Source organism: Phragmites australis, chromosome 23 (genome assembly GCF_958298935.1).
Source record: "Phragmites australis chromosome 23, lpPhrAust1.1, whole genome shotgun sequence".
NCBI classification, from domain to species: Eukaryota; Viridiplantae; Streptophyta; class Magnoliopsida; order Poales; family Poaceae; genus Phragmites; species Phragmites australis.
Window position 1 is genome coordinate 23198465 of NC_084943.1, and position 120022 is coordinate 23318486.

The 120022-nt window shown below is 45.7% G+C and overlaps 9 protein-coding genes across 16 annotated transcripts; 4 read left to right on the forward strand and 5 right to left on the reverse strand.

The window, feature by feature from the left end:
• Window positions 1-4349: 4349 nt before the first annotated feature.
• Window positions 4350-8708, forward strand: LOC133906222 (HIPL1 protein-like). The gene is made up of 7 exons (XM_062348051.1): window positions 4350-4769; window positions 4872-5038; window positions 5591-6382; window positions 6471-6684; window positions 7371-7549; window positions 7739-7980; window positions 8079-8708. The coding sequence occupies exons 1-7, from the start codon at window positions 4673-4675 to the stop codon at window positions 8464-8466; spliced, it is 2079 nt and encodes a 692-aa protein (XP_062204035.1). The 5' UTR covers window positions 4350-4672; the 3' UTR covers window positions 8467-8708.
• A 1897-nt stretch (window positions 8709-10605) lies between these two features.
• LOC133906262 (vesicle-associated membrane protein 721-like) lies at window positions 10606-31219 on the forward strand. Its single transcript, XM_062348117.1, has 5 exons — window positions 10606-10987; window positions 13339-13480; window positions 30273-30393; window positions 30611-30673; window positions 30794-31219. Exons 1-5 carry the CDS (start codon window positions 10783-10785, stop codon window positions 30935-30937), a joined length of 675 nt encoding a protein of 224 aa, XP_062204101.1. The 5' UTR covers window positions 10606-10782; the 3' UTR covers window positions 30938-31219.
• Window positions 31220-42565: 11346 nt separating this feature from the next.
• On the reverse strand, window positions 42566-43821 carry LOC133906085 (putative B3 domain-containing protein Os04g0346900). Its single transcript, XM_062347863.1, has 3 exons — window positions 43735-43821; window positions 42917-43519; window positions 42566-42832 (listed from the first exon to the last, which is right to left on the reverse strand). The coding sequence occupies exons 1-3, from the start codon at window positions 43819-43821 to the stop codon at window positions 42566-42568; spliced, it is 957 nt and encodes a 318-aa protein (XP_062203847.1).
• A 1593-nt stretch (window positions 43822-45414) lies between these two features.
• On the forward strand, window positions 45415-48101 carry LOC133905794 (cation/H(+) antiporter 28-like). Its single transcript, XM_062347560.1, has 3 exons — window positions 45415-45558; window positions 45661-46704; window positions 46821-48101. Exons 1-3 carry the CDS (start codon window positions 45415-45417, stop codon window positions 48099-48101), a joined length of 2469 nt encoding a protein of 822 aa, XP_062203544.1.
• A 1148-nt stretch (window positions 48102-49249) lies between these two features.
• On the forward strand, window positions 49250-62545 carry LOC133905823 (carotenoid 9,10(9',10')-cleavage dioxygenase). 2 transcript variants are annotated; one of them, XM_062347595.1, is made up of 14 exons: window positions 49251-49641; window positions 50356-50426; window positions 50784-50798; window positions 50913-51024; window positions 51661-51760; window positions 51911-51973; window positions 52803-52913; window positions 53001-53185; window positions 53349-53487; window positions 60834-60951; window positions 61032-61133; window positions 61350-61601; window positions 61905-62016; window positions 62230-62545. In XM_062347595.1, exons 1-14 carry the CDS (start codon window positions 49411-49413, stop codon window positions 62260-62262), a joined length of 1644 nt encoding a protein of 547 aa, XP_062203579.1. In that variant the 5' UTR covers window positions 49251-49410; the 3' UTR covers window positions 62263-62545. The 2 variants fall into 2 exon arrangements, with proteins under 2 accessions (XP_062203581.1, XP_062203579.1); XM_062347597.1 differs by lacking the exon at window positions 51911-51973 and having other exon boundaries at window positions 49250-49641.
• Window positions 62546-63936: 1391 nt separating this feature from the next.
• Window positions 63937-66548, reverse strand: LOC133905824 (serine/threonine-protein phosphatase 7 long form homolog). Of its 3 annotated transcripts, none has more exons than XR_009907704.1 (4): window positions 66433-66548; window positions 66014-66354; window positions 64853-65938; window positions 63937-64776 (listed from the first exon to the last, which is right to left on the reverse strand). XR_009907704.1 is itself a non-coding variant. In XM_062347598.1 (2 exons), exons 1-2 carry the CDS (start codon window positions 66097-66099, stop codon window positions 65263-65265), a joined length of 762 nt encoding a protein of 253 aa, XP_062203582.1. In that variant the 5' UTR covers window positions 66100-66533; the 3' UTR covers window positions 64813-65262. The 3 variants fall into 3 exon arrangements, 1 of the variants encoding a protein (XP_062203582.1); XR_009907703.1 differs by having other exon boundaries at window positions 64853-65097; window positions 65163-65938; window positions 66014-66533; XM_062347598.1 differs by lacking the exon at window positions 63937-64776 and having other exon boundaries at window positions 64813-65938; window positions 66014-66533.
• A 3810-nt stretch (window positions 66549-70358) lies between these two features.
• LOC133905825 (oleosin 18 kDa-like) lies at window positions 70359-70989 on the reverse strand. Its single transcript, XM_062347599.1, has one exon. It carries the CDS (start codon window positions 70941-70943, stop codon window positions 70566-70568), a length of 378 nt encoding a protein of 125 aa, XP_062203583.1. The 5' UTR covers window positions 70944-70989; the 3' UTR covers window positions 70359-70565.
• Window positions 70990-71136: 147 nt separating this feature from the next.
• LOC133905822 (G-type lectin S-receptor-like serine/threonine-protein kinase At5g35370) lies at window positions 71137-74133 on the reverse strand. Its single transcript, XM_062347594.1, has one exon. The coding sequence runs from the start codon at window positions 73915-73917 to the stop codon at window positions 71206-71208; it is 2712 nt and encodes a 903-aa protein (XP_062203578.1). The 5' UTR covers window positions 73918-74133; the 3' UTR covers window positions 71137-71205.
• Window positions 74134-108681: 34548 nt separating this feature from the next.
• LOC133906364 (uncharacterized) lies at window positions 108682-117341 on the reverse strand. Of its 5 annotated transcripts, XR_009907764.1 has the most exons (15): window positions 117003-117341; window positions 115444-116474; window positions 115163-115344; window positions 114818-115050; window positions 114665-114733; window positions 114207-114279; window positions 113931-114087; window positions 113548-113839; window positions 113222-113336; window positions 112961-113124; window positions 112715-112789; window positions 112253-112632; window positions 111770-111827; window positions 111223-111265; window positions 108682-111084 (listed from the first exon to the last, which is right to left on the reverse strand). XR_009907764.1 is itself a non-coding variant. In XM_062348242.1 (12 exons), exons 1-12 carry the CDS (start codon window positions 117264-117266, stop codon window positions 112444-112446), a joined length of 2844 nt encoding a protein of 947 aa, XP_062204226.1. In that variant the 5' UTR covers window positions 117267-117341; the 3' UTR covers window positions 111966-112443. The 5 variants fall into 5 exon arrangements, 1 of the variants encoding a protein (XP_062204226.1); XR_009907766.1 differs by having other exon boundaries at window positions 108682-111265; window positions 114818-115047; XR_009907763.1 differs by having other exon boundaries at window positions 108682-111265.
• Window positions 117342-120022: the final 2681 nt, after the last annotated feature.

Sequence of the window (120022 nt, forward strand, 5' to 3'; positions counted from 1 at the left end):
CAGCATCAAGAGGACCTTGAGATCGCGGACAACATGATCGTGGAATTTTCTTCCAACAACTTATTTGGAGACCTCAATTAGTTTCTCAATTAATTAGATATTGATATCTGTCCTACATAGTGTTGTAATAGGTTATTATCGTCATATACTATATTGCATATTTCAATAATGTATCAGCATATTGATACTCAATAAATTTATATGTATTATATATATCTATGAAGAATTGCACTTTAAATTCTTCATTTTTATATATAGATATCTAGGGGGACAATCCGATGAAAAAGAAGATGTGCTTAATGAATAGCTGTACCACTAACTCTATACTTAGGGAAACTAAATATTTCCAAGCTCTTAAAAATAGTAAAGAAAAAATTATGACAATCGCTGGACGCGATGCTATGATTGTTGGCTCTGGTCACACCATAATCACACTCCCTATGGGCACTTAAATCACAATCGATGATGTACTATTGTATCCCGATTCAATACGTACCCTACTAAGTTATAGAGATATCTATCAAAATGGTTTCTGTATCAAAACCCATGATGACAACAAAATGAAATATCTCCTCATTACCAAAAATAACGGATATCCTAAACAAATACTAGAGAAAATTCCTTCATTATCTTCAGGATTGTACTACACATACATCAAACTCACACCACATATTGCATATTAGGTAATTTTTTAGAATGTTGACACATTCCAAATATGGCATGATTGCCATGGTCATCCCGGTGTCGGGATGATATGAAAAATTATCAGCAATTTAATTGGTCACGGTATAAATACAAACAAATTACCACAATCTTCGGATTTTGTGTGCACTGCATGCGCCATAGGAAAATTGATTTTAAGACCCTTTTATCTTAAAATCCGAGCTAAACCACTCAAATTCCTTGAACACATTCAAGGTGATAATGTGGTCTAACACAACTATTAACTGGACCGTTCATGTACTTCATGGTTCTCATTGACGCATCTACACGATGGTCATATGCGTGTCCTCTGTCCACACGAAACCATGCTTTTGCCAAAATAATTGCTCAAATTATTAAATTATAACACATTATCCTGAACATAGGATACAATCCATTCGAATGGATAATGCGGCTGAATTCACCTCACGTGTCTTCAATGACTATTGTATGGCCCTAGGAATTCAAGTACCACATTCAATACCATATGTCCATACTCAAAATGGTTTCGCTGAATCTCTCATAAAGAGAGTCAAGCTCATTGCACAACCATTATTATATAATTACAACTTACCAACTTCATGTTGAGGTCATACAGTCTTACACGCTGCTGACTTAATTCAGTTACGACTAACTGTATATCACACAGCTTCCCCGCCATAGTTAGTACGTGGGAATCATCCCTCACATGAGACCTTTTACAGTCTGATACGCTGACTGCATATTTGATGACGAACATTTCCCGACACTAGGGGGAGATTTCAAGTACCAGAAAGAATGCCAGGAAATCAATTGGAATGCAACAGAAATTTCCTCCTCAGATCCACGTACTCAAGAATATGAACTCTAAGTTCAGAGAATAAAAAATTTGTAACATATTTGAAATAATCTGTCAGATTCATTTACTAACAATAAAAGTATCACTAAATCCTATATCCCTGCTAGGAATATACTGGAAAGAGTGGGGGTACCAAATAAAATCACTCAACTTCCAAATCAAATTAAGAGGGGGAGAAGTACGATCACAAAAGGATAAAGCTTCTTGCAAGCTACCACGGAAACAGAGGAATTCCTCATCCAAAACAGTAAATGCAAATCAATATCAAATTAAAAGACACCAAATGCCTATGGATATTATACATCTAGTGGATGATTAGCATCCACATCCCAAATTAACTGTGCGCACAAATATTGATGTTAGGATATTGGAATACCTGACTCTATCATAATGAGAAATCATGATGAGTCTGAAAGGATAGATAAAATTTCCATCAAATTATATTGATTTTGGATAATCATTTGACCGAAAGACTATAATTGTTGACACTTACTTCTCCTCAAAGATTACAAATGACCTTCACAATGATCCAGATCCTAAGACCATGACAGAGTTCCGCAAGTGCTCGAACTGGACACAATGGAAGGATGCAATCCAGATAAAATTGTGCTCGCTCCCCAAAAGAGAGGTATTCATATCAGTAATACCTACTCCTCATAACATTTTTCCTGTGGGATATAAGTGGGTTTTCGTCCGTAAACGGAACAAAAACAACGAGGTGGTGAGATATAAAACGAGTCTTGTAGCACAAGGGTTCACGCAGAGACCTGATATTGATTTCATTGAGACTTATTCTCCAGTCATGAATGGAATCATGTTCCGATATCTAATTTTATTGGCAGTTCAAAATCATTTATCTATGCAGTTGATGGATTTAGTGATCGCATACTTATATGGGTCACTTGATTCGGACATATATCTGAAAGTCCCTAAAGGACTAGACATTCTGAATCCAAACACAAACCGCAACATGTATTATGTAAAATTTAAAAAGTCACTATATGGCTTAAAACAGTCATAAATAATGTGTTACAACCGACTAAAAGAGTTCCTTCTACGTAAAGGATACTCCAACAATGATGATTGTCTATGTGTTTTCATAAAGAAATCCTCAATAGGATTTTGCATCATCTCTGTATATATCGATGATATTGGAAATACAGAAGATATAGATGAAGCACACAATCATCTTAAGACGGAATTTGAAATGAAAGATTTGGGTAAAATTAAATTTTAATTGGGTATACAACTCGAGTATCTTCCTTCAGGTATTCTAGTACACCAAGCCGCATATACCAAAAAATATTAGAGCAATTCAATATGGACAAATCATATCCATCCAAGACTTACATGGTTGTTTGATCTCTCGATATGGAGAAAGATCTATTTAGACAATGGGAGGAGGGAAAAGAGATATTGAAACCCAAGGTTCCTTATCTCAGTGTCATTGAAGCATCTATGTATCTTGCAAATTGCACTAAGCCTGATATTGCATTTACAGTGAACTTACTAGCTATGCGTAGCGCTGCTCCAACTAGACATCATTGGGTGGGAGTCAAGAATATCTTTCGATATCTCCAATGCATCATATATCTTATTCTTTTCTTTCAAAGAAAATAAGATATGAATGTTATTGGATACACCGACGCTGGCTACTTATCAGATCCTCACAATACCAGATCACACACAGACTTCATGTTGTTACACGATGGAACAACCATTTCTTAAAAGTCTTCAAAACAGACTCTAATGGCTACATTCATAAATCATTATAAAATAATTGTATTATATTAAGCATCACGTGAATACGTATAGCTTCGCATAATGATAAACTATATACAACAATCATATGATATTTATTCCATTGAATCACCAACAATTATCTATGAAGATAATTCTGCATGCATTGCTTAATGCAATAAGTTACATAAAGAGCAATATAACCAACATATTGCTCCTAAATTGTTCTATCCTCGTGAATTGCAAAATAATAAGGAGATAGAAATCTTACAAACTAAATATGTGATAATCTCATTGATTTATTCACTAAGTCCTTACCAATTTCTACATTCCAAAAATATTTATAGAATTGGCGTGTGGCAACTTTGAGATTGCAAGATTCAGGGAGAGTTGATCCTTGAATAATAACCCGTTCACATTATATTGTACTCTTTTTCTTTATGAGTTTTTTCTATATGTTTTCTCATATAAGGTTTTTAACGAGGCAATATCTATCTTATTCCTCCTATTTTTCCAAGTGTTTTTCGGAGTTTTTAATATTATCCACAGATCATAGTTATTGTTCTCTAAGCTCATCATGAGTTTTTCCTATTTATATTTCTCATATGAGCCACAATAAAATAACAATCAATATATATTATATCATTTTCTCCTTACTTTTACCTTTAAGTTTTACAAGAGTTTTAATGGCATACCAACATATTATTTTTTCTTCATATTTTTTTCACAGGGTTTTAAAAGAGCTTTCAACCAGAAATTTACAACTAGAATAATCGATCAAAATAGTGTTACAGACTGCAGTCAAGGATAAACAAATATGATCAATTATAACTAACTACCATTAATAGTTACTAATGAAGAGATATCCGTTGGGACAACTGTCATCCCTAACGGATGCCTAGCCACACTCTACTGTTCATTCGTGTCTCCACATTTTCCTACCAAAACAAGTTAAGACGACGACTCCCACTTGCTGACATGCATTAGTCCACTGCTATTTTCCTAGCAAGCATTATTATACAGTATCAAATTGTTAACACAAACTCAAACAAATGGACACTAGGCAATTTTCATTTCGGTCTCCTTGTGTAACCACCACTGGTACGTACTTGCACGGCGATGCGCAGCGCAGATGATGAAGAAAAGTCGGGATTGAAGTTATGGTGGGCTACTGGAGATGATCAAGTTGGCAACTTGATCTGATGCTAGATGTGACGTGCTCTCTCCTCCATCTTCTAAATACTCCATCTACGAGCTGGGATCCTCTGACTCCGAGTGAGAGACCCAGTGGACAGTGGAGTCAATCTGCACACTAGCCAGAGCGACTCTACAGGGTGGGGTGGGAGGGAGTGACTAGATCAATTAGATTCGGACTCCGTCTTCTTCATCAAGATGCAGATGGGGATGCGGCTCGGCGCCGCCATCCTCCTGAGCTTCAGCTTGCTCCTCCTCCCTGCCTCCCGTGCCTTCCCGCTATGCACCGACGCAAGTCAGTTCACTTGGCTTCAGCGCAGTGCGACGCAATTCAATTCCCACCCACCAAGCTCGCTTAACTTGTTGCTGCTTCTTGTGCTCTACTCCATGCATACAGGGGCGCCGGTGGTGCTCAACGAGACGCTCGGCTTCTGCGCCTCCTACAACGGCAGCAGCAGCAGCTGCTGCGACGCCGCCGCCGATGCCGCGCTGCGCAGCCAGTTCAACGCCATGAACGTCTCCGACGCTGCCTGCGCCGCCGTCCTCAAGTCAATCCTCTGCGCGGTACGCCCTGGCCTCCTCTCCTTTCCTCTCATGTACTAGGAGTCCCTACTTTTACAGACAGGAGCACACTGGCTTTGCAAAGTGTGCTCTTATGGAACCACCACTCGTCACGTGCTCGACGGTTTGCCTGATTGGATTCCCTTTTTTTGCGCGGGGGTTCAATTCAGTTGGATTTGTTACGTTGCTCCATGCCGTTGGGACTGTTAGTACCTGCTGCATATATACACACACAAAGATTGAAACTTTGCCCTTGCTGATACTGAGCTGTCAAGTGGTAAAACTGGTAATCAACAGAACACTGTGAAATTGCCAGATGCACTTCACAAAAAAGTTCAGGAATTCACATGTTCACTTTGCTCAGTTCAGAATGATTGGTGTACAAATAACCTCCAGTCTAAATATTTCTATACTGTGAAAAAAATTACTTGAGAGTACTAACAAGTTCTGAGTAATGCAACATCTTTCCATGTAGCTGAATTTGGTTACCAATACTCTCTGAAATTTAGATGACTCACTCCAAAAAGGACAATTCCATGTTCACTCCACTTTCAGAAATGCAGTCCATATTCTGCTGACTTGTTCGACGCCGGGCCAAAGATTCGGACAATTCCTTTTCTCTGCAACTCTACCTCTTCAGCAACTTCTGCTCAATCCAAGGAAACCACACAGGACTACTGCAAGCTTGTTTGGGAAACATGCAAGGATGTCAAAATAATGAACTCTCCCTTTCAACCTCCCCTGCAAGGCAGCGCGACGCTTCCTAGTACATCATCAAAGCTTACTGATGCCTGGCAGTCTGAAAATGACTTTTGTACATTGTTTGGTGGTGCGCCTAATGACCAGTCAGTATGCTTCAGTGGCAATGTAGTTTCATTTAACACCACCCAGCCTTCACCCTCTCCTAAAGGGATATGCCTAGAGAGGATTGATAACGGATCCTACCTTAACATGGCTCCTCACCCTGATGGCTCCAATAGAATCTTCTTGGGCAGCCAAGCTGGGAAGATATGGTTGGCAACTGTCCCTGAGCAGGGATCTGGCGGTACTCTGCAATTCGAAGAAGCAAGCCCATTTGTTGATCTGACAGACCAGGTGCACTTTGATTCGGTGTTTGGACTCATGGGTTTGGCGTTTCATCCAAAATTTGCAACAAATGGTCGCTTCTTTGCCTCTTACAACTGTGATAGGACAAAGTCACCCAGTTGTACGGGGAGATGCTCTTGCAATTCTGATGTGAGCTGTGATCCGTCAAAGCTTGGCACCGATAATGGTGCTCAACCATGCCAGTATCAAGTTGTTGTATCAGAATATTCAGCCAAAGGTTCCTCAGCAAATGTTTCTGAGGTTTGCTCATCAGAACATGCTCTTCCAATGATGTATTGATATTCCCTGAACCTCTTCTGTTCACATTATTCTTTAAACATTTTGTTAGGTAACATCTGCTGATCCATCTGAAGTTAGAAGGATTTTTACTATGGGGCTACCTTATGGATCTCAACATGGAGGTCAGGTACTTTTTGGACCTACTGATGGATACCTCTACCTCATGATGGGAGATGGAGGAAAGGGAGATCCTTTTAATTTCGCTCAGAACAAAAAGTCGCTTTTGGGAAAAATTGTGAGGCTTGACATTGACAACACACCAAGTAAGTCTTCGAATCTTTTTGTCATTTGTTGAGTTGTTCAAATTGAAATTCACTATCATATGTTTAGATCTCCATAAGTTGCTGTTGTTTTCCCTCTTAGTAGTGTACATGAAAAATAACCAATACTTGTCAGACACGTATCATAGGAGTATCGGTGTCCGATAGGTATTGGAGGAGTATCGGTATCTGATATGTGAGCTTTCGTAAGTATCTGCGCATCGTAGCAAAATGGTACTCCCTAGTCCTGACCATTAACCAGCACCTTTGGTAAGACTATTTCAATGATGTATCTCTTCTTGGCCCATAGCACTAGCTACTACGTGAGCAAACTATTGGACACATTGTTTATTTCTTTTCCTGTCCAGAGAACAAATTAGTCAAAGATGCTAGATGATGACTAGCAATCTGCTTCAGGATCTTTATATTGGCAGCATTACTAATTATCATTTTTATATTGAACTAGTTGGAAGGTCACGTTTGTAAATTCTTGAGGGCACTTGTCACTAGGCAAATTGATGTTTGCAATTCAAATTAGTTTATAAGAACATGAAATAACTGGTTTCTTTTGCAAATACAATTAGTTCTGTCAGATAAGCTATTAAAGTTTTCTGTATGAAGAGCAGCATCATGAACCTGATCTGACATTTTTTTCTTAAAGCTTTCTGATTTTTTGTTCTGCTTTTCAGGAGAGAGTGACATCACTAACAAAAGTTTTTGGGGTAATTATTCTATTCCAAAAGACAACCCATACGCTGATGATAGTGACTTAGAACCAGAAATTTGGGCATTGGGTCTAAGAAACCCGTGGAGATGCAGCTTTGATTCCGAGAGGCCTTCGTACTTCTTCTGTGGAGATACTGGTCAGGTACCTCTCAAAGTCACAAGTAAATTGTGTTTAGCTTTCCAACTTCTAATTTTGAGTTGCTTCATTAGTTTGATAGCCCTGTGTGCTCAGAATCATGGATTCATTGCTTCTATTTATCGCAGAGGAACTGAAGATGTGTACTTTGTATGTAAACAGCACTTCATTTATATTTGGACCTTAACCGTGTAGGATCAATATGAAGAAGTGGATTTGATCTCCAAAGGCGGAAACTATGGATGGCGTGCATACGAGGGCCCACTTGTTTATCATCCATCATGGGCACCTGGAGGAAACACGTCACTCAACTATATTAATACCATTCCTCCTATCATGGGATACAGCCATGCTGATGTCAATAAGAACATTGGGTCAGCATCAATCATGGGTGGTTATGTCTATCGAGGCTCTACTGATCCTTGCTTGTCTGGAAGGTATCGTCATTGTTCGTTCAATATAACCGCCTCATACTTTTGTGCAGCTCAATTCATGAAATGTCATTCACAAGAGTCATCTGTTGATGTGTTTTCAGGTATTTGTATGCCGACTTGTACGCATCAGCCATGTGGACTGGCACAGAGACACCGGAGAGTAGTGGAAACTACACCTCCACTCTGATTCCCTTCAGCTGCTCCAAGGACTCTCCAATACCTTGTGACACCGCTGCTGGGAGCCCTCTCCCATCGCTTGGCTACATATACTCCTTCGGTGAGGACAACAGCAAGGACATCTATGTCTTGGCGAGCAAAGGCGTCTACCGAGTCGTGAGGCCCAGCCTCTGCGACTATACTTGTCCAACTGAGAAAGCTGCAACGAATAGACCTCCAGGTCCTTCATCCAAGGCACCAGCGATAGGAATGAGCAAGCAGATGCGAGTGCTTTTGCTGTCTGTTATTATGTTTTGGGTTTTGGTAAGATAGGCTCCTGCTCGATCAGTGTCGTGCAAGAATGGATGATAAATCATAATATGTTCCATATGTTAGTGCATGGAGGAACAAATTGAAAATAAGACTGGTGCAGTTAGGGATCCTGTGATATATATAGTAGCATAGGACGGTAGACCTGAATTTGTAAGCCGGCCTGCACCTTACTGCCAGGTCTTGATAAATACAGTACGTATTCAGTTGTTTCCAAGGGAAAGATGGCGAGGAAATTTTATTCATACATCACTCTATTCATCGATCACATACGGTGACATGTGACAGTTTATTAGTGCATCATCTATAACTAAAAGTAGCATCCCCCAGTGGTGGGGACATTGCAGTAGCTCGGACTCGGACACATGTTGCAAATGGAGGGCAGGGCCTTGGCCGTCTGCCTCACCTTGCTCATCATCTGCTGGCCTTCTCCTTGCTTGGAGCCTGGTAAGCCGCCCTGAATCTCCTGGACTGTGCTGCATATCGCCTTGCACCGGCAGCTCGGTGGCATCTGTTCCAGCTGCTTGCAGCACCCGCCATTTCCAGGGCCCGGTGATGGGCATCGTCGACGCCGTGCACTGCTTCTTCAGGTAATCCCTGCACGCGTCCATGGCCTGCCCTTCCTGGCACTGCTGCTCCTCGCAGGGAAAGTCCTCAAACTGCCGCGAGGGCGAGGAGGAAGCAGGCCTTCATGGTGTATCAAGGGTGTTGTTGGTGAGGGTGAAGATGCATGTAATGTAATGTATACAAGATGAGATGAGATGAGGCTTCAGTTTGAGTTATAGACAAGATGACAGACACGATCCTTTTGTGTGCTGCTTTTGATGCTCTGTTTGTTTCAGCAAGTGCAAGGATGGTGTGGTAGCTGGTGTCAGTACGTGCGTGCTTTTAAGCTGGCCCTTTTGGAAGAATTCGTCAGGTTTAGAATGCTCATCAAGGTAGCCTTGCTACTCCTATATAATAGGCACACAGATTTTGTTTTTGGTTTTGTTGCCATATGATTTGTATGGTTCAAGCATAAATAATGCTTCTACCAACGTTTAAAATCTCGCCCTTTTTTCTGAAACTGGAATTGTAGTACGTACCATACCTTACAAGTTGTTTAAAAAAGATTCAAATATTGCACAAAAGTGTACTCCAGTTGATAGTATTTGGTTGGAAAATGAAATGACGGCCCATACCTTACAGGTTTGCCGGGAAAATGAAATGACGGCCCACCCCAGTACTAAAGCATACTTGTCACCAGAAGGTTACTTCCACACCGTGGTCTGCAAGAACCATGACAACCCTCACGGTGGAAGACTTGGACAGGATGGTTGCCGGTGATGCGCCATTTGCTCGGAAGTTCCACGCAGACGACCCGACCCGTTGCTAGACAAGATAGACGATGAGATCCTGTCCCGCGAGAGAACGGTAGCGACCCTTGGTCGGTCATCGGAAACACAACAGCAGTCTCCTTCAGCCTGGCCGTGGAGCTGTTCGGCTCATCACGTCGCTGCTGTCGGAGGACAAGTTCCACACAAGGCAGTGCAACTAGTGTTATGTCTCTGACTGAAATCAAAGCTATGCAACTGCTGCTGCTGGCGATCCATGGCTGTTTTCGCTCCTAGTAGTTCGCCGTTCTGTTATGCAGCAACTTCCATTTATCTTGTTGTACGACCGCATTAGCAGAGCTGTTACCTGTTTTATCAAATCTTAAGTTTGCTGACCACAAAAGTCAATGCCGCAGTACAACTTACTACATATCCGGCTTCATTTTGTATTTGATTAATGGAAAATCGGGATCGAGGTTTTTGCAGATTGTTGTATCCCTGAGTGTACGTATTTGAATCGACCATATTATAAAAGTAGATGAAGGAAGGCAAGTAATTATCCGTCTCTTGTTGCCGCCGAAGAAGGCCAGTCGTGCGAGATAACAACTATTGTAATTAGAGCAATGCGGGAAGAGAGAGGTGAGTCCTTCCTCATCATCTGTCTTAGTCAACGGACGGACGGATGGCTATCTATCTATCTGTGATCTATCAGTGAAGTATATTGGCAAATCAAATGGTACGATTTCCATCCATCTAGAAGACTAGAACCCTTGATAAGTTGATTAATAACGGTGTTTCCTTTGGACGACGGCATCACAATGCTAATTAATCGTTGAGTTGCTACATAGCATATAGGAGTATAGTATAGACCACCATTATTCCTTCCTTGGCCACAAAGCCCAAGACATACATTGGCAACAAGGCAGGCAGCAGCATACAGCTCCTCTCCTCCCCAATCTTCTCTCTCAGGTACGGTTGGTCGTGCTGCTGCTGGTCGTCGGAGAAGATGGCGCAGCAGGGGCCACCTGCGACGTCCTTGATATACGCCATGGTGGCGCGGGGGACGCTGGTGCTGGCAGAGCACACGTCCTACACGGGCAACTTCCGGGACATCGCGGCGCAGTGCCTGCACAGGCTGCCGGCCGGGAACAACCGCTTCACCTACACCTGCGACGCCCACACCTTCAATTTCCTCGTCAACGATGGATACGGTACGGTCTCTCACGCACCCGGCCTTGCTGCAACTAATTTTTCTTCCTATATCTCTCTGCTACATGCTTGCTCTCTGTTCTGACAAGCACGAATTTTGGGGTGATTCCATTCATGAGTTTGATGCTACCTTGACCATGTTATGGAAATGTTCTCTTTTGCCTTGCTTGTTTCCTTCTAGTTTGAATTGAAAATTTTAAGAAAATTCTACACTAACATGTCTTATTTTAGGATATCCTTTGGCTTAGCTCTAGTTCTTGTTTACCCTTTGAGAAAAAAGCGGTGTCTACTCTGGGCCGCGCAACACCTCTGTCAGTTTATAATATAAGAAATTGTTCCGGTTGGATTACATCAGTCATTAAAAAAAGACAGTTTGAAGATTACCTGTTGCATCCTAATGATCATACAGGGTTCAGACAGTTTAGCTTATGCCGATGTTCAGAGTTGCAAGTTTTAAGAAGATTCAGAGTTGCTACTATTCAGAAGAGGAGTTTGAATTGATCTGCTAGACTTTGCGATCCCAAATTAGGATTTAGTTCGCAATATAACTCTCCCAGATTGCCAAAAAAACTATGATGTTTTCAATCGGAGAAGCCTCAATCTGAAATTTAGTACTTGTTGAGATGGCACGCGAATGCTCCTTTTGTTGCACAGCTTTCAGTCCTGTCTATTGGAAACGTTATATTCCTTCTCTTGGTGCCAAGTTATTCCCCAAGTCCCGTCATAAAAGTCCTACGGTTTCCATTATTAGCAACTGTGTTAGATGCTCAAGGAAAGGCATAGCTCCCTGTCTATAATAACTTGAATCTCATATAACGTTACACTTGCTGAAAGTGACTAATAAAAAGGGAAGTTCTGCTTAGATGAAATCAGAACGAAGAAATTTATGACTGCAACACAAGGCAGGCAATGGCAGCCACAACCAGGGAAACCCATGTGAAGGAACTACCTAGTTCAGAACAGGAAGATGGAGACAACTTTTGTCAAGAATAAGCAATATGGAAACGCTTGCTGAACTTTATCTCTTTTTTTTTTCTCGAACACCCACGAGAGCGGCGCGTCATTGCATTAAGAAGAAGAGTGATCCAGTTTATAAGAAAAACCGGACATGAAAACCTTAACAAGACTTGCAATACAACCCACGAAGCTCAGCTCATGCGTAAAACAAAGAAGGAAGAGAAAGAAATCCCAAAACCCCCTAACACCCGGACGACAGAGGTTAGACGGGTGCGTCCAGCAAGTAGAGCTGCTAGTTGTGAAAGCCGAGCATCGAGGGAAAGTCCGAAGCGATGCCGGGGGAACTTCGTCGCGGCGCCTCCAGGGAGGTAATGACGCCCGTGAGCGTCACCGCCGTTGGCAATGGCAATGAGCCAACCAGGGCTTTCGCCCAAAATTCGACCCACCACGGAACAAGCCGACGAACACAAAGGCTCGACGGATCGACCCGACTATACACCTGCAAAGAACAACCAACAGCACAAGAGCACCACGCCCGAGCGACGCCTCCACCAACAATAGACGACCGGGGGCAAAGCCCCAGCCCGCAACAGCACACGGCAAGGCCTCCAGGTAGAACAAGACGTCGTCAAACATGGCCGGCCGTCGCATGGCACACAGGTGGGCACTGACAGCCCGCCCGAGAGTAACAACTGACCGACAGAGAGTGGCCGAAGGGAGAGCAGACCGGCCAAAAGACGGACCGGCCAATAAGGAGTAGATCAGCCACACACCGGGCAGAATGAAGAAGACCTGGCAACAGCAATGCAGCGACCACAAGCCGACTAGAAGGAGGGGGCAGACCGGCGACGCCGCCGCCTAGGAGCAGACCGGCGGACACATCCGGTTAAGAACCGGCACCAACACGCCGCGCCAAGCGAAAGGCCATCACGCGGAGTGGCCACGCGGCATCAAAAACAGTAGTCACCCGGCCACACGACAGAGGAGAAGGTGGCAAAGGGCGATCTCGCGCGGTAGGAGCAGAACCACCGCGCGGATCCAGCATGGGAGAAGCAGATCTGGCGCAGAAACGCGCGGATCCGATCGGAGGAACAGCTACGCTGGCGGATTTTGCCGGTGCAAGAGGGGCTTCGGGGTAGGGGTGGAGAGGGGAGGGGAGGTGGGGAGGAAGGAGACGGGGGAGGAGGCCGCGACGCCTGGCATCGGACCGTCGCTGGCCGCCGTCGCCGGCGTTCGCACGCCGGTGGCGACGGCCGGACTGAGCTAGGGTTTGGGGGGTCTTGGGCTAGGGGTTGAGTTGCCCCCCGAGTCGCCAGAGCGGGCGACGCGGGGGTGGTGGGGCGGGGAACTTTATCTATTTGAGATGCTAACTGAAGCGCATGCATCAAAATTGCAGCATACTGCGTTGTCGCAACTGAGTCGGCTGGGCGGCAGATTCCTCTTGCCTTCCTAGAGATGATCAAGGAGGATTTCAACAAGAGATATGCAGGGGGCAAAGCAGCCACAGCTACAGCCAACAGTCTCAGCCGAGATTTCGGGTAACAGTCCATTTCATCTGCAAACAATTCGTAGGATTCTAGTACATCATTGTTTAAGTTTTCTTATTGTATGATGGTATTTTGCCGTGCATATACGCGATCTCCCATATACTTATGCGTATACATAAAAAGCAAAAAAAGAAAAAGAAAAAAAAAAGAGTAAGAAGAGGGCCGACCGGCCTTTTGCCTTTCGGCCGGCCCGGCCCCTTTCCTCCTTCCCTTTTTCCTCTTGGCCCAGGCCGGCCCGGCTTCTCCTCCCCTCCTCTCTCTCTTATCCATACACCTGGCCTCCTCTCTCTCTTATCCACACGCCTGGCCTCCTGTTCCTCTTCCCCACCGAGCGCGCCGCCACCTAAGCCGCCGCTCTCCCGCGCCGCACCGCCCGCACGCGTTTGCGCCGTCCGCTCCCCGTGCTGAGCTGCTTCTCCCTGGGCCCGAGCGCACCGCGCTGCTCCTCGCGCCGCGCCCCCTCACTCACCTCGTGCCGCGCCACCCTTTCTCTGGCCCGAGCCATCCACACTTGCCTGCTTCACCCTATCCGCCGAGCCGCACCTGTGCTTATCCCTTCCACCCGTCTCTATCCCTTCCCGAAATCCAAACACCCCGATCCGAAATCTCCGCGAGGGAGCCCCGTGCCGTGCCTATATAAGGTGTAGGGAGGGGGTGCCCGTGGAGGAGGAGAGAGTTTTTGGGGAGAAGACGGGGGGCCCTGCTGCGCCAGACCTTTGCACCACCGCGTTCTGCTGCCACCGGCGCTAAGGTCCTGCTACTGCCCGAAGAGAGGAAGGAGGAGGAGAGTTCTTTTGAAAAGAAAACCCGTGAGCTTCACCTCATACCCGACGTCGCCTGCCGCTTTGTCTCTGCTACCATGGACCTCACTTCTGTCCACGCCGGCGTCCAAGGTGATTCCCAGACTACTCCCTCTTTTCTTTCTCCTGTGTGGGCATGATGTCGCCGAGGGGGTCGGCCGGTGATGAAAGCTGAGGCCACCCCCCGTTGTCGAATTATTGCTACACTCTCTCTGTGTTATGGCCCGGCCTTCGTGCCGTCGTGCCCCTCGCCGTGGTGTCCTGCTTATGCCCGGTCGGTTGACTCTCTGTGTGCTCAGCCTTCGTGCTGGTGCCTCACTTGTGCTCGCCATATGTCTATGATTGTCATTGGCCGGTGATAAAAATTTGAGGCCCAACTGCTATAATTCATACTGGTGTGGTTCTCTATTGCCGCTTCATCTTGTAGCTATTTGTGATTACCGGATAAGTGTGGCTTTTCTCTTACGGCCCATGGATTCCGATGTTCTGTGATGGCTTGCTGAGTGAGCATATGCTGCAGGGGAGAAAACTTGAGGCTATGAGCTTGTTTGCCGATTGCCTCTGTTGTTGCTTTGATGCAAGGTTGCTGATGCACCTTCCTGCTTAGCACTGAGCATACCTGTTCTTTATTAATCATTGTGAGAGGAGGCTAAGAGCATACTTGCCGATTGCCTCTGTCATTGATCTGATGTGTGGTGGCTGATCTTGTTAACAGTCCTGTTTGCCCTATACTGTGATGGCAGTCCTATTCCCTACTGCCGCATAACACCTTATTGCAGGCTGTGATCACTTTGGTGGTGAGTTTGATACTGTGATGCTACTGTCATGGCTTGCAGTCGCTTGCCCTATCGAGGTTCGGCTATTCTGATGTATTTGTGGGCGGCTTCTTGATCTTTATATGCTGCCCCCTTCTCCCTCTCTGTCACTGTAAGTTTGGATACATACTGGTGGCTTGGTGTTTGAGAAGAGAAGAAAGCAAAAAGAAAAGAAAAGATGATTCAGTGGACTCTATTGTTAATAGCCCTGTGTTCGATCTCGATGCTTCTCGCAAAGAGTGTGATGCCTTTGTGGCTCACGTGTTATCACCCGCCTTCGTGGCTTCGCCTTTGTGGCAAGTTGCTTTTCAGAGACGGCCGATGAGGACAAGTCCGAGGCCCAAAGAGGAGCTAGTGAGTCAAGCACGGCGTCGGAGCTCCCGGTTGTGGCCATGCTGCTGCTTTCGGTCGAAGCTACGCGTCGTGCCGCGCTCCTAGCCCACCTCTTCATAAAAACACAATTCTGAGGCCTATGTGGCCGATGATGATCCGGGATACATAAACAGTCCAAAAAGCTTATGCCAGACTGTTGTCCCGTACTTTACCGCATTTTATTGCTAACGCTTACTTTGCTTGGTCTTTGTTACGTGTGACTACAGCCTTGCAGACTCGGAGACGACCTCGGTATGACGACCGCCAGCGCACTTAATCGGAGGTAGCCCGAAGACGGGCGTAATTAACCGGAGAGCTTCACGAAGCCCCCGGGAACCGGGACAAAGCAATCGCCAGATCGTGAAGATAGTCAGATAGCGTGTGCGTTGTGGAGTAAAAATGTATATGAGAAACTGTACTTTATGATTTCGACATGAATGAATAAAGTTACATGTTTTCGATTATTACATTCTCCTGTCTCTTGTATACTCTGTATACTGGCACGCCCGCAATATTACATACACAGTTTCAAATACAAATTCAAACGCGAGACGTTTTGAATCCGCGAAACAAAATGGCACGCCCAGTGGGATATGGTTCTCCTCCCATCTTTGCTGCGCTGTGCTGGTCGTCAAGATGGTCTCCCGAGTCTACAAGTGCTGCTTGCAAAAAATCGTCGGGAAAATACTAACCGAGAGACGCTGTGGCTGCAGGTGGATTCATCCCTGCCCGCGACTCGATTCCCATGATCCTACAGTTCGGAACACTCCCACCGGTGGTCATCATCCAGCACGAGGGTGCCATCTACTCCAAAATGACGAAGGAGCCAGCTCAGGCTCCTATAACAAACAGGGCTCAAAAGAGAGCCTTTTCACAAATCAAGGATGAGTGCCACAACGTTGTCGCTGAGGCCAAAGCTATGCTGGAGGGTTTACCCCTCGCCGAGAAAACAGAAGCTGAGTTGGTCGTAGCACTAGACGCGGTTTGCGAGAACTTGCGTCGCAGTGTCGCCCTTGCTCGTCTAGATAGGAAGGAACATGCACGCCGGAATTGCCGGCGTAAGATCATTAAAGCTCAAAGGCTCCGACAACGGATCGCCTCCCGTTTTACTTCAAATTGCATCACAGATGAAGAAGCAGCTTCGAGTGAGCTCATGCCTCGCGCATGGATTCATCATGCGACACGAGCCAGACTCCCCGCTCGAGAGGCCATAGTAGAGGAGTTTTTGTCGCATCGCCTTGGAAGGAGGCGCAGGCTCTACAACCCCAGTCTTGCTGGCTGCCAGCACTGGGTACCTTGTTTTCACGTCAGTGTGACGACTGACCCTTCTTCGTCTAAAGACACAAACCAGTTCGCCGTGCTTCCAAGTGAAGTGCCGGCGCCTCGATCTGATGAGCTACAACGACAACTACAGCAACTTAGAGACCAAATGAACGGTCTCGAAAGACAGCTTCGCAGTACAACTGTGTTAGAAACTCCACGGACTGGGGGCAATCCCCGTCCTACAAATCATCATGAACATCAAGATTGCCGCGCCGAGGTTCCTCAAAAAAGAGGCCCTCCGCCTACAACATATCGGCCACGTCAAATGCGGCCACCCACTCGTTGGGATCAAGAGTCACATCATCAAGACTACGCATATCCAAGAAGGCCCTTTGGGCGCGATCGAAGGCCTCCCTATGAGGTGGCTTCCTCCAGTCACGGAGCTCCGAGGCACGAGGCTCCTACACGACCAGCACGTCGTCCCGCTTCATCGGCTAGATACTCGGCCCCGTATATTCTCAACGAGAATCAACGTAGGCGCGAGCGAAGAAAGAGAAACCGGCAAGCCTGGTTCCGCGAATTACAGGACCTCGTTCTACGTCATGTACAAGTCCGCGTTCGGACAGATGGCCAAGTCCACCCGGAGGATGGAAGAGTTAGCGTTCGGGTAACGCCGAATCTCGAACAAAACCCGAGATACAATTTCCTCTTAGAGCGCCTGGCTCCGAAGCCGCGTCAAACACAAGACAATGGCACTATCCCTGTTTCAACAGGGCCTGCCATGCACCAGCAAACGGTTGAACCACTTCAACTCTCCCAAATCATCGCTACTAAAGAAAATGAAAAGCCAGTAACGGAGGACAAACCTGTAACTGTCCCCGAGGAAACGACACCGCCATCTACTGCTAAAGGGTCCCAACAGCCTGTAGAACCAAGCTCGGATGCTTCGACAAACTATGATACTACGTCCGAGAGCTCTAAAAAGTCCAATGACGGAGACATCATGATGTGCGGCACCATCGGGGTCTTGAACCTCGAAGAATCGGACTCCGACTGGGAACCCCTTCCTATCACACACGAGCTAGCATACTCCTCCGAGGAGGAAATTTTGCCAAACCCAAAGGCTTGCTTCGTCAAGTCCTCACAAACTACTGCAAGACTGCAGAAGGAGGCCATAGTCGCCCCTTGTTTCCCCGTGTCCGGGAAATGCAAATCATTTGAAGGGGGGTCTTCTTCGTATGACCACCCTGATACCTACAGAAGTATTTCTTCGCGTTTACCGCGAGATCAAGATCAATTACACACGGTGGCTACGCGTCCTGGCCCCGACACACGCTTGAAGATGACTGCTCGACATCGAATAGAAAGTAGCCCCGTCACATCCGAGGATGAGGGACAATACAGTCCCGGGGCTCATACATCAGACTCGCTTGAAGCACGCTCTCAGTCGCCACATTACTCCCGGCTGGCACCTTCGGCATTGTCCGGAGACGAAAAAGATCCAGAAGGCCTAAACGTTGCGCCTGTAAATATGGCCAATGAAAATGAAGGCATTTGCGAAGAACCACCCCCAGGCGTAGGTGCAATACCATCTATAGTACCCCTAGGGGGTACAAGCAGTCAACATCAGCAAGTACCTCTACCACATCTGGGCACTCAAAATGAGCATAATAGCGCTCTTGAAAGACAAGTAAGCGAGTTGTCCGCGAGAGTAGACCAGCTCTGCTCCATGATGCTACACTTTACATCAGGAGGTGCACCGCCACCACCATCTAACGTACTACGGGTCCCTCAAGTTGACCCGCAGTTTGCTGAGTTCGAAGCTGCGTCTCAGTTGCGCAATCCTCCTCCGATAGGGGCAGGGGGCACGCATACTCATCAAACGGGCGCCACTCCTCCACATGTCATGGTCGTGCCGACAAATTCGGCCACACATGTTGCGCCGGTCGTGACGCTAAGAGACTACCACAGCATCGCAGAAGACGTAGTCAACAGAAGAATGCGTCAATTGGCGGCCGAGCAGGCTCCAAGACCATTAGAGAGTGAGCTCGACAAGCCATATGAAGCGTGGCACGATCGAGTCGCATTCCCTGCAGGTTGGCATCCGCCGAAGTTCCGTTTGTTTGACGGGACCGGTGATGCCACTGAACATCTTGTTTACTTTGAGTCAGTGTGTGGAGACACTGCAAATAACCCATCACTACTACTGCGCCAATTCTCAGCTTCCTTGACGGGAGCCGCCTTCCACTGGTATAGCCGTCTGCCTGCGGGTTCGGTGCCCAGTTGGGTTGCTATGAAAGAGCTATTCAAGTCACATTTCATCACTATGAGAAAGGACATCTCGATTCTAGAGTTGTCCCAAATTAAACAAAGACGGGATGAGAGGATTGAAGATTACATCATCCGTTTTAGAAACAACTACGTTCGTCTAGCAAGAGAGATGCATCCAGAAGATGCCGTGCAAATGTGCATCCACGGCATGCTACAACACTGGTTGGTTGGAGTTTCACGACGTGATCCCAAGACATTCAGTTCACTTGGAGATGCCGTTGCGGCTACCAAGCTTGAGTTCGAGAAGGTACCACACATCATGGAGATGTACAAGAACGCAGGCTCCACCGACAACACTAGACGGTTCGGGTCTTCGAGTAAGCCGACCGGAAATGGCAACAAGGCGAAGGCATCCATCGAGGCAAACGCTACAAGTGCCGTTCCAGTCTTCGGCCCGAAGAATGAACGGCCAAGACCAACTGTGCGTCCTAATGTCCGAGAGATGCTGAATAAGCAATATGTCTTCCGACGAGACCTCATCAAAAGTCTCTTCGAACAGATGAATGAGCAAAAGCTTGTGAATTTACCTACTCCGGCAAGACCTGAGCAGGTTGCCATGATTGAAAATCCTTTGTATTGCCCGTACCATCGGTACGTAGGGCATGTCATTGAAGATTGCATCGCTTTCAAAGAGTGGTTGCAAAGAGCGGTCAACGAGAAGAGGTTGGCCCTAAAGCCTGAAGCCATGAACCCAGATTACCATACCGCTAATGTGGTAACAGTGAGACATAATGGCCCATCACCTATTCATATAAATGAAGAAGAGGAGTATTGGGTGCCATTCGCCCAAGTAGAAGAGCAGTTCGAGAGGCTTCGGCTCACGCCCGTCACTCATTGTGTGAAGGAGCGACAGTGGCAGCAGGTACCGCAAAGGCATCCTCCAAGAGCTCGACAATCAAGCTATCAAGTTAATCCTCCTTCAGCGCTGGTGCAAATTGCACGGCGTGATCCAAGTCAACGACGTATGCCTCCCCGATTCATTCCCGAGTCGGAGGGAGATGAGGCTTTCCCGCGGAGAATTACCATTTTGCCTACACTAGGTCAATTCTTCCCTAGGACCTGGGGACAGCCAACGACGTCAAGAGATGAGCACGTTCTCGATACTACTCTGTCCTCCAAGGTGGCGCAATGTAATGCCATCGCCGCAAGTGAAGATGATGACGACTCAAATTTAGGAGTCGCTATTACTCCCGAGGAACGTAAAGCCCTCGAGGCGGAAGCTACATCCGCCGAAGAGGGAGAGATTGAAGAAGTAAATATGAATCTAAGAAATGGTAGAGAACTTCCTGAGCCAGTGAAGCCTCGACAGCCTCGCGCTGACAAAATCGATGGGTTACAACGCTCAAAGCTCCCCATTCAGGAATCCAAGCCATCATCGTCAAAGATGCAGGCTAAAGAAGATGACATAGAATATAACGTCATTGCTCATTTAAAGCGCATTCCAGCGCTATTAAGCGTCTATGATGCACTGACGCTAATGCCAGACTTGCGAGAGGCCTTAATCAAGGCTCTACAGACTCCTCACATATACGAGACGGCTATGGCCAAACACCGGCTCCTTAGCACTCTTGCTGAAGCCAATGAGATATCATTCTCCGAGGAAGATAAGATGGTTGAAACCGATAACCATAATCGACCACTCTACATTGAAGGAAACATTGGGAGCGCACATCTTCGTCGTGTGCTCATAGACCCTGGCTCGGCAGTCAACCTTCTGCCTATTCGCAGTTTGACACGAGCCGGGTATACGATGGATGATCTCGAGCCAACCAGCGTGGTCATATGTGGCTATGACAGCAACGGGAGCAAGGCGTTGGGCTCCATCACCGTGAGGTTACAAATGTCCACCTTCAGCTTTAAGGTGAAGTTCTTCGTCATCGAGTTTGTGACGTCATACTCGGCGCTATTGGGTAGACCTTGGATACACAAATACCAGGTTGTTCCCTCTACGTTGCACCAATGCTTCAAGTTCGTGGATAATAAAGGAGAACAACATCGAATCATCGGTAATTTGTCCCCATACACGGTGCAAGAAGTGCACCATGCAGATGCTAAGTACTTCTTCCCTAGCACCGGTGGAGAAGAGCGTTTGGGTCGCTCGACCCCAGCAGTGGATGTCATGGTCACACCCGACCCAACATCCTCCAGTTCCGAGATGGAGTTCCTAATTACACCATGCTCAAGACAACGAAGCTCTTTCCCTCGCGTTCGTGGCAGTAGGGACCGAGGAAAGCCTCGATCGTACGCTCCCGTGTCTCGACGACAACAAGGACCGGGGGCAATCAAAGAGGACAATTCAGGCATGTTCTGGAGTTGGAACTCCGCATCGCCCACCTCCACGACGCCCTTAATCATGGGGAACTTGGAGGCCTCTTCGTCAGCGCCATCAATGACTACTACCCTGACAAGGTCAGAAGCAAGGCCCTGGATAGAGATGCCTTTCGTTAAAGATGAAGGGAATACACCTTCCCCGATACTTTTCGAGTATAATGCTAATATAGAAAAGCCTCTTATAACAGTGCATGAGGGCTCAACAGATGCCCCTCCAGCCACTGCGCAAACACTTCAGGTGACTAATAAAGCGGCCACCTCTACATCCCCCGAGCATAAAGAGGGGAGAGTGAAGAAGATAGTCGCTAAAATAGAGAAGGTGGCCTCGAGCTCCCCTCTTCTTCCGCTTCCATCACTTTACACTTCAGTTGCTACACCATTAGAAGTCTGGGCTGTTCCTGATCCTCAGGGATACACAAGCCCGACCCTTTTCTATAAGGTTCCACATACTCAGTGCTGTAACCTTGTGTTGAATTTTCCAGATACTGAATCGGATAAGGAGGAGATCATCGGGACTTTGAGGGTGGAACCAAACATGGTCCCCTTACTCGAGAGGTCCGGAATAAAGCTCCGAAGGAATCAGCGATTACCATCTCCGCCCAACGTGTGTGAAGAGTGGTGGAGCCAGTCAGAACGACTCGTGAAAAAGGGTCGTCTCCCTCGTACTAGGTACGGACTCGGCTACCGTCCCTTCGCCTCGTGTGAGAGCGATGAAGAGTATGAAGATGATTCCGAATTTGTTATGTGTAATACTACTTGTGCAGGTGAAGACTGGGGGCACGAGGATGATGAAGAAATGCCATCCGATGAAGAGGACTTGATCGAGACATATGAAGTCCCTTATCAGCCTCGATCATTCTGCGCTGCTGCAAACGCGCGACATGGCTTGAGAGATGAGCAATACCTCTTGGCCAAGATACATGAAGCGACGCCAATTCATCATGGAGAAATCCTCAATGCTGCCCCGGCTCCTTACCAGTTGGAGGACGGCGGGCAGCAAACTGTAGATGAGCATGTAGAGATTAATCTCGGGAGTGAGGATGATCCTCGCCCCACTTTTGTAAGTGCTACGCTCTCACCCAAAGAGCGCGAAGATTATAAGCAATTTTTAATGAAATATCGAGACTGTTTCGCATGGTCGTATAAAGAAATGCCGGGTCTTGACCCGTGTGTTGCTACCCATAAACTAGCGATAGATCCGCAATTTCGTCCCATTAAACAGCATCCGCGGCGTTTCCGCCCGGAGTTACAAGATGACATTATTGCCGAAGTCGATAAGTTGATTAAAGCGGGATTCATCAAAGAGGTGCAATATCCTCGATGGCTCGCTAATATCGTTCCGGTAATGAAGAAGAACGGGCAAGTCCGGGTTTGCGTAGACTTCCGTGACCTAAATCGCACTTGCCCGAAAGACGACTTCCCTATTCCGATCACCGAGTTAGTGATCGATTCTACTACAGGTTTTGGAGCCCTCTCTTTCATGGACGGGTTCTCCGGCTATAACCAAATCAAGATGGATCCACACGACGCCATCGACACAGCATTCAGGACCCCGAAGGGTAATTTTTACTATACAGTAATGCCCTTTGGTTTGAAAAATGCAGGTGCTACATACCAGCGCGCTATGACGGCCATCTTTGATGACCTCATCCACCAGTCCGTAGAATGCTACATCGACGACTTGGTGGTCAAGTCCCGAGAGCGTGAGCGTCATCAAGAAGATTTGCGCGTCGTATTCGAGAGACTGCGTAAGTACCAACTCAAGATGAACCCGCTTAAGTGTGCCTTCGCCGTGCAATCCGGCGTTTTCCTAGGCTTCATCGTCCGCTACCGAGGCATTGAAATCGAGCCTAAGAAGATAACGGCGATCCTCAGAATGCCTCCACCAAAAAATTTAAAAGAACTCAAGTCCTTGCAAGGAAAACTAGCGTACATAAGACGCTTTATCTCTAATCTGTCCGGGCGAATTCAGCCCTTCTCCAAACTCATGAAGAAAGGTGCGTCGTTCGTTTGGGATGAGCAATGCCAAAATGCCTTCGACAGCATCAAGCAATATTTGCTTCATCCACCGGTGCTGATGGCCCCTATCAAAGGGCGGCCTCTCATTTTATACATCGCAGCACAACACGCTTCCGTCGGTGCCCTTCTTGGGCAGATTAATGACGAAGGAAAAGAAGTTGCATGCTACTACTTGAGTAGAACCATGGCGGGAGCTGAATGTAATTACTCCCCCATTGAAAAACTTTGTTTAGCACTAATGTTTGCGCTCAAGAAGCTGCGACACTACTTGCTAGCACATGAGGTACATCTCATTGCAAGAGCAGACCCCGTAAAATACGTCCTTAATCAACCCGCCCTTGTAGGCAGGGTCGGAAAATGGGCATTATTAATGATGGAGTACGACATCACGTACGTTCCGCAGAAAGCCGTCAAAGGGCAAGCTTTAGCTGATTTTCTAGCGGCACATCCCGTTCCGAATGATTCGCCCTTAGTCACGGAACTCCCCGACGAAGAAGTATTCACAGTTAACACAGAGGCTCCATGGGAACTCTACTTCGACGGCGCTTCACGCATGGAGTCCGACCCCGACGGGACTCCTCGTAGGAGAGCCGGTGCAGGGATAGTGTTCAAAAGCCCCAAAGGAGAGACTTTATACCATTCCTTTTCCTTGCTTAAGGAGGAATGTTCCAATAATGAAGCCGAGTACGAGGCTCTCATCTTTGGGCTCCTTCTCGCACTATCCATGGAGATACATATTCTTCACGCGTACGGAGATTCTCAGCTCATTGTGAGACAGGTTAATGGAGTCTATGAAGTGCGCAAACCCGAGTTGGTCCCATATTGGGAAGCCGCTCACAAACTTATGGGGAAATTTGAACTCATACAGATTAGACACGTCCCGCGAAGCAAGAATGCCTCAGCGGACGCTCTTGCAAAGCTAGCTGCAGCCCTCGTATTACCCGATGGGCAAGCAGAAGTGAAAATTGAAGAAAGATGGCTTCTACCAGCCGTACTCGAGCTCATTCCCGAAGACCACGAAGTGAACACCGTGGTGACTACTGAAGTTGATAAACAAGATTGGCGCAAGCCTTTCTTAGATTATTTTAAGCACGGCAGTCTGCCGAGTGACTCCGTCACAAGACGTCAATTGCAAAGGCGACTCCCCTCATACATATACAAAGCGGGAGTCCTGTATCGACGCTCTTATGGGCATGAGATGCCTCTTTGATGCCTGTGCCGAAGCGAAGCAGATAAAGCCCTGAAAGAGGTACACGCAGGTGTTTGTGGTGGACATCAGAGCGGGCCAAAGATGTACCATAGCCTAAAGCTTTCAGGAGGCTATTGGCCCGGTATGATGACCGATTGCATTCAAGTGGCACGATCTTGCTATGATTGCCAGATACACGGGGACTTCAAGCATCGTCCCCCAGTTCCGTTACACCCGACTATACCCTCTTGGCCTTTTGACGCTTGGGGTATCGACATAATTGGAAAAATTGAGCCGCCCTCTTCTAAAGGGCAGCAATTCATTCTCACCGCCACTGATTACTTCTCCAGGTGGGCGGAAGCAGTTCCTTTGAGGGAGGTGAAATCCGACAACGTCATCAACTTTCTCGAGCGTAACATCATATACCGTTTCGGAGTTCCTCATCGCATCACCTCTGACAATGGATTGTCTTTCAAGTCAAGTAAGATCTATAAGTTTGCTGAGAAATACAAGATTCAATGGAACTATTCCACAGGGTATTACCCTCAGGCCAATGGCTTGGCTGAAGCTTTTAATAAGACCCTCGTGGGCATTCTGAAAAAGACAGTCACAAAACACAAGAGGGATTGGCATGACCGTCTCTTCGAAGCATTATGGGCGTATCGGGTCACTGTTCGTACCCCCACACAATCGACGCCCTACTCACTTGTCTTTGGTACGGAGGCTGTTTTACCCCTAGAGCTGGAGCTTCCCGCGCTCCGGATTGCCATACACAATGAAATCACACAAGATGAAAGAATTCACCTTCGACTCCAAGAACTGGATGCCCTTGAAGAAGAGCGTCTCAACGCTCTCCAAAATTTACAATTCTATCGACAAAACATGATTCGAGCATATGACAAGCTTGTCAAACCTCGCGTATTCAGGAAGGGAGAGCTAGTACTTGTTCTGAGGCGCCCGATTATACTCACCGGCAAAAGCAAAGGCAAATTTGAGCCAAAATGGGAAGGGCCTTATGTTGTAGAACAAGTCTACGATGGAGGTGCCTACCAACTCATTAACCAGGAGGGCGTTCATCCAATGCCTCCTATTAATGGTCGTTTTCTCAAAAAGTTTATCGCTTAGAGCCGTCCTCCGTTCCCCTTGGATCAACATTGAAAAGGGAGAACTTCGAGGCTCGGTACAACTCTTTCAAAATAAAGGGTGTCGATCCACCCAACAGTGATCATGGCCTTTCTACCTGTCGCTGAGTTGCGGTTTCAAGGTATGGCTACTTGCATGTCTCGCCTCCAGAGATGTACGAAGTGTCATGGCAGCTTTAAGCTAAGATAATAAACACACACTGCACAAAAGACACATGTTCCTCTGTCTACGCTTGGGCATCGAGGCTGACTCATTCTGCCTCCGAAGCGACCATCCGTTGTTAATCATGTACTCTTCCACCCCGTCAGCAATTCACCCGGGGACAACTATAGGAAAAGAGCAAGAGAGGGCTACCTTCCCGACACAAGTCGTGGGTATGTGTGCAGCTTCTTGCCACCCCGGTGTGATGAAAACAAGGGCCTTGTTACACCAAAAGTTGCCCGCGAGGTTTAGTACCACAGAGCGTGGATGGTGGAATCTCAAAGGCATTCGCATTCCCAAGATCAAGCCCAAGTTCGAGCAAATTTAAAGGCCCAACGAAGGTCAACCATTGTTCAAAACACCCATTTGAAGGTGTCATCCAATCAAAGCCCTCCCAAATTTAAGGGAGAAGTACCAGCAATGTGCAAGTAAAGTCACCATCAATGGGTGGCATGAAGACTGCGAATGCCAGAGAGTGACCATTATTCACCACCCTCGCAGAAAATGGAGGCAACAATGCCACATCTTGCTTTCTACCCATCTTTGATCCATGCCATGCACAAATTCAGCCTCCAAGGAGTACAGGATTGTTAACTTGCTTTAGCCGACGAGGCAGTTTTGGGGAACCCCCACCGTTTTCAGAAGCACTTTCAGACATGTGTGCTTCACACGTACACGGATGTGTCGTACAATTAAATACAACTGTCACGACTCTTCGTCGTCTCCTGAGGAAGGAGTCTCTTGTGGCTGTATCTTGGGGTCACATCATAGCTTGGTGACATAAGAAAAGCCTATATTTCAAAACATCAAATGCATCAAACAGGGCTGTTAGTATGCATTTCCCTTTCATTATTAGTTAACCATTTTTGCATAGCTATTGCAGCTTGATGATGTAGAGAAGTACACCACATGTGTGTTTACGGATCTGTGAAGTCTTCGCCTTCACTGGCTGGCACCTCCCAAGGTCGCAGTGGAGTCTTTAATCATTCTCTGCCTTCACTGGCTGGCACCTCCCAAGGTTGCAGTGGAGTCTTATATATTTATTTTATACACCTTCACTGGCTGGCACCTCCCAAGGTCGCAGTGGAGTCTTTAATCATTCTCTGTCTTCACTGGCTGGCACCTCCCAAGGTCACAGTGGAATCTTTAATCATTCTCTGCCTTCACTGGCTGGCACCTCCCAAGGTCGCAGTGGAGTCTTTATCTATTCCTCGACAACACTGGCTGGCACCTTCCAGGGTCGCAGTGGAATCGAGGATCCCCTCAGGAGTGGCGACGAGTTCGCCGCAACTAAGGATTATCGTGAGCAGTGAAGCGTGCCAGTGCGGTTCACGCGGAACTGTGAAAACCTTCAACCCTATTGGCTGACACCGTGGCTGCTACTTGGTCGCAATAGAGTTGATAAAATCTCCCTTGAGAGGTTCTTCACTGGCTGGCACCTCCCAAGGTCGCAGTGGAGTCTTTCATGACAACGCTGGCTGGCACCTCCTGAGGTCGCAGCGGAGTCAAATCCTTGTCAATGATACTAGCTGACGCCTCCCAAGGCCGCAGTAGAGTTGATATATTTTATTTGAGGAGTGCTGCATCTATCCACCACAAGTAAAAAAAAAATCATCACTGGCTGGCTCTGCAAAGCGAACGCAGCAAAAGGCTCCGAGGTGATACTCGACAGCTGTTTTATTTCATCAAATTCATGCGCACCAAGTTAAGCCCCGCTCTTTTCCTCGCGCGGGCTTAATTTGGTGGGGGGCATTTGTATGATGGTATTTTGCCGTGCATATACGCGATCTCCCATATACTTATGCGTATACATAAAAAGCAAAAAAAGAAAAAGAAAAAAAAAAGAGTAAGAAGAGGGCCGACCGGCCTTTTGCCTTTCGGCCGGCCCGGCCCCTTTCCTCCTTCCCTTTTTCCTCTTGGCCCAGGCCGGCCCGGCTTCTCCTCCCCTCCTCTCTCTCTTATCCATACACCTGGCCTCCTCTCTCTCTTATCCACACGCCTGGCCTCCTGTTCCTCTTCCCCACCGAGCGCGCCGCCACCTAAGCCGCCGCTCTCCCGCGCCGCACCGCCCGCACGCGTTTGCGCCGTCCGCTCCCCGTGCTGAGCTGCTTCTCCCTGGGCCCGAGCGCACCGCGCTGCTCCTCGCGCCGCGCCCCCTCACTCACCTCGTGCCGCGCCACCCTTTCTCTGGCCCGAGCCATCCACACTTGCCTGCTTCACCCTATCCGCCGAGCCGCACCTGTGCTTATCCCTTCCACCCGTCTCTATCCCTTCCCGAAATCCAAACACCCCGATCCGAAATCTCCGCGAGGGAGCCCCGTGCCGTGCCTATATAAGGTGTAGGGAGGGGGTGCCCGTGGAGGAGGAGAGAGTTTTTGGGGAGAAGACGGGGGGCCCTGCTGCGCCAGACCTTTGCACCACCGCGTTCTGCTGCCACCGGCGCTAAGGTCCTGCTACTGCCCGAAGAGAGGAAGGAGGAGGAGAGTTCTTTTGAAAAGAAAACCCGTGAGCTTCACCTCATACCCGACGTCGCCTGCCGCTTTGTCTCTGCTACCATGGACCTCACTTCTGTCCACGCCGGCGTCCAAGGTGATTCCCAGACTACTCCCTCTTTTCTTTCTCCTGTGTGGGCATGATGTCGCCGAGGGGGTCGGCCGGTGATGAAAGCTGAGGCCACCCCCCGTTGTCGAATTATTGCTACACTCTCTCTGTGTTATGGCCCGGCCTTCGTGCCGTCGTGCCCCTCGCCGTGGTGTCCTGCTTATGCCCGGTCGGTTGACTCTCTGTGTGCTCAGCCTTCGTGCTGGTGCCTCACTTGTGCTCGCCATATGTCTATGATTGTCATTGGCCGGTGATAAAAATTTGAGGCCCAACTGCTATAATTCATACTGGTGTGGTTCTCTATTGCCGCTTCATCTTGTAGCTATTTGTGATTACCGGATAAGTGTGGCTTTTCTCTTACGGCCCATGGATTCCGATGTTCTGTGATGGCTTGCTGAGTGAGCATATGCTGCAGGGGAGAAAACTTGAGGCTATGAGCTTGTTTGCCGATTGCCTCTGTTGTTGCTTTGATGCAAGGTTGCTGATGCACCTTCCTGCTTAGCACTGAGCATACCTGTTCTTTATTAATCATTGTGAGAGGAGGCTAAGAGCATACTTGCCGATTGCCTCTGTCATTGATCTGATGTGTGGTGGCTGATCTTGTTAACAGTCCTGTTTGCCCTATACTGTGATGGCAGTCCTATTCCCTACTGCCGCATAACACCTTATTGCAGGCTGTGATCACTTTGGTGGTGAGTTTGATACTGTGATGCTACTGTCATGGCTTGCAGTCGCTTGCCCTATCGAGGTTCGGCTATTCTGATGTATTTGTGGGCGGCTTCTTGATCTTTATATGCTGCCCCCTTCTCCCTCTCTGTCACTGTAAGTTTGGATACATACTGGTGGCTTGGTGTTTGAGAAGAGAAGAAAGCAAAAAGAAAAGAAAAGATGATTCAGTGGACTCTATTGTTAATAGCCCTGTGTTCGATCTCGATGCTTCTCGCAAAGAGTGTGATGCCTTTGTGGCTCACGTGTTATCACCCGCCTTCGTGGCTTCGCCTTTGTGGCAAGTTGCTTTTCAGAGACGGCCGATGAGGACAAGTCCGAGGCCCAAAGAGGAGCTAGTGAGTCAAGCACGGCGTCGGAGCTCCCGGTTGTGGCCATGCTGCTGCTTTCGGTCGAAGCTACGCGTCGTGCCGCGCTCCTAGCCCACCTCTTCATAAAAACACAATTCTGAGGCCTATGTGGCCGATGATGATCCGGGATACATAAACAGTCCAAAAAGCTTATGCCAGACTGTTGTCCCGTACTTTACCGCATTTTATTGCTAACGCTTACTTTGCTTGGTCTTTGTTACGTGTGACTACAGCCTTGCAGACTCGGAGACGACCTCGGTATGACGACCGCCAGAGCACTTAATCGGAGGTAACCCGAAGACGGGCGTAATTAACCGGAGAGCTTCACGAAGCCCCCGGGAACCGGGACAAAGCAATCGCCAGATCGTGAAGATAGTCAGATAGCGTGTGCGTTGTGGAGTAAAAATGTATATGAGAAACTGTACTTTATGATTTCGACATGAATGAATAAAGTTACATGTTTTCGATTATTACATTCTCCTGTCTCTTGTATACTCTGTATACTGGCACGCCCGCAATATTACATACACAGTTTCAAATACAAATTCAAACGCGAGACGTTTCGAATCCGCGAAACACTTATGCTTGCCCAATAATACATTTTATTCCTCATTGTGCATGGGGAACTGGCAAGATGTACAGGCCAAGGCTTAAAGAGCAGATGCAGTACTGTATTGATCACCCAGAGGAGGTGAGCAGGCTGTCCAAAGTGAAAGCTCAGGTCTCTGAAGTGAAAGGCATCATGATGGAAAACATTGACAAGGTAATACAGTAATTCGCAAAAGTTACTAGCCTATCATGGCCTGATGGATTTGTGCAACTTGTTTGCCTTAGCTGAAACAATTCTTCTGTTTTGGTTCTTCAGTGATCTACTCTAACCTTTAGTCTATTTCACTTCACCAGATATAGTTTTGTTTGCTATCTTGAGAAGCAATACTGAATTCTGCTTTGGTGGGCTTCATGAAAATGTTTCGTGTTAGGTCATCAATCGTGGGGAACAGATTGATGGGCTCGTCACAAAGACAGAGCAGCTGCACGACCAGGTTTGTGCTGCAAGTTTTGGTTCATCGTCAGAAGTATTCAGTAACATACTGCTGCCAGGAAAGAACTGAAAACATAGGGAATAAAACGGTAACATTGGGTTTTTTCTTTTCTATTTGCAGGCTTCTGATTTCAGGCAGCAAGGCACGCGGGTGCGGCGCAAGATGTGGTTCCAGAACATGAAGATCAAGCTGATCGTTCTCGGCATCGTCGTTGCTCTGATCCTCGTCATAATCCTGTCGATTTGCCATGGCAAATGCAAGTGAAGCAGTGCTGCTGGTTGGTCTAGCATGCAAGCATACATGTTCTGATTTTCAGAGTCTGACTATATTCAGGTGGGGTTTGTGCCCCCCTAGAGTTCAAAAAAGAGAAAAACAAAGTTCGGTGTGACAAGATCTCTGAAGTCTGAATAACTCGGTTGAGAATTTCATTCAGCTTTAGTTTAGTTCGTTAAAATATTTTGGATTCGGGTGATCATTGTACAGGTCAAAGTGCTATTCTACCATGCACTGTTAATTCGTTGCTGTTATTTTCTTGATTATACCAAATTCCGAAGATTGATTATAGCAAAATCATACGACTTTACATATACAATGCGCACAATGATATGATAGCAGAGCTTAGATGAACCATTGACTGCACGGATAAGAAAATTACAACACAATTAATCTCTACTATATAAAACAAAAGTTCATCGTGCATTATCCCCCCTCCCCCTTCCGTTCCCCACCTGTCTAATAAAACATCGGATGAAAACCGAGAAAAACTCGGCCTCAATCACCTCTCCCCCTCCGTCCCTCCGGCTTCTCTCCTCCCGAGATCTTCACACCCCCATTTCATCACGCCGTTTCCTCCCAATATTCCCACCCTGGACAGCACCCTCGTCGTTGCCAGTTGCCACGCCCCCAGGATTCTCTGGCCCAGGCGTCACCAGTTGCCCCGCCCCCCGAATTCTCTAGCCTACCTGCCCTCTGGCTTCTCCGCACCCCCCCCCCCAATAAGTTTGTTGGTGACGATGGCGGCGACTTCCTTCTGGCGTCCACTACGAACAAGGAGGTGGTGTCCACGAGGATCCGTGGGGCGTTGGCCGGATCTGGCGCAGGTCGCTAGCCTCTCCCTCACGTCTGCGCAACCATCCCTCACGTCACCGATGACAACATCACCATGTTCGTCCGCACACGCAAACACATGTTGTAGGTGCTCAAGCTCGACAAGTGCTCTGGCAAAAAAGTGCTCTGGCTTCCCCACAAAAACCATTCGCGTCATCATCCGCTCCTGCAGGTTGTAACAGTTCTGCCCTTAGTTGTGTTGATCTACCGTGTTATTTTTTATCTGCTTGTCCATTATTGTATATTGAGAAAGTAAGCTGGATAGTTATGTAAATGAGTATGTGATCTTTTTTCCCTTCTTAGAGAAATGATGATTGAGTTGGTATATCCAGATAATAGGTAGGAACATAAACTAAAACATTCTGAAGCTACAAAGATAGTTATTAAATCGTTAAAAAGAAAAAAAAAGTACCCACGGAAATGTCCAAATTCCAAATAAAAAAAATTAAAGTAAAGGATATATTTTACTCTAAAATGGATATATTTTTATCTTTTTCTTTTTGTTATTTCTAACTCATATTTATGAGATAATAAAAATATGACAAAAGCTACACCAAAAATAGGTTCACGTAAGAGAGTGCGTATTGGTTTGCGTACGAATGCCTGTTTTAGTTAATTTACTTTTTTATTTGGATAGTTTCCGCAACTATTATATCTATTTGCACATATACCTCGAAGGTTTCCAATCGTTAATACATAAAGTCCGAGGTTAAAATCTCTGGTCTTTTCTTTAAGGTATAGAACGAGGTGAGATTAGGTACATTTTTCTTCTTTTTTGCATTTCTTATTAATTTTGTATTATGCTATTCCAAAGAACTTTTTTATTCCCTGCTTTTGTCCTCTGCCCGTGTCATCGCCTTATGAGCAGTCAAAATATACGTTTTGCTTACGGTCACGTGGTCCATCTCTTATAACAACTTCTTTCCCAGCTTCTTTCACTACAAATAAGACAATAGAATAAGAGTGTAGTTGATTCTCGAACGAAGCGATCAAACAGAAAAGGTAATGAATATTGTTCCCAGGATAGGAGGACACCATGGTTCGTTGCCACGAGCTCTAATAATCTGAGCTACAGGCCCACCTGTCTCCACTAGATCTCTTCCCGGGGGTACCCCATAAGGAACCTTCTTCTTCTCAGTCATTTCATTTCGGGTTAAGAAGATGGGAAAGCACCTTTCTCTCTATAAGAACAGTGCGTTCTGAGGTGTGAAGTGGGAGAGAGGGGATGTGATGATTGAGGTTTTGAATAAGACGACCTTTGCGTTTTGAATTTGGTCAATTCTATTTGTTCAATAGAACTTTGTCAATGGAAATATAATGGTAAGAAAACCAATTAGATACAAAAAGGAAATAAAATAAGGGCTTTTGTTGCGCTTGACTCGCTGCAAAACATTTCGCTTTCTGCCCTCGCTCATACGTGGTTTACACTCCTTGCCTTTCATCTGATTTTTCCATCGGGCAAGTCGAGGGCAGACACAACAGGTCACAAAGATCTAGAGGACCCACTGGAGCTTCGACCAACCACCACCAGTCAATTCTGCTTTGGGGCCACCCCTGACTCTACCATCATTATAGGGGTATGACAATTCGACAGATTTGGATTCCTTTTCTATATCCACTCATGTGGTACTCCATCATATGATTCATATAAAATCCATCTGTCTAGAGATCTTCATATACATCTAGAAAGTCGTATGCTTTGGAAGAAGCTTGTACAGTTTGGGAAAGGGCTTTTGATCGCGAGTAAGGTTGCTTTCTCTGCTACTAAAACATTATGCGCATGTTTCTCATGACTTCTGAATGACGACTTTCAAATAATTCTGTCCCTAAGGGGCATTCTTTTTTCAATCCAAGATTGAAGAAGGGACTTCACGAAGGAATATCAAGACTTCCTAATTATCATACATTTTATTTATCTCACATCTTACTACCCGTAATATAGTCTATTCTCTCTCCTACAACTCTAGGTTGTATATTCATAGGCATTTCGAATTGTTTAGTTTTCCAACCAGGAGGATTATCTGGAGCCATGCATGAGAAATCTAAATAATCTTTAGATCAATCTAAGATTTTGATTCCCAGTAAAAAAACTAGAATACAAAAATATGGGACAAAAAATAAATCCACTTGGAGATTAGAACCTAATTAAAATAGGATGACTAATGTATGCAGCTTAATGAGGAGTAATACTAAAAAAAGAACTCTAATTCAGTATTATGAAACAGAATATCTTGTTTTATTATTTACTCTTTCTTTTTTCTATAGTATTATACTTCAAATAAAATAGGAATTCGTAACATGGAGAAAATCATTTCACTTGGTATTGGCCATAATTTACAAGAACATTCTATAGTATTAGTAAGAGGAGGAAGGGTTAATGATTTACCCGGTGTGAGATATCGCATTATTCGAGGAACCCTAGATGTTGTCGTAGTAAAGAATCATCAACAAGAGCATTCTATTGCATTGTATATTCTTATCCAAGACTTGTATGATTTGATGATGCCATGTGAATCGCTAGAAACATGTGAAGTGACTCATATATTTCATAAAACGGACTCTCTATAGACCCTAACTAGTGATCAATTCTCGCATGAATAGTTAAGGATCCAGTAAGTCCAACATTGATTCCTTCGGAATTCTAAAAATGATTTAAGCACAATAACTATGCCAAGTACTATTTTAACGCAAGAGTGGATCCTTCTCATTTCAGGATTGATCATCTCGAGTTCTTTGTTGAGGATGGAAATTCCATAATAAATAAGTATAAATAAATAAAGAAAGAACTTATATTATGATATGGGTTCTGTGATTAATCGTTTGCTATGTCAGTATATATAGGTGTGTAGATGTATAAAGCCCTTCTTTCTCTAATTTGGAGGGAGTTGCACTACCAACACAACGTAATTACCTGGATTCATTAGAACTTCCATTGAGTCTCTGCACCTATCCTTTCCCTTTGGGTTCTAGTTTGAGAACCACCTGTTTTTTCAAAAAAAAAATTGGCTCAGGATTGCCCATTTTTAATTCCAAGGTTTCTCTGAATTGATGCGTCGGATGGACGCCAAGTGATTGATATTATACCTCCCAGGCCAAAACTTCTTGTTTTTGAGTGTGTCAACTCTCTGTTCACGTATTTTATTATACGTTATACATATTTATTTATATAATAATATAATACCTCTACTTTGTACAAGTGATAAGACAGAATATGAAAAAAATTCTTTTTTTGGATTTTCTAAAGATTTTGAACCTCACCATGAATAAACTTCTATATCTTGATCTCAATATATAGAAAATAATATATCTATATATGTATATATTATGTACAGGTAACATTGCAAAGGCATAATGATAGTAGGGTCTAGATATCCCCACCCTCCGAACCGAACGTGAGGGTTTCCCCTCATCCGGCTCTCTACTACGCGGTGCGAACTCCTAAAGAACAGTTCGGTGGAGATGCTGCAAAGGATTAATGAATAAGTGTGACATGTGTAACAGTTTCTCTCAAGTAGATACATGTTCTAATATGAGCAAAAATTGAGCCAAGATGCAGCACGCCCCTTTCTAAATTCTTTGACTCTCTTTTCCTAGAAATTGGCTTCCCCATGTGCTGATGCGATCCACAGTCACGATAACACGCAAGAATTTTCTACAACTACACGAGCATTTGAGGTTTGCTTGTTTTGATTTAGGGGGAACATAGGATCGATGGGTTCTAGCAATCTGGTAAAAAAAATTGTATTTTCAGACATTTATGTTTGATACCTGGCCACATGAGCTATTAAGGTTACCGTGGTTTGATTCAGGGAGATGATAAATTGATGGTTGCTACCGTCCACACATAGATGAGGTGCTAATCTTATGTTTGTTCTGTGTGAGTTTACGGTTTTGGTTGAAATTTTAGGAGCGTCAAGTATGAAAAATATACGCTTATCAGATTGTGCTTTCTTCCTTTTTATTTATGTGCCTCGATCTCGGCTTGACAGTTGTTCGATTGCAGTTTAGATGCGTATCGTCATGTTGCTCAACGGGTGAGTTGTTCGTATCATCATGTTGCTCAACGGATGCGTATCGTCATTTTTTAGGGGAGGCTTTTGGAGCACTCCATCTTATTAACAGCAACTATCAAGTTCTCAACAGCAAAGCTCCTAATAAGTTGAAAGTGATCCTTTGTGTGATATCAAGTGCATTATTGCAAGTTGTGGCTACAGATGCCACTATCATGCATGTGGTGTTTTCACTGTCCTCTGTATGATCTATGTGGTATTTTTCACTGCATTGATGTGATTGTGCCTAGACGTATTTGTTAATTACAGTGTATGGAAATGTACAATGATGTTTTTTTGGCCAAATGTGATAAGAAGCAAAAAAATCTGACCTTATTTAGCAAAGTACTCCCAACTGGTTAGTTATATTGTGACTTGTGATCAATATGAGTCATGCACAATGCGCTAACACAACAACATTCTAGTTATTATGTAGTCTAAATTTGGTGATTGTGCAGTTAATGATCACTAGATTTTAACTCGATTATTGTCATACATAGCATGAATTCTTAAAATGTAAATTCAATTGTTTTATTACTGTTTTCATAGAAGAATAACATGATTGATTATTTAATCTTGCATCATTTGTGTACATTGTATTGTTTGGATTGCCATGTAGTAATCCACTTGTGAAGATTGTTGAGTATGTCTGGTCTTTGGATGCACAACATGAGTATTGTTCGATCTTGAGCTGCTGTATCAGACGTCGAGGAGAGGACGACAAGCAAGAACATCTTGAAGACCTCACACCTAATCCATTCTCTCGGTATGTCCACTGCTTTTGTAAGTGTTTTTTTAGGGGTTTATAATCTTCTGTATGTAAAACGATTAAAACTATAGTTGGCCGATAGATTATTAATAATTCAGCAGTTGTTGAATCCAGAAAAATTGCAACTCTTTGTTTCAATTCAGTCTCATGAAGCTTTTGTTTGACACGAACAGAACAATTTGTTGTAGGCTGTGTTAATGAGAAGTACTGCACTTTGCAAATAAAATACAATTTTTGCAAGCACCTAAGAGAGTAGATCTAGACTCCTCCTTAAGGAGCTTCTTCTCGGTACTCTCAAGCCGACTGGCGACTTGAGCATGCACATTCCAAAGCTCGACAAGTTTAGCCATGACAATCAAACAACTCTCACACTCCTCAACATCAGATCTAGACCTAAACAATGCAAGTTCAGTAGACATAGACTCATACTTAGACCTAAGATCCTTCAACTTACGTACAACTTTCTTAAATAACATATCATGGCTAACAAGAGCATCATTCAAGGTATCAACTTGGATGGAAAGCTGGTTGTAGGAATGCAATACCTCGGAAGGATAAAGCTCGGAGTCGCTGCCATTGTCATTGTCATCCGCAATGAAGCATAGGCCGATGAAGTCTTTAGCCTTCTTCTTGCTCTTCACTTGGAGTTCCTCCTTCTCCGAGCTCTACTCCTCACTTGAAGAAGTGTTGATGTCACTGAGAGCCACCAAAAACGCCCTAGAAGCTGTCTTGGACACCTTCTTAGCCATCTTATCACAATTCTTCTTGAAGAAGGACCGCTTATTCTTCTTTTTGAGCTTGGGATAATCCACCTTGAAGTGAGTGGTTTCACCACTCAAAACAAGTGCTATAAGTTCTCCCGGTCGTTCAGTCATCACCAGATTGAATGGTGGGTGAGAAGTGGTAAACATCTTGCCATGCTAACAAGGAGCACAAACAAGGTTCTTCTCAAACTTGAGCTTGGGCAATACTCGGATTAAGCCTAGGGCGCTCAAACGAGTAAGCCAATCAAAACTTATGTGCCATAGTCTCTTATGTCACATACAAAGCTCAGAAGAAGGTTGAGCAAGTAAACACCAAGAAGAACCAGAAAACTCAGAAAAATCGGCTCCAAAAACTCTCCAAACTCGAGAAATCTTGTAAATCAAAGAGGTAGAAGAATCAAGAACTCGAGAAGTATCGCGCTTGAAGCACACTTCTAAGTCCTTATCTAACAACTGAAATACAGAAAGCAGGTTGTATCCCAGATGCTCAACCAAAGTCACATCTTTAAGAGTGAAACTCTCATTTACCTTTACAATCCCTTTGGCCTTCACTCTACCTTTCTGGTTATCCTCGAATATGATGTACTCGTGATGCTTCGTTAGGGTGAGGCTGGAGAACCATGATGAATCTCCAGTTATGTGGCGTGAACAACCAGAGTCGATGAGCCACTTGTTCTTCAGGCCTCCGTCTGCCACATACATATGAGAAGAATAGAAGGTGGATGCCTCAGTACTGGGGTTAGTTAAAAACCTAATACGAATCCAATATTGGGTCATCCGCCTTGAAGCAGAAACAGTAGGTGCATGCAACTCAACATCAACACGCTAGGAGCGGGTACCACGATAAGGAAAATGTGGTCCGCCAAAGCGCTGGGACTCAAAACCTCTTGCACATGGATCAAACCATATGAGTCATGGTAAAATCCATGTTGGATAACGCCTCTAGGAAAATATTGAAAAACGCTAGAGACTCATGGGTAGGAGCGAGGAAAAGTCACATGTACACCAACAGAAGGGTGGTACATGTCTCGGGTACTCCACTCCCACTCACGCCACTCATCTCTCCTATGACGAAAGTAAAACCCAACCAAATGACTCTTCCACTAACAATAGGTGCAATGGTAAAGTCTCTCATGAGATCGATTGCCGGTCACTCTATGCTCTCTCACATGGCCTCTCACCTTAGGTTGTGGAGCCTTTTTGGGCTGTGGTGCAGGTTTCTTCTTGATGGGTTATGGTATGGGTTTCTTCTTGATGGGAGGTGGTGTGGTATTGATTTTGGACTTCTCAGTATCTTGGGTAGTAGATGTGGTGAACATAGTCTTACTCTCCCTATTATACAACACCCTCTCAAAATCTAACCCAAGAGTCAAACTTGCCTTGTCAGCACACATCTTAGTCTTGGCCAAGATCAAATTTATTTTTTCTTTGCCCTCTGAGCACTTCTCAACTAGAGAAAAGAGGTATTCATTTTAAGTCAAAAGCTTCTGAAATTGTCCTCTAACCCAGCTGAGTTTGTCCTAAAAGATTATGTAAGTGGAACAGTTTGGTAGCACATCCTTTGAACACCTAGCACTCTCTAATCTAGTTTCTAACTCCTTAAGACGCATGTCTTTCAGTTCAACATCATTTGCAAGCAAAGGGTACTTCTTGCAAGCACCTAAGAGAGTATACATAGACTCCTCCTCAAGGAGCATCTTCTCGGCACTCTCAAATCGACTGATAACTTGAGCATGCATATTCCGAAGCTCGGCAAGTTCAGCCATGACAATTAAACAACTCTCACACTCCTCAACATCAGATCTAGACTTAAACAATGCAAGTTCAGTAGACACAAACTTATACTTAGGCCTAAGATCCTTCAACTCATGCACAGCTTTTTTAAGTAATATATCTTGGCTAACAAGAGCATCATTCAAGGTATCAACTTAGATGAAAAGCTGGTCGTAGGAATGCAATACATCGGAAGGATCAAGCTTGGGGTCGCTGTCGTTGTCATTGTCATCTGCCATGAAGCAGATGCTGATGAAGTCCTTGGCCTTCTTCTTGCTCTTCACTTACGGTTCGTTTGAAGAGGTATCGATGTTGCTGAGAGCCACTATAAACGCCCTAGAAGCTGTCTTGGCCGCCCTCTTATCCATCTTGTCACAGTTCTTCTTGAAGAAAGGCTTCTTGTTCTTCTTCTTGTGTTTTTTAGTCGTGGTCGATGTCCTCCTTCTTCTTGAGTTGGGACAATCTGCCTTGAAGTGAGTGGTTTCACCACTCAAAACAAGTGCGAGAACCCCCTCTTCTTTGGTCTCTTCTTTTGTTGTAGAAGCGAATGAACTTCTTCACAATAAGCGTAAGGTCCTCATCATCCAGTGCGTCCATCTGCTACTATGTGATAGAAACCAAGGAAGATAAAGCAAATCCACTCTGTGAAGTGTTAGTATAAGAAAAACTAGATTCAGCTTGATTGCCACTACAAGGTCTGGAAACCAATGCCATGTTCTGAGAGAGGGGGTTTTTGAGACTGATCTGAGATGTCTTGGCTATCTCGATGGACTTGAGTTTGCTTAAGAGTTCATCACAAGTTAATGTGTCATAACTTGGTGACTCTTCAATACTTGAGATCTTAACTTCCCATATGATATGGTCAAGAGCATAAAGAAGCTTGATCGCTCTCTCGTGGTCAGAATAGGGTAAAATACCAGTAGATCTAAGGTTGCTAACAATTCCATCAAAATGAGCAAATATAGCATTCAAAGACTCTACAGGGTTCTGTACGAACATCTGATATTCCTGGTTGTACGTGCTCTAGCGCCTGACCTTGATCTGGTTAGTGCGCTCATGAAAGACACTAAAAGTGGACCAGATCTCGCGAGCAATACAGAGATGTTGAACTCTATCAAACTCTACGACTCATGTTAGTGAACAATATATTGTGAGCCTTTGTTGTTGACCTCATATTATTCAATTTGGGCCGAAGAAGAACGAGCAACAAGAATCGCATAGTTGGAGTCCATAATCTCTCATATTGCACTTTCTTGGCTTAAGAGATAAGCCTCCATGTGCACCTTCCAATACAAAAAATCTCGACCATCGAAGAACAGAATTTCTCACTTCTCTCCATTGTCGCCCAAGGATCACAAAGTCGGACGAGGTCAATAAGTAATCAAACCGACTCTAATACTAATTGTAGGACTTAGAACGGTGACGAGAGGGGATTGAATAGACGTATTTTTTAAATTTCTTTCAAAATAGATGGCCTACTCATTTTTCACTCAACGCTCATCAAAACGCACAAGCGGAAGCAAATAGAGAGAAACAAGGAAAAGAAACAAAACTTGAAGAAGTCATGGCTCTCGTGGATAAAATATGAACCTTAGGTTTCATAGAGCACTAATTTATGAGTCATCATCACAAAGGCAAGCAACTTGCAAAGAAAAACTCGAAACAAAAGAAGATGATCACCGGGTGAAGAAACTCTTCAAGTTGATGACTTAGAGGCAAGAGAATATAAGACCCAAATTTATACTATTGTACATGTATTTTATGCCCTAGCAACAAGAAGAATCACTTCACAAAGCTGGAAAAACTACAGCTCAAAAAGAAGAAGAAAAAGATTCCCAGAGCCTTCCACTGAAGAAGAACACTACTTTAGACTCTCATCCCAGCCAGAGATAGCTTAACAGGTTCTAAACTCTCCCACCCGATAAAGGAGAAAACTTGTAAGGGAACCAATAGAGAGAAACTATGAGGGAATTCAAGCATATGTAAAAATATAAAATTTATTACTCAAAGAGGTCAACCTTATTTTAGGCGGATAAAAAAAATTCTCTAAAAAAATCTCACCATTAAATAGGCTAAGCACTCATCTTTCTCTCCTCTAAACTCTAACACTAGGCTCTAAATAGGTGGCACAAGGAGCTTAAGTGGCTGTTTCAAACTCTCTCATAGCTCTACTCCTCTATTTATAGGCCTAAGAAACTTGAATTCTAAGTTTCCTAGTTTGTTACCAAAATATCACTCTCTTGTAATACACTTCTACCTACCATCGAGAGTATTTTGGTACATTTCTTATTCCGTCCATCGAATAGCCGCAGCATCTTCACGACTTAGCTTCGTCTCAACACAAGCTTCGCGATTGTATCACATACTTCTCCAATCCTCCCACGCTTTTTAGGGTCAACTGTGAAACTATTTGCATGCTTATCAAAGTGTGACTCGTCACTTGCTTACACCTTAAGCAAGCGCTCTGATGTCGACACGTGTACTCTGTCTTGCGATTCTGACCGCCGGTAAGTCTCTCCCGTTCCCGATTCCTCAAGCCGCTTTGTCACTTGCACCGACATCCCTTTCGCTTGACTTTGTCAACACGCTGTGTTCATCCTTTGTTTTATACTTTGCTTGACCTCCACGTGTACCATTAAGATTACCCTTGACTCCGCCTAGCCTCCTTGATCGTCTGACACCAAGCACCCGCTTAGTCCCGATCATCCGTCGTCGACCGTCAAGTTGCATCAGTCACCTGCATACCATGAGACAAGCAAATATATTTTTCCTTTAGTATTGTTTTCATTTCCTCATTAGTACTTGTTTATAGACTGGACAGTCGGCTGGTAGTTCAGTACAGAAAAGCAGGAAATTGCATATTTTGAATAATAAACTTAAGATGTTCATCTCCAAGCTTAGCTCTCCAACTCCAATTCCAGTTAGTTTATAATCAAAATGCTCAAATCAAGCTCAAGCAATCCAAAACTTGATAAATAAAATTGACAATCTTATCAATCACTCATTACATATAAATCAAGATATATTTCAACTTAGTTTCTCAAACTGACAAAGTCTCTTATGCGCTCCCTGCTCTCAGCCGAGTGGGCCACCCAGCCCATTCACCAACTCAGCCGGCTGGAGGAGGGCTCAGGCAATGGCAACTACATCTCGGAGAGGTAGAGGTGGAGGCCGCGGCTCACCAGAGGGCCTCGCCAATAGCGGTGGTGCGATGGCTGCCGGAGGCAAAGCAGGTGAGGGGCAATTGAATTCCTACCTGGGATAGATTGGATGATGAGGGCCATTCGATCTAGATCCAACGTTTGCAAAATGTGACTCGGTAATCAGAGAAATTAATTAAATAGACACAGTTGAGTCGATCACCGAACAAAAAGATTGATCGACCATGTGACCTGTTAGCAAAATGTCATTCGTATATGCAGATGCACCGTCATGGAGTGCAAATGCCGCCTCTGCGAACTTGGACTCGAATGACGTCGGAGCCTTGGAGTGGCACGAAGACGCAGGCGTCGGAGAGGCTGAGCCGGCTGTCCTGCGCGAAGGCCGCCCAGCCAGCGCACATCATGCCGCCCTTGGCCGACACCTTCACGCTCACCGTCCATCGTCTCCGCTGATTTTCCTCGTCACCCGCCGCGCAGAGCTCAACGTCGCGCGACGCCGTCCAGCCCACGCGGTCGCAGAAGCTCTTGCTCAGGTCCTGCGGGCGTCGATCCCTTAAGTCAAATCGTGCGTTTCTTATCAACATAAGAATATATGATCAATTGTTTTACTAAAAAATTACCAAGAAGCGCAGCTGGTAAGGCCTCTCGATGCGCCGGCAGAGCGTCTCGTCATCAGGCTGCCAGCCACGGCCAGCCGACGCATCTTCTTCTCCTTCATTGCAGGAGGCGATGGTGCCCGTGCTGGGCCACCGCTTCGTCCTCTTGTTCCCGGTGCGCCGCGCTGATGCTGGTGGTGGCCGCCGTCGGCCGTTGCCCAACTCCATGTCCCCGGAGGTTCCTGTCGTCTCAGCCAAGTGCTGGTCTTCAATAGCCTTGTTCCCTAGTCCATCATCATCACAAGCAATGCTAGTGCCAATCATCCTGGCGTCCGCGGTATTCTTCTCACTGCGGGTGCGGGAGACATCGCTTTGGCAGCCGGAAGCGTCAAACGCGTCGACGCCGAAGTCAAGGCCGCCGCTGTGCTCGAAGACGAGCAGGTGCCCGGCGGAGATGCCGTTGGCGGAGACGAAGCCGCGCCACCCGCGGCCCTCGAAGGAAGTCCGGTGGTCCCCGTCTCGGTGGAGGTCGACGTCCCACGACCTCCCCGTGGGGTCGCGGAGCGTGGCGGCGGCGCGCCAGGGACGACACACGCCGAGTCCCGCCGCGAACTTGGGCGGGATGCGCTGCGATTAATAAATAGATTAATTATTAAGAGGCCCGCAATTGAATACAGTCAAGAATCAAAGCTGAGAGACGAACGAGTTGAAAATTTTGCATTGTATGCGATTGATCTGGTGCAACAGATGAAGTAGCATGCATGCGCATATCGATTGAAGCTGTAAACTTGGCATGTTAAGGATCGATCGAGGAGGAGGAGGAGGAGGAGGTAGGAACGTACCAAGCTAACCTCGAAGGAGCCGGGCAAGAGGACTTTGAAAAACTTGAGCCGGCGGCCCAGCGTGGTGGCGCCGCCGTGTGTGGCCATGGCCGCCGCCGCCGCCCGAGCTTAATAATTTGTTACTCCTCCTTAATTTATGCTTCTGTTGCGTTGTTTTCGTATTAATAAATAGGACTCGTAATGAGACTCGTGTTACCTAACCTAGGATTCCTTTCCCTCGGAGTTCACTCCTATTTCCTTCCCCAATCCAATTCAATCGTCCGTTGCATGCATGCATGCACCCCTGCTTTGACCTCCGCTCAACGCAGACCGATCGACCTCCATGGAGGCCTATGTGGGCCGACAAAACTTTCTCTCCTCAACTTTGCAACACACAGGACCCCATTTTTTTCTTCTTCTTTTCTTTTCAAAACGAACAAGATACACTAAATAAATGGGACATTCCCGGGGTCGTAGCGTCGTACCACCTCTATTATTCAAGAAAAAAGGACATCTATTGATGCAGTGTATCTACTACCTCTATTCCCATTTACTTATCAGGATATCGATACGATCTTTAGCAAGAACATTTGGCTATTACTTTTAATAATTATCTTTTAGTAAAAATTGATTAAAAAATAAATGATATTAAAGTATTTTTTATGATAAATTTATTATTATTATTTTTATGCACCAAATCCTAATAATTTTATGTATATTAGTGATCAAAATTTCTAAAATTTGATTGTACGTATTTTATGACGATATCTATTTAAGAAGAGAGTCGGTACTTGTATTATTGCAATACACTAAGAGGACCAAAATTTACAAAACGGTGCGTGACCCGGAATTTAAAATTACAACTCTTCACATTATTGTTGGTACACCTACACTATTTTTTCTAAGACCATATATGAGAGCTGCGTGTATTTTTTCGGTGCACCTACACTAGTTCATATAGGACATATGAGCAAATGATGATCAACTTCGAACATATTAATAAAGGTTGATCAAACTTAGGATATATAATCAAATTTCCCGTTGGTATTAGCCTCAAACTAACTAGAATAAAACAGACCTATTTCTCAATCGGTTCTAAAAGAAAACCAACTGGAAAAATAAAATAGCCCTTGACCATTGCCAACCCTATTCCCCACCTCTCTTCTCTGAGAAAATTGCACTTTTGACATCGAAAGGCATAGCGTCGACGTTTTGACCCCCGCCAACATCTGACTTGTGTTCAGCTGTATAGTGACGGCAAAAATGCATTTGCCTTCGATCGACGACGCTAGAGAGGACTGTGGATGGTTTCACGGTCTCAAGATTCAGCCGGCCTATGTTTAGCAGCAGGCAGCAGACTCCTGCATGCATGCAGAAAAAACTAGCACGCCCCCTGTTTTAGCTATATTTCAGCAAGAAAATAGAACAAGAAGCCAGATCGAGGAGAAAAGAAAAAACAAAAACACGGCAGGATAGAAACAAGGCCGCAAAATGCTCTCGGCCAGAGACGTACCAGCAGGGTCGTCCCTCTGTTTCCTTGTTCATCGCCGAAGGAATTCAATTCATTTCATCCATATCAACTTTCCCCAGCATTCTATCTTCCCTCCGATGTTATATCCTAAAAAATCGTGCGTAGGATTATTAATTGTAAGAGGAAATTAATCGCAAGGAGAATTTGATCCTCGTAGTATCTGGGTCGCAATGGATTGCTCCATGACAAGCAGCATCCTGTCGGCCAACTACAACACCATCCTGTTCGAGTTCGGTGTCATCCTCGTCACCAGCAAGATCCTCTACGCGCTGCTCCGCAACGTCTACCAGCCCCGCGTCTTCTCCGATCTCCTCGTGCGTGAGCGTGACGACGTCTCCTTCCTCTTCCTATACCTAGCATTGCGTCGTCATTCATTGATTGATTCCTTACCATGGCATGGCATGGCGCATTGGCAGCTCGGCATCGTTCTTGCTCAGTTCCGGGTTCTGTCCCTCACCAACGCCATCAACCTGGTCTTCGGCAAGATCGGCAGCTTCGTCTTCGCGCCCTACCTCTTCGCGCTCGGCGTCGAGATGGACCCCTGCACGCTGCTCGACTCCCCCTCCACCGACACCATCGTCGCCTACGCCGGCATCCTCTCCACCTCCGTCCTCGTCACGCTCTTCCACACCCCGCTCATGCAAGCCACCTCCGGCGTCGTCCACGAGCGCTCACTCCGCGCATTCTTCGGCCTCGCCGCTGTGCTCGCTAACACCGCCTCCCCCGTCCTCACACGTCTTGCCACCGACCTCAAGATCGCAAAGACCGCAGTCGGACGCCTCGCCGTCGGCTCCGGCCTCGCCTCCGACATGCTCACCACCATGCTCATCGCCGTCGGCAGCATGATCTGGCGCGACATGGGCGCCGAGGGCCCCGCCTCCGCTATCGTGCAACCGGTGCTCACCGCGGCCGTCCTCGTGGTGGTCATTGTGTCGGCGTTCGTGTCCAGAGCCATGGCTGAGTGGGTGGGCGGGCGCAACCCCGAGGGTCGGCGCATGCGCGGCTTCGACCTGTCGCTGGTGGCGCTCGCTGCGGCGGCCCTCTGCTGGCTGAGCTCGGCGCTGCACCTGGACGTGAACATGGCGGCGTTCCTAGTGGGGCTGACGTTCCCGAGCGAGGGTAGGGTGTCGCGGCTGCTGGTGAGCAAGATCAACTTCGTGCTCAGCTCCTTCGTGCTGCCGCTCTACGTCAGCCACGTCTGCCTCTCGCTGCGGCAGACGACGGATGACATCGAGGTGGCAGGGCTCACACGGACGGAGGGCTTCCGCGCCTACGTCATGGAGCTGCCCTTCCCTTGGTGGAAGGTCTTCTTCGTCACCGTCATGGGCACACTCGGCAAGCTCGTCGGCTGCGCCGCGGCGGGGTTGCTCAGGGGGCTGGGATGGCTGGAGGCGTTGGCTCTGGGCATGCTCCTCAACGTCAAGGGATACTTCCACATCTACTGCGCGCAGGCAGCCTTTGTGCGTTACATTTTGTCTCATCATCACTCTTTTTCTTTGTCGTCTCGTCTTGTTCATACACGCATCAATGATAATGCTTGGTGGCATGCTTGCATCATTGACGACAATGCCTGAAGGACGCTGGCATCATCACGGACAAGTCGTTCATGGCCATCATCTTCATGGTGGCGCTGAACGTGGCGGTGACGCCGATGGTGGGGATGGGGATCGCGTCGTGGGCGCGCAGAAGCGTGCAATGGAGGCTCATGGGGCTGCAGCACCACGACCCCTCCACAGAGCTGCGCCTAGTCGTGGGGTTGCATGGCCCGCAGGACGTGCCCACGCTCTCCTACCTCATGGAGGTTCTGCGATGGGGTGGTGGCGGCGGAGAGCTCACCGTCTACGCCGTCGACATGGTGCAGCTCACAGACCAGACGGCGGCGGCCATCGTCAAGGGCGGGGGCTTCGACGGCGTCACCGTCGTGGACGAGGAGGTGTCCGAGATGCGCAAGCTCATCGGCGAGGCGCTCGACGCGTACCAGGCGGAGTGCGGCAACGGTGTCAAGGTGCGCCGGCTGCTGGCGCTCTCATCCTTCCCAAACATGCACAGCGACATCTGCATCTGCGCCGAGGACGCGATGGCCGCGCTGGTGCTGCTCCCCTTCCACAAGGTGCAACGCCTGGACGGGAGCATGGACACGGGCCACTTCGGCTTTCGGCTCGTCAACCAGAAGGTGCTGCAGCTGGCGCCATGCTCGGTGGGTGTGGTGGTGGACCGCGGCCTCGGGAAGCACGCCCAGACCACCCTGGCTGCCTCCACCACCTCCTCGTCGGCGGACCAGAGTCAGAGCGCGGTGGTGGTGGTGTTCATTGGCGGCGCGGACGACCGCGAGGCGCTGACGCTGGCATCCCTGATGTCGAAGCACTCGGGCGTGCGGCTGACGGCGCTTCGCGTGGTGCAGAACGCGACGGCACAGGCGCGCGCCAAGGCGAGGACGAGCCTGTTCGAGACGAAGAGCCGGCGCAGCAGCATGCAGCCGGCGTCGGTGCTGGGGCAGGAGGAGGCGCAGATGCAGGTGGACGACAAGTTCTTCGCCGAGTTCTACCGCAAGCACGTGGCTGGGAGCAAGGGCGCCATCGGGTACCTGGAGAAGCACGTCGCCGACGGCGCGGAGTTGGTGGCCGTGCTGCGGGGGCTGCAGGCGGAGTACCGGCTCTTCATCGTGGGGCGCGGCAGGGACCGCAACTCGGTGTTGACGGAGGGGCTGGACGAGTGGGCGGAGTGCCTGGAGCTGGGCCCTGTCGGTGACATCCTGGCATCGTCGGACTTCTCCACCACCGCATCCGTGCTCATCGCGCAGCAGTACGACGCCAAGAGGCACTATAAGGTCATCGACGAGGAATTCATGCCCTTGTAGCAGCTATACTTGAGCGTAGCATATGCCCTTGAATGTGACGTAGCTGCATCGTACCTAGGTAATCAAATAATTAACAGGGAATACATTGAACGTCATGTTTCTCACAACCTCTAATTTAGACTTTTTCAGTCCCCTTAGCTTGGTTCCCAGATATTAGCTAAGACGTGTTAGAATTCAAGTGTTGAAACTTCATTAAGTTTAACAGTTAATACAAAACTATTTGGATCGGTTGCCATCCCAATCCCAACCTGAACCAGTCAACCTACATACCTTCTCCCTGACACTGTACTGTACGTACGATCTATTCTCGGAGGTGTTGTTGGTCGTTGGGAGCAGGGCCGGCCCTGCGGGTCAAATGGAGCGTCGTCTCGGGTCAAAACTTAGAGACCTAATATGTATATGTATACCGTGTGTAATAGTCTGAAAAAAACTGAAAAAATTAGATCTAGACGATTTATTTTTAATAATAAATTTTATTTTTAATTTCATTTTGGACCATCAAAATATCAAAACCGGATCTGGTTGGGAGACCAAAATTGGAGGAGGATGGGAGCCGTTGTTCTGGGTGAGCCTGTCGGGCGTACGTATAAGATGGATGCAGTCATATAAAATCCCATGCGGACATCCAATCGTGCCATTGGTTGAATCAAACAACTTGAGAGCTTGTATCTCTGTGTTTTGTTTGTAACCGTGAGGGAGGATAACGAACGAAACAAAAGCTTTCGATCGAGTGAATTCAGGGGATGTGCCCTTGACCGAGAGATGGGTCAACCCGTGCACATGCTGACGATGAAGTTGTTCGACGTGGTGGCCGCCTGAGCTGACGATGAGTTTTCCGGCAGAGTTGAGTGCCGTGGCCGTCTCGGGGTTGGAGTAGTCGTATTTATTTCAGTTAGGAGATTACCCCGTGTACTCCGTCTCCGTGGCCCGAAGCCTCCCGCGTCGATGTCGTCTTCTTCCTCTTTTTGTACGGATGTCTTGTGTGCGGAGGAGGCCTTGCTTCCACGCATCGGATGGCTGCGGTCAAGCGCCGTTACCGATGTAAGCCACAAATTCATTAATTACTACTCCCAGCAATGACATGTTTTTTTCCATTTCTTTTCTCGACGAGAAAAGGAAATCAATGCGTGGATGGATCAGCAGCAAGCGGCCGCGCATGTTGCCACATCCACACCATCGCACCGACGACACAAGGACTAGGGAGGAAGGGGACAAGTGCCGCACCTAGGCATCAACCGCTCAGAATCTCTTCCTCTCCTCGGCCTCGGCGCCTCCCCTCTCCGCCACTAGCAACCACTAATCTGCAGCCATGGGAGCGGAGGCGGACTCGGAGAAGCAGCAGAGTGGTCCTCCGGTGGTGCTGCCTGCGCCACAGCCGCGCAAGGGGGTGGCCTCCTGGGCGCTCGACCTGCTCGAGTCCGTCGCCGTGCGCCTCGGCCACGACAAGTCCAAGCCGCTCCATTGGCTCTCCGGCAATTTCTCCCCCGTCCGCGACGAGACCCCGCCTGCGCCCGACCTCCCCGTCCGCGGACACCTCCCCGTACGTACCTTTTTCTTGATTCTATTGTTTTGTATGATTCATCATCGGCCCCCTTCCTCCATCCGGCCATTCCCCCTCTCCCCAAAGCAGCTAATTTTACTATTCCCTCTCGGTGCTGGAGTGCCTTGCTTCTTGTGTGTGCTACTGTTGCCTGCCTGCAACTCACAACAGCCTCTTTCGCTGCATGTATCGCCAAAAATCTTTTTTTCTCTCTCACACAATTAACGATCAGGATTCCTGTCGTTCGCTCTTAAATTCACATCAGATTCTGCAGCCAGCTTATTCAGGACACTGTGCGCCCTTAGACTAGACCAAAGTCCAAACCTTTGACTCAGATTACACTACCAGTACATTGTTAGTCAACTATGAAACATTGGAGCACAACATTCCTTCTAGTTCACACTAGACTTTAAAGTCAACCGAGACATACCTTAAATTAATGCTTGGGGCCCTATCCCTTCTAATACTTACTCAGCAAAACGTGCACATTCTGTTTCGATTTTCCTTTTTGGATAACTTGTTCGGAACAGGGCAGGCTCCAATTTTATGGAACATTTATGATGAATTAAACCATGAAAATTGCTTGGGAATTCGGTTTCTTCGAGACAGTTCTCTTTTAGAAATACTAGCATTTTGCTTATCAAGTCATTTGCTATCTAGATTGTTCCCTTCTCATCTTTCGTCGTCATACTGTTTCTTTTTGCTCACCTACAGGAGTGCTTGAATGGAGAGTTTGTCAGGGTCGGGCCTAATCCCAAGTATCTCCCCGTCGCTGGGTATCACTGGTATTGACTCTTACTTGATGGCAGCTTCCCTTTGTCTTAGGGACATTGTTCTGGCCCCTGCTCCAGTTTCTTGTAAAAGGTTAAACGCCATTTTGTGGTTCCAATGGCATTTAACACAGATTGTTATATTCTTTCAATAGTATGACTAAAGCATAAGATTCACTAGCTTTATAAAATCCAAAAAAAATCATTCATAGATGTGCATTCGCGCATCTTTCTTGATGCACACATAAGCGTGTATCAACTTTTAATGCGGTTGTAGTTGTTTCTTTGTAATGCAAATGCCCATCCTCATTTTCCTATATTTAAGCGTCATATCTTTAATTGATCGCTTATTTTCCAATGTTGTTTATGCAGGTTTGATGGAGATGGGTATGTGATACATCCTGCTTGATTTGGAATACTATAGCTCTAGCTGTACATTTGTTTTCTCCAGCTGCATGATGCATAATCATGAGGTGATGACATCTTCCTTATGTCTTATAGAATGATTCATGCAATGCGTATTAAAGATGGCAAGGCTACCTATGTATCAAGATATGTGAGGACTGCTCGCCTCAAGCAAGAAGAGTATTTTGGTGGAGCAAAGTTTATGAAGGTAAGTTTGCTTGTTTGACTCAAAACCTGGATATGTTGTTAGTAACTAGTCATTTATCGCTGTAACACTTATCTCCATCTCCAGAGTGTGTCCTGTTTACCTAATTTTCGAGTGAAACATTTTTACTCGATACACTAAGATTCTCAATATAGAGCATGCATGTGTTTAACTTGATCCACCATTTTTGCTTGGGAGATATTTGTTACGAAATCAGCTTAGTTCTGTACTTCTGTTTAGCTAATTGGTGCTTCTTATCTGCCTGTGTTCGTGCCTGTTCGCACCTAGGGTTGGAATATGTTGATTTTTTTTGTTAATTTCCTCTGCTTATAACTTGCCATATCTACAATTCTACATGGAGACTTAGACTTACTTTGTGATGTCACCTTTGTTTCTTTGCTGCTACACTGACTGCATGTTTGGAGTTTGGACCCTAGTTTATTCTTGGTGATGGCATCAAATAGATAATAATATAATCAAATCATCTTTAGATTGTGCCATCTTACAATTCATGGATAACATTGATCCTAATAAGTACTAATTTGAAACCCTAACACTTAAGGGTTGGCCATCTACAAAATCATAGTACATGCATGTGATTATCCTCTCTCTCTCTCTCTCTCTCTCAATGTTTACCAGATTGGAGATTTGAAGGGATTTTTCGGATTGTTTATGGTCCAAATGCAACAACTTCGGAAGAAACTCAAAGTCTTGGATTTTACCTATGGATTTGGGACAGGTACCACTTTAGCTTATGCAGTGTCTGTTAAAATAGCATGTCTAACTAAGGGGCATATATCTATTTCTGCATGATGTATATCTACTTTTTTTTTCATGACCATTCAGTGGTAGTAGCAATTTGTTTGTCTGATTACTTTTTTTCCCCCAGCTAATACCGCACTTATATATCATCATGGTAAACTCATGGCCCTCTCAGAAGCTGATAAGCCCTGTAAGTGCTCAGCATGTTATCACATTCTTTTCTATGGACATGTGCATATGCCGTTGGGAAGGCAACAATATTGCTCCTTGTTAATGAATGTTTGGGAGCTAACATTTGTGTATAAAGAAAATCGGTGAAATTTTCTCCAAAATTGAGCAGTGCTGTTATCTTCTTGTGACTAGCAACAAAAACCAATAAAGAAATAATATGCTAAAACTTACATGGCAGTACAAAATATTTCCAAGTAATTTGGCATTATTTGGTGCACAATTATCGATATGAAAAGCATACCATTCAAAAAAAAAGAAGAATGACACATGAAACACAAATTCAACATGGAAAACCCAAATTAGAGAAAAGGAGCCCCATGTCTGCTCAGAGGCAAAGATCCACTATATAAGGTAAGCAGGGTATAATACATTGATTTATCTATCCCATGTGGCTATAGAAAACATGTTAAATGTTACAGTAGTACTTCAAGTTGAAAAAAAGATACAAATCTGAAAATGGCAACAATCTGTACCCAGTAAGGTCTGTGCCACCTTCTGTTCCCACAAACCATCCTTGTATAACAGGATTTGGATCCCAAAAAACATTTATCACAGTAAAAGGATGTCGTATTGTGTAAGACACCTATGACAGTGTGTTGTCCGGGATTGTTTTCATATAGGAGTACTGTCCACCATAGGAATCTTGACATTTTTCCCCATGGCAAATTCTGCTTGCATCTATGCAAGAACACATACGTATTCATGATAATTTTTACAGCTTATAGCAGCATGTTATCATCCACAAATCTCACACCCATTGCGGAACATTGTTCCATATTCATTTTCAGATGTTGTTAAGGTCCTTGAAGATGGAGACTTACAGACTCTTGGCTTGTTGGATTATGACAAAAGGTTGAAACATTCTTTCACTGCCCATCCAAAGGTTGATCCATTTACAGGTAAATTACGTTTACTCAATTCTATTCCTCGTTTTCCCTTTTGTTTTCTGACCATTGGGTTTAATGTTGTATTTACCCTTCTTTTAGATGAAATGTTCACCTTTGGATATTCGCATGAACCTCCTTACTGTACATACCGTGTGATTACCAAAGATGGAGCTATGCTTGATCCTGTGCCAATAACAATACCAGAATCTGTAATGATGCACGACTTTGCCATCACAGAGAATTATTCTATTTTCATGGACCTCCCCTTGTTGTTCCGACCAAAGGTGTGATATTTAGGCACAAAATATCTTTACACTTTTTCTGCACCGTTTATTTACATTTAGCTGACTGATGTCTTAGTTCAATATTTGTTTCATGGACTCTTGGTTTGTTGTTCAAACACCTCTTCATAACTTGATCCTTATTGTTTTCCATTCTTGTGTACAGGAAATGGTGAAGAATGGTGAGTTTATCTACAAGTTTGATTCTTCAAAGAAAGCTCGTTTTGGTATTCTCCCACGTTATGCAAAGGATGACAAACTCATCAGATGGTTTGAACTCCCTAATTGCTTCATATTCCATAATGGTACGGCATCCATAGTTTTCTGCTTGAACTCTTTTTTTTTTCTCATCGAACTGGCAGGAGAACTGTCCGTCATTATATTAAGAAGGAATAAAAGATAGGTTCACAGCCCACACAAAAACACACAACAAAAAACAAGCAAGAAAAAACCAAGGACCGACAGGTTCCTAAGAACTATAGAAAAAACTACATGTGCTAGTGCTTGACAGGATCACGACCACATCACGCAAGAAGCTGGGACAGGTCCTTCGCTCCTGCTGCAGTCCAGAGCGCCACCTCATCCCAGATGATGTGCTCCAGCCGTTGTACATCCGATGACGCCCCATAAAAAACACTCATTTTGATGTCTCCGAATGAACCAAGCCACAAGGATGATCAAAGAATTGAGGCCTCTCCGACGTTCCTTATTCACCATGGGGACAGTCTTCCGCCACCACTCACTGAAACAAATCATCCAGTGGCAGAGGGGAAACCTGAGGGAGCCCAACTCGGTTAAGAATGTCGAACCAGACTTGGTGGGAGAAGACACAGGAGGTGAGCAAGTGCTGAACTGTTTCTTCCTCATGATCATAGAGCGGACATCAAGCCGGGTGTGGCAAACCCCGACGGACCAATTGATCAGCTGTCCAGCAACAATTTTGAACAGCTAGCCAAAGGAAGAACTTGCACCTCAATGGTGCACAGGACTTCCCTAATCTTCTCCATGGTTCGAAGCCAACACTGCCTAGAAAGAACCTCTTGTAAGCTGACTGCGCAGAGTACTGTCCTGAGGCCGTGTGCACCCAGGTGTGGACACCCTGCACGCCCTCCTCAAGGACAATACCATCCACCAAATCCCACACTTGCAGGTACTCGATGATAGCCTGAACTAAAATTGCCCCCTTGGTATCTCTAATCCACTGTCAGTCCAGTAGTGCCTCAGCCACAGTACGTTTGTTAATGGACCGTTTACCGACCCCCTCCACCAGATTGGGCGCGAGCTCTGGCAAGGCTTTACCATGCAACCATCTATCTGTCCAAAACAAAGCGTGTTGTCCATCCCCGACCATGGAGGTGGTCGAGATAGAGAACATGGCCTTGACGTTGGTATTGATCTGTAGACTGAAAGAAGCCCATGGTTTGTCTCGTGTCTTTTGCAACTACAGCCACCTTATTCAGAGAGACCATGCTAGTGTGTCGAGATTATGAATGCCAAGACCTCCCAATTCAATTGGCCAGCAAACCTTACTACAGGCCACGGTGCAATGGCCACCGTTGACATTGGCCTTACCTTTCCACAAAAAGGCACGTATGATCTTGTCGATGGACTTGATTACCCATTTGGGTACGTCCAAGGCAATGAGATGATAACTTGGAATAGTTGTCAGGAGCACGAACAAGAATCAGCCTCCCAGCAAGTTGCGTTAGCGCAGCCTTCCACCCAGGCAGCTTGTCTACCAATTTGTCCAGTAGTGGCATCAACTGTGCCTTTGACAATTTCCTCACCGATAAAGGCAATCCAAGGTAGGAGCAAGGAAACTCCTTCAAGGCACATGGCAGGACCTCCTGAACCATTGCGAGATCATTCTCCTGATAATGAATGGGGGAGACCAAGCATTTTTCAATTGTGGTCCTCAACCTGGATACTTCTCCAAATAGCTCAAGAATCTCCTTGATCAGATTCAAGTCCGTCTCAGTCGGTTGCAGAAACAGAACAACATCGGCATATAAAGAGACCCGATGATTCAACGGTCATCGTGCCAAGGAGTGTAGAAGGCCTTCCTCACTATCACGATTGATCAACGCATTTAGCGCATCCATCATTAATATGAACATAGGGGACAACAGATCCCCCTAACGAAGACCCCGCTGATGCCTGACTGCCTCACCCAGCTCCCCGTTCAGGAGCACCTGAGTGGAGGCAGTGGATAGCAAACCGCATAGGATGGAGCGCCATCGCAAGCCAAACCCCAAGTGGGTGAGTGAGTAAATCCAACAGGAACGGCCATCCAACCGAATCAAATGTCTTAGATATGTCGAGTTTAAGCAAAATTCTTAGCTCATTCTGGTGATGAAGAAAATGCGCCGTTTGTTGCACAAGCAAGAACCAAGAAGTTATCCTGTATACAACAGCCTCGGATGAAGACGCTCTGATTCGTCGACACCATCAACGGTAACGTTGGCGCGAGATGGTTGGCCAGAATCTTAGCCACTAGCTTCGCAAAGCTATGTATAACTGATGGTCCGGTAGTCCCGGACCTAGATTGCATCAGCCTGTTTGGCAAGAAGCGTGAGAAAGGACGAGTTGAGCATCCCAAGCTTCCTAGTATCCCCATTATGCACCACGTTCAGAGCCACCATAATATCTTGTTTGATAATGGGCAAACAGCTGCGATAGAAACATCCTGTGAAACCATTGGGCCCGGGGGCCTTATCATGCGGCAATTGCTTTATGGTTGCCCATATCTCATCTTCAGAGAAAGGATCTTCAAGGGCGTCGAGGTCATGGTTTGGTAATTGCAGCGCCTGAAGGTCCAAAGTGCATGACCGGTCATTGGCTGTACCAAGCAACTGTGAGTAAAACTCATAAACTGCTTGCTGCTTGTCCTCCTGGCTCGTGTACAAATTGTCCTCCAACCTGTAGCTTCCCTATGAGGTTCTTTCTCTTCCGGTGCCTTGCGTGGACATGAAAAAAGAGGTGTTTGTGTCTCCCTCTTTAAGCCAGCTGATCCTTGACCTGAGACAAACGATGGTTCACTTGAGAGAAGCTAAACCCAGGCAGCGATTTTTTAGATTACGGCGCAGCCAGACTTCCTCATCAGAGAGCGAGTGAGAGTCTTGAGCGATCTCAAGTCGGTGAATAATTTCCTTAGTCATGAGAAGCTGTTGTTTGATGTTTCCAATTTTGCGCTGTCCCCAACCCTGCAAAGCCTTGCTTAGGCACTGCAATTTGACAGCAAATCTTTCCAATGGGTAGCCAGCCGAGACAGGGGCCGACCAGGCCTGCATGGTAGCCTCCTGAAATCCATCGAGGTGAGTCCAAAAACTCTCAAAATGGAAGCGACGTTTGTCCCTCGGTATAACACCCCAGGGTCACCAGAATCCTGGGATATCACTAAACTACGCAACCTACAACTAGCCATAAAAAAAATAGCAGCATCTCCTCTATGAAAAAAAACATCGCGGAAGCATTAACATAGATAAACAAGATATGCGGATTCTCACAATAACGGATAGAAACATCCTAACATGAACCAAAAGGAAAAAATTAAGTTTAACTTCACCATCACACTTTAAACTTTAAACGTACGACTCTAAGGACTAAACTTTATTTATTATTACAGCACAATGATAAAAAAAAAATATAGGCATGAAGTGCAAAACGTGCTGCTACATTCTCATCCCTTCACGACATGCATCAAATACCTGGAAGGAGTAATGCAATGGTGAGATATAAAATCCCAGCAAGCAAACTTGTTTTGACAAGTTATTTAAACCACAAGTTGATTAAGCATCGATTTAATACAGTTTTCTCAAGACATAAGACATGTTAGGATAGTATTAACAACATTAAAGAATAACTTCAAATAAAGATCACAACCACATGTGTAACTTCATATCCACAATAACATATAAATGTTATTAATTTCCAAGAATGCATATGAATGCAATGATATGTCTTCTTTTACATCGCACCCCTCCTCGGGCAACGTACGATGTGTACTAGTACAGTCGTGATCTTTACGACATAACTTTCAATACATATGCAAATGCAAGTGCACATAGTAGAAATATGCTGCAATTGCATTAAAGTATACTACCAATAATACTTCAACTTCATCCTCAAGTCAAATAACAATATAACTCACAAGAATTGTAGCAACGTAAGGATAGATATAAGTCAATGATTAAACATGTTTAAACCTAAAGCATAACGTAAAGTTCAGATCACAGTTAAATTGACATGGTTCTGAAATAAAGGTGTAGGTGATGAAAATAACAAGTCAAAACGGTAGCAACAACATAGCTACGTTTACTTGCTTTCTATCGACGATAATAGCCTACTTCAAGTGTGAGACGAAGAACCACCACCTAAACATAACCATAACTCAGCACCAATACTCCTCATAACATGCAAATACATAAAACAAAGCGCTCCTACGTCCGAAACCCTCAATCAAGACATAACGACCAAAAACAGCACACACGCAATAGTTTGACAGGAGCAGCAGTACTTATCTTTTTCGTAACTATTTTTCTACCACAGATATAATAGCAAATGAATACATTTTCGGAAACTACAGAACAAGGGCTACAACTTTCGTTGAGACGACACAATTTTCTCGTGCCTCTAAGATCTCCTAAATGACATAACAAAACAGCTCTAGAAACATGTCGTCAATTTCAGACAGCAGCCACCCAAACTTGTTTATCTCCAGAAATACGCAACGAAAAATTCTAAAATTTTGTGGACATGTAGATCATAACACAAGCTTCAACTTTTGTATCATTTGGATTTACATAAAACATCTCTAACAAGGCCTAATCAAGTTCTGAATTTCGACAACGAAATCTGTCAACCATTAATTGCAGAAAAGTTCAGAACAGCGTAACTAGAGCTACAACTAATGAAAAAATTGCATTGTTCACACCATTGGAAAGCTTAATAAATCCTCTACAACCTTCTAGCATTCTGAACAATTGGCTCGGCAACTAAGATGCTCAAAAACAGAATAGATCTAACACTGACAGAAATTCGACAGAGGTACAACAGTCAGATTCAGACAGCAATATCTCCTAAACCACATGACCAAAAATTCTGAAATTTCACTGGTAGCTAGGTTTCGACGTTAGCTACAACTTTCTAGTTGATCACTTCCACAGGAAAAATCATCTAGGTCACCGAAACATCAAGAACACGCACACTGCTCAATCTGCCTGCGCGCAGAACACTCAGTTCGACCCCAAACCACAAATTTCCCTAACCAAAACCTCTCAAACCAAGATCTACCGGCCATAATCATCAACCAAAACATAAAGAACAGCAGGGGAATTGTTACCTTAGGACACCACAGCAAGAAAACCCCAAAATCCCCTAGCTCCAAACCTCCTCTTCCCCTCTTCTCCTTGCTTTCCTTGCTGCCCTTCCCTTCCCCTTCTTCTCCTCTTCCTTTCTCTTCTCTCTACTGCACAAGAGCAACAGCAGGGGGTGGCGGCATAGAAGAGGGACGGCTAGGGTTTGACGGGGTGGAGGGGGAAAAGAGGGGGGGGGGGCGCATGGGCCTTTGGGGGAGGGGTTAGGCTAACCGGCCCAAGCCCAGGTTGGCTCAGCCCACTCTCATGGTTAAAGCTTTTCTATTTTAAAAGAAATGCACTGCTGCAATTTGCCTCACTTTCTTCTCTTTTCTTTCCCGGCGAGAGCGATTCAATACCCAAAAAACCCGGAAACGGCGATTTCCAATTTCCTTCCAAAATTTTAGGGCATTACACTCGGATTATCCTTTAGACCAAGGATCAGTGGGCAATGATCAGATACGCCTGTGGTCGAACTCTGCAAGAGGCAGTCCGGGAAGATGTTTTCCAAATCCGCCGTGCAAAATGCCCAACCCAGCCTGACCAAAGTTGGTGATGCCCTTTCGTTCGACCATGTAAATTTGTGGCCAACAAGTGTAATTTCCTTTAACTCAATCTCATTCAGGTGTCTGCGAAACCGCCCCATCATCGCACGATCGACATTCACATTGTTTTTGTCCTCAGACCTGTATATTAGGTAGAAGTCTCCTGCAATGGCCCACGGATCAGCACAATGTAGCCGGACAACCCTATTCTCATCAAGAAATAGGATCTTCTCGGCATCCGATTGAGTTCTGCGAACAGGACGGAGAGGGAGTATGTGTCTGTATGTGTCGCCACCACCTGATATACATTGCTCTTCCATGCGATAAGAATTCCACCTCTTGTGCCCTCCGTTGGTAAGTGGTGCCAACCATCAAAGTCAGCACCCAACATAGAAAGGAGCCTACGGCGGGAGGTTATTCCACGCCATGTTAGCCTTGATAGAAGAAATGACATCATGCACTGAATCACGCCGCGTCACCTTGTTAAGCCTGCGAACGTTCCACACGAGTATATGAGATCCAGACATTGAAAAAACACCAAGAACGACCAAATCTCGACATTCAGGCAGACCTGAACGAGGCGCACTCGGCCTCTCCTACTTGGCCCTCTTCAGGGACTGTCCAGCCAAAAATTGCCGTCAAAGCAGCAATATGAGCACGTGATAGGAGATTGTCAAAGAGTTTAGCATAATCATCTTGAGCCACCTGATCCACCAGCACGTGCTCCTGTACCAAGCCCAGACAGCGTATAACCATTGTTGAAGGAGACTGTGATGAGGAAGAAGACCGGCGCTTAGCCGTAGCAATCCTGGCGCTTAGCCTTGGCGAGGTGTCTGGCGGGGGATTCTTCAAGCACCGTTTCCGAATTTGAGGCCGTGGCAGCAGCCCATTCACCGGAATGGACATCCGGGAGATGAAAATGACGTGGGCTGGTGTAGTCGGTGATGGTTGAGGCTGTGGCCCACCTTCTCGTAGGGCTGCATCTCCAGAAGGCAGATCAGCCCCCCGAGGCCCACTCCTTCGGTAGTAAGCGATCCTGCAAACCTTGGTGGTGAGGAACACCCGTGTCCGACATCCCCTAGCAAGAAAGGCCAGGAGTGACCACCGGCCCAGCGGGGCCTGTAGAACTTCTCAAGGTCACCTGGCTTGAGGCTGCGGTCGACACGGAGTTGAGGACCAGCTCAACGGATCTGCTTGAACTCTTAATGTACGGCCTTTTTACATTCTTCTTGAACCCTGTTTTCTTTATTGAGAACTTGTGTTGCTATCTTCAGAAGCTTCTCATAGCAGTATGTCAGTATCCCTTGTTATTGTCTTAGTGAAGCTTCTTGGCACCCCCCCCCCCCCAAGTGCCAAGGGGTGCAGAAATGCAAATGTAATTAACCTGTTCATGAGTATGGACTTGGTGTAACAGAATGTCAAAGGTTCGCAGAGCATAGCTTTTAGTTTGCTTGTTCTATGACTACACCTTTTCACTTGGGCTATCTAAAGAGGCAAATCTTTGTTAGCAGTATGAGAATAAAAAAACCAGAAAAAAATAACTGGAAGAAGGAAAAGGAACATACTTAGGTGAATGAATCAGCATCATCTATTTGAGACATAATGATGAAAGATCAACACGAAAACAATCATATGACAGTATGAAGACAGAGCCAAAGCTAGAGCCGTTTCCTGTTACTCTGCTAGACTATACAGTTCCATGCATTGCACTTTCTTATGTGAGCTGATCTTTAGAAATATGTCTTGTCACAGCTAATGCTTGGGAAGAGGGTGACGAAGTTATTCTGATTACCTGCCGCCTTGAGAATCCAGATTTGGACAAGGTGAATGGATACCAAAGTGACAAGCTTGAGAACTTCGGGAATGAGCTGTATATACCTGCAATCTCAATCTTAATTTTAGTTTCCAGTATTGCAATGCTTTTCGTCCTTGTAATGTTGAATTTTTTAGGTACGAGATGAGATTCAACATGAAAACTGGTGCTGCTTCACAGAAGCAACTGTCTGTTTCTGCTGTAGATTTTCCTCGAATTAATGAGAGCTATACTGGAAGGTACTCCTATTGGAATTTTTTCATTGTCAGCAATGATTCTTTTGTAGGATGGGCAACATGCTTGTTATCAGTTGCATTATTTTTTATTTCATTTTCTTCTGTGGTGGCAATAATATCAAGCACCATCAACTCAGGAGTCAGGATCGTTAAGAAAATCTGATTACATGTTTCCTGAAGCTCTCAAAACGTTCTAATTTGCTACTTTGTTGAAAACAGAAAGCAGCGGTATGTGTACTGCACTATACTTGACAGCATTGCAAAGGTGACTGGCATCATAAAGTTTGATCTACACGCTGAACCAGAGAGCGGTAAGAAAGAACTTGAAGTGGGAGGAAATGTAAAAGGCATATATGACTTGGGACCTGGTAGATTCGGTTCAGAGGCAATTTTTGTCCCCAAGCAGCCAGGCGTATCTGGAGAAGAAGATGATGGTTATTTGATATTCTTTGTGCATGACGAAAATACAGGGTACGCCTTTCCCTTTACGCTTATATGTTACTCCTCATAGAAAGCTGAAATTTCTTTGTCTTTGTGTTTGAGTTGCGTGTGTGCGCTTTTGTTCTTGGTCCGCTTTGGACTTTGCCCCTCTTAATATAATGATGTGTAGTTCTCTTGCGCGTTCGAGTTTTTTTCTATTTATAGAAAGCTGAAATGTCTTAGACACAATGCTTTTGATTTCAACAACTTAACATACTGAGTATACACGCCCTTTAATCTTTAGATTTTGTAAGCGCATTGCCACTTCATTTGACATGTGTCTGCTGGAGTTAGGAAATCTGAAGTAAATGTGATCGATGCAAAGACAATGTCTGCTGAGCCAGTTGCAGTGGTTGAGCTTCCAAACAGGGTTCCTTACGGATTCCATGCCTTCTTTGTGAATGAGGTAATAACAACTTTGGCGCGGTTGTTGTGTTGTTGCATTTGTGAAATATATATAGTTACTTGTTGTTGGCAGCTATTCTGTCTTATTATGCTACAGCATCTGGTTACATTCAGAAATGTAGTTGATATACTTACAACTACAGCGAAGATATATAAGCTTTGCTTATGGTTTCACTGACATTTGAACGAGAGCCTCACTTGTGTTTGGCAACAGGAACAACTGGTGCAGCAAGTAGAGGGACAGTGAAGATAGCAGCAGGTTCTGCGCACGCCAGTACGGTACTAGAGGAAAAAATAGGTATATTCATACTATACAGGAGATAAACTCTGAAATTATTATGCACTTACTTATTTGGTAAATGCAGTTGAGCTAGGCTCACACGAGTGTATTCCACTATATTTTATTACCTCCAAGTGATAGTGATGTACACCGCAGCGCATACAGAGTTATATGTGTGTGTGTGGGCAAAAATACGATTTTGTATAATATACGTGACCGTATTTACTGAAATGGATAACTATTTTCTATATTTACGAATTTAGCACATGTATTCGGCGCATGGTGTGCCGAAAACGAATTTTCGGAGTACGGTGCACCGAAAAAGTCATTTTCGGCACACCGTGTGCCGAAATACATGTTTTCTTCGTGCCAGTTTCGCTCTGCATTTCATGTGATTTGGCAGTGTATTTTATGTAACCAAATTAAAAATTTGTTGCTAATGTAACTGTACATTTCAAAATGCATGAGTAAAAAAGCAGTCTTTAAGGCGACCGATAGTCTTAATAAGGTATATTCGAACATACGCCACATTAACCCTTGTATCAGTGATTATCTTAAAATGGCAATGGAAAGTGATGATGTAGATTAGCGAAATCGTCGAGGCATTGGTGGCATGAAATCGTCATCGTCGTCATCGTCTGGAGGTATTACGGTTCGAGCACGTGCTCTTGTATTGTTCGTTGAATCTTCTCCTGTGTGGCTGGTGGAACGTCGAGGCATTGGTGGCATGAAATCATCGTCGTCGTCGTCTTCAGGTATCACGGTACTAGGACGTGCTCTTGTAGTGTGAGTTGAATCTTCTCTTGTGTGGCTGGTGGAACGCCGAGGCATTAGTGGCATCAAATTGTCATCAGCTCTTGTACCCCTTGGGTTCGCTGATCTTCGTCGTCTTCAACGTGAACCAGGCAGCACACCCCCGTCGAAGAGCATTTGCATTGCCAAGAGGTGTGGTATTTCTTTGTTGATTAACTCCGCATCTTCTAGAAACGCCTAAAGCAGAAGAGGGGTATTCGAATCAATAACAATAGGATAACTATGGCGATCAAATAGAAAATGACGAACCTGTATATGGAATGCATACTGGTCAGGCAACATCGTCATCCTTCGTTGCCTCATACAGAAACCCAGTAAAGAAGGATGATCGGCTAGTTCGCAAACCCTGAGGTATATTCGGCGGCGCTCATGTAATAGGGCCCTAAGGTCGTCGGTTGTTACATGTAGAAGTGGAACGGTGAACGCAGAACATGGCGATCTTGTATTCAATTTAGACACAGCTTGGATTAGGTTGCTCTCTTTGAACGGATCATCCTTCCCTCCACGCACAACCTGCAAGCAGGTAATTAATGCTATATCAATCGTTGTATATGTCTATGGGAAGTCGGTACTAGAATTTCTCACCATATTGAGATTTCCTTGCAACTTTTTTTGATCTACACTAAAACACGAATTGCTGGTTATTTAATAAACATTAAACATGTATGAAATATCGAAAATGATATATACAAATGCTTAATAAGTTACTGATAAATAAGTTATGGGTTCTAATTAGTTGAAAAAGATTATGTTAATTAAATGTAATTACCTGAACACTGAAGTGTATGGTATAGTACAAATGAGTACATAATACAGTGAATACCACTTAGTACAGATGAGTACACAAAATAGATGAGTACACAATATATTGCATTAGCTCATTAACGACGCCGACGCCACAAGCAATCCTAGGAGTGTAATCGTCTGGCGGGTGTGTGGCCCTCATCCCAGCGGCCTGAGCTGGCCCCTACCACGTGTGCCCTTTGTCCTCATCTTCATCGTCATGTTGTGTTCCAACTCCACCGAATGTGTATCCAGAACCGCTAACTCGGCTCTGCATATACCACGCTGTAGGATCGTCATGCGGGAGTGTGCCTGCCGGTAGTACGTGCTCGGTGGGAGTCCGAAATGATGAAGTGTCAGCTTCCTGGTACCAGTGTGAACCCCCTGGTGCATCGGGATATTGGGAGTATTGGCCGCTCAGTAGCTCGGTGAAGCTGCTCGCTTGCAATGCAGCAGTCCAGTCAAAATCTTGAGTGCCACTCCAGGTGGGTGTCTGCTGTGTGCAGTCAATGACGTCCTCGTGGTGAGTTGATAATCCTGGTGGAGTTGTCTGCGTAGCCTGAGTAGGTTGTGTGAACGGAGGGGGCTGCGAACCCAGTGTGCACTCCTCGGGAGCGGAGCAGACGAAGGGGCCTCCCGTGAATGTGCCTCATGAGCACTGGATGAGCGCCTGCTGTGGGAGGCACAGGACAGGTCCATGGCGGGTACGTCGTATCCCATATAACGCGGGGCGCAACCACCTAGTCCACGTATCGCGGACCAAAGGCGAGACCCTCTCGTCCTCATGTATTCCCGGAGAGGATGCCGATCCCTTCGCATGGCTGACCCACTCGCTTCCCCACATTCATGCCCCGCATGCCTATGCATTTCGTACCCCGCTTCGGTCTGTTGTTGTTGAGGGTTATGTCAGTAATACGGATGAGAAACTAATGAAAATCGTTATAAATACAACATCACTTACCACCACATGAAGAAGTCATGCACGATCTTCGGGGAAGTGTCTGGGGGCTGGCGGTACGTTGCCGCTGAGTAAGGTGGGACGCGTTCGTGATTGATACCACGCAAGGTACTCCCAATACGTGCTATCGTCGTACTGTCCCGCAGGAACGACGGCATCCACTGGGCCAGACTCCATCCACCGGGTTATGTATTCTGCATTAATCTCTGACCAGTCGTGTGTGCTTGTGTTTCCTTAAGACACTCCTCCTGTATGTGACATAAATAGTTAAAATTTCGTAACATAAGAATGGTACATACAGTAACACACTTACTCGTGCGCCTGACCAGCGTCTCGTAGGGGAGGTACTGGCACCAACTGATGATGATCAAACTGCCTTTGCACACGGTCAGGAGAATACACTTCTACATTGTTCATATAAAGAAAAAGCATCTAGTCATCCATAGGTCGGAGTCACAGAAACAAGATGATGCGATGAGGCCGCTAGTCGTAACTTCGGCCACTCGTTCACTACGCCATGGATTCCACTCCGCAAGTTTGGCGCTGAGGACGTCAAGGTCACTGATCACCCGGGCGTAGTTTTCATGGTCTTGGTGGTGACTCCATCGCAGCCTGGCATGAAGCCACCGATAACCCATCGTTGGCCTCATGTCGTCGACCACGCCGTCGGAGATGGGAACTGGATAGTAGGTCTTGCTCACCCACGGTCGACACACCGAAAGATAATCCCAGCTCCAAAGCTGTAGAAGGTGTAGGCAGCTAGAAATAGATCCCATCTTCGTTGACCGTTGGGTAGCGGCACACAATCCTTTGTATGTAGCAGCCAACAAAGCTGATCCCCAACTGTAATGTGTCGGCTCGTACGGACGTGACGTGAGCTCACGCGCTAACCATACAATATGCGGAAGTACATAATCGTCTGCCGTGTTGCAAAACATAATGCCTCCAAGCAAGATGTACAAGTACACCTCGTAATGCTGCATAACTGTTGTCTCGTCCGTATCCGGTGGGCAAGGGCTGAACTGTGGTAGGCCATGGATCCATGACATGGAGAGCCTTACATTCTTCATGTCATATTGCACGTTAAACCTACAAGATGCAGAGAATCAATGAACCACGAACAACACTGTAACGTATGAAATGCTTTATGTAATAAATAATTACCTGTCGTGAATATAACTCTTCCACTGCTCCTTTGCTGGTCGTGGAAGTACTAACAGGGTGCCCCTTATTGGGAGCCCGGTCAGCATGGCAACGTCCTGTAAAGTAACGGTTATCTCTCCGCAAGGAAAGTGGAACGTGTGCGTCTCAGGACACTAGCGGTCGACGAGGCCTATGAGCAGCGAGACCTCGATCGGCGGCAGTGGAGTCCTGCCACCACCCTCCATGGGAGCTCCTGCCATCATAAGTGCGAACGGTAGTAGTCCGGCCTGTGCGAGGGGCTCGTGGAATCGAGGGTCTAACTCCTTAAGCTTGCGCACACTCCTGGAACGCAACGGGAGCAACTGCAAAGGTATGCAATACATTTATAGAGTAAGTACCAAGGTATTAGAGCAATTAAAATTCACGTACTATCGATGTACCTGTTGCCCTGCGAAAATCATCCTTCCCATGTGGTTCTCGTCATACCGTAGTTGAAGAAGCTCGGGAAGGTGAACGTGAGCTATACCAATGATTTCAAGCCTCATGGTTCAATTACAAAACAAAGTAAGACAACAGCTATTACAAAATGGGTACAACACCTAATACGTTCATAACAAATTACAATACAATCCATGTTTCCAACAAACTTCATATAACAAACTCACTGGCACCAAAGCTAATACAATCCAGTTCGATCGTAGCCTAATAGTTTACCGTCGGGTCGGACAAGTCCTCCTGTCATGACCGGATTGCTTGCATATTTTGCACCTACGTAGTCCATCAACAGCATCTGTTGCATCCCTGTCACTGTCAAGCCTCGTGGCTCTAGGCCTTCCAGGATTCGTGCGTCTGGCCCTGGGATAAGGTACCCACCTAGGCCCCTCGATTGCTTTGTAGCTGGATCGGATGTTAAACGAATGCATCTTTGGAAGCCATGTGCTCCTCAGTGCATCGATCGTGAAATAGGGTGACACATATTGTGATCCGTCGTTTTCGCCCATATCCCTGCAAGCAGCTAAGACATGGGAGCACAGGATATAATGCAGTTTTGGCTTATTGCATGTGCAATTCACCTCGTGAGGACCAATTTGACATTGTTGCACGGTGTCCCCCGCACTGTATCCAGAAGTGTACCGACGACGACACATGACCTCAAATTCATTGTTGGTACGGTCGTAGATCCTAATCCGATGAAAGTGTGCCTTACTCCTCCTTCTGGATAAGATTTCCTCCACCTTAGGTGCGAACCGCGTGCTACACTCCATTGCAGCTATACCACAGTCTCGAAAGTAGTCAGCCGTCCTATAGAATGTGAGCTCAATTATGGCACACAATGGGAGGCCGCGTACACCCTTTAGGACATTATTGAACGCCTCAGTTATATTCGTTGTCATGATCGTATACCTATTATAAGAGAACAATTTTGGATACGATATTTTCGTAACCTAAAGGAAAATACGACCTTTCAAACGCTATGTTCTCACCTGGAACCGTGAGTATCATGGAATAGAACCCAACGCTCCGCCTGCTTTCCCGCTATCCACTGGCTAAACGTATCACATGAACGACTAATGATGGTTTAGGCCCCCACCATTTGCGTCCGCAGATGGTCCTCCTATGCTTCTTACTGTGCCATCATCTTACGAGTGATCTCATTTAACTCTCGCCATATCTCGTTGAACTTCGTCTGCTGGTTCTGAAGACATAACCCTTTGAACCTCTTCACAAGACCCTTGTTGTGGTACCTTGAGTAAAGGTTTGCACCTAAGTGTCGTATGCACCACCTTCTCTCCACATCAGGCCAAGCAATGGAGGGGTTTATGCTATCATGCAGCACATCCAACGCATGCAAGAGGCCCTTATTGCGGTCTGATATGATGCAGACTCATTCCCTATTGCCGACGACACGTGTCCTCACCAAGGTGAGGAACCACAATCAACTATCATTGTTCTCACTCTCAACCAATGCATACGCGAGAGGAATGATCTGATTATTTGTATCCGTCACCATCGTTGTCATTAGGTTACCATGGTACTTGCCGCTAAGAAATGTGGCATCCACATATACCACTGGCTTGCAATGCCTGAAAGCTTCGATGCATTGGCCAGAGGACCAGAAAAACTTATGAGGTATCGATCAGTATTGCTGTATGACCCATCATCCAGCCTGATCGGCTCATCCGTCATGGCCCACTGTGTCCCGGGGTTGGTCATGGCAATCTTCTGCAGCAGTCTCAGTGCGTAGTGGTACGAGTCTTCGAAACTTCCAAACAACATCTTCAATGCCTTATGCTTCGCTCGCCACGTGGTGTGGTAATTGATCAGCATACCCGTCTTAGTCTGCACCTCCTCCATAATGGATTTTGGCGACAAACATATGTTTGTGCCAACAAGGGTGATGAGTAGTTGGGCTATGAACCTCGCATCAACCGCGTGGCTCACATTCCTAACAGCCTCTTCGCTGCATGTATGTGGGGTGTGTCTACTCAGCACAAAATAGTTCTCATGCTTTGGCTTATGGGCTCGTACGAAGTAAGGACAAGTCGGGTGCTTCGTACACTTGACCTCATACTCCGTATGGTTAGATCGGGCACACTTGTGGTCCCTTCTTGTGATTACAGCATAGTTGCTGATAAAGTGGATGACCTCTTCCCTGTTTCGAAACTGTTGCCCCACCTGGATGTCGCTATTCTGGTATCCCCAATTAGATAGGGTGTTTTACTCACTAATGGTACAATTTAGCAGCCCATCACCATGAAAGTACTGGATCGTCGGCACTGGGTCATCGTTGTCAGCACCTTCTTCGTCGCCACTACCACCGGCTTTATCATCCATGCATCGTGCATCTACCTCACCATGATCCACTTCGGGTTCATCTGTACCCGAAGTGCCCTCCCCGACATTCCCTCCCGCCTCATCATGCATCACATTATGGTCTGATCCTTCCACGGTAGCCACCTCTTCACCATGCACCGGTCATGATACTATGTTTACATACACTTCCATTTCAAAGTTCTCCTCTAATGCCTTGCGTGAGTACAAGGCCCATGCGTTGTTCCTTCTCAAATCGAACAACATATGGACAATGAGCGAGCTGTTTGGTACAGGTCCTCTAGGATAACATTGTAGGACTGCTGGTTTAGACGCAAAAGGCTCATAACATGTGTTTGTAAGCATTCTAGATCAATTGGTAGCTCAACCGTACTCTCTATATGCTGGTAGTTCTGAATGGACACGAGTCTCCCATGCAAAACAGCGGGACGTTCTCCATAATAAATATGGATAGTTATAGCGTCTCTGCTAAACAAACGTAAATGGCCAAATAACTAATTAGATGTATGTTACATACCTACTCTATTTTAGTCAATGTATTAGCACGGAATAAATACTATACTTGCTCTAATTATATTTTCTAATCTAAATATTACGATTAATATTACACTATAGTTGCTTTTGTTGCGCGATCATACAATATGAAAATATTATACCTACTCTATTTTTTCAACTTAATATCATTTATCCAATGTATTCGAACAGAATAAATACTATACTTGCTCTAATTACATTTTTTAATCTAAGTTTTACGATTAATGTTACACTATAGTTGTTTCTGTTGCGAGATCATAGAATATGCAAATATTATACCTACTCTATTTTACCAACTTAATATCATTTATCCAATTTATTCGAACGGAATAAATACTCTACTTGCTCTAATTATATTTTCTAATCTAAATATTACGATTACTATTACACTATAGTACCGTCTATTACGAGATCATACAATATGTAAATATTACACCTACTCTATTTTAGCAACTTAATATCTACATGCTATAATTATATTTTCTAATCTAAATATAAGTACATACATAATCTATAATTCAAATAACTAGCTGATTCTGTTACGACATCATAAAATATGTAAATATTATACCTACTATATTTTATCAACTTAATAAATATAAGTACTTACTACTAAGGAAGGTTGTCCTACTACACCGCAGCTCCTCGTGCTCGATTACTCGCGCCCGCGCTAATCTGCTGCTCTGCTCGCCGTCGTGCTCTCCTCTGCTCACAGCTCCAAACGCAGCAGTTGTGCTACCATTTATAGCCTGGCTACCCGCACAATTCGACAAGCCGGCCAGCAGCAAGCAACAGACAAATTGATGCGGGGAGACGTGAAAAAGCGAAAAGCAAAAGGGAAAGTAAAAAGAAAAAGCGAAAAGAAAAAGAAAAAGTAAAGCGCGACGCGACGCGATGTGACACAAAAGCGTATTTCGACATACGGTGTGCCGAATACCAACTGTATTCGGCACACTGTGTGCTGAAATACGCTTTTTGCTGTATTCGGCACACGGTGTGCCGAAAATGACTTTTTCGGTGCACCGTACTTCGAAAATTCATTTTCGATACACCGTGCGTCAAATATATGTGCTAAATTCATAAATACAGAAAATAGTTATCTATTTTAGTAAATACGATCACGTGTATTGTACAAAATCGTATTTTTGCCGCTGTGTGTGCGTATACACATTCACGCGATGCCATTCGTTCATAATAACATACGGCATTATGCGACGCAGTGGCATACATAGTAGTAAAGTCTTTCAGGCGTTCTGTACCTTACGGCCGGCGACGTAGTGCTCGTAATTTTGAGCCTTCTTATGGTCTGTGGGCGTGCGGCGTCTTGTGCACCGCCACCTCCCTCACCCGACGGTTCCCCTGCTCCATGTATTCCGGCGTGCTTGCCGCCTTCTGCACCGCCCTCGCCAAGCAACGCCGCGGGGACGAGCACCGGGCTCAAGAGAAGGAACAGATGCGCTGCGACGGCTAGGCCGACGAGGGAAGCGGCCAGGGACAGGCCGGAGAGGATGAGGAGCCCCGCGAGCGCCAGGAGCGTGGCCACGACGAGCCCCCGCCTAAGCTGCTGCCCGCCGCGGTTCGCCATGGATCAAACAAGGATGCCACGCTGAGCAGCTCTGTGTACCCCCAAGATCGGGATCGGCTGTCACTCGTGAATCCGGCGGCTGAAAGGTTTTTCAAAAATATAAGTTTGTCTTCACATGTTAAGATTTCTGAAACTGAGTTAGGAACCAAATAAAAAGAAGAAATATTGTTAAGAAAGAAAGAGATGTATATAGTTAATAAAAATTTCCCCATGGAAAAAGAAAAGCAAAATCATTCTGGGGAACTATATATAGCACATTGTGTCATCTGGGACCCGAGAGCTGCTGCGCCAACACGCACGACGGCGGCGACCAGCTGCTGCTCGCGCCACCAGTGGCGTCCGAGTCTTTCCCCCTGCCCTTCCCTCCGTCCATCCAGCCAGCAGGCCGCAGGTCGACAAGGCCGCGGCCGTACATCTTGAGGTACCGAAGGAACTCCGTCCGGGGCTCGCCCACGTCCATGCTGCCGTCGAGCATGGCGGAAACGGCCGTCATGTTCGGCCGCAGCGCAGCGTCCTCGTGGAGGCAGCAGAGCGCCACTCGCACCACTCGTGACACCTCCTCGACGTCCGCTCTCCCCTCCAGCCTCGGGTCCACGAGCTCCCCGTACCGCCCCCCTTGCTCGTGCAGGTCCAACGCCATCGCCGGGGAGTAGCTGCTCCGCTCGCGCTCGGCCCCGCCACCCTCGGACGACGTGCCGCTGCCCGTGCCCGACAAGCTCTGCTCGTCCTTCTTGGAGTTCTTCCTCCCGCGCACGATCTCCAGCAGCACCATGCCGAAGCTGTACACGTCGGCCTTGTCGGTGATAGGAGCGTTCATCAACCACTCCGGCGCCAGGTACCCGCGCGTGCCGCGCATCGTCGTGAACAGTCCCGACTGCTCCGGGCTCATCAGCTTCGCCAGCCCGAAATCGGCGATCTTCACGCCACCACGGTCGTCCAGGAGGATGTTCTCCGGCTTCACGTCGCAGTGCAGGATCTTGCGGTCGCAGCCGGCGTGGAGGTACGCGAGCCCGCGCGCTGCGCCGATGCAGACCCGGAGCCGGGCGGACCAGTCGAGCGTGGCGGCGCCGGCACGAAAGAGGCTCTGGTCGAGGGAGCCCCTGTTCATGTACTCGTACACCAGCACCTGCCGCGCGCCCTCGGCGCAGAACCCGCGGAGCTTCACCAGGTTGACGTGGTGGACGTTGCCGATCACGGCGATCTCCGTCAGGAACTCGCGCCGGCCCTGCGCGCCCAGGCCGTTCATCCGCTTCACGGCGACCGTGCTCCGGTCCGGAAGCTCGCCTCTGAACACGGAGCCGAAGCCGCCCGCGCCGATCTGCCACTTGAAGCCGTCGGTCGCGACATCGAGGTCGCCGTACGTGAACCGGGTCGGCAGGCCCGGGATGAGGACATCCTCGTCGAGGTCGCCGCTCCCGGCGTCCTCGCTGGCCGACGGGACGGAGGATGCCAGTGACGCCAGCATCGCCGGCAGCTTGAACCTGCTGCGGTTCTTGCTGCTGCCGCCGCTCTTGAGCTGCGGCCGCCGCCTCTTCAGCCACTGTGCGCCCATCGCGTACAGCAGGAAGGAGATAACTACGGCCGCCACGGTGGGGAGCACGATGCCGAACACGATGGTTATGAAGCTCAGGGACGACGAGCCTTTGGCGTGTGGCGGCGGCGGGAGCGTCTTGATGAAGCCGACGGCGACGTCAGTGTTGGCGCGGAAGACGGAGCCAATCTGGTTGTGCAGGAGGAAGCAGGACCTGGAGGAGTTCTTGTAGAAGAAGCCGAGGCAGGAGCAGTTGGCCGAGCAGAGGTCGCGGCACGCCGGGAGGGCATCGCCGGACGTCTCGGGCAGGGCGAACTTGTTGGGCAAGTAGCCGATCCCGTCGCCGAGGCTGACGTAGCTGTAGCGAGGCGCGGCACTGCCGACGGCACAGCTGTCGGGGATTATGGGCAGCGCCGAACCATCGGCCGGCGCGCAGCCGCCGCTGGAGTAGGTGCGGAAGGCGTCGGGGCACCCGCATGTGGAGCCGTTGCCGCCGGGCGTGCAGAGGCCGAGGGACCGGCACGGCAGCGGGAGGTCGCAGTCGTTGGCTGGCGCGGTCCACACGGTGGGGAGGCTCGCGCCGGCAGTCAGGGTGAGCGCACGCAGGTGGCCGGAAGGGTCGACTTTGAGGATGCGTGAGTCGCCTTTCAAGGGCGCCGGCGAGGGGAAGAACAGCCTGAAGACGGTGTCCCTGCCGTTGGCGGCGAGGAGGTAGAGGCCGGAGGCGTTGACGGTCATGGAGGCGACGGCGTGGTTGGAGTCCTGGACGGAGGCGGGGTCCGAAGAGAGTGCCCAGTAGGTGAGGAAGCCGGAGGAGGCGTTGGCGTTGGTGGCCCACTGAAGGAGCGCGTCGTTGGGGGTGAGGACGAGGCGGTAGGCGCCGGGCGACAGGTCCTGGTCGGACGCAGAGGACGTGAGCGGTACGCCGAGGCGGAGCGCCTGTCCCGGGAGCAGCGTGTCGGTGGGGCGCTCGAAGGAGGACCAGAGCGTGGTGTTCTCGCCGTCGATGAGCTCGAGCTCTCCGGTGTCGCGGAGGCGGAGCGCGGCGACGGGCTCGCGGAGGCGCGGCGTGGACCAGGCGGGTTTGGGTTGGGCGGCGGAGGGGTCGAAGAGGGCGAGTCCGGTGGCGGAGAGGGAGAGGACGACGGACTCGAGGATGGTGGATCCGGCGGCGGTGGCGGTCCATACAGGGGTGCGGGAGGCGCTGTGAAGGACGGAGAAGAAGAAGCGGGATTGGGTGTCGGAGGCGGCGCTGGAGCCGGCGTTGTAGACGGCGGCGGAGAAGTTGGTGTTGGGGGAGAGGAGGAAGACGCCGTTGGTGTCGATGAAGTGAAAGTAGGTGAGGTTGAAGGGCGGGTACAGGTACTCGACGGGCACGATGCGCGCCGCCGCGCCCACGGCAACCGACAGGTGGAGGAGGAGGAGGAGAGGAAGCGCCGCCATGGAATGGGCACGGCCGCGCGCATAGGAAGAGGAGGAGGAGAAAAGGGAGCTTCTAGTTTTCTTGGCGAGGTGGCTGGCGTGGCGATGCCATGGGATTGATTGCAGCGGCGGCGAGGGGAGGAGCGCGTTGACTTTGAGCTGAGGATGCTGCGGCGGGAGGGAGGAAGAACCAAAAAGCAAGCAACAAGCACAGGACGGAAGCAAGTGGACAAAAAATGGAGGGAATCATTAGTTTAATTTAATTAACAAGATAGAGTAGCATTAATTTGGAGGGGCCATAAAGTGAATGAGGTCGTTGTTTGTTGCGCAAATTGATTTCAATTTCTTTTCTTTTTCTTGTGAGGGATTACTACTATTATTGATTTCAATTCGAAATGTGGATGCATCAATCATGCATGACGGAAATTTGGTTGGTCCCTCGCGCTTGCTTCAGTCAAAGCAATACTACAGTATTGTATTGGTCACGGAAAATTGACCCATTTTCCATTGTTTTTTTTCAAAGATTAAACAAAGGTGTTTTCCATTTTGTCCCCTTTTTTTTCAAGAACCAAAGGTGCCATGCTCTCACGGGAATGGAATCCGGTGAAGTTTACTCCTAGCTCGCAACAGGTGGATAGTCAACTGAAACAAATCGCATTTTGCATGGCTCAAATCAAGATGCGCCACAAATTATAATATAATGCTCATAACGATGTGTTAAGGATATGTTTGGTTGGTGCGATGAAGATAAATAGAAGATGGTCATCCACATCTTTTAGTAGTCCTGCTATTTAGCGTGTGCGAGGAAATGAAAGTGTACCATCCCGACAGTCTCCGCTCTTTCTGTTTTTGAAAAAACTCGGTGTCAAGATTGATGAAACCAATAATTTAACTAGTTACATAGTGTTGTAATAATCCTACTCGGTACTTACTATTTTTATCACTAATTTATTTCAAAAATAGCAAAGTCATTGGTCACATCGAATTTTCTGAATCGGGAGAATGCACTCCCGATCAATAAAACATGGTTTATAATACATACATCACAAGAATAAGTGTAGTAGGTGGACTAATATAAAAAGATAGCATGAGCCAAATTACGATTAATGAACTATCCAGGTCAGGGAATACTCTGTTTTGATTTCTTAAGAGCTAGTCAGCTATATTCTTTGTAGGAATTGAATCTGCACCTCATTAATATTATCTTTCATATTGATAATTTTTCCATTATTATCTGCCTTTCCAAATCAAACTGAAGGATGTTGCATACCTTCAGCACCCAGTAAATGGCATTACCAACAAGGGTTTTCAAACTCTCTTATCTTAGAACTCATATAAGTCTTATTTCTCTAGAGGCTATTTTCTGATATTTCAGGTGATATTTTCATTTCCCCTTCATTTTTTTACCGAATCTTCACCATATCTTCTTATTTTTCTTTTCCCTATGTCTATATATATATATATGTGCATATATGCATGTGTATATACATACATATATACACATGCATACATACATGCATGCATACATACATACAATGACCAAGCCATGCTTCCTTCCCCGTGCACGCCCCGGCTGAGCTAACCTTCCTCCTGCAAAGTTACAATATATTAGACACTGTAGTTACAACATGGTGAATACTACTGTTGAAGGGTGAACTTCTCAAGCAGAGATCCGGAGGGACCCCTTTGAGATTCGGCCGGGGGATGATTCTGAATCTATTTTGCGGGTGAAATAAATGGGCGTAAATACGATGCAGGTGGAATGGAATGATCGGGTGCAGAAGTAGTAAATGCACTGGGGGTTTTTAGATAGGTTCGGGCCGCACTGAGCGTAATACCCTACTCCTGTATGTATGCTATAAATGCTCTGAGAATGTCTCTCAGGGATGTTGCTGGTTACAAGAATATTTGTCTAGCCTAGAGCTTCGAGCTCCTTGTTCTTTAGTGATCTGAGCTTCTGTGCTTGTACTGAACCTCTGTCTTCTTCCTCGGCTTGCTTCTAACTTCGTCGTCTCTGTCCACACGTCTCTCCGGGGAGCCCGCCCAGCCTTAAATACTCCCCGGGGCGATAGCGTGCCCAGAAAGGGAGGGCGCGAGTTCAAAGGCGCCATAAATGGAAAGCAACCATCATGGGCTACTGCGCGAAGTGACGGGGAGGGTTGAAAATGCACCCCCCGTCTAGTCTTGTTCGTCATCATGCTGTTCTGCAACGGGCACCACGGAGAGGGCCCACCGGGTAGCCACTGAACGGCCCGGCGTGCCTGCTCGGTCTTGTACACCTGACACAGCAGGGCTGCAGGCGGGGCGCCTTGGGCTTCGCGATGCTATCCCGAGACACGCCGGATGTCCCGCGATGGGACCCGTGCATTAAATGTCCCCACGCCTCCCTGCCAGGCCGTGGTAGGGACTGACACCGAGCGTGGCAGGAGCAGTTGGAAGCGACAGGCTACGCGCCCTCTTAAATGCGGCATCGGGCCTTTCACTAGTTGACACTTCACCATTGGGCCTCTGTGGGGGCCACCGGCGAGGGACTTCTTAGGCCGTCAGGGAACTGAGTGCTCGGGGACCACTGTTCACAGCCCCGAGCACTCTCTCCCGGATATGCCCTTTCTTAGTCCTCGGGGAACCGAGTGCTCGGGGGCCACTGTTCACGGCCCCGAGCACTCTCTCTGTGGCCCCCGAGCACTCTCTCTCGGAATTGGCTGCTCTGTCCTCGGGGGCCACTGTTCACGGCCCCGAGCACTCTCTCCTGGAACTAACTTCCTTGGGTCCTCGGGGTACTCGGGGGCCACTGCTCGCAGCCCCGAGCACCCCCTTCCCGGTACTTGGCTTTTCTGGTCGTCGGGGGACTTGAGCGCTCGGGGGCCACTGTTCAGGCCCCGAGCACTCTCTTCCCAGTATTTGGTCTTCTCGGGTCATCGGGGAACTCGGGTACTCGGGGACCACTGTTCATGGCCCCGAGCACCCTCTCCCGGGACTTAGTCTTCTCATATCTCGCGGAGATGATCCCCGCGGGAGGGCGCCACGTGGCAAACTGCTGATCTGGCCTCGGGACTCGAGGACCCCTGGTTCCTGTGTCACCGACAACTATAGTTACAACACAGTACATATTCTAATTATAACATGTTAGACACTCTAGTTATGACATGTATCTTTGAATGTAGACTAGTTATAACATGGTAGATACTCTAATTACAACATGTTAAACGCTATAGTTACAATAGGGTGGATAATCTAGTTATAACATGCTAAACAATACAGTTGCAACTCCTATATGTCTGTAGTTGCAATATCTCTATACTACATGTTATAACTCCTCTATACACGTAGTTACAACTGTTTGCAATCGCTGCTCATAAGGTGGAAACACGCTCGGTAATCTAGTGGACCTACGGGATCGGTAGTGGGACCGTGCTTTATACATATAATTGCAACATGTAATTACAATCACTCCATGCTTATTTTTTTCTTTCAGCATTTTCAAGCATGAACCGGACCGATCAACTTTTTTCCTTAAAAAAACCATGAGTGGCGACCGAGCTAGCTAGGTGCATTCATTATTTGATTTGCTGTTTCTAGTTGTTGTTCGGTGTCAGATGGACAATGTTATTTCTTTTCTTCTTTCTAGAGGACTTGTTAGCAGGGTTCGGAAAATCAATGAAAGCCGCTTGGTATTGGTGAATATTGACCAATTTAATCTGCACCGTATTTAGAGGTCGATCGGTTTTCAAATTTGAATTCAAAAAATTCAAAGAATAATAAATAACTAAAAATCACAAAAAAACTAAAAATACTAGAGACAATTCTAAGACCTTATGTGATTTTTTTCAAAAATAATATCGTTTGCATCATATTTCATATAGAGTAAGTTTGAAAAAATAATGAAATAGGTTGTCTGAATATGATGGTTTGGCCCATCACATTAAGGAAACGTTTAACATGAAAACATGTATCTTTTTATATCAAACGTATCTTAAGAGGATCTTTAAAATTAATTTTATTTTATTTAGAGTTTTATTAATTTTTCTATGATTTTTACAAAGTTCATAAGCATAAAGTGAACATATTAAGAAACAACACTGTAATTAATTTTTCATATCTATTATTATATTTCCTACATAAACATAGTATAAGTAAACTAATAAAAGTGATTTCACTAACTTTAGAGATATGATGGTTAGTTATGAATTAATCTAGTTGCAACACATTTACGCAATCATGCATGTTATAATAACTATTTCATGAGTTCATGTATTTTTAAAAGACATAGGATCATATAAGAAGACAACAAAATTGATTTTATGATTTTTGGATTAGCAAAGAATTAACTGTGCATTTAACTAGGTTTAGCAAATAAATTTTTTCATGGGAAATATACATTTTTTTATGAGTATAAATACCTTTATCATGTAGATCATGTTACAAGGAAACTAATAAAATTTGTTTCACTTTATTTGAAGCTCAGATGAATTAGTAATCGATTTTACAAGATTGAGCTTTTTTTTTTTGTTTTTCTTGAACTTGAGCGGTTTTCGATAAAACCGTGTGGTTTTTTTTATCACAAACGAAATGTGAGAAATGCGATTAGTTTTTGATGGAATTCGAGCAGTTTTCAGTTCAAACCGAGCTGTTAAAAAATCGTCGATTTGGTCGGTTTTTGCCTCTGATTTACAAATTTGACTGAGTGAATTTGAGTGAATTCTTACCGAATTTTGAACAGTTTTCACGATATTCATGAATTTCAGAAAATTGCCGGGTAGAGATTTTTGAATGTCAAACGATTTTGTCAACCCTGCTTGTTAGACCATATATATAATATAATGCCGAGAACCAACAACATCACACTTCTCTTTCTTATTCTTATTTATATAACTATCAGTTTATCGGGGCAAAAAATGTCACTGTCACGTCTCAGGGGCGTATGCCTGGAACAAGGAGGGTCGTCGTACAATTTCAATTTTGGCGATTAAAAGAAGGAGGAGGCGAGCTCCTTATGCCTCTTTGTCTTTCCACTTCCCGTTCAGGAACAAACACTTCGCCAAATTCCTTTTGAGTCTTGGCCCGAGTTTTCCCCACTAACCAATTACGCTACGACCACTGAACAAACTTGGTTGACGAACATGTAGTTTTTGTGGAAAGGATCTTACTCCAGTAGTGTTGTATGCCTTTTGTTTACGTTTCGTTAGAGGACAGGTGGATAGAATTATCTGACTTTTGAGAATATTTCTCAAATATGTTGGATGGAGTGATATATTCATTTTGGCCAAACGAGGCTATCCACCTTGACTAATCACGATCATCACTAAAATAATTAGTGATAATTAGCATGATGTATTGCTAATTAGTATTTATTATTATGAAATTATGGTTGTTAAATGTTAGAGTGTTTATTAGCATACTATTGGTGTGTGTATGTATATATATAACTCATATTTAACACTCAACAGGTTAAATAGGGATTTTTCATTCATCGGTGTTCCGGTTTTAGAATGAGTGTTTCCCTATTTTATAATAGAGATCTTGCTATAGTCAATTTTCCCATTTTATAATGTGTGATTTCCTGTTTTATAATGTGTGATTTCTTGTTTTGTATTAAGGATTTTACTGTTTTATAATGTATGATTTTTGGTTTTGTACAAGGTATTTTCCGATTGCGGGCTGATTCGACGTGATTGGATTGGTTGTTGCATTAAATAGTGTGACCCTCTCTATAGGTAGGAAAAACTAGTATGTACTTTCAGAGTATACACTCCTAGCTCCATTGGGATCAACTTTAGATTAAGCCAAGAGTATGTTCTTCCATGAGTACAAACTAGTTTTCCTATATATACACACTAAGTCCCTTTTGTTTGAACTTCTGTTGGCTTCTGAGAACAGAAACCAGAAGTTGAAACAAACAGTCTGTTTTTACTGGCTTCTGACTATGATTTCTGAGAAAAAAAATCAATCTTTACTATTACAGAAATCTGAGAAACAAAAGCAACTATAGATATACTTGTACTAGAAACAGACTTCTAATAAAGCATTATAGAAGCCCAGATAAAAAGTACCTAAACCCACACGGACCTCTCTCTCGCCAATGCTGTTAGCCATTTTGTTGGAAATGAAATGATAGGAGGAAATTTTATCTACCGTTTCTGCAGTAACAGTAGTAGTTTGACAAAAGAGGAGGCCGGCCTACCCTAGCTCGCTGCCTGCACTCCATCATTGTCCCTACAGTGCAGACTTCCGTATATATACCCCTCAGTCCTCACAAAAAAGAAGAAAAAAGATAATAAAGGAAATCTGCAGCAGAAATTAAGTGATGGGACGATATGCAGTGCATGGAGACAAAACAACGGGACCTAGTGGCGCAAGAGATCGTCTTACGCTAATAAGTATGGTAAGAGTTCTTTATAAGAGGAGATTTAGGTTTGGAGATAAAGTTTGAGAGGAAGGGATAATACAAATGTATTGATAGTAGAAAAGATTAGGCTAGACGAGTATCACTATATGTCTTTGTGTTTTGTGTCTATTTATTTCCTCTTTCCCTAGATGACCATAGCCCCCTTTTTATAGGGTTATACGCAGCTTGGTATATAAGTTATTACCATGTATAAATATTTAGTATGGCCGAATTACATAGGCTTTATCCTGGATAATTACTTTTAACCTTACATAGAAGACAAATATCTACCATAGCAACTATTGCGGTACAAGCAACCCTGAGGGGTGAGCCGGTCGCCAATTACAGCCTGGCGCCGCACTGCCAGGGGTGTTAGAATGACCTCCATTGCACTGCAGTGTCAGGATAAGCACCACTTGCACCAGCATTAATTGTCTATCACTTCGTGTCAGGTCGGTTGTAGGGGGTGTCGTTTCTTCCCCGATATTATCTCCGGAGACCTGCTGCATATTCGAGCTTCGAGAAGGCCACATAGCCACCGAAGGGGTGGGTCCAAAGGGGTCCACAACCTCCGGAGGCCAGGCCTCTTGCTGAGAGTCCGGAGACCGAAGGCTCTGGAGGGACCTTTGATAGTGATACTTAACCGTTGTCCACAGGCTAGTCTATTTCCCTCAACAATATCTACCATGGCTCGGTGCAGGGCTAGTCGCCAAACGTGACCCAGCGCTGCATTGTCCCTTGTGTCAGGCGTCCTCCACTTGCGTCATCATGTCAGGATGGCGTCCACTAGCCTTAGTACAGAATGTCAATCACATCCTTGCAGGGGAAGGATGATTGGCATTCCCCCTCTGGTAGATCTTTCTTGAGGCCTGATGACTCACTCCGTAGCCTTCGGGAAGCCTGTCCAAGCTTCGGAGCGGCCTTCGCGGGCTTAGGTCCATAGGCATAGGCTAGCTAAGCCAAGGGGCCGTCGGAGGTCTTTAACACTGATCCCCAATAGTAGCCCCTCGCGAGGGAAGCTAGCGGAGCGGTCGGGCCCGTGGTTCTTTTGGTGCAGGGCCTCTGGCAGTCCCTAGCTTCGTTGCTGATGGCTTATGGCCCATCGTATCCCTTGGATTGCTTTGGAAGATTCAGTCCACTTGATTTGAACTGACCGTTTGGTGATGCTGGTGACAAGAGGCATTGAATGCGCCATGTGAAAAAGGCATGATTATGCCTTGTTACGAGGACGTGGGATGCGTGGGGTCTTGTTTGTTGGGGGTCGTGGGGGTGGTTTTGCTCCCCTATGACCGTAACCAGGCAAGCGAAGGGACAGGGCATGCACTCATTTCCCTAGGGGAGGTGATCTCTCCCTTATCTTTATAAGGAGAGGGAGTATTCCGAGCGGCGATCTCTCTTTGCGCCTCGTTCTTATCTGCCTTTGCCTCCAGCCGTTCTTATCTTGGTGCGTGCGTCCATCAGTCGTTGTTCTTCCCTCTTTCTTGCCGTCCAGGGCGTTTCGCTGCCTTCCTGCCATCCGCATGGCTAGCTCAAGTGCCCCGGGTGGAGCCGGAACTCAGGCTGCGAGTGAAGCTGCCGATGCGACTGTGGCGGGGGGCCTTCAGATGGAGTCGATTCCTCCGCCATTGCCGGTGCCACAACCGCGAGTGGAGCTCCGTTGTGCCAGTAGACCACCGTGCTGGGTGTTTCTACCATTGACGATGAGGAGCTCGACCGGATGGTTAAGGAAGGGAAGATTCCCTTTAGAGCCATCACCCGGGCTCCGCTGGAAGAGGAGGTCCAGGAGCCTCTAGCCCAAGAGGTCGTGGTGTTCGAGGCCTTCTTCGAAGTGGGCCTGGGCCTTTCACCGGTGATGTTGCTCGAGGAGGTGCTCCGCCACTTCTACGTGGAGCTTCTGTAGCTCCATGTCAATGCCATCTCCCACCTAGCCACCTTCGAGTGGGCCATGCAGATGGAGGAGTGCGAAGGGAGGGATGATTTCTTCGTAGCCCTCCACTTCTCTAGCTTCTAGTCGAAGATGGTCAAGGAGGATGGGGTGAAGAAGGCCCTCAACTTTGGCAGCATCAATTTTCAGGTACGGCCGCAGTACCACGATGCCTTTTCAACGAAGGCCATCAACAACCGGTTGTACATCGGCTGGTCGTAGCGATGATTTTACTATAACGTTGGCCTCATATCCCCCATTCGCTCCACAAATTGGGATATCGCGTATGTCCAGGAGCCGGAGCCGGACATCATGTACGACCAGTTTACTTATCACCTGGCCCTCCTCCAGAAGGTGGCTGGAAAGATTAGCATGCGTGACCTCGTGGAGGAGTTCATCATATTGTGCATTTGGCCCTCAGCTTTGGTGAGTCCTCTTTGTTGTCTAGTTTTTGGATTCGTAGATGTGAGCCACCTTTTTTGTTCAGAGAGCTGCCTTCCACTGGAGCGAGCGACTGAGATTGCGGAGGTGATCCTGGGCCCACCTACTGACGTGGAGCAGAAGCGGGGGGTGGCTCTGACGAGGAGCTAGGAGCGGTACAATTGCGTCTGCTATCATCTCGGAGGTGAGGATCAGCTCAGAGGTGCTGACCCGGGGAAGGGCATGGCCCCTCCGAACATTGTCATCCACGGCTAGAGCCGAAGAGGAGGTGTGGTCTCCTTGGAATATGACTTCGGGTTCGCTGATTCGAACATCGATGATGTCACATGCCCTTCTATGAGAGGGGTTGAGGGTCTTAGTGAGACATTGTTACTTCATTAGTTATATCTTGTTTTGATCGTGTACCAGGATCTTGATTGTGGATGTGTCCTCGACCCTTCCTCCAGAGGTTTCAGAGCCCCAGCAGGGGACGAGGACCCCACCAGAGGCATCCTTGAAGGCTGCTTCGGGGGACGCGGCTTTGCCGCCATGGAGCACCGAGTCGATTTATGACTTAACCCTGGCGGCCTGTGCTAGGGGCACTAGGCCCTTTGCAGAGGCTCCCTTCACAAGGGTCGAGGGGCGTCCTAGCCTTGATGTCTTAACCTGGATGATTTCGTGTTGTGCCCAGAGGCGTTAAGGGCTTTCGTCGCGGCCTCATCTCTCCTCCGGAGTGGGGAGGTCGAGCGATTGATGGCTCAGCATCCTCTGGAGGAAGTGGAGGTACACTTATGAAAGTGCATCTAGGCCCCCTAAGTGGGTTTTAGCTAATTGATGACAAAACGATTAAGGAACTAATGAGTTTATTGAAGCTGTGAACAGGTTTTAATTCAATTGGTGAAGTTATACGACATTGGCGTCCCTCAAAAAGAAAAGAGAAGCGGTTTGTAGTACTCAATAGGATTCAATTTGATTTCATCTTTGAAATTGACTTTAGGAAAGCCGTATTATCAAGAGGGATGCAATTGATAGTTTTGATGGTGTCTCAGTGCTCAAAGTGACCTCTTAGAACCAAATGTTAAGAGACACATTCACCCACGGACACCAGGATATAGGCTAAAGTGTTCTGAGTCTGGAGTCTCTGGTGTATATCGGATACTCCAGTACCTAGTGTTTTTGGCCGGAGTCTCCGAGTGAGACTCCGCCAGAGAGTCTCGGCTTCGATTTAATTTTAAAATATCCAGAGTCTCCGGTGTTCACCAGATACTCCAGTGCCTGATGTTTTTGGCTGGAGTCTCCGAGTGAGACTCCGCTAGAGAGTCTCAATTTGAATTAATTTTAAAAAATATCGAAGTCTTCGGGGTTCACCGGATACTCTGGTAGCTGGAGAGACTGGAGACTCCGGCAAGTCTCCGAGTCTGTTATGTGTGGCGTTTAAAGTGCTACCCGGAGTCTCCGGTGTACACCGGATACTCCGAGTCAGTTCAACAGAACTGTAACGGCTAGTTCTGACACTGTTCTGAGCCCCATTTTGAAATGTTGTCCGGAGTCTCTGGTATTCATCGGATACTCTGGGTTAGGTCAACCAGAATAGTAACGACTAGTTTTTGAGGGATAGCTATAAATACTCCCCCACCTCTTTGCTTTGAATGCTTGCTGTTACTACTGAGCTACTCCTTAACAAAGCCTCCCAAAGCATTCAAGAGCCCTTCCAAACCTCTCTAGTGTTTAGATTGTTGCAAGATTTGAGAGTTAGGTTTTGGAAGAGAGATTTGAGTTGGTGAACCAAAATCCAATCTTTGAGCATTGAGTTCGTTGTCAATCTTTCATTTGTGATCCTTTTCTCTTGGAGCTTCGTGCTTCTAGATGGTAAGATGTCGCTCGTGCACCATATTTTGATGGTACACATTATGCCGCGTGGAGGCACAAAATGAAATTGCATCTAATATCTCTTCATCCAAGTGTTTGGAAGATTGTTTGCACAGGTTTTGCGTTGTCGGATGAAAATCAAGAGCTCACTCCCGAACAAGAGCAAAATCTTCATCGCAACGCACAAGCCGCAAGTGTATTGCTTGGTGCCTTGAGCCCCGAGGAATTCAATAAGGTTGATGGGTTTGAGGAGGCCAAGCAAATATGGGACATTCTCCAAGTTGCTTATGAAGGCACCACAAGTGTGAGAGAGTCCAAGAATAAATTGCTTGAAGGCAAGTTGGGAAGGTTCGTCATGGAGGATGATGAGACTCCTCAAGCTATGTATGATAGAATGATGGTGCTTGTGAACAAGTTAAGAGGGCTTGGGAGTGAAGATATTGATGATCACAAGGTGGTGAAAAGAGACTACTTAGAACTTTTGCACATAGAAATCCCATTTTGGTGACACTCCTCCGAGAAAGAAGAGATTACAAGAGGCTCACACCGAGTGATGTGCTCGGGAGAATTTTTGCACATGAGCTTATGGAGGAGTAAGCAAATGAAGTAAAGAGTCATACCAAGCTAAGCTCCACCTCCAAGAACAAGAAGATTGCATTCAAGGCTAACAAGAGCAAACAAGTTCAAGAATCTAGCTTAAGTGAAGATGAGAGCTCGGAAGATGAAGAAATGGCATTCTTTGTGAAGAGGTTCAAGAAATTCATGAACAAGAGTGGCTATGGCAAACACAAGAGGGATATGCCCAAGAGAAGAACATCCAAGAGGGCGTGCTATGAGTGTGGCGAAGTTAGCCACTTCATTGCCAACTGCCCCGACAAGAAGAAGGGTAAAGACAAAGAAGAAAAGAAAAGCAAGCCATTCAAGAAAGACAAGTACACGACCCACAAGAAGAAGTACTCGGGTCAAGCACACATTGGAGAGGAGTGAGATTCCAATTCCGACTCCGACTCCGATGATGAAGGGGTTGCCACAATCGCCATTCGCAAGTCTACACCAACAAAATCATTATTTGGCGAAATGAGCGACGACGACTCCCCCAAGTGCTTCATGGCTTAAGGCCGTAAGGTAAAATCACAATCCATGCTCCTAGATAGTGATAGTGATGGAGATTTTGAGTCTTTGCTTAAAGGTTTAAATAAGAATGCTAGTCTAAGCTAAAAGAATTAATGGAAACAATAGAGAGTCTTGAGAGAACCCTTGAGAGACAAGAGGACTTGCTCATCCTTGAAAAGGAGAGAAACTTTGAACTCGAGGGGCTCCTTGCTAAAGAGAAGGAGAAAGAAGAGAAATTATCCGAAGATCTTGATTTGGCCAACTCCTCAATTGCTAGTCTTGAGAGTAGAAATTTCACACTTCAAGAGAAATTGTCATGCTTGAGTGAAAATTATAGAACCCTTGAAGTGCAAATTGATACCCTAAAAAATAGCTCACCCAACTCTAATGATGCAAAATTGCTCTCTAATGCTTCCACTAGCAATGGTTGCTTTCGTTGCTTTAATATTGATATAAATGCTTGTGCTACTAATATTGAATCTTTGCGAGCTTTGCAAAAAGAGAATGAAAGGCTTAATGCTCTAGTTAAGTATGGGTGCATCAAGACCTACAAATCCAAAGATGTCCTATACAAGACCATTCAAGCCAAAGACAACAAGCAAAAGAGAGGGCTTGGATTTGATCAATACACAAGCAAGCCAAATGGGCGTGTGATAATGAATGGAGTGGAGTGTCTCAAGTTTGTCAAGGGAGGCAAGCAAAATAACTCCATCACACAAGTCAAGCAATCAAAGGGCTATGCTTCTCAGTCTAGTTTTTATGCTTCTTATATGCTTAAGAGAAACCACCATGATAAAGTGGATTCTCTATATGTGGTATCCGAACTTGACCCGAGTATCCGGACTCTGTTTTAATCCGCTACTGAGTTTTAAATTTCAGAAACACCTATTCACCCCCCCCCCTTTAGGTGACATCAAGTACATTCAGCTTGGCAGTGGCGGCCCTACAGGTCAGTAGTTAGTCGCGGTCTGCCAAATCCGGTGTCTGGTTTTAAGCAGCTAATCTTGTTTTTTTCTTTTGGTGTTGTGCTTCATAGCAAGTGATTTTGACGAAGGCTGGCCCTTGCCGCGGCTCACGACGAGGTGGCAGGCATTCGTCAGGCCTTGGAGGAGGCTCGTGAGCAGGTGGAGTCTGCGGAGGGTCATCTTCAGGAGGAGATGACGCTCCGTGAGCATGAGGAGGGTCTTTGGTGGGAGGAGGTGTCGAAGCAGGAGCGCGCGGAGGCTAAGGCTCGCAAAGCTGTCGAAGATCTCTGGGAGGCGAGGGAGTTTGCCAATGCGGCCAACGTAGCTCTTGTGTGAACCGAAGGTGAGATTAAGACCCTTCGGACTGCGGTGGTTGAGGCCCAACGAAAGCTGGAGGAGGCTAGAGCATCGGAGGGGGTACTACGTTCGGAGTGCCAGCAGTTAGCTGCAGTGCGTCGGAGGTTGCCCGGATCACCTCTGGTGCCATGAGTAGGCTTGGGGCTAGGTGTCCGCCAGTACCCTTCAACTCGGAGGTGTCGATTGTGTCAGTTTCTGGCTTCGGTCTACTGCGAAAGTGATGGTTAAAACTGAGTAGACCTACGTGAGGTCCAGCGCACGTGTGGCCACAATGCTCCAGCTGACCCTGCTGTACCAAGCGGGGGTTGGCCCATTCGAAGCATTGGAGTAGCAGGTGTCGAACTTTGTGATCGAGGGCTTCCGGCCAGAGGCACCTCCGGTGGAGATCTGTGCGGCTCTAGAGAACTTCTGTCAAAATTTGTGGGCAAGACATAGTCGGAACATGACGTTGTGCTATATGGTAGGTCAGGTGACTCCAGGCACCACGGGGGGTCCTCGCCTAAGTTCTTCGTCGGGAGGTCAGGTCCCTCATCAGGATCCTGTAGGTGCACCGCCGCCCTCTGGAGGTTCTTTGCTTCAAGTCATTACTCCGCGTGAGCAGTCTCCGCGCATGGATGCTCCGCAAAAACTGCTTTCTGAGGTGTAGCTCTACGCAGGTTGTTTGTTTTTGCTTTTCTTTCCTTTCCGAAAGGGGTTAGGATCTTATTATGTTGACTACCCTCTTCTGCTTCATGTATTTGGACTTTTTCTTGCCAAATAGAGCCATGTCTGTCTCATTGTGGTTTTGTCTGTGTTGTTCTGGAATGCTCATGACTTTAGGCTAACCGGAGCTCGATCTGTGCATATAGGTGTGGCGACCCAAGACTAGAAGGGACCTCGCTCGTGTCCGGGACGGTGCCTCTGGGGAGGGATTAAGTGCATCCAGAGCGTCTGGGGCCACTCCGTCTGTCCGGCGATGGAGTGGCTTTGTCATGCCCCGCGATTTTGAAGGGTGTGTGGATCCAAAGGTGACCTCTAATGTCTTGGTCAAAGTCAAACCGGAGGACCCCCCCCTGTGTCTACTTTGGATGTGTATTTTGTTGAAAAGGACGACTGGTGTATAGACCGAACCGCCTGGGAGGTTGCTGGCCCATGCTTCCTTCAACGTTTTGTCCTCCCTCGGGGTTCTGGCAAAAGTGTGTCTTCAGAAATTCTTGAGCCTGTTCTGACTAGAGTGAAGGTGGAGGAGGTACAGGCTGTAGAGTCCCCCACCGAAGGAGGAGGTGGAGGAAGAGCTAGATTTTTCGGCCTTCGACTTGTATCCCTTGCCAGTGGAACCTTTTTCCTCCTGAGCTCGTGAGGGGGGGGCTCTATCTCTGGTAGTAGGTCTTTGAGTGGAGGGGATTTACGTCGACCCTTCATGTGTCGTTACCGGGGTCAACCCTCCAGATCTTGCGGTACTTCTGGGAGGCATGGCGGCCAAGCGCCCTCCACATCCTGTAGTACTTCAGGGAGGTGCAATAGGCTAGCAAGTTTGCTGGGCATAGATTCAATGTACATTGACTAGCTGAATACAAACTTTTGTATATGTATGAACGAACTTGCGTTGTGTTAATTTTGTTTTTTGGCGTTATAATTTTATCATATCAATGCTTCGCTTGTGCCCCTATCCCAGCCCCTTCGAAATCAGAGGTTCAAAATCGGAGGGGTACTGAGTTGTGTTAGGTGTGAACAGGGTAAAACAACTCGTTACTAACGTTTCAATGCGTGATGTTTCTGTAGTACGAAGGCTATGCCTTCAAGATACTGGAGGGGTCAGGTGATTTTGGCACGGAGACTTTTAGTCTTCAAGATGCCGGAGGATCATAACTTTTTCATGAATCCTTTCTGGCATGGAGGCTAGGCGTTCAAGAGGTCGGGGAGGTTATCCCTCCGCCACGTAGGTCAGCCAGTTCTTAAAGATGCCAGAGGGTCTATGCCTGTCCAGCATGGAGGCAATGACTTCAAGACGCCAGAGTGGTCTTTGCCTCTCCGCCACGTAGGTTAGCTAGACCTTAAAGATGACGGAGGATATATGCATGTCTAGAATGGAGGCAATTCCTTCAAGTTGTTGGAGCGGTCTTTACTTCTTCGTCATGTAGGTCAGCCAGGCCTTAAAGATTGCGGAGGGATATACTTCTCTAGCATGGAGGAGCTGTCTTCAAGATGCTGGAGGGATTTACTTCTCTCGCACGGAGGCACTGCCTTCAAGATGCTAGAAGAATTTTACTTCTCCAATACGAAGGCACTGCCTTCAAGATGCCGGAGGGATTTACTTCTCCGGCACGGAGGTATTGCCTTCAAGATGCCGAAGGGATTTACCTCTCTAGCACGGAGGCACTGCCTTCAAGATGCCGGAGGGATTTACTTCTCTGGCACTGAGACACTGCCTTCAAGATGCTGGAGGGTTTATGTAGGTTTTGTATGAGGTTGTTGTGAGGTATGGGTTTTTTGGGAGGTAACACCTCTATGTTAGGTGTTTATTTCCTGTGTATGTAAGCCTATGGTTTTTATTGTCTTGGACCTTTGGAGAGGACTGAGCCAGGGGTCCTCTACACATAGTACTTGCGGAGGATATCTGTAGTTGAACTGTGTGTGAGGGAGGTCCCTTCTGTATCGTCCAGACAGTAGGACTCGGGCCTGTTAGACTCGAGGACCAGATATGGGCCTTCCCATTTGTTGCATAGTTTTCCCAGAGCCAGGGCACGTCGAAGTACCAGGTCCCCAGGTTCGAAGCTTCGTGGCGCAACATTAGGATTGTATCAGGCCTTAGTTTTCACGATGTAGCGATCGAGATTCTGGACGGTGTGGAGTCGCATGCCTTTGGTGAGGTCGAGGGAGAGTTCTCTCTCTTCGGTAGTTTGCGGTAGTTGCACCCTGAGCGAGCATCCTTTGACCTCAGTGGGGGTCATAGCTTCGTCGCCATATAGGAGGCGGAAGGGGGTGAACCCGGTGGCTCGCGTGACCGTGGTGCGAAGGGACCATAAAACCTTGGGAAGCTCTTCAACCCATAGGCCTCGAGCTAGGTCGACGAGTCAGCGATTTAAGCCGGAGAGAATGTTGTTGTTGGACCATTTGATGCCCCATTGGACTGAGGATGACGAACAACAGCGAAGCATAATTTGATGACGAGTTCATCGTAAAATTGTCTGAAAGGCCCGGACTCGAATTGTGTTTCATTATCGACCTTGAGATGCCATGGGACGTCAGTGGCAAATTATGTTCTTCCAGAAGAATTTCTGGACATTCTTCGATGTGATCACCGTGAGGGGCTCGGCCTCGACCCATTTGGAGAAGTATTCCAATGCTACCACCGTGTACTAAAGGTTTCCTTTAGCACGGGGGAATGGTCCGATGAGGTCCATACCCCAATGAGCCAGGGGCCGGTGGCTTCGGCGTCCCATCCATTGGCATCCTTGGTAGATGCGGACGAGGTCTTCCACGTTGGACATGATTGTAGGCCAGTCGAGCGCCTGGCGAAGTGCCTTTCCGGCTAGGGCGCGAGGCACCAAATGATTACCGCAGATGCCTTCATGTTCTTCTTCGGTCTTGGAGTATATAAGAATGTCAATGATGAAAACCACAACAAACTTGTTAACTTCCTCCATAAAGACCGTGTTCATCAAGTACATGAATAACACCGGTGCATTCGTCAATCCGACGGGCATGACAATGAACTCGTACAACCCATAACGAGTTGAGAAAGTCTTCTTCGGAATATCCTCCAGTCGGACATTATTTGATGGTAGCCCAAACTCAAGTCAATCTTCGAGAAAACTCGGGCACCGGTCAGCTGATCGAACAGGATATCAATCCTAGGAGGCAGATACTTATCTTAATCGTGACCTCATTCAACGAACAGTAGTCAACACACATCCGACGAGTTTTGTCCTTCTTCACAAAGAGCGCCAGGCATCCCCAAGGTGAGGAGCTCGGGCGAATAAAACCCTTAGCAAGCAATTCCTGAATCTGCTTCTTCAGCTCAGCTAACTCAATCGGAGACATTCGATAATACCTTTTTGAAATTGGGGTTGTTCCGAGCACTAGGTCAATAGAGAATTCCACTGCTCGGTCAGGTGGCATTACTGGCACTTCCTCTGGGAAGACATCAGGAAATTCACACACCACTAGGCTATTCATGAGGTATATGGTGGTGGTGACCTTTAGAGCATAAAGGCATGGATCGACACCCTTAAGCTTCAAATGAATTCGGGTGCCAGACAGATCATTAAGGGTGATGGTCCGCTGAGCACAATCCACAACGGCCTTATTATTGGTGATCCATTTCATTCCTAAAATGACATCTATCCCCTTGGATTCCACTACCAACAAATTTGCATTGAAGAGTATCTCATTGATAATAACTGACGCCTTGGTCACACACTGATTAATAATAATCTTGGCTCCGGGTGCATCTATGAGATAGGGTGTAGGGGTGGCACTAACTTTCGACCCATGTCGCTAAGTATAAATCGTAGCTATGAAGGAGTGAGAAGCCCCAAAATCAAATAGAACCACTGCAGTAATGATAACAGAATTAAAACTCATAAGTAACATACCCATCAGTATGTTGTCACCCCCGTGAGCCTCCTCGGCGGTGGTGTGGCGCGCTCAGTCATGCTTGGGGACGTGTGTAACCTGGGAAGCCTGTGGAGTAGACTGAGCGGGTGGTGGCCTTCGAGCGGTCACAATAGCTCCCGGCTTCAGGTATGGGCAATCTTGAGCATAGTGCCCAACACCGCCGCAGTGGTAACATGGGCCGCCGGGCCACCTGTCACACTCCCCTATGAACCATGGAGCGGAGGGCGCTGCACTATCCCCATCAGTCATGGAGCAGTCGAGGCCGACACACGAGATGGTGGAGGCTGACACTCTGTGCGGGCGCATTGAGAGCTCCCACCCTTGGAAGGTGATGGAACCCTTTTGCGCTTCTTCTTATCCTGGTGGCTCTTTGGCTCGAACTCCACCGTGAGAGAGGTGTTTACAAGTTTGTTGAAGTTGGCAAATTCATGTGCCAACAGTTAATCCTGCATCTTGGAGTTGAGGCCATTAACAAAGAGGTATTGCTTTCGCTCATCGGTGTTGACCTTATCTAGAGCATACTGTGCAAGGTGGTTGAACACTTGCACGTACTCCATCAATGCTCTGCCTCCTTGCTTGAGGTCCACAAACTCCCGTCACTTGATCTCCACAAACTCCCGTCACTTGATCTCCATAAGGCCCTTAGGAATGTGGAAACCACGGAATGCCTGGCAAAATTCTTGCCAAGACACATGGTGATTGGCGAGTTGCACGGCCAAAAACTGGACCACCACGCGCCCGCTGCACCCTGGAGCTGATGGGCGGCGAAGAGCGCTTTCTCATGGTCTTCGCATCTCAGGAGAGCGAGCTTCTGCTCGATGGTCCGAAGCCAATGGTTAGCATCCAAAGGATCCTTAGCCCGCGTGGAAGTGGGCGGCTAAGTCTGCAAGAAATCTGAGTTACGCACGAGAGCCTCGAGAAGCACCATCTGAGACTGACGGTTCTGCTCAATTTGCATGAGCACATCTGCCATACTCGGCGGTGGAGGCGGTGGAGGGTTTTTATCATTAGAACCCTCGGGAAGGTCACCTAAGTTTTGGCGGGTTTTTATCTGTTTCAGCAATAAGAAAGAGAGGGAAAAGTCAAATTCCGACATAGCCTACAAGCATTTGCCGGATAACATTTGCTTAGACCCGTAATACCATGTATATGGAAATATGCATGCACAAGAGCAACAGAGAAAAATAAATGCATGCTCGATTCCTGTCTACCGTTTCTTTCTCGAGCACATCTCTCCGTAACAAACATCAAAATCACAGGCAGTTGTATATATTCAATGATTATCAAACATCAACATTCGCGTGAGAAAGAATAAGAGGTGCGAACGATGCTTGTGCATCATGCCGCACAAGCGACAAGTCTGAAAGTGCATCTAGGCCCCCTAAGTGGGTTTTGGCTTATTGATGACAAAATGATTAAGGGACTAATATGTTTATTGAAGCTATGAACAGGTTTTAGTCTCATTGGTGAAGATACACGACGTTGACGTCCCTCGAAAAGAAAAGAGAAGCGGTTTGTAGTACTCAATAGGATTTAATTTGTTTTATCTTTGAATTTGAGTTTAGGATAGCCGTACTATCAAGAGCGATGCAATTCTCAGCTTTTATGGTGTCTCAATGCTCAAAGTAACCTATTAGAACCAATAGTTGAGAGACACATTCACCCATGGACACCAGAAAAAATAGGCAGAATGTCCTGAGACCGGAGTCTCCGGTGTTCACCGGATACTCCGGTACTCGGTATTTTAGGCCGGAGTCTCCGAGTGAGACTCCGCTAGAGAGTCTCGGTTCCGAATTATTTTTAATTGTCCGGAGTCTCCGGTGTTCACCGGATACTCCGATACTTGGTGAATTTTGGCCGGAGTCTTCGACAAAGTCTCCGGCAGAGAGCCTCGGTTAAGCTTTTTTAAAAAGATTAGAGTCTCCGGTGTTCTCCGGATACTCTGGGTAGATGAAGTTTTTGGCCGGAGTCTCCGAGCGAGACTCCGCCAGAGAGTCTCGGTTAGCATTTAATTTAAATGACCGGAGTCTCCGGTGTTCACCGGATACTCCGGTACCTGCAGAGGCCAGAGAGTCTGGCAAGTCTCCGGATTGTTTCTTTGAGGTGACTAAGTCCCAACCGGAGACTCTTGTGTTCACCAGATACTCCAGGTAGTTCAACAGAACCGTAACAGCTAGTTCTGACATTGTTCTGAGCCCGTTTTGGATTTCAGGCCGGAGACTTCAGTGTTCACCGGATACTCCGGGTTAGGTGAGTCAGAACAGTAACGACTAGTTTTTGAGGTCAGCTATAAATACCCCCACACCCCCTAGCATTTATTGCTTGCTGTTGCTGCTAAGCTACACTTTGAAAAAGCTTCCTACGAGCATTCAAGAGCCCTCCAAACATCTCTAGTGTTTAGTTTTGCGCCAAAATTGAGAGATTGTGTTTGGAAGAGTAATTGAGTTGTTGATCATTGAGTTCGTCATCAAGCACTCATTTGTGATCTTTTTCTCTTGGAGTCTCATGCTCCTAGACGGCAAGGCGTCTCCCGTAGAGCACCCAACAATTGTGGAGTGTCACGGGAAGTTTGTAATCGTCATCGACTTGAGTAAAAAAAACCTAGCTTGATCTTTGTGGTCGCTAGGAGGATAGGGTTGAAAAAGACCCGGCTCTTTGTGAGCTTCTCAACGGGGACGTAGGCACTTCTTTGTGATGTGGCCGAACTCCAGGATAAATTCTTGTCTTCTCATTTTGTGTATTACTAATTGTTGTAGTTTTGAGATTTTTCCCAAATTCTAGTATTCGTGAGAATCTTACTGCAAATTATTGTTGTTTAAGCATTTTACTCATAGTAGAACTTGTGGTATCTTTTAGATTCTAGTAAACCTACTTAGATTCATTTGTTTTTGAAATCTTGTATAACCCGGATATTCCGGACTAGACCGGATACTACGGACAGACCGGAGTATCTGACCTTCACCGGAGTATCTGGCCTCTGAATAATCCGCTGCTGAGTTTTAATTTTCAGAAACGCCTATTCACCCCCCCCCCCTTTCTAGGCGACTTTAAGTAAATTCAAAGTCATACGTTGTTGCCAACATATTCACTTCTCATAACGTCGCCTTACGGGACACCTCAAGTAATAGTAGAGCGCTACGACTCGAAAACATCTACAAAGGATTGGTAATGGATTAGTGTTTCGAAATTTGAAACCTCGGATAAGCTAATCTAGCCTCACCGTAGCCTTCACAGGCTGATGGTCAGACCAGCCATAGGGTGGCGGTCAAACCACCGGCATGCAGAAGGTTTTGGCCTCTGGTGGCCAGACCGCAGGCGAGCTGACGGTCAGACCACCCACCAACAATCAGATCGACCCAAACCACGGTCAGACTCCTAAATACTGATATTTTCAACCGACCTACTAGTGGTCAGACTGGCCAGCGACGGTCAGACTGCCAGGCCCTACTAGCAGCGTCTTTGTGAGGCCGCCGATGAGGATTTCGGCGACACCTTCGGCAATAGAGGGCACCAATATACTCCACTAGATCAGGGGGACGTTTTACGTGGTTGTTCGGACACCATGCATGGTCCAAACACGTAAAACCCTAAAAAGTAGATCTAGATCTTGGGTTCAAAACGAGTTTCCCGATAAAAATCGAAATGGTGACCGAATTGAGCTAGGAAACGATGGAAAGATGGTACAGGGATGTTCACCTTGGCGTAAGGAAACTTTGTAGCGGATCGGTTTCCTCCGGGAATACCCAGATTTTTGGATTTGGCTTATGGAGCGGCGATGAAGCTCAAGGAGGGAGAAAAACGGTGAAGAACCGCTTTCCGGCGAGGGGAAAGGGGGGTAAGAGCTTGGTGAAGCCCTTCGGGAAGCTTGGGGAAGTTCCCACCTCCGATCCCCGGCCTTGGAATGTGACGAACGGCAAAATATCACTCTCTCTAGGTATTTGAGGTGTGTGTGTGTGTGTGTGTGTGTGTGTGTGTGTGTGTGTGTGTGTGTGTGTGTGTGTGTGTGTGTGTGAGAGAGAGAGAGAGAGAGAGAGAGAGATAGTGAGTGAAATTAGAGAGAGGAGGGGGAGAAGGGTCGATTGAGACCTTAAGTGGCGCCTTTGCTATGTTCTGGCGATCAGACCACGTGAGGATCCGGTCAAACCACGGGAACACATGTGGCAAGCCCACGTGGTTGGACACCTAGTGGTCAGAATGCGGGTATCCTCGGTCAGACCGTGAGAAGGGTTTTATGCTGAAATTGTCTAAGTGTGCCCTCTCGCCATATTTCTTTGCTTACAACGTACCTAGGGTTTCTCTAAGTGCCTCAAAAACCTCTTTAAGGTATTTTGAGACATGTTGAACCCCATTTTAACAGGCAAACACATAGATTCGCATGCGATGATGATTAAGCTCGCCTAATTGCATGATTAACTTTTTGGGACGTGACATACTCACCAGATGATCCGGTGTTAGTACTATTATTCTTATCAGATCATCCGGTATTAATAGCTTTTTTGAGCCGTTAGGAAAACGGCTAGTTGGCGGGTTTGAGGCTATAAATACCCCTCCACTCAGTCATTTGACGTGTGGCATACTACTGGAGTCTAGAGGAAGCTTATATACACTTAAGAAGATATCTAAGCTACCAAATTACTTAAAGTGGTCATCCAAGATAATTAAACGCAAGATTAAAGATTGTTTAGTGCTTATAGGCCTAGAGTGAGTTGCAGTTAGGTGTTGCAGCTTGAAGAAGAGATCAAGGAGTGATCCTAACTTGTATCGAGTGGTATGTCAGCACCTTGGAGTCTTGGTGACTGGCCGGCATCTTAGGCCTTGGTGGCTCAAGCTTATTGACCCTCCGACTTGATGTGAAGCTACGGTAAGACATGTGTACGGGGACACGAAGACCCTTGACTTAGTAGCTAGAGCTCCAAAGTGATCACGACGGTAAGTGACCAAAAGATAGGTTAGTGGTGAGAACTTGCCTTGGTGACTCGTCATGTTTGAGATCTTGTCTTGGTGACTTGGTATCTCAAGAGCCGTGACCGGAAGAGACTTGACGATCGGGAGCATATCCTTTGTGGAGCTCCCATGTAACACCCTGAATTTTAGCATATAAAAATATAGCAAAATTCGCTCCAAATTAAAACTTTTTCTAATTATTAAACTAGTGTAAAATTAAGGAAGTATATGTTTGATGTATATATACTCGTATGTATATATTCAAATATATTATTATGGCTAAGTATTCCAGAAAGCATCAAGTTAGTTCTAAATTAATCGTTGCAATGAATTGATCATATGCATTTTGGTTTATTGGTTCTTATGGTTCTTTGCGTAGCGATTTGAATTTAATGTTTCTCAATTCGAATCTATTCTAGTTCCTTTCGGCAAATTTCTAATCTAAACCCAACCGAGAAAATCGAGCTTCCAATCCAGCTAAAATCTATAATTCAATTATTCCATTGAATTATCCCCAAGTAGCTTTGGTCAACTCGAATTTGAATATCTCTAAAGTTCGAATCCCAATCTTGATTCAATTTTTTTCGAAATCCATTGAATTCAATTCTCCTGAATTCAAACATTTCTCAAATCCCGAAGCTTCAAGTATGAATCTTTCTCCTAATTCAAATACCCTTATTTGAATTAATGCCAAACTCATATTCGAATACTCCTATTTGAGTTTAATCCTATATATCTCAAATCCATTTTCAATTTGAACTCATTTTGAATTATCACCAATCCATTTCGATTCGATTGCATTCAAATTGAATCATTCAATCTCAATTTGAATATTTCCAAATCCTATTACCAATTCAAATTATTCAATTTGAATCCTTGCAAATACAAATACAATTCAATTACATCTATTTGAATTATCACACAATTCATTTACAAATTCAAATACACAAATATCTCTCTTTCTCTCTCATCTCTCCTTCTCTCTCAGCTCATCCCCTTCCCCATGCTTCTCTCTGTGTGATCACCGACCAAGGCAGGCCCATGCTCCTCTCCCTCTCCCTCTGATCTTTCCACCGCGAGCTCCACCACCTTCCCTGCTCTCTCCTTCCCATCCTCCTCTCCGCTGATCTCCACCGAGCAAGCCAAAAGCAGCTTTGCTCTTCTCCTCTCAAGCTTCACCTGCAAGCCATCTCCACCCCTGCCATACTCCTTTCTTCTTCAAAACTGGGCAGCAGCCCTCCCCTCTGCTCCACTCTGCTCTCTTCCGTCACCTGCAAGTGATCTTCTCCACACACATACAAGCATACACACACACATGCAGCAGCGGCAACACAGCTGACCCGTAGCTCCTCCGCACCGCCGCCGTGCGTGCCATCGCGCTCACTGTCCCAGCCGCCCCGGTGGTGCTCTGCGTCGCCGGCCTTCCTCTGCTTGACGCGCCGTCCTCTGCACGCGCGTGCGCCACCAGTCTCAGCCCCGCCACGGATGAGCCATCCCCGGCGAGCTCCACCCGCACGCCACCCCGGTGAGCACCTTCATCTCCTCCGGCTGCCGTCTGCTCCACCCGTGCCAGCGCATCCTCCCGTAACCCGGCCTCAAGCCGATGCGCCGCCGTCCGCGCGTCGCGCCCAGTCGAGCCGCGCTGCGCACAGCCACCGCCCGCGTGTGCCGTGCCCCTCGGCCGCGCCTCCCGCGCCGCACCGACGTGCCGTCTCCTACCGCACCGACCCGCGCCTCCCTCGCCGCCCAGCGCCGCACCTCTCGTCGCGCCGTAGCCCCTCTGGCCGCCGTTCCGTCATGGCCGAGCCGTCACCTCGCGCCACCGGTCGGACTGCAGCTCCACCGCGCCATCCGGCCTCCCGCCGTCCCGCGCTCGCATCTGTGCGCCGTGCTGCCGCCATGCGTCACCGGTCCGCGCCGCCTTCTAGTGCGCGCCTTCTTCCTCCGACTCCCGGCCGGCTCCCTCCCTCTCAGCTCCGGCGCCGCCGTCTCCCTTCTCCCCGGCTGACCGCCCTCCGCGCTCGCCTCCCTCCGCCTCTCTCTGTGAGCCGCTCGGGCAAAAAGGCCACCTGGCCTTATCCCTTCAGCCCCCACCCCCCCTGCCGAGTGGGCCCACGGACCGGTCCACCGTCCGTGGTCCATGGTGGACCACACAGCCGCGCCCAACTCCGGTCCGCCGAGTCCACCGGCTCATGAACCGATCCCACCGCACTAGCCCACAGCCCGGTCTACGGTGAACCACACTCACAAACGCCCTCCGGTCCACAAAGTCCATAGACCGAGTCCGTGAAACAGTGGAATTTTCTAAATTCCAGGATTTTCTATTCCGGCAATCTTCTGTCCGTTGTAACTCCTCCGTTTTAACTCCGATTTCGGCAATTCTTTCGCCAATATTCCTCTAAAATCATAATCTATCTCCGTGCCAAATATTATAATTTTTTGAATTCATTTAATTTCTCATTCAATAATTATTTCATGTCGCAGCGCTTAATCTAGATTTAGATTTCGCCTTATAATAAATAACGTCGAGTTAGATAATTCAATAATGATGTTTAAGTTGTAATAGTAGATTAGTCACTTATGATAACCTAGCTTAAGCAGGTTAATCCTTTTTATTAATAAGAATAACTAAATGTTGTTTCAATTAAGTGTTTAAGAATAAATTGATATTTCATGTGATATTCCATGTGATAGTTTATAGAATAAATCTTAGTTCAATTAAGGTAATCAATTAACCCGTGTAAATGATAGATAAATAGATATTAGTCATTAGAATGTGATAGAATAACTTAACATTGGTAATTAATTAATTGAATAACCTTGTGATAATTAATTAATTAGATTCAAAGGATAGATTAATCTAATTAATTAATTGCTTGTATGCTTTTATGATACCATTAGAGTATAACTTGATTAGTGTGGTAATTAAACAACACTAGATAATTAAGTCTAATCGCTAAATAACCATGTTTAGTGCTATAGATTAGAATATTTAATCTCCACACTTAAGCACAGATAATCGTCTAGAGTTATACTTATGTATATATGTATACATGCTCACATATTTATAGACATGAGTATTACACATATATTCATGTCTGTACACGTGCACTCACCTACACGTAGAATCTCTAGCTGTCGCCTTCCGGCAGTTAATCTAATAAGAGTTCACCTAGTTAATCGTGATTTGTTCAGGTTTTCTCTTAAGTTGATAAAACAACTAGGTTAATAGCCTAGCTTAGCTTCACTAGATTATCCTGTTATTCTATGTGTATTAGTTTCGTATTGATTAGAGTTGTCGATTGTCTTTTCGCTATGTTTAGCTTTCGTCGTTTTCCCTTAGTCATTCTTCTTCCGCTTTGATATTTCAATTGGTTTTGTTCTGGCGTTCATTTGCTTAGTTGTTGTGCGCTTTTGTCGTTAATTTGCATAGGCTCGAAGTCTTGGTTCTAAGCAAGAGTGCAAGGAAGGAACTGAAGGCAAGGCCCAACGATGAAGAAGAACCCCGGGAAACTCAAGAGATAAGATCAATCTTGAATTGACCCTTCAAGAAGGCAAGTCCTATCTCCTTGATCATATTGAACCTATGTTTTCAAATAATATATATGATCAACTAAAACAGGACTTATTATCGCATGTGCTATATATTGCGTTTTCTTTCAAACTACTTGTAGTAGTTAATCCTATCAACACTGCCATGCCTTATATGTCATCATCTAGAATACATATCACCCTAGGAATATCTGTTGTTAAATATATTAACAATAAACGACGCCTTGATATCTAGCATGCTTAGGATGGAATATGTCTCCTCGGAGACGTCGCTTTTACAACACTTCTCTTCGGAGACAAGATTTACTGTTACCAATGATAACTCATATACCATGCCTCCTTGATGGTTGTGAATTCCGTGATGGTTGGGAAATCCTTGATGTCATGTGGGACATGGAAGGTGATTTGTAAAAATGGGTGAAAACTGCTTTGGCGGGGGCGGGTAGAGTAGTCCTCCGGAGAGGATGCTCTTAGGGGCGTGAGGTATCGTAGGGGTACTCATTGCTGGAAGATACCTACCCTGGTCGCTTAAGGACCAAGTCAATGCGCCGTCATGCTTAGCCATCCCGTGCAACCATGCGTCCTGTATGGGCAGGACTTGACTTTTCTTTCGCCAGACTGAGTTGGCCATAATACCAGGAGGCTGAGAGCAGCGCTTGAGCCAAGTTACCAGTTGTCCTGATGTTTGGAGGTTGCTAGCCGGCTTAGGCTTAAAAATGGGGCTGGCCTTCGGAACATGGCCTCTGGTACTTGATGGATCACGTGGAAAAGCCCGGCAGGAAAGGTTTTATGGAGGGTCTCGGTATGATTCGCTCCTCCGCTAGCTACGGTGGAGGCTGAGCATATCGTATGGGTAAAGCTGTACAACCTCTGCAGAGTGTAAACCTATTCGAATAGCCGTGTCCACGGTTATAGACATGCGACAGCAGTAACCGTTTTGACTAGACTCTGGGTGCGTGAGTTTTGATGAGTGAGTGTATGGACTAGATGTCCGTATGATGTGGTTCCTGGCTCGATCCGCCAGAAGCTGTGTGGTACTAGAGGTACACCAGATATGATAAAAGGGACTGCGGAGTGAGGTATAGCCCCTCCCAGGACTGAAAACCCCCAGATACAACTTGTTACCCTGGTTTTGGTTTTAAAACTATTTCGACAGCTTGCTACCAGGTTACCTTCTAATACGTTGGGCACTTGAGGTGATACTCAGTACCAACAGAAGATGCCTGAACTATTTTACTTTTAAAACCGTTTTGACAGCTTTGCTACCAGGTTACCTTCTAATACGTTGGGGACTTGAGGTGATACTCAATACCAACAGAAGATGCCTGTCTTTGTTTTCAAAAGCTTTGTTACATTTATTTCAAAAGGTTAACAATGGAGAATATATCGGGATACTTGCATAAAACCTGCTTTACGCTTAAAACTAAACCGTAAAGCCTTAATCCTTGAAATATTCAGTATGCATCTATCAACCCTCTTGAAGTAGTATAGGACTTGTTGAGTACCTTCCGTACTCAGTCTTGTTGTTTTCAGATTGTTGAGTTGGAGATCAACCTCAACCCAGATGAAGTCGAAGAGAAGAAGTCTAAGGTCGCGTCCGCACCCGAGTTGCCTGTGGCATTGGGTTGCATCGTCGTTTCGCTCCGCTGCGCTGTAGGCTCTTCTACCTAGCTGGTCTGTTGTGGATTCTTGTCCACCGGACCATCTTTTCGCTTTTCAGGTATTTATTTTACTTATTTGTATTCGAAGTATGTATTTGATATCATTCTGTCGAATTCTGTGCGTATCAGCTACTTGATCCAGGGACTGATACAGGAGGCACAGGGGAACCCGTGTTCGAGGTCCTGACATCCCACATGGACTAGGGGTAGACTTCATGTCATCGATAACACGGGATAAAAATCCCTTATAACGAGTTTGTCTCTCTACCTTATTTACATTTTTGCATTTACATACTTGCAATTTAACTTTCTAGAGTAAGTTACAATCCTCTTGAGTAGTAGAGTAGACACACTAGATAAATCTAGAGCACATTTGGATAGAAATTAATATAGGTTTATCTTGTGAAGTTTTTGGAGCTAATTTTTTTAGGTTTCTAAATGTCCTAATTCACCCTCCTCTTAGGATGTCATCGTTCCTCTCAATAGTCTTCTGTCTCTGAAGGTCATCTTACTTATACTCTATATGGTCTCTCCATTTCTCCTTCGCATTTTACCGAACATTTTATACTCTAGATAATGAAGGAAAGGGTTATAAAAGGAGGCTTCATGCAGCAGAAGATGAGACACCAACCACCAACCATCGAGCAGCATCCTCCAGAGAAGAGCGAGAGCGTCCATAGCACTCCCTCTCTCACCTAGTATTAGTCCACTTTGTAAAATAGTTTATAGTGAAGTCGTCTGCTTTTGCCTATCATTTTGTAGCTACCTGTCACTGGTTCTAGATAATTAGTGACGAGTGGTAAATACACCCGTCACTAATGTCTCAGTCACTAGTGACGGGTTGTTGTTAGCACCAATCACTAATGACAAAGAGACAGGTTGAAAATCTACCCGTCCCTAATGGCTCAGTAACCAATGACGGGTGTATGTACCACCCGACACTAATGACCGAGTCCCAGATATGGTTTGGAAAGCTACCTGTCACTGGAGATCGATAATTAGTGATAGGTGGTACATACACCCGTCACTAATGACGGTTACAGTGACGAGCAATAGACCTGCTCAGGTCATAGGAGACGCATTTTAGTGACGGGTCTCAATTATGACCCGTCACTGGTGATTGTCATTAGTGTGGCGGGTCCCAACTCGTCACTAATGTTTTATCATTAGTGACGCAATAAGAGTGACGGGTGCGGTAACCATCACTAATGACGGTTATCACCTGTCACTAATCTGTTGTTCTGGCATAGTGATGTGTGGAGATGGAGGCGCGTGACGGAGACTGATTGGAGCAGGAACCAGTGCATGCACAGGCGCACATCGTGGCAGGGAGTCTAGGAACTCGGACAAATGACGGGTGACGGTGCGAAGCCAAATCACGTGCGCGTGAATGACTGACGTGGAGTCGACGAAGACCAATGTGGATGTAGCCAAGGTCGGAGTTGAGGTGCGCGAGGTCAATAGGTGGCAGGCGACACAAATCGATCGAGGATCGGGAAAAACAAGAAAAGACGCTGATCAACCATCAGCAAGAGAGGAAAACCACGATCAATGGGTCAGGAAATGACTCTCTAGGGTGGCCAATCAACATGGTCGGCGACGCGAACCCTAGGTACGGGCGGCGCTGCCCCCGGTGGAGATCATGGAGATCGATCTCCCGGGGGCGCGCGTGGAGCAGAAGTGGACGACAGCTAGGGTTTGTGGCTTAGGATTAGTACCCAAACTCATGATACCATGTAAGAGGAATAGAATTGGTGGGAATATGTATATTGCATTGAGCCTCTTGGACGGTATAAATAAAGTAAAAAGACTTAGAGGCAAAATATCTCTCCGATACATATGACAGTACGGGATTACAAATCCTAACTACCAAATATACTCTAATAGTAAATGGCATTACCAACAAGAGTTTTAGAGAACTTATAAACCCTAAAGGAGATGGGAGAAGCAATGTCATGACAAAATTGACCCAAACACGAGAACCTGATGAGTAAACGAAGGGTGATCACTCTTGTCTTTGCATCATACGTGAATAGCGTGAGCACGCGTTGGTTATTGACGCTAGCAACAACGACCACCGCCACAGCGAGAAACACAGAGAGCAAGCATTATGGGGGTTAGGGTACACAAAGCCAGTCACCGCCCTATGGTTGCTCGATGAAGGGTAGGGTCTGCCTTTCCAAATCAAATTGAAGGATGTTGCATTCCTTCACCACCCAGTAAATGGCATTACCAACAAGGGTTTTCAAACTCTCATATCTTAGAACCCATATACGTATATTAACCTATGATATAGTTATATGGATAGTTTTATTTTTAAAAGGTTATTTTCCTGATACTTTAGATGATATATCCATTTCTCCTTCATTTTTTATCGAATCTTCACCATATCTTCTCTTTTTTCCTTTTCCTATGTCTATCTATCTATATATATGTGTATATATATACATACAGCAAGTCTATTCTGTGCATACACGCATAACAGACCTCAGCTGCACACAGGTCAACGACCAAGCCATGCTTCCTTCCCTGCATGCGCCCCAACCAAGCCAGCCTCCTTCTCATGCAGTTATAACATGGTAGACACTCTAATTACAATATAGTGAACACTCTAGTTACAACGTGATAAACACTCTAATTACAATATGATGGATTCTAGTTACAATATGGTAGGCGCTCTAGTTACGACATATATTTTTGAGTGTGTACTAGTTACAATATGGTAAACACTCTAATTACAACATCAATATTACAGTTACAGTATAGTAGACAATCTATTTGTAACATGCTAAACAATACAGTTACAACTCCTCTATATCTATAATTTCAATCACACTATACTACATGTTATAACTACTTTGTACACGTAGTTGTAACTGTTTGCAATCACTGCTTATAAGGTGGGCACACACTCGATAATCCAATGGACACGTGGGGTCGGTGGGTAGGACCATACTCTATACCTATAATTACAACATTTAATCACTCTATACTTGTAATTTATCTTTGCACAAAGTTGCAACTAGTTATAATTGTTGCTGGATACGTGGGGCTGGTCGACACGTCAGAGCTTGGCAACTCAGAGGGCGCGCTCAGCCTGTGCACATTATGCAAACATGTACCTGCAAAATATATATACACACACTATATACATACTATATACACACTATAGAGAGAGAATTAGTTGTAGTAGAAAGGCTAATTCACCTGTGACCAAGTAGCTAGTTTGTACATAGAGTAACATCTGAAAGCGATGCACGGACGGATGGTGATCAACAAGCTAAGTTGTGTGTGTATATATATATATAGATATATAGCACATGTCATCATTTTTTTTTCCACAAATTTTGTTGTGTCGACGAATTTTAACATTCTGATCAATCACATGTTTCATTGGGAGAAAACAGTGACAGCCGGGCAGCAACGGGAACGCAACCACGCAAGGGAGGCACAGGCAAGGCGGTGACCGACGACTTGTTACATGGTGTTCCTCTCCATCTGCAACCTCAACCTTAATATACCTTTAGCCCGATCTACTTGTCGTTTAGGACCACAAAAAGTACTGCAAATACAAGCTGCAACGAATTTCGGTTCTATTTTGGGACATATCTTTGTTGGTTCCGCCAGTTTATACTTAACAGTTATGAGCTCTTTTCTGTGCTGCTTAGATTTTTTCTAGCCTATACCCTGTTAGTACCTACAATTTACACTTGCAAATTGGCATGCGTCCGACTCAACGGTGGACAACAACCATTTTGACAGCCTAAGCAGACAACCTATTGACCTTATTTTATATCGTGCAACTACAACTCATTGGTAATCTAATGCAGGAACCGACTGCGCTACAATAATAACACTGCCAGGCCTCAATGCGCTGCTGTTGAGGCTGGCTTCCACACAACTAAAGTACCCGGCCCCAATAAGCTGCCGTTGAGGTATCTCATTGTACCAATTGACTTAATTTGCACTACACTACATACGCTGCAGATTATGCCACATGATCAACAAGCTTTAGTCAATGGATGTGCAGTTAGCGCTGCATTGTTGGCTGATTCTTGGCATTCGTCGCAAAACTGTAACAATTCACATAGCATCAGGTACGCCAACATGTCTGCAAACTTCTTGATGTTAATGCTGCCTAGGCATATAGTGATACAAATATGGATTCATCAACAAAATAATAGAGCCTTTAACGAAGCAGAAGACACAGTTGGCAGTTGGTCATACAATGCTGGCCGTCTAGGGGATAAATTATAAGTCAGTTTTCCAACATTGCATGCACCAAAGACGAAAAAAGGACTGATGTCGCAACGTTGACAATCCCATATATTTAGGAATTGATTTTATCACCAAAAGTTGCACGGAGAATAAAGATAGCAAGTTTTCCTGCTCATAACACCAAACATACATGGAATACGATAGCACAAGCAATACAAGCAAAGTTAATGAGGATATAATCTTAATTCTAGTACATAGAAAGGAACATGATCTGATGGTGCATTTTCTACCTAGAACTACCACTTCCGCCAAATAGACCTTATATGGTCACAGATTGAAAACATGTACCATTATCAGTTATTAATCTAAAACTCAACCATCAAGCATCAAACGAGAGAATTTAACAACAGAAGCAGAACAAATAAGCATATCACATATGTTGAGGGAAACAGTTATGGTTCTACAGTTCTCTTTGGGATTTATACTTTATAGCACAAACATAAAGAAAATATTATCAGTTCTATTGGCACCATAGGGATTAAACCTTGCATGCCACGACTGCCCAAATAGCCTACCCCAAAGAAATGAACTTATAAATGAAAAAATTATCACATGGACTGAAAATAGATACTGTGCACTTAACAATGAAGTATATGTTCCAGCAGGGGTCAACTGACTCAATTGAGAAAGAAAACATGTGTTCATGTTTAGTGAATACTTGATTGTTTTGTTTAATTGCGCTGCATAATTGTATTCATGTTTCTCGATGAGTCAGCTAGTGGTTTTCTATTATTGGATCAATCAAGAAACATAAAAAGATAACATTTGGAGGAACAAGGAACTGAGCTAGGGAGGTGTGGGTGTACACCCTGCACCACCCAGGTTCTAGTCCTCTTCCACATGAATTTGGATGCTTATCTCTTCTTATTTGCAATGCCATAGTTCCTCCTAGGTTGATCGAGTTTTAAAATTTGGAGGAATACCCAAGGCCCAAGGGCGAAGAGGATGTCCTTGTGTCCCCAACCAAGTGGTTGATATTAAGAGATTCATAAAACCTTCACCAGTGTACTAGCATTAAATAGTTACCTCTTGCATGATTATACACACAAAGGTTTTCTTGCGTCACATAAACCTAATTTTGAGGGTAGAGTAATCTGCAAATTCTACGAGTTGATGTCAAAGATCCAACCCAAAAAAGTGATAGCTTGATTGTGCAAACTGTTGATAGAGGCAAGAAAATTTGTGTTTCTTTCTTTTCCTCAGTACCAGTAAGAGACGGTAACTAATTAAAACTAAGTTCCTTTTTGCAGATTGACTGGCTGATAAAAATAAAGCAGCTGGCAAATGACTTGGAAAATTGCACTTGCCTACAATTTTGTGACATGATTGGGGGTAGATAACGAGCTGGCTCGACTCGGCTCAGTCCAACTCGTTATGCCAACGAGCCGGCTCGGCTCGGCTCGTTTTGGAACCGAGCTAAAAGATAGGCCCGGCTCAGCTTGATCCAGCTCGCGAGCCAGACATAGCCGCTACTGTCCCTGACACAGCCCTGCTTGACACAGTGAGCTGCAGGGGCCCTTGGGGCGAGCAGGACTGTAACATCGTGTACTGCACCAACACCATTTGTGAGCCCATCCACCTTCATCAACTGCCTAATCTATTTTGGAGTGGCAATTGCACCAACACCAATTGGATAGACACAAATTTAGCACAGCGATCAAGAAACGAATGTGCAATTGCCCACAATAACGTGACAGATGGCACAATCGGATCATGGAACCTGACAATGTGACAGATAGCACAATCAGACCCCACGCGACCACATCGGGTGTCAGGAGCTAGGTGGTGCGACGTCAAGGGCTCTAGGCAGCACAACGTGCCAACGTCAAGGACTCTAGGTGGCGCGTCGTCGAGGGCTGGAGGGGACAGCGACTAGGGAAAAGGGCATTGTCGATGTGTCGAGCTAGGGCGTGGTCACATGGAGTAGTGTTTAGGCCTCAAGTGGACCGACTAACTGGGTCTGGCTCACTAGGCTCTGAGCCAGCTCATGAGCTAGCTTGGGCCAGCTTGTTAACAAAACGAGCTAAAATGTTGGCTCGACTCGTTACAAAATGAGTCGAGCTGAGCCGAGCCGGCTCGGGAGTTTTGAGCTTTTCGTCCACCCCTAGACATGATGTTGCAAAAACAATAGTTAAATATGGATCTAAGCACATGTTTGGTTGGATGCCGATCTTCGCCATAGTTTTCATAGCCATGTTAAGCAGGTGTATTGTTCATATCCACAATTTAGTCAGGCCAAACATTTTTATAATTGGGTCCCATACGTCATAGATACTAGAATTGTGGAAAGATTGTGTTAGGCATGCCTAAGTTGTAGCGCCGTTTTTGTTCACTATGTTAGACGAGTTGAGCAAAATTGTTTGGCATACCTTGGCAACTTAGGTCAGAAACCAAACAGGTCCTGAACTATTGAAGACATGCAAAAAGCACTCGCTAATAAAATAACCAATTTTAACTCTGACAAAAAAAATAGCAAAACATAATGTCATTCCAATATTTTTCCTACTGCTACTGGAGACAAACCACCATAAAACCTCACAAGTCACAATAAAACCACTAAGACAAATAGCCACAATCATATCAAAACAAATGAGTCATACAAGAAATGAAAACAGGCAGACAGGTTGTTTCCTTCCGCAATATGTGAGCAAGGCTATTACTAATGTCTTCCTTATTGAACTCTGCTTAACAAGCATGAGTCTTTAACAACAAAGCAGATGGTAAAAACAAAAGATGTCTCTCATTCCGGTCGATAGCCAATGTATTGTTTCCCTCCATTTTCATACAGCAATTCAAAAAAATACAAAAAGAAAAGAAAATTCCAGCTGGGATGATACTATATACAAATAGTAAAGAAGGTAATCTGAATCACTGACATATCAATTAGCCCATAACATGGTAATCGTTAACCTATGTATCTTGATAACATCTAACTATTCTCAAATCTTTCCTGAGTATGCAATAACCTATCGTAGGTCTCCAAAGGTACTGACAGTAATTAGCATGTTATATTTGGAATTTGCCAGAATATACCATCACTGGAAGTCTGAAACGACACAAACAAGGGAAAATGCATAAAAGCAAGCACCCACCACACCCGGCACACACACCAACCACCATCTCCAAACCCCTTGGCAGGAGCACACACTTTTTTTGCCATTTCATGTAAGAAGAAGCCTCATTTTAAGGGTAAACAAGGCCAAACCTTACAACACTCGGTTAATTAGGGAAATCTGGGCTAACTACCTAGCAGTTCTAGACCCGGAGCACCGCAGAATGACCCAAGCTGCAGCACTGAGCACACAAAATGAGTTAACACTCTGCCCTGCATAATTTGTTTTCGTACACCGACACACCCAACCCATGAATATGATGTGCATAACCCCAAAAGTTATGCCACTGCCCTTGAAAGGAACACTGATAGATCCCACTAATTGCAAATTGATTATAAAAGCAACCACCAATTGCATGGGGCTTGGCTCCTTCGCACTGAATAAAATATCAGGGAGAACTTAGCCCAATATTACTCATTGTTAACGAGACACATGTGCGGGTGTCGGAGTCCGACTAGGGTGCGGATAAAGCTAGCCAACTGGGTCATGCCTACTGGGCCAGCACGAGACCCGCTACTGTAGGCACAGCCTAGGCACGACTTGACACACCTTGCCGTGCCTGGGTAGGGCCATAGCACGTTGTGCCGTCACGGCCCAACCCGGCTACACCGCCCCACCCTGCCCAGTCGTCGCCCTGTCCCGCCGCCTCGCCCAACCTTGTCGCTACCCGCAGTCACCGAGCCGTCTGTGCTTTAGACGGTTTTGTAACCAAGTCTGACGGGCCATGCCTACATGTGCATGTGCCGAGCCGGCCCATCAAGCCCACTTGGCTAGGCCTGGGTGCGGGTGTCTGATTCGGCAAACTCTAAAAAATAGGATTCGAGGACTCGTCTAATTTATATTAATATTATATTAAAAATATATTATTTATATTTTTATTAGTAAATAATATCAGTATTTCTAAAATAATACATTAATTTGTGGTTAACACACATCAAAACATCCGGTTGTAGCTTTGTAGGTATAAAGGATGTGTAAACAGACTACACAAAAGTAGAAAAGAAAAAGAGAAAAGAAGGGATTGGGTTGGTCCAGCCCAACATATCCAAGCCAACCCTTTCTATTTTAGCCCACTAGGGCTTCAATTACTCCCATTAGCCCACTGCAACTGACCCGAATCCTCTCTGCCTCCCCCCCCCCCCCCCCCCAATGTCGCTTCGCGGCCTGAGGTGTTCGAACCGCGTCACACCGTGTTGGACGCGAGTCAACGCGTGGATACACATTGACACGCCGAAATTTTTTCAGATACACGAGTCATGGTGACACTGTATTACTAGGCGGAAAAGCCCTGTGCTGCCAAAGTGAACAGACAAAACAGGTGACGGCTGACTGGATGGTTTTTATTGGTGGGTAGGGAGGGGGGTCCTTTGCAAAGATCCTTGCAATTAATAAAATAATCTAGAAACAAGTGGTACAGATAGACAAAGAAACTCAACACTTAACACTATCATCCCTAAAAATTTGAAACAGGCACCAAACTCAAAATAGGCCTAAAAAACTGCATTCATCCAACGCAAGAAAGTCTCTACCTAAACACTTCTATCTTTCAAATGCCCACTTATGAATGGCATTAGGCTCAAACTGACTAACTGGCAAATAGCATTCTAAAGAATCCAACTTAACGAAACTAAAATAGTAAGTTCACTATGATATTTAAGACTTCAGATAGTAAAATTAGGTAATGCCACTGGCATTTCTCATCATGCAGCAAATACAGCTATCTCTTTGCTGCTCGTGTTTGTTAACTTAGATACGAATACTTTAGCCCTCAGTTATATAACTAGCTCTCACTAAGTCAGTTTCAGCTCCTATATTTGTTGCATACAACTCAAATTCTCCTATGTTTCACAAACTTCATTGCGTGATAGAGAAGAGAGCTTGTAGTGTAAAGTATATACTTGAATTTACATAACCTATTAGTATGGGGTATTTTCTGGTAATCACACAATAGAATATCAAAAAGTTATTCAAATAACTTACTGCATCAATTTAAAGATTAGAAGGACACCTATCAAAAAACAGCAAAAGGTCGCAAAAATTGAAAAAAATGAGTCGGCCATTCTGTATCAAACATTCTGAAACATTAGGTGAAAACTATCAAGAACAAACTGGAAGGACGACATATCCAGAGAGTTAAGGGATTTACCATGACAAGTAAGCAGAGGGTGCAGCAATCTCCATCCCACGACCTCAATAACATAAAAGCAAAACCAACTTTCAATTGATATTCCATATAAGCTTAGGTACGAAAAATGAAGAGCTTTGTTACAACCAATTCGGTAAAGCTAACAAATTAAAAGAGACACTACTTCGATGCGAAAAAGAAAAGGCAGAGACTATGGTACATATTCTAGTAATTGATCACTTCACATACATTTATTTTGTCCACCCACAACTCATCCTACAAGTGGATTGTCAGGATAAGCTGCTATTTCTTTTTTTCTTTTAGTGTGTGGGTGGGTGGGGAGGAGAAGGGGATTTGCTTTTCCGATAGCCATCCCAAAAAACTAAGTATTGATTCATGCGTGTATATATTAATGAAAAGACCAAGCGACCAGGACATGAGAATGCTAACATCCAATATTAATAAAATATAGATATCACCCTGTCAATGATCAATTTACAAAAGAGAAAAAAGAAATCACTTTGATGGGTTCAAACACACTAAGTTACCCAGATATCAACCAGGGTACCTTCTTATGTTGGCCCTTGAATATAAAATGTGCACACAGCAGAACCCCTGGCAGAATCCTGAATGAAAGAATGAATTAGAATCTTAAAACATATGAGTCGATGCAAGAAACAAATTAATAGTACAGAAGTCCTGTTTTAGTATTAAATAAACGACTTGTCAAGCAGTACGAGCATCTGGTGCATTGCACCTCCAGATAAATAAATGCCTGAGGCCCAAGCATAGCAGACATGAAATCTTAAACATCAGCAGAGTACATGCCGGCACACAAATGAAAGTGTGCCTGGTTCGTAAGCATGCCAAGCGCATGCAAAGATTTGCTCACACCAGTTAAAAGCAACAGTGTTACACATATAACTTTGCTTGTCAGCCATCCATAAGCACAATTGTTAAGTGAAATGAGGCGAACTTTCATGTATATCTTGTAAATCCGCAGGAAAGAATGTATACAGGAAATGGAATGTCAACCAGCTAGTTGTCTTACAAGCAACAGAACATATCCAAATGATAAGTGTATGCAGCAAGGTCTGCAAGATAGCCATCTCTTCCATAGTTCCATGCTTCATCCACGTACTCTGATCTCATAGCTCTCAGGACACAAGACAGAAATGCCGATGATTAGACAACAGGAACCCAAATTGTCTTACAATGTCAAGAGGAATCGGCATCTTATTTTCACTTGCCAGTGATAAAAGGATGGCTAAGTGCGTGTGATACTGTTATCCTCTTTTCTGGATCTAAGACAAATATTTTATCGAGAAGATCTTTAAAACTGGATAGCATTTTTGGATCCTCGCCAGGAAAGTTTGAAATCAAAGAACCAATATCCTTGGGTTTGATGTTCAAAATTAACCTTCTCACAGCCTGCAAACAAAAGGAGAATAAATAAGGAATTCAAACAATCCAAACAGAAAACAACAAAGAGGGTATGGTTGCAAAGACACACCTTTTTTGTCACAGGATCCTCCTCAGTAGCATGAAAATTGAGGTCTTGGTCAAAGTGTTGCATCGTAAAGGCACCCTGTGTAATGGAAACAACCATTTAGAGCAGTATTTATATGTTCATTCAGAGTTCAACAGAAGTATGCAAAAAAATTTGTTAGATGAGAAGTATGCAGCTTCCAGTTTTACAACTACAAAAGGAAGAACATTTCTCTAAGGTTAATAAATTATTCAAACATGAAAGACTAACCTTTCGAAGCATCTTCTTAGGGAAGGGGCCCTTCAATTCCATATGAAGCCGAAGCATGTCATTATTTGATGGACCTGGAAATAAGACTTTTCCCGTGTAAAGTTCATACAGACAGCAGCCAACTGACCACATGTCCAATGGGTGGTCATAGGGCAACCCAAGAACTGCAAGAGAACAATTTGTTAGGTTAAATACATTTCGAATAGAACACCTGTGTACAGACAACATAGCGAAATAAGGTACAAGTTGAAGAACACTCACTTATCTCAGGTGCCCGATAGAAACGGCTGACAAGATAAGGCGTAACCTCGTTCATTCCAGCAAGCATCGCATTGCCAAAATCACATAGCTTCAGTACATTCTTAGCCTCGTTCACCTAAAATACAAGCAATGAACAAAGTTAAAAAGGACATTTATCAAAAATTACAGTTATGAAGGAGTGTGCTTGTGCCACATGGAAGGATGAAGTTGTGTATCAAGTGGCTAAAGCAGTAAATATACTTTATGGAAGCAATTCTCACTAAAGAAAGACAACTGAAGATAATACAATACAATAAAATAATATGATGCTAAGGAAGATGGCATACCAGCATATTATCTGGCTTTATATCACAGTGCAAAACTTTGCAGTTCTTCAGATGCTTCAGGGCGATGAAAAGCTGCTTTGAATATGCCCTCACCGCAGTCAGTTTAAGCCCGATATTACGACCAAATTTCTTTAATACCTCACGAAGATTCATATTGAGAGATTCAAAAACTAAGCAAAGATGGTTCCGGTACATGAAACTAGAAATAAACCGCACGCAGTGGCGTCTGTCCTCGCGGTCCGCACTTGCAAGTTTTTCCAATATTGAAACCTCTTGCTTACCAGCCTTGTACCTGGATAACGAAATATTGACTTACATGATCCTATTTTATTTTACATACAAGAAATGCCGCCGAAAAAATACATCTCGGGAGCTAAACTTACATTGTATCGTTGTTGCGAATAATTTTAATAGCAACTTCTTCAGGATCATCTTTACCAGCTTTAAGATCTTTTGCCCGCACAACTGTTGAGAATACACCCTTCCCATGCGCTGCTGTGATTTCATAACGGCCATCCAGCAATTCCCCAAACCGGTAAGCTGCATAGAGTTGCAAAAAAGACAAAATGAATGAATGGTTAGCGCAGGAGCGAAGTTTGATCGCAAACACAACAAAGGAACTGACAAGAAAAGGTGAGCATAAGATAGCAGGAACTTACTGTAGTAACCCTCTGCATCATCCCAGTTGTCATGAAGAGCATTTCTCTCAATGTGCAAACCGTCATCCTTACCCTGTTCAATACAGTGATTTGAGACGGAGTAAACAAAAGAAGGGCATTCTATCTAACATTGGTGGAAAAAACAAAGAGAAGTGTTCCATCTTCAAAATTTAACCAGCATAGTTTGACATGCAAATAATACATGTTCAGACGGATCAGCATGTGAATCAAGTTTTATTCCTTCCCGTGACCTTTTGATCAGAACAACATTCACTTCTCTTTTAAATTCTGTGTCCCCTTTCCGGAACACTTCTAAGGAAAAAACAAATTAAAATGCTGAAAATCTGTGACTAACATATCAATAATTCTTACAAGCGCACATAGTTCATGAAAACAGTTTGCAGTAAAAGAATAATTCATCTATAATGACCTAGTAGCGGAAGGGATAGGAATCATACCGATTTTTTAATTCCAGCAGGTGATTCTCCGAAAATGTCATCACAAAACATATCCGCTGATCTCTCACTCTGGAAATTTAAAGGAGCAGTATAAATTTTCTGGATGATCTGATTTCATATAAACTTTCTAGCAGGATAGCATAACACAATTACCTTGGGAGTACCCTCTCCGAGACCTGAAACACCTATCATCCTCTCATCGCCCAATGCTCCTGCACTAGCTAAAATATCATTGTGAGCAGGAGACTTTCCCACAGTGAAGTCTGCTTCGCCAATAAACACCTCTGAAGAATCCTGCTTATTTTCAGCTTCATCATTGGCCATAGAGCTGCTATTATTATCTTCTTTCAGATGTGTCGTTTCATCTCTATCCATTGCTCTTACTTCTGTACAAGCAACAGTACATCTCTCAGTAGCAATTAAATTAATTAGGACATAGCATAGTAAAAAGTGTGTTAGTCATCTATTAGGTGAACTCAACATTAGTTAATAAGTTACCTTCATTATTGCTACTTGGAACAGATTCCACCTGCTGCTTCTGCAAGTGTTGCTGCCTGTACTTCGCCATAATAGCTTCTTTCCTCCTCCTTGCTTCCTCCTTAATTTTTTCAGGGTCATCTTCTTCCTGCATTGCTAACTGCTGTTCAATTTTCTCTTGGTACTCATCTTCATCTTCCTCCCTAACATCATGAAAATAGTATTAACCGTGAGAAAACCAAAACAACTGGACAGAAAGGAGAATTGTTAGTTATTAGTTAACCATGTGAAATATGCCTTACTTGAAAGAATTTTCCTTCATTTCTTCAGATCTCCGGCTTTTATGGCCAGCATCTCTAGCTTTCTCCCCGGATCTTGGCCTCTCTTTGTAACCATCAGACATGCTGTATTTTGAGCGTGTAGAATCCCTATGCCTATAACTGTTGCTAACTTTGTCCTGTCCTCCGGTTCTACGAGTTTCACTTCCCTTAGCCCCTTGCCATTCCCTGCCCCTATCATCTCTCACTCTCTCACTTTCACATGCACTATCAACCCTGTCAGATTCTCTATGCCAATCCTTACTTGAATCCCTCCTCCTATCATGATCTTTAAGCCTTGAACTACCACTCCGTCTTTCCCTCTCCCGGCTTTCATCACGTACGCGTGCGCTTTCCCTTCGGTCAGATCTACTATGACTGCTGCTTCTTACTCTGTGCCTCCGAGTAGCTTCACATGAATCAACTTTGTCTCTATCTACTATGCTGCTGCTGCTGCTGTTGTGCCTCCTATCATCCCTATACCTTTCCCGGCTATCATGCCTGTCACCATGTCCATCACGAACACCGCGGCTGCTGTTCCTTTCTCTTTCATTATTACGGCTTCTACTCGCATGTCTACCAGACTTCCCATTCAGATCATTGCTGTCAGGATCAGAATCATCCCTTAGACTTACACGCGGACCATTAGCTTCAGCACCTTCCTCCCTGGACCTTGAGTGATCTCTGGCATGCACTTCACTGAGGTGCCTTGAGTACGGAGACATTCTAGAGTGATCTTTGGAATAAGAACCTTTAGAAGATGAAGTGTGATGGTCATCCCTGTGCCTCTTTCCCTTATCGCTTCTTGACTGCGGAGATTTTGAAATCCTTTGACTTTGCTCATATCCTTTGGTCTCCTCAACATCGCTTGAAGGGATACCTCCACTTTCAGACTCACGGGCACTGTGAACTGACTTCCTTTCATCTTTTGAGGATGAATGAGTAGACAGAGAAGAAGCATACAGCTTGGTTGCATCTGCTTTTGAGTCTGTATCAGCACCATTACCAAAGGGCTCCTGCATTTAGAATACATCAGACAGTAAGTAGGCTTCCCAACTGTAGTGATGGCATGGAGAAACAACAGAAGAAAATCCAGGTAAAAATAACGGCGTGCCAATAATTGAACGCGATGTGCACATCTAGTTTCCCAGTTAGACTGCAGCGCCTGAGCAACGGAGATGCATAGCTTACTTAATTTTTCAGGAGCAATTCAACTCATCACAGGAAAAAAGAAAGGGGCGGAATTGGTTGTACCAAGACAAGACTGCAAAAAGGCATTTATTTATTTATTTTGTTTTGCATCTAACGTAGTTGCTTCCGGTTCTTGGTCAGTATTCAGATGTATTTACCAGTATATGCAGTTCCCTCGAGAGCAATAGAAAAGACAAAGTCAGAACAGATGAGCAAGCCAGAAGACTAGGACTATAAAGCGCAGTGATGTTACGAAGTGAAAATAGATGAGCCCCTGGAACAACGAAGCGAGCTTCTCTAGTTGAATTCAAATGAAAGGAGTCAAGAAAAGCAAGGGGGAGAGAGAGAGATACCGGAGCAAGGGAAGCTTGCGGAGCGGCGGAATCTGCATCGACATCCATAGCAGCGGCGGCGGCGGCTGCAGCATCGTCGAGTATTTCCCCCTCCTCAACCTCGTCTTCCTCCAGCGCCACGGCTACCGGGAAGTCGGCGTGACGGTGGCGATGAGTCCGACGGTGGTGGTGGTGGTGGTGACGCTTGAGGCGCTTCGGGGAGGCGTCGTCGGGGGAGCGGGAGTGCTTGGCGGCGGAGGGGGACGGGTCTCCGCCTCCGGCCATGGCCGTCGGGTTAGGGTTAGGGCCTGTCCGCCGCGGGATTCCGATGCGAACGGCGACTCGTCGACTCGGATCGAAACCGACCGGTTCCTTTTTATCGGTCCGGTCCGGTCCTGTCGATCATCGCTGGGAGCGCCTGACAGCATGGGCCCACCCACTCCGATTCGCCTTCCCAATCCTGCAGCAGCCTTGTTGCTTTAGGTAGGTTTTGAGTATTATAAATAAATGAATTTGGGTTTTGCTAGTGATTCAATTCAATTCGTTCAAGACTGTGAGAGGCAATGTTGTTAGATATGGGCGGGTGCTAATTCAAGTACAAAACCTTTCCTGCAAATTTAATCTCACATAGCTTCCAGACCCAATCTTGCACGGTGAGCATATTCATTGACCATCTTAGGTCCTGTTTGTTTCGGATTATAGAAGCTGTATTCTGATTAAAATTCAAAAGCTGAAACAAACAGTTGGATTGTAAAAGCTGGATTGTGATCACAATCCATAAGCTGAAACAAACAGCTGGTTGAAAAAGCTGGATTGTTACAATCCAACACCCAGATTGTAACAATCCAGCAATCTGTCTTCCACCAGATTATAACAATCCACAATCCAGCTTTTTACAATCCACAATCTATAAGCTGTTTTTCACAATCTACAGCTGAAACAAACACGGCCTTATTACCATTCTCATCCTAAACATGTCAAAAAAAAAAATACCACGATGTTTCCTTACTAGTGAACATGCATGTATGAATGTTCTTCTTCAATATTTCATCCAAGGAGGTTAAGATGCAGATGTATGCAACATAAAGACAACATAGCCACAAGTTTGAAAGTGGTGACACAGAAAGATGATAAATGATTGGAAAAGTACAGATCACATTTTAAACTTGGATCTTATCTTTAAATTTTATCCTAAACTATGAAATCGGATATATTTCACCATAAAATTTATAATATCACTTAAATTTTACTATGAAACCAGATATATTTAACCTTAAACTACCACTCAAATTTCACCATGAACTATAAAACTAGATATATTTCACTCTGAACTTTACAATACCACTCAAATTTCACCCTGAACTATGAAAACATATACTCCCTCCGATTGCAAATGTAGGTCGTTTTAGACTTGTCCACAAGGATTAAGAAAATAGATCAAATGACCTTGTTGCCTTTTATTTATTCTATATTGGAAAAAATAACTCATTCATTTATGATAGTGATAGCATTTATTAAACAAGGGCAAGATGGGAAAAAAAAGAAAAAAGTGCATAGAAGTTCGAGAATGACTTATATTTAGAGAATAGTTGAAGAGGCTAAAACGACCTACATTTACAACCAGAGGGAGTATATTTCTTCCTGAACTTTACAATACCACTCAAATTTCACGTTGAACTATGAAATCATATATATTCCATCCTGAACTTTACAATACCACTTAAATAACACCCTATCCGATTTAGGAGGATAATTTTATCTATGTGGTGGGTATGCATGAATGTTTTTGTCATAAGAGCATGCTGACATGGCTGATTTGGTCCAGTTCACCATCCACCTCACGAAGACGTAGCAGCACAGACCCTAGTGGTAATCCGTGTTAGCTCAGCTAGACGTCAAATGATGATGAAACAACATGACCGAGTCAATACATGGCAAAGCCACTTGGAAAAAAAGAAGAATAAAAACAATATTAAATGACATGTAGCACAGACCCTGGTGATAGCCCGTGTTAGCTCAGTTAGGCATCGAATGATGATGAAGCAATATGAGCGAGTCAATACATTGCAAAACTACTTGGAAAAAGGAAGAATAAAAACAAGATTAAGTGACATATCATACAAACCCTGGCGGCAGCCCACTTTATCTCAGCTAGAAGTCGAATGATGATGAAGCAACATGACTGCCAGGACCTCGAACTTGGGTTCCCCTGTGCCTCCTGTATTAATCACTGAATCAAGTAGCTGATACGCACAGAATTCAACAGAATGATATCAAATACATACTTTGAATAAAACAAAGTAAAATAAATACCTGAAAAGCAAAAAGATAGTCTGGTGGACAAGAATCCACAGCAGACCAACCAGGCAGAAGAGCCTACAGCACAGCGGAGTGAAATAACAATGCAACCCAATGCCACAGGCAACTCGGGTGCGAACGCGACACTAGACTTCTTCTCTTTAACTTCATCTAGGTTGAGGTTGATCTCCATCTCAACAATCTGAAAGCAACAACGCTGAGTACGGAAGGTACTCAACAAACCTTATACTACTTCGAGGGTTGATAGATGCATAATGAATATTTCAAGGATAAGGCTTTACGGCATAGTTTTGAGCATAAAGCAGGTTTTATGCAAGTATCCAGGTATATTATCTACTGTTAACCTTTTGAAATAAATGTAATAAATCTTTTAAAAATAGTTTTAAAAGTAACAAAAATGCAAGCATGTTTTGTTGGTACTGAGTATCACCCCAAGTCCCCAACATATTAGAAGGTAATCTGGCAACAAAGTTGTCGAAGCAGTTTTAAAAGTAACAAATACAGGTATCTTCTGTTGGTACTGAGTATCACCCCAAATCCCCAACGTATTAAAAGGTGACCTGGTAACAAAGCTGTTGAAACAGTTTTAAAACCATAACCAGAGTAACAAGTTATATTTGGGGGGGGGGGGGTTCAGTACTACGAGGGGCTACATTCACTCTGCAGTCCCTATTATCACATCTGGTGTATCTCTAATACCACACGGCTTCTGACGAATCGAG

Excerpts from the sequence above, each read along its gene's own strand:
- LOC133906222 (XM_062348051.1), top strand. The coding sequence starts at position 4,673 with ATGCAGATGGGGATGCGGCTCGGCGCCGCCATCCTCCTGAGCTTCAGC. Across the intron at positions 4,770-4,871 it reads CCCGCTATGCACCGACGCAA|GGGCGCCGGTGGTGCTCAAC; the intron begins GTCAGTTCACTT and ends CCATGCATACAG. Across the intron at positions 6,383-6,470 it reads CCTCAGCAAATGTTTCTGAG|GTAACATCTGCTGATCCATC; the intron begins GTTTGCTCATCA and ends ACATTTTGTTAG.
- LOC133906262 (XM_062348117.1), top strand. The coding sequence starts at position 10,783 with ATGGCGCAGCAGGGGCCACCTGCGACGTCCTTGATATACGCCATGGTG. Across the intron at positions 13,481-30,272 it reads AGTCTCAGCCGAGATTTCGG|GCCAAGGCTTAAAGAGCAGA; the intron begins GTAACAGTCCAT and ends CAAGATGTACAG. Across the intron at positions 30,394-30,610 it reads TGATGGAAAACATTGACAAG|GTCATCAATCGTGGGGAACA; the intron begins GTAATACAGTAA and ends GTTTCGTGTTAG.
- LOC133906085 (XM_062347863.1), bottom strand. The coding sequence starts at position 43,821 with ATGGCCACACACGGCGGCGCCACCACGCTGGGCCGCCGGCTCAAGTTT. Across the intron at positions 43,520-43,734 it reads GCTCCTTCGAGGTTAGCTTG|CGCATCCCGCCCAAGTTCGC; the intron begins GTACGTTCCTAC and ends TATTAATCGCAG. Across the intron at positions 42,833-42,916 it reads CTTACCAGCTGCGCTTCTTG|GACCTGAGCAAGAGCTTCTG; the intron begins GTAATTTTTTAG and ends CGACGCCCGCAG.
- LOC133905794 (XM_062347560.1), top strand. The coding sequence starts at position 45,415 with ATGGATTGCTCCATGACAAGCAGCATCCTGTCGGCCAACTACAACACC. Across the intron at positions 45,559-45,660 it reads GCGTCTTCTCCGATCTCCTC|CTCGGCATCGTTCTTGCTCA; the intron begins GTGCGTGAGCGT and ends GCGCATTGGCAG. Across the intron at positions 46,705-46,820 it reads ACTGCGCGCAGGCAGCCTTT|GACGCTGGCATCATCACGGA; the intron begins GTGCGTTACATT and ends CAATGCCTGAAG.
- LOC133905823 (XM_062347595.1), top strand. The coding sequence starts at position 49,411 with ATGGGAGCGGAGGCGGACTCGGAGAAGCAGCAGAGTGGTCCTCCGGTG. Across the intron at positions 51,974-52,802 it reads CTCAGAAGCTGATAAGCCCT|ATGTTGTTAAGGTCCTTGAA; the intron begins GTAAGTGCTCAG and ends ATTCATTTTCAG. Across the intron at positions 61,602-61,904 it reads GTGCATGACGAAAATACAGG|GAAATCTGAAGTAAATGTGA; the intron begins GTACGCCTTTCC and ends TGCTGGAGTTAG.
- LOC133905824 (XM_062347598.1), bottom strand. The coding sequence starts at position 66,099 with ATGCTGACCGGGCTCCCAATAAGGGGCACCCTGTTAGTACTTCCACGA. Across the intron at positions 65,939-66,013 it reads AAGAGTTATATTCACGACAG|GTTTAACGTGCAATATGACA; the intron begins GTAATTATTTAT and ends TGCATCTTGTAG.
- LOC133905825 (XM_062347599.1), bottom strand. The coding sequence starts at position 70,943 with ATGGCGAACCGCGGCGGGCAGCAGCTTAGGCGGGGGCTCGTCGTGGCC.
- LOC133905822 (XM_062347594.1), bottom strand. The coding sequence starts at position 73,917 with ATGGCGGCGCTTCCTCTCCTCCTCCTCCTCCACCTGTCGGTTGCCGTG.
- LOC133906364 (XM_062348242.1), bottom strand. The coding sequence starts at position 117,266 with ATGGCCGGAGGCGGAGACCCGTCCCCCTCCGCCGCCAAGCACTCCCGC. Across the intron at positions 112,790-112,960 it reads CTAAGAAGATGCTTCGAAAG|GGTGCCTTTACGATGCAACA; the intron begins GTTAGTCTTTCA and ends TCCATTACACAG. Across the intron at positions 112,633-112,714 it reads AGGATCCTGTGACAAAAAAG|GCTGTGAGAAGGTTAATTTT; the intron begins GTGTGTCTTTGC and ends TTTTGTTTGCAG.